The sequence below is a fragment of the Lissotriton vulgaris genome, chromosome 3_1 (genome assembly GCF_964263255.1).
Source record: "Lissotriton vulgaris chromosome 3_1, aLisVul1.2, whole genome shotgun sequence".
Lineage (NCBI taxonomy): Eukaryota > Metazoa > Chordata > Amphibia > Caudata > Salamandridae > Lissotriton > Lissotriton vulgaris.
Window position 1 is genome coordinate 63,752,260 of NC_141689.1, and position 144,179 is coordinate 63,896,438.

At 46.8% G+C, this 144,179-nt stretch overlaps 1 protein-coding gene across 1 annotated transcript; it reads left to right on the plus strand.

Moving 5' to 3' along the window:
• The first annotated feature begins 40,552 nt into the window (after positions 1–40,552).
• LOC147725964 (uncharacterized) lies at positions 40,553–112,528 on the plus strand. Its single transcript, XM_086960087.1, has 3 exons — positions 40,553–40,684; positions 53,136–53,186; positions 110,245–112,528. The coding sequence occupies exon 3, from the start codon at positions 110,254–110,256 to the stop codon at positions 112,114–112,116; it is 1,863 nt and encodes a 620-aa protein (XP_086816213.1). The 5' UTR covers positions 40,553–40,684; positions 53,136–53,186; positions 110,245–110,253; the 3' UTR covers positions 112,117–112,528.
• Positions 112,529–144,179: the final 31,651 nt, after the last annotated feature.

The window sequence follows — 144,179 nt, forward strand, 5'->3', positions numbered from 1 at the left end:
CATCAAACTTATCGCCGATCCTTTCTGCCAAACTTGCCAAGCGTTTAAAAGAGAACGCCACATAACACCAACAATAGACATCATCACGGATGTCAATAGATCCAAGAGGTTTTCGAAAATCGGCTTGAACGCAGGGTATCACAAACTACTCCTGTCAGAGGAGAGGAGGTTCATCACCACTTTCAGCACCCACCTAGGGCTAAGGAGGTACAAGCGCTTGATCTTTGGGATCTCCTCGGCAGCCGAGGTTTTCCAGAACACAATACGGGAACTACTGTCGGGATTACCAGGAGTATTGAACGTGAGCGATGATATCCTCATTCACTCAGCAACAGCTGCAGACCACCACAAACACCTCTGCGACTCGTTGAAATGCCTCAGTGAGCACGCAGCCACCCTACATAAGGACAAGTGCCAATTCTTCCAGCCCTCCCTCGAGTTCTTTGGCTACGTATTCAACCAGGAAGGCATACAGGTAGACCAGAGGAAGTCGCAAGCCATCAAGGACGCCCCTGCGCTGACAACACCGACGGAGGTACGGAGCTTCCTGGGAATGGCCACCTACTGTGGGCGGTTCATACCAGAGCTGGCGAGCCGCTGCGGGCACTCACAAAAGCTGACGCGACCTGGCAATGGGGCCCAAAGGAAGAAGAAGCATTCCAGGGAATATAGGACGCCCTCCTAGGAGAGGCCACGCTCGCATACTTCAATCCCAGGAAGCGGACAGAGGTGCTGGTCGATGCCAGCCCAGTAGGACTAGGTGCAGTGTTGGCCCAGGAGCGTGAACCAGGCCAGTGGACCGCCCTGTCGTTCGCCAGTAAGTCGCTCACCTCCACAGAAGCAAGACATGCCCAAATTGAGCTCAAAGCAATCGCAATCAAGTGGGCCTGCGGTCATTTCCATCTGTATCTCCACGGCCATCCGTTCACGATGGTCACCGACCATCAACCACTGGTCCCACTCTTCAAAGGAACCGCACCCCATCCTCCCCCGCGGATCGAACGCTGGGCAGTCCAGCTACAACCATATGAGATGGAGATGGTGTACCTCCCAGGGTCCAAGAACCCAGCAGACTTCCTCTCTCGACACCCAGTTCAGCCGGAGAAATGGGAAAAAGAGGACGACTTTGAAGAATATGCCTACCTGGTAGCCCTAGCATCAAGCCCACAGAACGTCCCTAGATGAGGTACGAGAGGTGGCTGCCACGGATGCCGTCTATGCCAGGACACTAGCCGCCGTGCAAGGGAGTGGATGAACTACCCCCACCAGTCCAAACCATGGACCCCGGAAGATCGCAAGACCCTAACAAAAATGTGGCGGGTTCGTCACGAACTGAGCGCCACCGGCAGTGGTATCCTACTGAGAGGACCCTGGCTGGTGATCCCGCAGAGCCTCAAGCAATGTCTGTTCAACTAGCCCACGGAGTACACCAAGGCATAACCAAGATGAAGGCACGGATGCGAGAGAAAGTCTGGTTCCCAGAACTCGAGAACATGGTAGAGGAATATGTTCAATGGTGCTCACTGTGCCAATTAACAAGTGGCCTGGAGAAACCTCTCCCGATCATCACGGAAGAAGCCTGCACTGTCCCATGGTCCAAAGTAAGTGTGGATTTTGGAAGCTTCCCAGGAGGGAAACACACCCTTTTCATCGTAGATGCATTCTCCAAGTATCCCGTAGTCGAGCCCGTCATATCGACGGCATTCCACCACGTCGGACCAGTATTGGAGAAAATACTCACCATGTTTGGTTTCCCTCAAGAAGTACGCAATGACAACGGTCCCCCATTCCAAGGGGCCGAGTTTGCTACCTTCCTCCAACAGCGAGGCATATCGTATCGCCGCATCACCCCACAATGTCCCCAAGCTAACGGGGACGTTGAACAAAATGTTCCATATAGCAGTGGTGGAGCAAGTAGACCCTGAACAGAGGCTCCATGAATTCTTGAGAGAGTATCGAAGCACCCCTCACTGTACCACTCAGCGAAGCCCGTGGGCCCTCATGCTCCATGGCCCCCGCCGTGACCTGCTCCACACCTGTCCAGGATGGTCACCACCTTAACTGGACGTCGAGGAAGTACAAGAGAGGGGGGTGCGACAGAACCAGGACACAAGTGTTCGACGCCGAGCCACTCAGCGAAGTTTCAGCCAAGGGGCGACAGTCATCCTACGGAGCCGGCGTCCAGGAGGAAAATTCCAAGCAGCATACGAGCCGGGCACCTGGAAAGTCACCGCCAATCACGGCTCCATGGTAACTGCGCGCAGAGGAGCGGAGGAAGTGTCCCGGAACATCTTGTGGTTCAATGAAGTTCCACAAGAACAACACCAGGAGACTGCCAGCAGTCCCCCATGTCCCGTGGCCACGGGCGAACCTGAAGAACGGGCAGATGACTCGGTGAATGATCTAGTAGGGGAAGCCCCAGCGCTAAGCCCCTCACCACAACACGGGGTTTGCTCCAGTGACTCCAGCCGGAGCAGAGCAGGAGGGCGGACTGGCAACCAAAGATACAGCCAGAGGCCCAAACCCCTCCTGAGCCAGCGGCTGAAAGACTATGCCTGCTGAAGACCTGGATCTCACAAGCTGAGACTCATGCAAGTACTGCAGTCATGGACTGGACTGAATGTTGATATGTGATTTTGTATAAATACGTTGAGAAAATGTTTTGGCAAAAGAACTGAGTTGGATAGGGATGTAATAGGTGGCGGTCTAGTGGTCGCCGTGTTCTCATCCACCACATCCGCAGGCCAGGCGTGGCCTGCCGGGAGTTAATAAAAGGAATGCGGCCGCTCGGGGCAAGTCACTTCCGCCTATACCACTGGTGTGGTTATTGTGTGCCTGCAAGAGCGCTCCCACCCCGCGATGTCCCTGTAAGCCCAGCAGCGGCCTGCGTACACCCCCGGGGCCGGCACACAACAGTTTTTATTTACTATTTATTTTTTGCAGATGCGAGAGGAGATGCGAGCTGCTTGTTGAGCCTGGGGGTTCTGCATTCTTTTTCGTTTTGCCGTTAACGGCATATGGGCATTCTCTTTGTGGCGAGGCGCATGCCTTTGGTTTCAGCTTTACGTAGTAGCAGAGTGTTTGCGATTTTCTCTGTGTCGCTTTTCGGCAGTGTATACGTTTGTGTCTATCTGCGTTCATTTTTGAGTGGCACATCACTCCACTTCAAATTATGGACTGCAGCAGTACTGCGCAGGCTAAAATATATGGCTCTGATAAACCACATTGTATTCAGCTAGGCTTGGGTCGGGTTGCATACATGCAAACCACATGTCTTTGTCTCTGCAGTCAGCATACGTTATTTCCCGGGCGTCCTGCAGGGTCATTTGGTGGAGGCAGAATGATTAAAATGTTTGTAGTAAACGTCACATTTTGTAACAAGCATTTTCAATGCAATAGGTCTCGCAATTGCGAGATTTAGAGCTATTGGTATTGTAAATGACAAGGCCTTTTATTTGTGTTTTAAAAACCAAAACATAAATAAAAGTAATTGTCAACTACAATGCCAATAGCTCAAACTCGCGTAAATGCAAGACCTATTGCATTGCAAATACTTGTTCTTTCAGCTGGCTATCATTGCTGCCAACTGTATCCTACACAGCTCTCTCCCTACCAGGAAACCACTGTTGCATCCCACTGTATCCTTGAATAGGTCAGACCTTAACAGGTCTATCCCTCCTGCAGTCCAGTCAGACACTGCCACATGCTGCATGTTTTTAACACTTAATTGTAAATTGAGATGCACAACACTTCTTCACATCTGTGCATGCTTTGAGAGAGTTCTATTCTGTAAATCTATTTCAGATCTTCTTGCTTACTGTAACCGTCCCTTAATATTTTATACCCTTTCTTCCCTTTTCCTTTTGTTGTTGTTGCAGACAGTAGAAACTCTCAGGCAGAATCTAAGTCCTGATGATGATCCCTTTATCATGTAATGGAATCGAAACGTCGTCAGCCCACAGTACTCTGACTTTTGCACATTATTGAGTCCTAAATACAGTAGCATTGGTACCAAAAATCATGACATGGTCTTTGTAACATTGTTAATTGTCACTCCCATTTAAATGTCTGAGATTTGTAGGCTTCTTCCCTTGTAATTTTTCCAGTGTATGTTGTTTTTTGTTTTCAACTTTTATTAAGTTCCTTTCTAATATGTGTTTGAATAAATATTCAGATAATATTTCTTGCGAGTTTGTGACATGGAACATATTCATTTTCAATGTGTATTGTTTTATGCATTCTTAAACCTAGGGACCACCCTTGATTAGCTTAATTAAAGAATGGAACATGTTCCTGGAAATAAAATGTTCCAGCAGATTGTCTCGTCTACAGGTGAATGATGGCCTGGAGTGTGACCCGATTGACAAGGAGATTTCTTTGGTTGATCAAATCGATGAGATTATAGAGCAGCCAATTTATCATGAAGAATGGGTAGCAGCTATACAGGAGAATAAGGTGCTTCCAGAAGGTGAAGAAGAACAAATTGGAAGGGTCACCTGTGAAGGGTCGTGCTTCAGATAGAAGAGTCTTTCCATCATGTGAGTATGGAACTTTGGTATTCTGGAGGAGTTATATTGAGAGGATAACTGTTGCTTGTGCTTGATGCATAGAGTAAATGTACTTTGAGGTTAATCCAAGAAAAACCAAAATATAAATAAGGTATGCAGTTCCTAGTGAAAGGTAGTAAAGAAGGACTAGGTTGGATGGTTCCAAGGTAAGGAATATGCTCCAATAGAAGCACGGGCCCTCACACACCCGAATGGGTGTGTTGTTTCATCATTGGACTAGCTCCTCATAGGGCCGACGCTGCAATTCCCGACTGGCACCCATGAGGGCCCACCTTGCCAGAGATCTTTTTAGAATAGCCATTTTATGATGTGGGGGTGTATGGGCTAAAACTGTAGTGTACATTGGTGAAAAAAGTGCAAAAGGTTCATATACAGATGAGCTCCTCCACATAGTTTCATATTTGCTTAAGCGTAACGCATTAGGGATTGGGTAATGTGGTGTGATAAATTGCAGAAAACTGTACACTATCTACCTGTAGTAACAGAGAAGGCATGCTCTATGGAAGAACATTGCTTTGGATATCTTTAAACAATATATTATGTTAAGAAACCTGAAGCATGCTATTGAAGTCCTAGATTACCATTCCCTGCAGCCATAGGTTAAAGTCACTGCAGAGGTGGTAATCAAATTACTGGAAGACTTGTGGCAAATGGAAGAGATGCTTGATAACATAGCAACTGACAATGGAGTTCAGTTTGAGTTGCACATCTTGAGAGATTTTCTAGCTGTGAGAGATGTGCAAACATCTGTATATTCCTCCCAGGGTAATTGTTTGGTTGAGATGTAGAACAAAACCCTTAACAAAGGTTTGCAAGTGGCTTTGTGCAATGTAGTTTCATGGAGGAGTGCTGTATACAAATCAGTATGATGATATCAGACCACACCTAATAGCATAAGACCTCCGATTGAGACTATGAGGGGTAGGAAGCCCAGAGTGAACTGTTTCGTTGATTGATGAAAATGTATGGAATCGGAAGAAAGTGGTGAAAGTGCCTCAGTGTTTGACGCAATGAGGAAGTCATGGCAAGATGGTAACATCATGTATGTCTCCAAAAAGAGCAAGGAAGGCACCTTAGTGTGGCTTGAGGATTTTGAAATGCATTAACTTTTGCAAATGCGCTACAGATGAATTCACTTTGTGGAATATATACAGAGTATTTGTATTTTTCTTAGAGGAATAAAGTAGTGTAATATCCTACTGTGCTGGATTAAATAATGTCATGGAAGCATCTGCAGTCCACCAAGACAGGAATGTGGTAGGGATTCTATGCTCCACAGTGGCTGGCAGGCTCCCTCTCTGATGGTCAATAAATAGAGCTTTGTGTTACCCACCGGACCTTTCCTACTTATTTCACCAGCCTGTCAATGATTATGTCATATCACAACTGGTGATGTCATCTGGGTGGCGTGGTGAGCAAAAGAATGATGGATTAAACCCAGATCCTTGTGACTGGGGGTGAATGTTTGCATTGTTTGGCATTCCGTCCATCGTTTGTTCCTTTTGCTTTTATCGCTCTTGATGGAGCAAGGTGGAGAAACAAAATTTTGTGTACCCTTGTGAAGTTATACTTCCATAATCATAACTTGAACTAACTGAGTGATGCATGTAACTAATCAACTTAGAATACATTTTGCACCTACACCGACATACGTGGGAAACTAATTATGCTTATGTTGCAATCATAATTAACTAATTTTGTGATTTTGTCATGTTCTAAACTAATGAGCAGCTTTAAGATAACGGAATGCAGCATAAATGTGTTTTTTGTCTACGTTTTATGTGGCAAAACATGAAAAAAGTGAGTATATTATGCTTAAATGTGGCTATTTTGCTAGGTAACTATTAATAGGGAAAACCTTAGAAAGGTGAAGAGGTAAGCAGAAAGGCCTATCAGAAAATGGAGTCGCTCGATTACTGTGGCCCTAAGAGAAAAAAGCATGCCAAATAAAGCCGAGAATGAGTGCAAGCTGACTGTGCCTGAGCAGCGAGGTTCAAGGCAACATGCTGCGAGAATATAGATGACTGCCAACAATTGTGAATGTCACTTTTGTATAACGTGAGAAAATGTTTGGAAATATCAATTTGAGAACGTGACTAGGCCGGACGTTTTATTAAACAAAGGACCTAATAGATTTTGCTGACACAACGGAAGACGAATATTAAAAAGATGAGGTTATGCTCATCCATCCTTAAATTGTCCAATCAGAACTCAAATTTAAGTTGAAAGTTACTTTTTTAGATAGATAGAGCGAGTTTAAAAGGTATAAAAAATGCTGATTTTACTTTAGAGAAAACTTCTTTTCGATTTCCTCAAGAGATGCTGTCGGAATGCTGATTTTCCTGGGATGTAAGACTTTGAATAATTTTCTATTTTCTTCTGAATGAGATCTGAACTTTAGGTGAGGTTATTAGTCAGGAAAGTTAGGGAAATAGGAGAAAATGAGTTTGGAAACTATCTGTCTATAACTAATACTTGCATTTCTAAATTGAATAAAATGTCTATTTCTGAATTTCTGAAATAAAAGAAATGAATTGTTCAAATTAAATTCTTATTCTTTTAATTGTCGTTTTTTTTAATAAAGAAAACAAATAAAGTGAATAAATGTTTAGACATGCTGAATTTTCTCTTAATAAAAATTAGATAAATGGAGAATTAAGCTGGTCTTGAGTTTTCCTACGCCTAATTTTTTACTAGCAGATCCGTCAACCTTAGTGGTGACGTGTCTAATTCAAACGTTTATTGAATAAAAACCATGGTAAGCTCATTTAAACTGCAGGTGTAAATAGTATAAATATCCAGTTTTAGTTTAGACACTCCACTATGATACAGCAGCTCTCCTTTGAATTTCACTGATCCATGAAGTAAGATGTAAGTATTTTGTGAGTGACTTGCGGTGTCATGGGCCCCACTGTCGAGTATATATATGATTTTGGACTTCAGGGAAAGGTGTTATGGTATTAGAATGTATTTCCGGAGTAGCGCTGCATCAGTTATTAGCTTGATAGCAGAGCATTGGTTGCTCTAGAATTAGCTAGGATTATGTACAAAGTGATATATAGGGTGCATGTACCGAATTATGACTAACATCTGTTGAGTTTGTATTACGTTATATGTGGATTGGATTGGATTGGATGCGGATTTATAAAGCTCGTGGTTACCCGGGAGCGTCCCAGCGCTACAGAATCCAGACTACTGAAGACAGAGAAAGAAATTAAAGGCCCTTGGAGAACAGAAATGTTCTTAGGAGCTTTCGAAAACAAAGAAGGTTGGATTCAGCTCAAAGCTTGGCAAAGAATTCCACAAGGTTGCTGCGTTAATGGAAAACCGTCGTCCACCTGATCGCACCCTTTCCGCTCTATGAACTTTAGCTCGAGATTCATGGTCTGAGCGGAGGGGCCTATTAGCTTTGTAGAGGGGCACTAAGTCCTTCAAAATACGGGGACCCTTGCCTTGCAATGATTTGTGAGTAATGCAAAGGGATTTAAACTATATCCTTTCGCAGACAGGCAGCCAGTGCAGCGTTCTGAGGGCTGGTTTAGCTGATGATGTAGCTCGAGTACCTATTAGCAGCCTGGCTGCTGAATTTTGTATGTATTGTAACTTATTAATAGTCGCTTCAGGGGCGCCCAAATATAAGGCGTTACTGAAGTCCAGCCTTGAAAGGATCAGGCCCGGGATCAGAAGTTTCTTTGATGGGGGGGGAAGAAGGGGAAGAACCTTACGGGCTGAACGAAGCAAGCCGAAACAGATGCCGGCAGTTTTCTTAGCTTGAACTTTAAATGACAGGTCCTGATCAATCCACACGCCCAAACTTTTAATTTCACTTTTAGGAGGGGGGGGTCACCCATACAAGCCGGCCAGATGGCATCAGGCAATGACGTCATCTTATGCCCTAAAAGCATTAGCTCAGTTTTTGAGCCATTAAGTTTGAGTGCGGATTTACTCATCCACGTGTGTATATCAGCAAGGCATGAATAGAGGGTTCCGGAGCTTTGGTCCCGTTGGGCAAGTGAGACGACAAGTTGGGTGTCGTCAGCGTAGCTAACTATTTTTATCCCGAATGGAGCGACCACTTCCTCCAGTGGGGAGATGTACACTTTGAATAAGGTAGGGCTCAATGAGGATCCCTGCGGTACACCACACTGGAGGGGAATCAGACTAGATCGTGCATTTCCAGGAAGTTAACCATTCCAGTGCCATCCCTGAGACTCCGATATTAGATAGGCGCTAAATTAAGATACAGTGGTTGACCGTATCGAAGGCTGCACTCAGATCCAGGAGGATCACTGCCACCGATCCTCCTGAGTCCAGAATGCACCTCGCCTCTTCCATAATTGCAATCAGGGCCGTTTATGTTCCCTGACCAGGTCGGAAGCCTGTCTGCGAGCTCTGAAGTAGCTCGTTAGATTCCAGGAAAGAGGATAGTTGCTGATTCACCATCTTCTCTGCCATCTTACTAAGTCCTGGTAACAGTGATATGGGTCAAAAATGGGCCAGTTCTGTGGGATCCATCTGAGGTTTTTTTAGTAGGGCTTTTACAATTGCGCCTTTCCAGCTGGGGGAAACAATACCTTGACAAAGGGAGGCATTAATTAGGCCGGTGACTGGAGGTGATATAGTGGCAGAAACCTGTTTAAGAATGTACAAAGGTGCAGGATCACTCGGCGATCCGCTTTTCATAGCTGATAGGCTTTTTTCCACGTCTTCCACTGTAACTGGGGCAAAGGTATTCATCTGTGGACCAACTGCATGAGACTTATTACTCAGGTCTGGGGTATCACCTAATTGCGGCAAGGTTTTTAAAATGTTCTGAATTTTAGAATTAAAGAACACCACAAGTTGATTACACTTTACTCCCGAAGTGTCCGGGGCCAAAGGGGGGTCAGGGATCTTTAAATACTCTTTAATGATCTGAAATGTTTCTCTGGATGAGTTGGAGGATGTCCAAATTCTCTCTTCAAAGAATGCACTCTTGGCATTCTTGAGGGAGACTTTATAGGCTATATGTAGTCCTGAATAGGCTTCCGAAGGTTGTGGAAAGCTGGTTACTCTGGCTGCAGGCAGAGGAAGTGTGGCAAGTGAAGTCGCACATCGCATAGTCCATTTCAAAGTGTAGTATCGTCGTATACTACAGTGGTATTTACGCATATCACAAGTGGTGTCGTCGCACATCACAAGTTTAGGGACCTTAGGTGTGAAAGGATAAATGTATAGTGAAGGGCAGTCTATGAAATTTTAGTTTTCAAGTATAGGGATCATTGCGTATTTTGTTTTAAAACTTATTGCTGGGAGAGTAGTAGGACTTAACCCGAGCTTGGGAGAAGGGTAAAGTAGGTGTGCTACTTTACTAATGATAGAGAAATTCTGTGGTAGGGTAGAGGTAAGCACTGCCTACTGGAAATACAGAATTATTGTATGAATGAATAGGGATTTTCCGTGTGAACGTGTGTAAATGATATAGCAATATGCGTTCTTGTGAAACTCTGGATTAGACTCTAAGGAGTATTGAAGTCTCTGTATGTGTCTTATTTATAGAGAAACGGGTACCTTATTGCCTGGTAGAAGGGTAAGGTAGAGGGTTGTGCTACTTTATCGACAAGTCTAAGATTCTGTTGTAGTTATACAGAATACCTGAAAGATTGAAAATCTATCACTTTGTTTTAGCGAAACAGACGAATGGAGTTGTTTTGTGTAAGTTACTAACTGATTCAGTTGTATATTTTGTAAATACAGCTTCTCGATAAACCTTGTAAAGGAGGGGTCAGTCGGCGCTGAAGAAACTGGAGCGCTGGTGACGTCAAAAGTGTCGCGCTGAGATTGGTCCTTGTGACCAAGACAGAGTAAGGACTGATTGGTGCATTACGAAAAGCAACGAAGCCATTGGTTAGGCACTAAAGAGACATATCTTGTTCTAACTGGTACGCTAGTGTAAACCGCGTTGTGATAGGTTGGTGTTACGGAATAGCAACAGAAAAGTACGCGATCTTTTGAAAGACAGGGAATTTACAGAGAGATGGATTACTATTACGAAGAGGAGAAGAAGAAACCTTCATGGTTTAAGAAATTAAAAAATGTGTTTGTGAAGGACAAGGTGATAGTCACAAGAGAGGGAAAATTACTTCCTCCGCCAAAAACGCCTGTTTCCTATATGTTGTCAAAATATGGTTAACATACATGTGTTTGGCTAGAGAATTGGGCAAGGTATACCAGAAATGATGGTGTGTTCGCTTTTCCGGAAGGAGGATCTTTTGATGTGGCAGTTTTGAGAAATTTGAGAGAAAAGAGAATGAATCTTGACCCAAGACCTAGACCGACTCAGTTTGAGGCTTTAGTTGAATCGTAAGATGAGATGCATGAAATAGAAAGAGAAAGATTGAAAGGAAATATCAGACTGAGAGGTAGATTTCGTAATCTATGGGGAGAGACACATAAGAGTAGAATGCGCAGATGGAAAAATGCAGACATGTGTGATGGCATGTATCCAGTTAGACTAGTAGATGAATATGATGGGCAGAAATGTACAGAGAAGCAGAACAATGTGGAAACAGGTTATGGTGATAGTGAATCAGAGGATGCTGTACTAAAAGAGATATTAAATAGGAGACTACCTCCATATCAACCAGGTTCTTTATGGACTACACCTAATGCTCCGCCAGTGGAAGATAGAATTATTGAAACCCCAGGGCAATTTTCAAATTTTAGAGATGTTTCAGAAAAAGTAGAAGTGAGATATAACCCAAGTACCTCAATGACGGAATCGAGACTTACTGGTACTCCCAAACAGAATGATGACAGAGGAAATGTAAGTAGAGTTGAAAAACGAGTTGAGGAACAAACTAGTACTGTTGAGTATATACGATCTACAAATGAATTGACAGTAAAGATACAAGAGCTTACAAAAAATAAAGACGCGGTAACGGGTCCAGTAACAATAGGACCTGTAATTCCAGTATTTGAGAACCAAAGAATAAAAGAGCCAAGTTTAACAATCCCTTTACAGAAAAAGTTTGCAAAAAGTAAAAGAAAATATTTATCCAGACTTATCAGAAATCAGACGAGGGGCGTGGCTTGGGCGCCGATGGCGGTGGTCGCCTGAACGCTCGGCTCCGAGACCGAGCCCGCAATTATCCTGATTCCCGGGGGACCCCCCAAATGGAGGAGCGCCGTGGGGGCTGACTCGGGGGACGCCTGAGGAGACCTGAAAACCAACTGGCCGAGGGAGAAGACGAAACTATGAGGCAAGCGGAGCGGAGCTCAAGATGGCGCCCGCTCCGTCTCCGTAGACCCAGGGAGCTCTACGGGCCTGGGGAGGCTGCCGGCTCCGGACCCTTTCTCCCTCCGCTTTCCCCATCGGAAGAGCAATGTTGCGGCGGACCACCTGGGTGGCCGCGGATGCTGGGGTACCTTCCGGACGGCGTCCGCCGGGGTCGCTGCCCGCTCCATCGGCACCGCGGAGGCCCTGAGTGACGAAGGGCGTAATTGGCCGCGCCGAGCTGCCCGGAGCGGAGCGGACCTACTCCGTCTTGATCCCGAGGCTGGCAGCGGACGTGCTCAGTGCCATCGAGATGGGGGGAATTCGGAACCCCCCCTGGGGCCTGAGGGACACAGTGAGTAGCTGAATACTATTTGGACACAATGCCTGGGAGTTCGGCGAGATCGGTGGCTGGAGACAGAGACAACGGAGTTTGGAGGCCTTGGCCGGCCCCGGCGGGACTCTGTTATCCGGCGGCGGCCGTTCCCCCCCTCCCCCTCCTCTGCTTGCTCCCGGAGACGAAACCGCTGCAGAAAACTGGGTGACCGATTAGTGGGGGAACCTCGCACCACTGCGTTGGGATCCGGTCAACGGCCCACGGCGACACAGGCCCACGGCCAGTGATTGGAGACACTTTACCGGACCCCATTTCCGGCTGTGCACCTGCTAGGCTCCCAATTGGAGAACTCGACCGAGATGGGGAAGCCAAAGGGTGCTAAAGGTGGCACTCAGGCCGTCTCAGACACGGAGGCTCCGGACAAAGACGACCGGCTAGATCCGGAGAAATCGGGGGGCCCGCACCTACAGCAACAATTCAATAGAATCTTGGAGGCGATTGCAGACACACGATCGGCTCTGCAACAGGACATTGCTCAGGTCGCGACGAGTCTGGGCCTGCTCAGAGCGGATCACGGTAAGCTCTCGGACAGAGTCAAAGAAGTGGAGAGCTCGGTGGGAATCTTGTATCCCGCGCAAAAGTCCCTGGCCGCTGCCATGAAGGATGCCCTATCCCGCATTGGGGACCTGGAGAGACGAGCGGAGGACGCGGAAGGGCGGAATAGGAGGAATAACATCCGCGTGGTGGGCCTACCGGAGAAGATTGAAAATGGCGACATGGTGGCCTACCTAGAGGACTGGCTTCGGACTGTGGTAGCGCCCGAGGGGCTCTCCTCCTTCTACACCTTGGAGCGAGCACACAGGGTGCCGGCCAGACCACCACAACAGGGCCGATCCCCACGCCCGGTGGTGGTGAGGTTACTGCATTTCGGTGACAGGGATCTCCTTCTCAATGCAGCCAGGCATAATGGCGAACAGTCAAGTGAACATTTTTCCGGACTACACCTACGAAACCCAGCGAAAGCGGGCCTCCTTCCTGGCGATCAAACTGGAACTGCGGAGCGAGAGCATTCAGTACTCCTTGCTGTTTCCGGCGAAACTCCGCATCATCCTGGACGGCACGACCAAATTTTTCGACAATCCGGAGAACGTATGCAGTTGGCTTGAGCTATACAGAGCTGGCAAAGACGGCTTTGTTTCCTCCTTCCAATCCACATCGGAAACGGGCCATCAGCGGAGATCTAAGAGAATCCGGAGCCGCTGTGGTAGATCGGGCAGACCCTCAACGGTGGAGACTGCGGCGGAGCGGCAAGGGGTGCTAGAGATGTTCTCCAACATATCTGGCTCCCAAGGCGGACCCATCACGGAAGACTCCGAAACTGGCGGAGGTGGGGGCCAATCGGACACGGAAGACTCTGAGACTGACAGTGTGAACTTACCTGTGATTACCCCTGATTCGGCGGAGGGCCTGCTGGATGGACAGGGATGAACCCGGGTGAGCCGGTTCTGGTCAGAAGGGGGAGGATAGCGGGAGTGGGGGGACCCTGATGGGAGCTGTTGGATAACTGATCACCGGGTGGGTTGGGGTCGCACCTTCTTCCCGACCTCTATCACCTGGGGCTCGGTCAAGGCTCGGTAGCATCGAGGCGTGGAGGCCCGCTATCGACGCTCGACCCCCACTCAGCCCTTAAGGCACACCTGCGGTGGCTACCGCCAGGTTAGTTGAGAGGGGTGGTTTTTCTGAGGGTAAGGTTTGGATGGGAACTAGATGGTACTATTTGGGACCTGTTCTGGGGAGGGTGGGGGGGAGCAGGGGGTTGTGGGGAGTTCTGCTGTTGTTGGGGGGTAAGACTGCCATTGGTGTGGGACTAACAGTGAGATTGAACGTACTTGAGCATTGGTGGGGAAAACTGGATGAGACAATATGGCACAATGGCTGATTTAACCAATTTGAAATGTATCACTTGGAATGTGCGAGGCCTTCACACCATGTCCAGGCGCCATAAGATCCACGCTTACCTAGTGCGCAGAGGGGTACAGATTGTGATGCTACAGGAGACACACCTCACTAAGTTAAAAGGATTGGCGCTGCAGCGTAGGTGGAGAGGGCAGGTATACTACACCACATATTCAGCTTATGCGAGAGGCGTGTTGGTCTGGGTGCGGGCCGGGGTACCCTTACAGGTTACTAAATCCATGGTGGATCCGGAGGGACGATTCGTAGCAATTGCCGGTAAACTAGGGGGCAGGGCCCTGAACATTTGCTGCATCTACGCGCCTAACGTGGACCAACTCGCTTTCCTGACCACGCTGTCGGGCTCCCTGGCCCAATATTTATCGGGACCCCTCTTGTTAGGGGGAGACTTTAATTCGGTGGTGGATGTTGATCTCGACCGATCGCATCCCCCCCTTCCGGACTCGCCAGTCCACCGAGTGGCCAAAGGTAGGAGGGAGTGGCAGGCTCGGTGGGGACTGACGGACATTTGGCGAGCACAACACCCGCGCACCCGAGACTACTCTCACTTTTCTGGCATGCATGAGCTGCACGTGCGGCTGGATGGGCTGTTGGGAACTGCGGAACTAATGTCCGCGACCGTGAGATCTGAGTACCTGACGAGGACCATCTCTGATCACAATCCCCTACTAGCAGATTTTCGATGGATTCCAGATGCCCTTAGTGTGCCCACTTGGAAGCTGCGCCCCGAGATATTGGAAGATCTAGTGTTTAAGACGGACCTGGAAGATAAAATCGCTGAGTACTTCGCGGAGAATGAGGGCACGGTTCGGACGAGGGCCACGGAATGGGATGCATTTAAAGTAGTGGTTAGGGGATATTGCATAACAAAGAAGGTGGGGATGCGGCGAGTCATTCTGGACGACCTGGCTAACGCTGACCGGAGACTCCGTGAGATGGAGCTTCTTCGCCCTGGCCACCCGGAACTTCAGGGGCAGGCCTCAGCAGCGAGGGAAGCGGTAGCTGTGGAGGTCGAACGACTACGGACTCGGCAGGAAAATATTGTTACGGCGGCGGAGCGGGTGGAGGTGCTGGAGACGCGATACAGGGGAGTGGGTGATGACAGGACACTGCGACTGCTCCTACAAGCACAGCAGTCTTATTCCTCGACCTTGTTGGATGAGGCTCGCCAGGCGTGGTTGGCCATGCGTAGTAGGGTGTACCAGTGGGGAGACAAGTCCTGCACCATGCTCCACAGGCTTTGTCAGCAGACTCTGCCGCCGATCACCTTGCCGGGGCTTACAGACGAAGTAGGAGCGGTGATAACAGACCCTGCGATCCTCGCGGCGAGCTTTGCGCGCTATTACGCGCAACAGTACGCCTCTCGGGAGAGCCTTTCCCCCAAAGACATTGAGGGGTTCCTCGCGGATGTCCCTCCCCATGCAGTCTCGGATGAGGTACGAGATGCCTTAGATCTCCCCCTGACGGCTGAGGAACTAGGTGACGCGCTGGGGCAACTTAATGTGGGTAAGGCACCGGGGCCGAGCGGATTCCCCAGCGAATTCTATAGGAAATTCCACTTGCAACTTGGGCCACATTACAGGCGGGCGTTGGAACTGGCGCGGGAGCGTGGCAGCCTGCCCCCAGACTGGCGTCAAGCTGAAATTGTGGTCTTCCAAAAGCCGGGCAGACCCCCCCGACCGTCACGAGTCCTATCGTCCCATATCCCTCATCAATTTTGAAGCCAAGCTCCTGGCCAAAGCGCTGGCGAACCGCCTACTTCCACATATCACGGACCTTGTCCACCCGGACCAGGCGGGCTTTATGCCGCACCGGGCGACGTGACACAACATTCGGCGCGCGCAGGCCGCGATAGACGCGGTGGGGGCGACCGGGGATCGGGCTGCGCTGTTGCTTGCTGACATTGATAGTGCTTTTGATTCGGTTAGCTGGACCTATCTCTTTGCCCTTCTGCCGCTTCTCAATCTGGGGCCGGTGTTCATCTCCTATGTGAAATTGCTTTATACGGACATAACTGCCTCGGTGCGTGTCTCTGGGGCGATTTCCGAGCGGTTCCCCATTGCCAGGGGCACTCGTCAGGGGTGTCCCCTCTCCCCGTACCTTTTTGCGCTGGCCATGGAGCCCCTGGCCGCCCGAGTGCGCCGGGATGCACTTTATCGGGGCTTTGTATGGGGGGCGGACCACTCGGATCGCATAGCCTTGTATGCGGACGATGTCCTCTTCTTTATGACTGATTTGCATTGCACGGGCCCTCGCATACTAGATATGATGCGGGAGTTTGGTGAAGCGTCGGGCTTTTTCTTAATCCACGCAAGTCGACCCTGTGGGTGTTGGGGGGTGAATCGGTGACGTGCCCGTGGGCCGCGACCCTTCAGGTGGCAGTCGATGGCATGAAATATTTGGGCGTCTTCCTCTCGGCCTCGGCTACGGTGGCGTGGGACCGAAACGTGCAGCCAGTGTGGGATGGAGTTCAGATGGATGTCAAGACTTGGACGCGCATGCCCCTCAATATTTATGGCAGATCAGCCATATTCAAGATGGTTGCCCTGCCACGGCTTCTCTATCAACTGCAGAATCATCCATATAGAATAGACCCGCAGTGGTTCCGACGTGTCAATTCAGTGCTGGGCCGGTTTTTGTGGGCCGGGGGTGCCTCCAGGGTGGCACTGCGTACATGCTTTCTCTCTACATATTGCGGCGGCTTGGCGTCCACGGATCTTCTGTCCTATTACCAGGCCTCCCACCTTCTGGTGCTCAACGAGTGGTGGTATGGAGACCGTAGCAATCCGGCTCATGCATTGGAGCACTCTCTAATGGGGGGTGCCACGCTCCATACCTTACTGTACTCGGCCAGACGGAGGAGGACGCTGCCGAGGGTCACCCAAGTAGTCTTCGCGATCTGGCGGCAAGCTTTGCACCGTATGGGTTGGTGGGGCAGGCTGACCGCTGAGACTCCGTTATGGCATAATGGTTTGCTTCCGGCGCTGGCGTCCCTGTCCGGGTTTGGCGGCTGGGACGCGATCGGGATTTCGTCCCTTGGTCATTTCCTCACTGGAACTACACTTAAGTCCTTTCAGGACCTTAGCTCTGAATTCGATATGCCTAAGTCCCAATTCTTCCGGTACCTCCAGTTCCGCCATGCCCTCGGCCCTAGCCTGGTAGGGTTAGATCAACTCCCTGACTTTAGTCCCATTGAAGCGAAACTCTTTATGGGGGACCTGAGCGACAAGAAGGTCTCTCAGATATACCGCTCCCTGGTTACGCACTGCTCCCCTTCTCTCTTAACATTGAAGGCCTCCTGGGAGACGGATGTTGGCCCCTTGGATGAGGATGACTGGCGTGAGGCCCTTGAATCCCCCCGTGGGGCTGCTATAGCCGTCCGTCTTAGATTTATTCAATTCAAATACCTTCACAGGGCATACTATACTAGGGAACGATTGTGGCGGGCGGGCCTTATAGCCGCTCCGGAGTGCCTGAGGTGTGGAACTGAAAGGGGGACGCTCTTCCACACAGTGTGGTCTTGTGGGAGATTGACCAGATTCTGGGCTGGGGTCTGGGACTGCCTATCGGAGGTGTTGGGGTGGGACCTTCCCCGTACCTCTAGACTGGGCCTCCTCCATGTCCTGGAGAATGTTGGGGGCAACATATACAAGCGACATCTTTTGCTATTGGGGCTAGTGGTTGCCAAGCGAGATCTGGCTCAGGCCTGGAAAAGTGAACGTGCCCCCCCACTCGGCGCATGGAAGGCGGGATTGGACTTTCTCATGGGGCTGGAACTGCCTGTCTTTGAAGCCAGGGGGTGTCCCCGAAAGCACTACAAAATTTGGAAACGGTGGGCGGACTACAGGGGGCTTACCCTTGACCCCCCGATTGACATTGATGATGTACTGCCTCCTGATGTGGACCCTGTACCTTAGGTTGTTGGCCGACACCTACATTGCTTTCCATCTAATGTTGCTACTCTGTGAACACGTGCACTGGGCTAGGGTGGGATAAGGGGTGGGTAGTTGGGGAAGGGTGTTGGGGGGTATTTTTGGGGATGGGTGGGGCAGGGGTGGGATGGGGTTTGTTTCCTAAAACTCTGGGTTCATTGTCATGCCATTACCTGCATACTGTTGACAGTATCCTCCTGATTGTGGAGAGCTGTATTGATACTTGCTTGAACTCTCAATAAAGACGGTTTTGAAAAAACTAGATATGTCTCTTAGATTTGTAACGTGGAACGTATGTGGCTTAAACGACGTCCAAAAGAGACAAAAGATAGGAACTCGACTGCTGCAAATGAATGTAGATTTCGTATTTCTGCAAGAGACACATATAATGAGTACCCAAGAGTTCTGTCTCAATCAGTTGGAGTTTCACTTATTAGCAAGGTCCAAGCAGGGGACGAAAATCAGAGGGGTAGCTATTCTCTCAAGGAGTAAAAACGTGGTAATCGGAAAAAAATTAGAAGATCAATGGGGTAGGTGGGCTATGGTTGAGGTTTTGATAGAGGGAGTATGGACAACATTGATGGCGGTGTACGGTTCAACCCAGGATGATCCAGAAATCTTACAGTTCTTAGACTCTGAGTTAGCAGCCTGGCCCCCTCAGGTTATTATTGGCGGTGACTTGAACATTAATGGGGCGGAGGGGCTGGGGGTAGGCTTGACTAGAAGTTATAAAGGTAGGAAGAAAAGAGTACATAAAGCTCTGGTTGATCTTTTAGAAAATAATACCCTGCAAGATGTCTGGGGGACAATCAGATCGGATCAAACAGGCTTTACATATTACTCTGCACCACACCGTATATGTGTCCGATTAGATTATTTCTTGATATCTAACGATTTTATGACTAGAGTAGAAATTAATAGGCTCCCACGAATTTTTAGCGATCACAACCCCCTAATATTAACGATGAAGGTAGAAGGGAGAATAAGATTAAGCAGGGTTTGGACATTTGAAAGAGGGCTCCTTTTGGACAATGACTATATATCACACATGTCTAAATGGATCAGTGAGTTTTTTGAGAATAATAGAGGGAGCGCCCCGGTGGGAGTTGTATGGGATGCCTTTAAGGCGGGTGCTCGTGGAGAGACATGCAGCTATAGCTCTTATAAACGGAAGGTAGAACGACTCAGGTATAGTAATATAGAGAGGGCCGTCTCAGAGGCAGAGGAACAGCTTAATAAGTGTGTCATATTGGGTGAACCAACTGAACAATCAATTAAAGATTTAATGAAAGCAAAAAGTGAAGCTGAGGACGATTTGGCAAATAAGGCAGCCCAATATTATACTATTAGAAGGGAGAGGTGCTACGGGTTTAGCGAAAAAGTCGGACATGTCCTCGCCATGCGCACTAGACAGATAGCGGCAGACGGGACCGTCAGGGAGATTAGGGACGAAAATGGAAGGCTACACTCAGACTCTGAGGAAATTAGGGAAGTGTTTAGGAAATTTTATCAGACACTATATGACGCCCAACACCCCAGTAGCGCTGAAGAGGTAAGTGAATACCTTCAGAACATCCCAGTCGAGAGGGTCTCTGCTGAAGACGCAGAAGGGTTAGAGAAAATTCTGGACCACTCTGAAATTAAGGAAGCTATGGGCAACCTCCCCTCAGGAAAGGCCGCCGGCCCAGACCAGCTCCCTTTAGAGTTTTACAAGACTTTTTGGGGAAGCTTAGGACAGGACCTAAGTAGAACGATACAAGCTGCCCAGATGGGGGAGTCTATCCCAAAATCTTGGGGGGGTGCAGATATCGTTTTAATATTTAAAAAAGGGAAGCCGGCGACTGAGCCAGGATCCTACAGGCCAATTACGTTGATGAACAACGATACCAAAATATACACGAAAGCTCTTGCAATGAGATTCGCAGGAGCAATAAATGCCCTAGTCAGTAGTAATCAACACGGTTTTATTCCCGGAAGAGGGACGACGCACCACACCCCGAAAGTCATAACTATGTTTGATGCCACCGAGGTTACAGGAGACCCGATGGCAGTAATGTTGCTGGATGCTGAAAAGGCATTTGATTGGGTCTCCTGGGACTACTTGTGGCACACCCTAATAAGAGCTGGGATTAAGGGTGGTTTCGTGAAAGCTCTACAGACCCTGTATAGGGAACCGGTGGCGGCCTTAAGAGTAAACGGGGGCATCACAGGACAATTTATGATTAAGAGAGGTACACAGCAGGGGTGTCCATGCTCCCCGCTGCTATTCGCCATGTATGTGGACCCATTAATTCGCAGGATAGAGCCATGTGCAGAAATCACCCCGTTAAATACATTATTGGGACCTTGTAAGATACTAGCCTACGCTGATGATGTGGCGGTGATAACACCAAACCCCACAGAAGCGGCTGAGCTGGTAGAGGCAGAGGCTCGCAGATTTGGGCAAGTTTCGGGCTACACCCTGAACGCCTCAAAGACTCAGATTATCAAAAATTCAACGACCTTTTGTGACGATAATCGAGTGGTCCAGGCAGGGATGTATCTAGGAGTCAATATTTCAGCTGACCTTAACACTGGTGGAAAAAAATATTGTCCCAATAATAGACAAAGTAAAGAAAGACTTGGACCGATATGAGAATCTCCACTTGTCGCTAGTAGGACGAGTTAATATTATTAAAATGTTGGTTTAGCCAATATTTTTGTATATTTTCAGGGCAATACCACTCTTAGTTGATAATAAGTGGTTCAAAATTTGTGAACAGATGATTAATCTTTTTATTTGGGCTAAAGGTAAGACGCGGAGGGCATTGAGATATATGTCGCTCCCGCGGGAAAGAGGGGGCTGGTCACTACCGGATTTAAAGCTCTATTATTGGGCTGCAGCATTGCAAGGTATGGTTGGACTGATTGGAGGGGCAGAGGTGGATGGTTGGGATAAGATTGGTTCGCTCGCTATTTATGGTTTGGTTTTGGGTACAAATGCTGAAAATATATTTCTGAGATTCACGGAGGAAAGTTACTTCAAAAGAACACGATTCAAGACAGTAATGGCTGCATATAATATATGGAAAGGATTTGTCAAAAAGGTTGGAATTGGGAAGTATAATGCATACACTAGACTAAAAAACAATCCTTCCTTACCTAGTGAGGTTTTCTCAGGAGCCGTATTTCAAGAATGGGAGAGGCGGGGATAAGAAAATTTGGAGATATGCTGGGCGGTTATGGTATATTACAATTTACGGAACTGCAAAATAGACATACCCTGGACACAAAACATTTTTTCAAATATCTCCAAATAAGAAGCTGTATATCGAACAAAAAAGGGGGATCATTGGGCTTTGAAAGAACTATAATGATGGATCTTATAGAAGGTGGCTCTGATTGTACTATAAAGAGGTTCTATTTAGAAATGACAAAACTAAAGAAAGATGATCTGGAGAAATGGATAGATAAATGGTCTGTCGATCTAGATATAGCCAGGGATATCTTTACTGAGTCACTAGAAATGGGGAGCAAAATGCTGTGTTCATCGTCCCTTCAGGCCCAACACTATAAGATTTTATATCATTTATACTATACACCTGCGAAAATCGCTCAGTGGGGGGGCATATCTGGCACTACTTGCTTTAGATGTGGCAGCACAGATGCGGATCTGATGCATTTCTTTTCGGTCTGTCCACATCTGGATAAGCTGAAACAGGATATCGTGAATTTTTTTCAGAATGCATTATCAACAACAATAGAGTTAACCCCAGCTGTTACGTTATTAGGGGTTAGTCTTGATGGACAGTCAAACTGTAAAAATGTTATATTTGTAGCAATGGCGATCTTCAGATTGTTAGTGGCTTCGGCTTGGCTTGACCCAAACCCCCCATCATACTATCAATGGCTGGGTAAACTATTATCAATACAAAAACTGGAAACCGCCATATATGCTAGGAAGGGAAAAAAGGGTAAGAAATTGGGTATGAAAATCTGGGATCCTTTTATTCGATGGAAGTTAGGAACCGAAAGTTGAAAGATGAAGAATTTGTCTAGTTGAATATCGGAATATGTATGTACGATTTTATGTTCTATGGTTTTGTATTTTATTGTGCCCTGCTCATGTTATAAAGAAAATGAGGGTAAAAATCTTCAATAAAAATATTAAAAAGAAAAAAAAAGTAAAGTTCACCATAAATGAAACTGTCGAAGACACTGAAAGTGAGAAAGACGACAGTGCAGATGAAACCTCATTGAGAAAGAGTCCAAGAAAAAGGGCTTGGAGAGTGGAACATAACACCACGGAGCCCAAGAAAAAAAGATTTTGTAAAGGAGATAATTGTCCTAAAGGAAATGATGGACTGAGATTCAAACTGGTTAACAAAGACAGAAAACAAGAGGAGCAGGTTAATGATATAACCAGTCAAAGAGACATTGGGAAAGAAAATAGAAGTTGTCCAAAGGCCAAAAGGAGTGAGAAGACCAAATCAGAAGTACAAATCACCTGAATGGACATATATTGTTCTACCTCCAATTGAAGAGGTAAACAGCAGTCAGGAAAATTTGAATTGCCCAAAGATAAATGGGAAAAGTGAGCAAAGGATTGAATCACAAAGAAGGTGGTAATTGACCAAAGAAATAAGGCGAAGGTAAAACCTGAAATCCTGATAAAAAGGGAAGACATTGTAAGTGAAACATAAAAACTTGTAAGTGACATAAGGTCAAAGAAAATGTTGTTAGAAAAGAAAAAGCTTGTAAGTGGCATAAGGTCGAAGAAAATGTTGTTAGAAAAGAAAAAGCTTGTAGGTGACACAAGGTCGAAGAAAATCTGTTATTAAAAATGTCTGTGTAAAATAAATAAATAAAATAATGGCTAATAACAAGCATAAAATTAAATGTTCTATTTTTAGAAAATGGTGGCGATCCTGTTTAATTTATACCGCATTACTGATATTGATATGGATAATTTTAACTATTGTTATTCCTTTCCGAGATAACCTAGTAAAGTTAAAACACAATGTGAGTTCAGGTGAACAAAATGTGGAATCAAAGTCTAACAAGCAGCATATATATAGGCCAGAATTACATCATTATAGTTCTATCAGTCACTTTTCGAAAAATACATTTTCAAAATTGTTATCTGAGTATGTTAGACAAATGGATGCTAGCGACTGTTATGTGTGTGTAAAGTTACCTGCATCTGTTTCTGAGGGGGTGACATATCACCTCCTTCCACTTACATATGGAGTTACGTGTAGTGTAATTGCAAGCCTGTTTTATCAAACAGGTAAACTGGAATACTATTATTCTAATTCAGATGAAGTCTTTGCAAAACTGAAAATTGATAATGTACTGAATCAGAAAAAGCATGCCACAGTTATGGGAGAATCTATTTTAGAAATAGATAAATTGAGCCATGATTATGCGTTTAAAAATAATCTGACATGTAAAATGAGAGTGGAATAAAAGAAATTTTTAGATATGGTTGAGGAAAGGCGAATTGCTTATAAGCGAAAAGAAAAGGTAAAGCATGAGAAATCAAAATATTGACATTCAATGACGAGAATCTTGATGAAAGAAATGTGAATGTAGCAATAAATATAGGCACTCCATTGTTAGGGACATTTTGTATTAGGAGAGACAACACTGTGTATGACAATTATTTTGTGGGAGCAAGTCAATGTAAAGACACTTATAGAATTTTAGGGGGTTGGGGATTTAAAGGGGGAAATGATCCAGTTTTTCCTGGTATTTACTTCATTTGTGGAAACAAGGCTTAATATAGATTACCTGACCACTGGTATGGGACTTGCTACGTGGGTTTGGTCTTTCCTCAAATCTTTCATGTAGATAGAGGTACTAATAGCATTCATGAAATAGGTAAACCTTTAAGTCGTAGAAAAAGAGAGAGTGTTATAGAAATAATAGGTGATGTTTTGGAGCACTGATACCAGCAGTGGGAATATCTTTTAATGCAAATTGAATTCGAAGATTGTCAATGATAGTAGAACGTTTGTCAACAGACGCAGCAGGTGGATTCTTAATGGTAAACACTGAAATGATTGCTATGAGGACTAAGGTAATGCAAAATCGTCTTGCTCTTGATATAATATTAGCAAAAGAAGGAGTTGTTTGTGGAATTTTGAAGGTACAGCATTGCTGCACCTACATTCCAGATAAAAGTCAAAACATTGAACAGCACATTACAAATATAACAGAGTTGCATAGAGAAATTGGAATACTGGAGGTTGATGGTATCCTTGGATGACTTGGAAGAAGTTTTACAGCAGTTAAACATTGGTTTCAAGAAATAGGTAGTTCGATTTTAGGTAAAATACTAATTCCAGTAACAGTAATAGTATTAGTGGTTTTGAGATTATGTTGCATATACGGAAAGAGAAGAAATGTTAGAAAGTCATTAAAGAAAATGATCCAGGAGAAACGAGAAAGAAAAAGAGAAAAAGGTGATATAGAAATGGAGGAATTCCGAGAAAAAGTCTTTAAAGAGACCAGAGAAAAATATACTAGAGTATAAATCTATACTAATCTGAAGAATTTGAAACATGTTTTGTTACATTTTTGGGGAAAATTTGGGAGATATTTGGTGATAAATCACCAAAGGGGGGAGTTGATGGAGCAAGGTGGGGAAACAAAATGTTGTGTACCCTTGTGAAATCATACTTCCATAACCATAACTTGAACTAACTGAGTGGGTATATTATGCTTAAATGTGGCTATGTTGCTAGGTAACTATTAATAGGGAAAACCTTAGAAAGGGTGGAGGTAAGCAGAAAGGCTTAAATTCTTAAATTAACCTTCATTTGTGTTTGTTTCTATGATAGTTCCATTTTTGACTCGTGAGGCCTATCAGAAAATGGAGTCGCTCGATTACTGTGGCCCGAAGAGAAATATGCATGCGCGAATAAAGCCGAGAATGAATGCGAGCTGACTGTGCCTGAGCAGCGAGGTTCAAGGCCACCATGTCCAAAGAATATAGATGACTGCCAACAATTGTGGATGACACTTTTGTATAACGTGGGAAAATGTTTGGAAATATCAATTTGAGAACGTGACTAGGCCGGACGTTTTCTTAAACAAAGGACCTATTAGATTTTGCTGACACAATGGAAGACGAATATTAAAAAGATGAGGTTATGCTCATCCATCCCTAAATTGTCCAATCAGAACTCAAATTTAAGTTGAAAGTTACTTTTTTAGATAGACAGAGCGAGCGAAAAAGGTATAAAAAGTGCTGATTTTTCTTAAGAAAAAACTTATTTTCGATTTCCTCAAGAGATGCTGTTGGGATGCTGATTTTCCTGGGATGTAAGACTTTGAATAATTTTTTATTTTTTTCTGAATGAGATCTGAACTTTAGGTGAGGTTATTAGTCAGGAAAGTTAGGGAAATAGGAGAAAATGAGTTTGGGAACTATCTGTCTTTAACTAATACTTGCATTTCTAAATTAAATAAAATGTCTACTTCTGAAATAAAAGAAATTAATTGTCCAAATTAAATTCTTATTCTTTTAATTGTTTTTTTTAATAAAGAAAATAAATAAAGTGAATAAATGTTAAGACATGCTGAATTTGCTCTTAATAAAAATCTGATAAATGGAGAATTAAGCTGGTCTTGAGTTTTCCTACGCCTAATTTTTTACTAGCAAATCTGTCAACCTTAGTGGTGACGTGTCTAATTCAAATGTTTATTGAATAAAAACCATGGTAAGCTTATTTAAACTGCAAGTGTAAATAGTATAAATATCCAGTTTTAGTTTAGACACTCCACTATGATACAGCAGCTCTCCTTTGAATTTCATCGATCCATGAAGTAGGATGGAAGTATTTTGTGAGTGACTCACGGTGTCATGGGCCCCACTGTCGAGTATATGTATGATTTTGTACTTCAGGGAAAGGTGTTATGGTATTAGAAATTATTTCTGGAGAAGTGCTGCATCACGCTCAGTGGGAAGGGTATACCCAGACGTGGGTCCCTGGCACACTACACCACTGGATTGAAGCTAGCCTGGCTGATATGGGGTGGTGCCCCCAAACCGGTCCCTGGATGCTTGTTACAGGTCTTGGGAAGACATGGCTTGGCAGTTCGGCTGGACTGTTCCCATAAGGCACAGGGTCAAGACTGATTTGCATATAGCTGTGTCTGAACTGGGGTGGCAAAGTGAGCTAAAGAACTATGATGGATTCAACCCATATCTCTTGACTGGGGGAGAATGTATGATATATTCAGCATTCCATCCATCATTTGTTCGCGTAGCACTTTTCACCCTTAGTGGGATGGGTATGCACAGACTTGGGTCGCTTGCTCACTGTGTCACTGGATTCAAGCTAGCCTGGCTGATGAAGGGTAATACCCAGAAACCGGTCCCAGGATGCTTGTTTCCAGTCCAAGGAGGTCCTGGCTTGGCAATTCGGTATGGACTGTTCCCATGAGGCACAGGGTCAAGTCTGATTTGCATATGGGGGGCGTGGCCAACTGCATGGCTGAGTGAGACGTGCCCCGGCGTAGCTCCCGGCAAAACTGCACTTGATCCGGCGATCTAACTACCTGAAAGCATACAAACTGCATAAAAATTGGCTAGGGAGGTGTCGGAAGGCGTGGGGCACCTGAACAGACCTTCGGCCCAGTCCTACATCTGAGCGGAGGCGGAATACTCGACGGCTTCTCCCCTGAGAACCGGGGCACCTAAGATGGTGGCGCCCGGTAGCATTGGGACCCTCGACTGAAGCGGAGGTGAGGCGGCAGGAGCGGCAGGAGGCGCGTTCCCCCACCCGTGCGAGGGTGGGCGATCCTGGGCCTTGCCTTCCTGCTGGGGGGCCCCCTCCGGTGCTCCGACAGCCCTGGAAGCGGAAGCGGGCCGAGGCCTGTGAGGCCGGGGACTGGATTTGCGGCTGCCTGCTGCCGAGTGGGGGTCCCAGTCTGCGAGACCGGTGCAAGGCGGCAATCCCCTGGGCCCGGCGCTGCTATACGGGAGTCGCGGAGGGGCCTGGGTGTGGTGGATAACCGCCCCCCCCTCCCTCGCTAACGGAGGCGACGGCGAAGACACACGGGGCCCCGATCAGGATCCGGTGGTGCCAGTTGGATTGGGGCTCTACCTTGGTGGCCTGAAGATCGTCACCCGCTCCTCCCCTCCCCCCCCCCGGAGGGCTCGGGGAACCATCAGGGGCCTTGCATCGAGGAGGGGATCTGAACTAGCTGTGCTTACCCTGTGGAGGGCTCACGAGACTGGGTGCTGTGCCGAGGCATCACGGCAGTGCGGAAGGGACGCGAGGCCGGTCCCGAACCCTGTGTTGCCACCACCTTGGGAGGCTGAGACTATTGCCGCCTGCTCCTGCGTCCCGACTGCAGGATTGGGGGACCCCCGGGGAAACAACATGGGCAAGAGAGATCCGGCGCCGAGATCCACCAGACAGGAATCAATTGAGAACTTCACCACCACGCGGACACACAGAGATGCGACTGTGGGGGCCCGGGAACCACACACGGACACCGCTATGCTCCTGGAGGCGATCCAGAACTCGAGAACTGACATCCAGGACTCTAGAGCAGCCCTCGAAACCAAGATCGGAGAGGTGGGCTCTGAAGTTCTCCTGCTCCGTCAGGATCTCAGGAACTTGTCGGACAGAGTGGGCACAGCGGAGAACAGGATCTCAGAAACAGAGGACTCCGTTACCTCCCTCGAAAAAGATATGGCGGAACTACAGGCCTCACATAGACAGCTGCTGTGTCCAGTGGAAGATGCGGAGAACAGGGCACGCCGAAACAATCTGCGCTTCGTGGGCCTGAGGGAAGGGATTGAGAAGAACGACACTGCGGCTTTCCTTCACTCTTGGCTCAAGTCTACATTCCCACAGGCTCACTTCTCTAATTGCTTCATGGTTGAGAGAGCGCACAGGGCACTCTTGGCCAGGCCGCCAGAAGGAGCGAGACCTCGCCCAATCATTGCGAGATTTCTCAATTACGCAGACAGGGATCTCATCCTTAGAGAGGCCCAGAAAATGGGAGAAATCAAGTTTGAGAACACTGTTGTCATGATTTTCCCTGATTACAGCCAGGATGTACAAAAGCAAAGGCGCTCCTACGACACTGTCAAGGCTAAGCTACGAGAACTGAACATATCCTATATGCTGCTCTTTCCTGCGAAACTAAAGGTCCTGTTCAAGGGCAAATCACACTTCTTTACTCGCCCTGAGGAGGCCTGGCACTGGCTGGAGGAGAGACCACTGCTGAGAGAGGCGGAGGAGGAGGGTCATAGGATCCGCGATGAACTGGTGGCGGCCAACTTCAGGAGAAACCCGAACGGGTCACAGAGATCACGACAACATCGAGCGGGCAGACAATCACAACGGACTACATACCCGTCACACCAGAGCGCGGCCGGAGGAGGCCGGGGAGGTGGCGCTGCCGCTGCGGCTGGGGACCCCGCTCGGGGGTCGTGATTCAGGTGCCTGCAGGAAATGTGACGGACCAGGAGGATGATACGAACGTCTCGGATGTGGAAGAACGGACGGAGCAATCCCTACACCCACTGGCTGTGGCCATCCGAGACTTGGAACAGGGAGAGCCGAGCAACGCGGAGGGTACTGAACCTCAAACGCAAGACTCCCACTCCTGAGAAGCTACGGGACTGAGATCCAACTTAGCGGTTCTTTGCTTTGGGACACCAAGTAACGTTTTTTGTCTTGTGGGGTGGGAACACACCACTTCAGAACTTGAGTTTGGACAGCTAGATATTTCCTAGTTGGGGTTGTTTGAGGGGTGGGCGACAGACCTTGCTGCCTGGTGTTCCGAACCGTCGATGGTTGTACGGGCGGGATGGCCGGGAGGTGCAGGTGGGGTGGGGGTGGGGTGGGGGCATGGGTTGTTCATACAGTTTGGTTGTTTATGGAGGGGGAGGGGGGGAGAGGTGAGGTGTGGGGGGGAAACAGTCATGAGGATTGGCGTACTTTGTGGTTCTACCGTCACGGGCGCTTGCCCGCCTGCCTGACCCCACGTCCGGGGGTGCAAATGCCTTACTGTTGTACTCATGGTCACTGAACCACTGAATGTCCTGACGTGGAATGTGAACGGTCTGGGGAATAAGATTAAGCGAGGTTTGGTGAACAATTTTATAAAGAGAGTAGGCCCTGACATCATTTTCCTGCAGGAGACACATCTGAGAGGCACGGCCTGCGCATTCATGAAATGAAATGAAATGAATTGTATTTATATAGCGCACTTCTACCCTCAGGCCTCGTAGCGCTGTATTCATACCACAGAGGAACCCTTCCTGGCTTTCCATGTGAAGTGTCCACTCCTGGGCACCCCCAAGGTGAAGTCAGGCATCCCCTGCGCTGCTGGGGCCGACGTGGAGATTAAGCAAGCTATTGCCCAGAGTCGCAGCGTGGGACCCACAATTAGAATAAGCACTGAGGCGAGAATATCAGGTCAGAGGAGTTTTTGAGCTTGAGACCCGCCGAGGTGGGAATCGAACCCTGGTCCCGGGCCAGAGCTCCGCATCAAGGTCTGCTGCTTCTAACCATTGAGCCACACTTCTCCACAGCGAGAGGTAGATATAAGGTACTGGGCCATGTGGGTTACACAACTGACTCCAGGGGTGTAGCGATTATTGTTAAGAATACCTCCCCATTCCATATCACGCGTACATGGGGTGACCCGCTGGGAACATTTGTGGGAGTACAGGGGTCATGGCGCAGGCGCACCTACACTCTAGTATCAATTTATGCTCCACCCAAACTACAGGCAAATGCGCTAAAGCTGCTTGCGACCATACTTTTAGACACCTCAGATACAATACAGATAGTGGGGGGTGATTTCAATGATGTATTGGATAGGGGTATGGATAGATCCGGGCGGCCAGCATTCGGGGTACCCCGACTCCCCTGGCTCAAATGATGTCTGAGATAGGCCTGACCGATGTCTGGAGACTACTACACCCGCACACTATGGCCTACTCCTTCTACTCGGCAGCGCACAAGGTGTTCTCCAGACTGGATAATGTCTTTATGCCTCGACAGGCAATAACTACGGAGGACTCGGCGGAATATTTGGCAAGGGGTCTCTCAGACCACTCGCCACTATTAATGTCGTTGGGCCGGACTGGGAGCAGGAGAGAGGCCACGTGGCGACTCGCCGCTTGGGACTTGGCGAACAAGACAATACTTAAAGGCGTTAGGGCGGATACACGGGTCTACCTGGCTGAAAATGAGGGGTTGGTGGACTCGGCGGTAATCCTGTGGGAGGCGATGTAGCCGGTGCTGAGAGACAGGATAAATGGCAGACTAGGGGAGGAGCGGAGGAGACTATTGGAAGAGGTGGGGACTGTAGAACAAACTATAGTAGAGTTGGAGAGGGAACACCTGCGTACTAAATGCACAACGACCTTGCGTAAGCTGTTGGACAATCAGAGGCGATATCGGGAATTGGTGTCGGATGAGAAGAGAACACAAAACCTGGCCACGCTGCACCGACTTTACGACGTGGGGGATAAATCAGGTAAACTTTTAGCCTGGCTTAGTCGTAAAGAGAGGTCGGCGAGGTGGGTGGATGAAGTCACTGATGAGCAGGGGAGGATTGTGCGCTCCGACCCCCACATTGCGGACACGTTCGCAGCTTATTATGAGCGCTTCTACAAAGCCAGATAACTAGGTTCGTGTGAGGACTCACTCTTATATATGTCGCAGGTCGACCTCCCCAGGGTGGACGCTGAGGCCCTACCTGCGTTAGAGGCCGACATCTCCTTAGAAGAAGTCACAAATGCCATTACCGGACTAAAGCCGGGTAAGGTGCCGGGACCGAACGGTTTTCCCCCGGAATTCTTTAAATGCACGGCCGACATCGTAGCTCCACACCTGAAGAATCTCTTCCTTGAGGCTTATAAGGAGGGAGGTCTACCTCCTGACCTCACCTTGGCAACCATAGTCCCTATCCACAAAGAGGGTAAGCCTCGGGGGGACTGTGCCTCCTACCGTCCCATCTCCCTACTGAACACGGAGGTGAAACTCCTTGCCACGGTCCTGGTGCGACGCCTAAGAGCAGTGCTACCTGACCTGATACACTTAGACCAAACAGGCTTCCTGCCGGACAGGGCCACGAAATTCAACCTCCGACGCACACATATCTGGCTACAGTAGGTAAAGGATAGGGACCTGCCACATTTGTTCCTCTCCTTAGATTCTGAAAAGGCCTTTGACTCCGTGCACTGGCCGTTCCTTGAGGCCGCCCTACAAAAATTTGGTTTCGGTCCCAAATTTCGCTCATGGGTACAGCTGCTCTACACCAACCCGAGGGCCACTGTGCGGGTGAATGGGACACTCTCCCGCGAAATCTTGATCCAAAGAGGCACCAGACAGGGATGTCCCCTGTCACCGCTTCTCTTCACCCTGACAATCGAGATACTGGCAGCCAGGATACGGCAGAACCAGGGGATCTCCGGTTTCCGGGTTGCAGCCGCAGACGACACACAAGAAAAGCTATCCCTCTACGCCGATGATGTCCTCCTCTATATTACTGACCCGCAGACCACAGTGCCTGAACTGTTCTGGGAGTTAGACGGCTATGGCAGCTATTCCGGATATGCAATAAATTGGCACAAGTCCGTCCTTTTCGACCCCAAAGGGGACACGAGTGAGGGCGCCCTTCCGGATAGGTTGGTGGTGTCCGCGGAGGGCTTCCAACATCTGGGAGTATTCGTCACACTGGACAGGCAATTGTCACATTCCAAAAATGTTGAAAGAATACTTGTGAATTCCGCGGATGATATGACCCGCTGGCGCCAGCTTCCCTTGACCCTCCTGGGCATGGCGGCAATGTATAAAATGGTAATACTGCCGAAATACTTATATGCCCTACAAAACGAATACTACCCAATTCCAGACGGTCTCCTGCGCAGAATACATGCCGACCTTAGATCTTTCATTTGGCTGGGTAAACAGCCAAGAGTAGCGTTAACTACCCTCCAACGTCACCAGTACAGCGGTGGAATTTCACTGACGAACCTTGAGGCCTATTATTGGGCAGAGCACCTGTCCCCCATTAACGACTGGCTCCATGCCCCGGTGGACCACCCCACGTATGTGCTGGAGCACACCAAATTGTCCCCACATAATTTGCTTTCGTACTTATACGGTGGCCTGACGTGGAAGCCCCTACTTCCGGCTACGAATATTACGCTCTGGGCCTGGAGAATGGCCACGAGATGCAAGGGCTGGGATCAGAAGCCCACCCGACAGACCCCACTTTGGCACTGCGCGTGGCTCCACAAGCTACGTAAACTCACTGGCTTCAAGCAATGGGACGACATTGAGATCTCCACGGTGGGAGATGTAATCCCCAGGGGGGAACTAAAATCATTCGCTACCTTGAGAGCGGAGTATGGGCTCCATCGCTCGCAGCTTTTTAAATACATTCAACTGCGTCATGCGTGGAGGGCACAGGCTATAACCACGGAGGGTCTCCCGGGATATGCGTTCCTGGAAGGCAGACTAAGACAGGAGCAGATACCCAACAAGGCCGTATCACTTATATACAAAACACTCACAAACAACATGCTGGGAGATCTGGCGAAGCTTAGGGCCACTTGGGAACACGAAGTTGGAACACTGGAAGAGATTGACTGGGACCTCATCCTTATGCACCCGAGGGAGGTGGCTATTAAGTCCCGACTCCGCCTTATCCAATATAATGTGCTCCACAGGACATACTTTGACAGGGTAAGATTGTTCAGGATGGGAAAAACACCAGATGATAGATGCCTGCGATGCTTACACGAGGGAGGGGACTTCTTTCATATCCTATGGGCATGTGGTAAAATACAATCCTACTGGACGCTCGTCTTTGCTGAACTGAGGGAGGTCCTGGCTGTGCCGCTTGACCAGGAGCCCAAACTGGCCATCTTGGGAATGACTAATGATGTTGATCTCCCCCGTCCCCTACTGATGTTCCTGACACTGGCCTTAGTGGTAGCGAAACGAGACATTGCGAAATATTGGGGGGCTGCGTCTGTCCCCACTATGGAGGAATGGAGAAGAGGGTTAGACCTCTACATGGCGGCGGAGCGAGTGACATATAAATCGAGGGGATGCCCAAAAAAAGTTTAAAAGGGTCTGGTCAAAGTGGAGGCAGTATCATGGGCTGGAAAGTGGGTCGGGAGAGGGAGAATTGTGAGCGGACCCAGGGTTCGGAGGACGGCCGAGCTGGGAACAATAGGACACGCTAGGAGTGGACCTTAATGAGCCAGTCACACACTACATGTTTGAATGTCTTTGTGCCAATTGTGTACCGGATACGGGGGGAGGGTTGGAGCTGGCGGGAACTGTGTATGCTACTACCATGACTGTACCGATAACTGTTGATTGAGAAGATGTTATTTCGATTTTTCTTTCATAGTTTTGTTCATTGTGGGGGGAGAGGGGAGGCGTTCAAATAAAAACCAAAAGCAGATGCCCAGATGACTAATATGGACACCACCTATGCTGAGGCGGTGCTCCGCCTAGACAGACTTGATGATACTGATAAACTGACCGTTGCCTTGCGCACCGATGTGACATCGGGGGTTCCACGATCTATATTTCAATATGTAACTGTTTCTTGCCTGCATAACAATGCTAATGTGGTCCTTCTTGTGTCTGTGTATCTGCAATAAAAATTGTTTAAAAAAAAAAAGTCTGATTTGCATATGGCTGGGTCTAAACTGGGGTGGCATGGTGAGCAAAAGAACGATAGATGTAACTCAGATCTCTTGACTGGGGGTGAATGTTTTGATTTGTTCTGCATTCCGTCCATCAATTGTGTCTTTTGCTTTCTCGCCCTAAGTGGGATGGGTATGCCCAGATGTGGGTCCCTTGCTTACTGTGCCACTGGATTTAAGCTATCTTGGCTGATATGGGGTTGTAGTGCTAGAGGCCTTCATGTGGTTTGAGACCCTGTGATGACATTTGACTACCATTATTTTAACTGACTTGTGTTATGTCATCCTAGTCTGGATTTACGATGGTCCTGCATATGTCTTGCTTCTCTTCTTTCTTGTAATCTTGCTGTCTTTCAGTGGGAGCTGTCGTGGAGTAAGACAGCCTTGCCAAGAATAGAATGTGTGGGCTGTGCATTTGAAAGTGTGAAAGGGAGAGAGAGGTGTGGAATGTACTCTTTGGTTTCGAAGTGCAGTTTTGTGGGCAGTGATGAATTATGAAGTGCTTACTATTGGCTTTGACATGGCCTCATGTCATCCTTTTACCTGTCTTTACCTTGCTTAAGCTTTTCTGCGTGCACAGCAGTGCTTGCAAATTGTTTGAGTTATGAAAATTATAAAGTGCTTACAATTGGCTTTGACATGGCCTCGTGTCATCCTTTCCCTGGCTTAGCCTTGCTTTAGCTTTTCTGCGTGCACAGCAGAGCTTGCAAGTTGCTTGGGTTATTCACGTTCAAGGTCTTTCTGTTCTGGTGAGGGATTGTTTATGTGTTCTGAAAGGCTTTGTGAGCTGTGAGCTTCGTCAAGATAAAGGATGGAACATGTGAGATTTGGAGAAGGGAACGCGAGAGCTCCTTCCTGCCGTGGCAATGCTTGCTTGGAACCTGGCTAGTCCTGGTAAGATTCCTCTGGCCCAGAGGGTGGTCTTTCTCAAACCTTCTAGTGTGGTTAAAGCTTAGGGTTGTGGACTTGGAAACCCGGCAGTTTGTAATCCGAGCGAGGACTGACACATCTATCTCAGAGCTCTGACCCTGTTTGCTAAGCCTCTCAATCATGGCTGTTTACTTCCCCAGTCTGAGATACGGTGTTTTGCACCAGGTGATGTATTGAGTTTTGATTATTGCCATTGTGATGTAAGCAAGTCGCTGTGATCATTTGATGTGTTGTCTTTGTGATGTGTGAGTGAGTGTGCTTTCTTTGTGATGCAGGAGTGAGTAAAATGCACCTCCAAAGTACTCATTTGATGTTTATATAGTTTTTGATCTCTTTCAGGATGTCAAGTATATTTGCCTTATTTTTATCTCATATTATTTGCTGCTTGTTTATTATTCAGTATCATCCATGCATTTAGGTTATTGCTTGCATATAAACATATATATCACTTTGTATATTGGAATCGTTTGCATTTGACATCTGGGAAAGCCTTTAGCAAGCATTGTGTAAAATAAAACCCAAGCCTTATTCAAAAGAGAGAGAGTCCTTACATTTTGTAAAATAAAACCCTTTTCTAAAGGTGCTGTGGTAAAGTGTTTTGACTGAGCCTGGTGTTGGGCTACCTTGTGGAAGATTATGATTTATCTGATAGGCATAAATCAAAATAGGGGTGATGCCCCGAAACTGGTCCCAGGATGCTTATTACCAGTCCAGGGAAGACCTGGCTTGTCAGTTCGGCTGGACTGTTCCCATGAAGAACAGGGTCAAGTCTGATTTGCATATGGCTGAGTCCAAACTGGGGTGACATGGTGAGCAAAAGAGTGATGGATTAAACCCAGATCCTTGTGACTGGGGGTGAATGTTTACATTGATCAGCCTATATTATTTCTTTGAGGGCTAGAGGGGGGGCAAGAAGTACAGTATAAAATATGAAAAACCTCTGAACTGACCTATTTTATTTCACCAATTGGTATAACTCTAAACAGTTTTATTCTGGGACAACGTACAGCATAATCAAAGTATACAGAGAACCGTGGCTTATATTCACATTTTATTTATTTTTCTTTGTATATTTTTCATTTCAAAAAAACATTTTTTTATATAAAAGAAATTTTTCTAGAAAGATTTTTTTAACAAGACAGTGGTAAACAATTCATCATTTACATAACTTGAAAAAGTTAATCTAAACATTTTTTTCCTTGACATAACATATAATATCTATGTGTTCAAATACAACCCCCACACGAAACAATTAATAAAAATAAAGCTACATGAAACAGCTTTATACACTCATTCATATCATTCTCTCCATTCCATCTACTCCTACTCACACTCTCTCACATTCTACACATACAGAAACAACAGACATTAACTGAGTTTTATGAGCCCGAATAAGAAGAATTATTTCAAATGTTGTCCATGGGCATCAACCCCAATATTCTTATTCCATTTCTTTCTCTTAGGGGTCCTTCTCAGTGGAATTTCTCAGATGCCTGTATATGGCCTACGTACGTTTCGGTGCAACCAAAAGGAATGCCACCTTCATCAGGGCCAGTAGATATTAGTATTCATTGAAAATCTTGGGCTTTTCATTTCTATTTGTCCAACATAGACTTCTACCAGTAGTATATGTTGATCGGATTGTCTCTTTATCCTCTGCAAATGTTAGAATATCAGAGCCTGGGAATGCGTTTTAGATTCCATGGGTTCAAGTTATATAATTTTTTATATATTAGGGAATGGCCGTAGGTAGTGACGTTTCTGATACTGGGTATTATATGTCATGCTCCTCTCAGTGTTTTTCCTTGTTCTTTGTATCACTTTATGGAGGATAATCCTGATGTATTATATAGCTGGTCCAATCCTCATTATTCGTGGGAACCAGAAACGGGACGCTTTTCAGCTTTGGGAGTTTTGTGGTCTCGTCGTCTACATCTCATCCGGTTGTTTTTCCAGTTCAGAGGTTTTTCATATTTTATACTTACATCATCATCCACAAACCGGAAAAGCTGCAAATCCTGCTGACTATATATTCAGACATCCCAAGGCAACGTCTGCATCTAATCCCTCAGTAGCTGAGGAATACATTCATTTTGTGTTGGCTCAAGCCAGAGAACCCGCAGTTCCTTTGGAAGCCATCATTGACGCTACCAATGAAGATGCCACACTACGAAACATAAAAAATAGCATTCAGACAAACAGCTGGAGAATCTGGAGGAATCCAAACCAAATGAACATATCGACAGTCAGGAGCTGTCCTCTTTCAGACATGTGAAGGATGAACTGTCTATCACCTCGGATGGTCTTATACTAAGGGACTTACAAATTTTCATTCCAAAACAACTGCGCCAAGAAGTCATCAACCTAGTGCATGTAGGGTACAGAGGTATTGTTGCCGCGAAGAGGGCGCTGCCGGAGTGGGTCTGATTCCCGACGCTTGATCAGATGGTTGAATTTACACTGAAAGATTGCCCACAGTGTCAGCTCGTGAGTCGGTAGGATCGACCTGCGCCGCTCCAAATGCCTGAATTGCCGGATGGTGTGTGGCATCATGTTGCAGTAGACTTCTTTGGCCCGTTACAATCTGGCAAGTATATCCTGGTCATAATAGACAAATATTCACGTTTCCTAATTGCACAGCTCATAGCGTCAACCACAGCTCCTTCCACGATATTTGTCCGGTATGAGGTTTTCGCAGCATGGGGCATATCGAAGGTAGTGAAAACAGATAATGGCCCACCATTCAATGGGCAAGAATTTGCTGCTTTTGCCAATCACCTAAGCTTCAGACACCGGAAGAGTACTCCTTTGTGGCCACAGGCCAATTGAATGGTGGAAAGATTCATGGCCACTTTAAAGAAGACCATCCAACCAGCAAACTGTCCAAACGCGATGCGCAAGTGGCTTTAAATGAGGTATTACGAGCATATCAAACCACATCACACACTACCACAGGCAAATGTCCAGCAACATTAATGCTGGGTCGCACTGTGCGCACAAGAATACCAGTTTGGGAAGACGCCGCAAGTGGCCTGTCTCAAGACTCGGAGCATGAAGAATTAGCAGCAAGGGACAGACTGAAAAAGGAGAAGATGAAGGAATATGCAGACCGAAGAAGAAAAGCCGCACATCCATCCATCCAGAAAGGAGACTGGGTACTGGTACAACAAGAACAACAGAGAAAAGCAGACTGTCGATACCATGCATGCCCCCGTAGTAGTGACAAAACAAAAAGGGACCAGGATCACAGCTGAATCAGAAGACAAGAGAATCACAAGGAACGTGACGCATTTTCAGAAGTGCACGCCCCATGTCAGAGAAGCGTTAGCTGCACCGCGCAGTGTAGTCCAAGGAGATGCACTTGAGTCAGCAAGTGACCATTGACCCTCACGTCGCCTGACGAAAGGGATCGGGCGGCTCAAGAAGTAAATTTCCGGCCACAGTGAACTTATCGAAGACCTGTTCGTCTGATCAAAGAACTATAAATATATTGTTTTCTATTATTGTATACTCTGACATGCATGGACACACTTGAGGTATGTCAAATTGTTTAAGAAGGGGGAAGATGTAATGTTGTGAAATCTGCTGGGCACTAGGACCAACACACGAGGTGGGAGGAGAGCTAGGACGGAAGAGGAGGAGTGAATGCGGGGAGAGGCAGTTAGAGTAGGAGCAGGGAAGAGGATGGCCCCCAAATAAAGACCCTCAAAAATAAATACGTGTAGGTGTCGTGATTTCCAGTTCCACAACACTACACTCATGTCACGGACACTGCGTCCAGCACTCCGTTTTTAACCACAAATTATTGCTTTCAGGTTGGTTTGGTTACTTCAATGGACACAAACAAAGAATACAATGCACAGAATACAATAGTCCACAGGTACTCATAGTACAGCCCGCGGGCCGCCAGCGGCCCAGCAAGCCTTCCTTGGCGGCCCGCTGACTTTGAAGACATCGTACCTGTGTTTTTAAAAAAAAAAATTTAAGAGTGTCTGCAAGCACTCTGAGAGTCTCTGCTGCTCTGTGGGGGCCCGTGACCAGTGATAGTCAGAGTGGAGCTCCAGGGTCGCTAAGAAGAGGTGAAAAACAACAAAGCCTCCTTAACATGCAAATGGTCTTTTAAAGACCTATGAAGTGCTCGGGTCCGGATGTGTGTGTGTGCCCAAGAAGCTGTCTCAGCCCGGGCACACACAGGCAGGGTGAGATGACAGAGGGAGGGAAAGGGAGGGAGACAGAGGGAGAGGGGGGACGAGGGAGGGAAAGGGAGGGAGACATAGGGAGAGGGAAGGAGGGAAAGGGAGGGAGACAGAGGGAGACAGAGAAAGGGAGACGGAGGGAGACAGAGAAAGGGAGACAGAGAAAGGGAGACAGAGGGAGGGAGACAGAGGGAGTTAGAGGGAGGGAGACAGAGGGAGGGAGGAGGGAGACAGAGGGAGGGAGGAGGGAGACAGGCAGAGGGAGGAAGAGGGAGGGAGAGGGAGACAGACAGAGGGAGGGAGAGGGAGACAGACAGAGGGTGGGAGAGGGAGACAGAGAGAAGAAGACAGACAGAGAGAGGGAGACAGACAGAGAGAGGGAGACAGACAGACAGAGGGAGACAGACTGACAGAGGGAGACAGACAGACAGACAGGGAGGGAGGGAGAAAGGCAGAGGGAGGGAGAGGGAGACAGACTGGGAGGGAGAGGGAGACAGAGACAGACAGATGGAGGGAGAGGGAGACAGACAGAGAGAGCGAGACAGACAGAGAGAGGGAGACTGACAGAGAGAGACAGACAGAGGGAGATAGACAGACAGACAGACGAAGACAGACAGAGGGAGACAGACAGACAGGGAGGGAGACAGACAGGGCAAGAGACAGACAGATAGGGAGGGAGACAGAGTGAGGGAGAGGGAAGGAGAGAGCGAGAGGGAGACAGAGAGAGAGGGGGTGAGACAGAGGGAAACAGTGAGAGGGAGAGAGAGGGAGAGAGAGGGAGAGAGAGGGAGAGAGGGGGAGTGAGACAGTCTGAGGGAGACAGAGGGAGACAGGGAGAGAAGGAGGGAGAGAGAGAGAAAGAGATGAAGATAGAGAGAGGGAGGAAGACAGGGAGAGGGAGAGAAAGAGAGAGAGAGAGAGAGATGTGTGTATGCCTGGTCTGGTAGATAAGTGGACGAAGGCGTCCGCAGCAGGGACCTGTGTTCAACCTCATGGTCATAGTTTTTTTTGTTGCTCTAGCTCCGCCCCTCCCCCACTGGCCCTGTCCCTCAGCCCTCGGACACAAACAACACTGTAAATTTGGCCCCGAGAGAAAGTTTGTGAGTACCCATGCAATAGTCTTTCACAGAGAATACCAGGACTGGAAGCAGGGTCCATGATGACATGGAGTGAGGTGGTCACCCTCTCTGTCTGTGTTTGTAAATGTGTTTATTTATTATTTATTTATTTATGCGTTTTTATATAGCGCGGACTTTACCCGTAGGTGTCAGAGTGCTTCACAATAGGAACAGAACCGATACATCAGAACATTACAAGTGCACAAAATACAAAAGCAAACGTTACAATAAATGAAGCAAAAATGACAATCGTGAGCCAACAAAATACAAGCGGTAGCAAACGGTGCATTACAAAAGTGACAATCGTGAATCAACAAAATACAAGAGGTAGCAAACTACTTGACACCATTGGCACAGCGCACACCACCCGGCTGGGTGTCTTGGCGCTGCACGCTCTGAAGTGAAGGATACATTGACTTGGTTTATTATACTTGCTGGCCAATATTTCAGCATTTTTAAGACGGGCAGTTCTCGTCTATGAACAGGAGATGGCAGCAATGGATTTGGAAACGAAGGTTGCGCCTCGGAGACAAAGGGTCTTGCAGCTGCGGCAGCGGTGCCCGGCCAGCGGTGAACCCTGCCCGGGCCCCTGAAGAAGAGAAGACGCCTCTCCGCCCGCGGGCCCCTCTGCCCCCCTGGGGCTTCACCGCCGCAGCGGGCGTTGCACCCGAGCAGCCTCCGGACAGGTAGGGCGCGCCCCCTGTGCTCCAATCCATCACTAGGCAGGAGGAGGCAGGGACCCCTGGACCAGTCCCTGCTGGGAAGAGGGATGGAGCCGCTGCGGACAGAGGCAGCGCTTGCTTCTCGCTGGGGCTGTCAGCAGCAGAAATGATGAAGAGGTGTGTGTGTGGGGGGCTGTGAACAGCCATCGGCGCTCTTGGGGCGTCACTGCCCCCACCCCCTCCCCCTCCCTTGAACACCCCCCACCACACACACTCCTCGCTGTCCACAAACGCAGCAGCAGCTCGGGTTTTGAGGCTCGTGATATTTCATGTGGGTCACCGTGCGCAGTGGTTGTTAACGGGCGCCAGGAACAAGAGCCCTTTGCCCCCTTTCCCCATCTTGAATTTATACTCCAGGGCTGAAATGGACAGCGCGCCCGGCTTCGATAAATCCGATTTTCAACAACTCGGCGGGCCTTGCCCCTGCTCTGCCATCATCCATGCAGGGCCTGCTGCTCCAGTCCAGGTTTTCTGCTGCGAATTCTGGGACTTGTAGTCTTTATATGAACACGACCAGTGATTTAATGGGAAAACAAAAAGAGCAGGTACTCATTGAAATTAGCTAGACGCGTGGCAAGTGGGCGGGGTTAAGGCCGGGGCTACGGGAAGATATTATCATACATAATGACTTCTGTACGAGTTGCAGCATATATCTAAACACATGAGAAATGTGTTTGTCAACAAAACAGATTACCTCATTACACAAAATGACAGCCAAACAGTGATATGTTAACATTTCCATGTTTTGAGGTATTTGCTGGAGGGGTGGGCATCCGCGTCACTAGCAGAATACTAATCAAGCTGGTTCCCAAATGAACTCTTTCTCTTTTGATTTACAATTATTCATGGTCCAGAAACCTACGCCTGTGAAAGTAAACGAATGCGGCATGCAAGTTTCCTTAGGGCAGCAGGTTCTTTCCTTTGCAGCCTCTCCCCTGATCAGGACAGGAATACGGAAAGAGATTAAATAAATATGGAAAATACATTAATTTTCGTTTCACCATTGTTTGTGCCAGAGAAATACAATTTACAGGGTTTTAACTTTGTAAATAATCATTGTAATTAGTTGGTCGCACTATTACCTTAATATAAATATAATGTTTATCTTTCTGAAAGGAAAGCTCTTTTTAGGTACTTTTAGATCCGTATCAGTAATCCGATTCAATATGTATATAAATCCTGGCGTTTTCTTTGATCTGCTTTTAAAGCACGTAAGGAGCTGCGAGGGCATCCAAAGAAGCGAGCTGCGAGAGACTACCTCCCAAGCACGGAGCCCTGGCATTGAACGCAGACCGGGTGGGGGTAGGGGCGCTAAAGCACTTTCATCGCTGCACACCAGAGTGACAGTGCAGGGTCTGTCTAGAGACCCTGCCCTGTTAATCACAGTGTGACAAGTGCCCACTCAAACCCCTGCAGTTTGGAACAATGAAATGGGCGCTGCTAATCTTCAGCAGCAACTCTGCAAAAGGGCGGCTACTTCAAGCCTCATTTACTTGCAAGCTGCTCGGAAGCCCTGGAGGCCATGGCCTTGCCCTGAGGTGCAGGAGATGCATAACCTGAGCCTGCCGTCATGGTACCAGTAACCTCCTGGTCTACAGAAAAAGTGCCGGTACTGACAGCACAAATATTCGGAAGTGCCGGTACTCCGTACCGGTGAGTACCGGCCCATTTAAAGCACTGAACACGACTACAAGTCCCAGAAAATCAATGAAAAAACCTGGAGTGGAGCAGCGCATCACATGCGGACCTGGTAAACCTGGCAGGGCTGCGCCTGGAGCCGCAGTTTCGAACTCCAGATGTTTTATAAAGTCTTTAATCTGCCCAGTGAACTCAAGGTCTTTGGGGTAATACTCACACTTAATAATTACAGCACTTTGAAGACCCCACACCATGGTAGCGAGCGCTCTGTAATCACTATAGTGCCCCACCCTCATGGAACAGGCAGCAGACGCCTCTCTGCACACTGTCAACCGCCCCCGCCCCCCGCTGGTCTGCAATCTTCCTTACACTCCTCTGTTTCTTAAGTTTGTATGAACAGAGATGCTTTACTTCTAGCCTCCCCCGAAGGGTTACCGTCTTTACATGTTCAGTAGAGTGATCTGTGCTTTAAAATGTTCTATAATACATTTTCTAACGTGGACCAAGTTGCATTGCCCTAACTAGTAATTAGTAATACTTTATTGTACAATTGTAAGTATCTATAGCAGCAAGGGGAATGATACTTCAGATAAGTTAAAAAAGACACAAGAAAGCCTTAAATTTGGACTATACTAAAAATGTATGTTTAAAATGGTTAAGAAAGAGTGTTTGTCCGCCGCCAGGCGCTTCTGCGTTTCCTCAGGGACACTTTCTTGTGATTATCCAAGCCTCCTTTCCCATTCAAAGTGTGTCTGCAGTCATCATTCCTTGTAGGAGGCAGGCCGTTCTTTTCCCTGTAAGCTTGTGACTTTTAGTAATCTGTGCTTGTTTGATCTTGTTAGCCAACTGTGCCCCTGAGCAGTCTTAGCGTTTTGGCTTTAGGGGTATGCAGGATGCATTATCTTTATCCATTTGTTCTTTCCTTGTGTTAATTCTGGTTTCTACGGCTTCGAGGTATTTCACCAGTCGACAGGCCGTTTGGACTTTGTCGCCTGAGAAGCAGGCCAGGGCTGCTTGTCTGCATGACCTGATCCCTTTTTTATTGAATAGTGGTCTCAGCAGGTTCCTGCGGTCTTTCTGCAGCTCCTTGCAGATGGTAAGGAGGTGGACGATGTTTTCCTCGTCATTCCCGCACAGGCGGCTTTTTGCTGGATTTGGGGAACGCAGCCAAGGGGCCATATGGTCTGCTGAGGGCAATACACCTAGCCGATGTTTTAGGAATGACTCTTCTGTTTTTTTGGTGAAGCTGGTCAAAAGATATGACTGTGGTGTAAGTTTATTGCAGGTTTGTACAGTTAGCCAGCCATGTGCACGCTCCGTCAGTGAAGCAATGTCCTGTAAGATTCCTTCCTGAAAATGTTGTTTACTGCTTTTTTAAAGCCTGCCAGATTCCCTTGTAGACCCCACAGTTGTCGCACCCCCAGTTGTTTTATTGCGTCCTCCAGAAAAAGCCTTGCTGGGCTGTTGTCTTTACTTTGTAGGTCTTTCCAGAGGAGTGCGTTAAGGGTATTTGCCTCTCCCCTGCTGATTTTATACCAACTTTTGAGGTATGCTCCCTTGCGTGCAAGCTCTTCTTTTACCATCCCAAATTCAAGTCGCATCTGCGCTGGAGAAGTATACCTCAAGAGGCCAAACATCATGCGCATCGCTCTTGTTATTACTCTTTCTAATGGTCCGCCATCCATGCCTCTTATTGCTTCACTTCCATATGTAATAGATGGAATCAGTTTGGCTTGGATCAGTTTTATTAGTGGGGAGAAGTTTGGTCCAGTCATCTTGTTTTTCAAATTTCTTAGGGATACAGCTGTCATTAGGTCTCTCTTTTTAATCTCCTCACATTGTGATGTAAAGCTGCCCCTGTGATCTATAATCACTCCCAGATATCGATATCTATTTGTGACTTCCAGTTTCATTGTGTCCATGTACCAACTGGGTGTTGATATCTTTTTGCGATAGTTAAGACGCATCACTTTTGTTTTGTTATAGTTGATGCTGAGTTTATTTGTTTTGGAGTATTGCGAGGAGATGTCGAGGAGTCGCTGTAGGCCAATCAGAGTCCGGCTGATTAGCACCAGGTCGGCCGCGTAGAATAGGTTGGACAGCTGGATGCCCCCTAATTTTGGTGCATGTGAGTTGTTTTCGCTTAGTGTGGTTGATAATTCGGCCATAAAGAGGTTAAATAGAGTTGGCGCTAGCACGCATCCTTGCTTTACTCCTGTGCTAGTTGGGATTTTCTTAGTTAACAAGTCCCCAGTTCCTAATTTACCTGGACCCAAGTATCGCTGTGCAAGAGGATTAGTTGATTCAGCAGTGTTGAAGGAATTTTCATTCTCTTTAGTTTTTGCCACAGCAGATTTCTATTTACGTGATCGAAGGCGGAGCTATATTCGATAATGCACAGGTACAAGGGTTGTTTTCCCTCTAGCGCTGAATCAATCAGAAGTGATAAGGCAAGTATATTTGTGGTCGTCCCCATGTTTTTCCTGAAACCAGTTTGATTAAATGGGATTGCTGATGTTTCTTCCGCCCATGATGTGAGCTCCTGGAGTAAGAGGCCAGCGTAGTATTTTGCCTCGTTATCTAGTAAGGCTATCAACCGGTAGCTTCTTGGGTCGTTTCTGTCACCTTTTTTGAATATTGGAGAAATAATTGCCCCCCTCCATGATCGTGGAATTATCAAGGTCTGCCATATTTTTTCGAACATGGGTTTGAAGGCAGTGGCCCAGAATTCTGGTTCTTATTTGAATACGATTGGAGGTATGTCATTTGGGCCAGGGGCTCCATCTGTTCTCCCTTTCGTGATTCTGTTGGATATATATGAGCTTGTGATTAGTAGTTCCTCGTGACTTACGAGGGTTTCTTTGTCTGGGGACATATGTTCTTTGCTACCGATTTTAGCGTTGCATGTTCCTTTCCGCGGTTCTTGGGCGTCATTAAAGTGTGTACTAAGATAAGTTGTCCAGGCCTTTCTGTCATGTGGGATTCAAACCCCTTGCTTTGCTCGTTGATCAGGCTATTGATCTTTTACCAAAACTGTGCGCTGTTATTTGTTTTGGCGTCGTGTAGGAGTTTTCCCTAGAAGGCCTCGTCAGCGTCTTTTTTTAGTTGCCATATTAGTTTCCTGCGGTTGCCTTTTAGCTGTCTCAGCACTTGGCAGGCAGTGGGATCTATTTTTGCTCTTCTCAGGATGTAGTTAATCTACGTCTTCAGTCTTTTTAACCTGATGTCCTTTCTGAAATTGTGATGACTCTTGTGTGACGTGACGCTGCCCTTTCCGTCTGGCTTGGTGTACCTGTTTCTTTCGGCTGTATCTCGCAGTTTTTTTGTGAATAACTCCCTGCATCTGATTAGATTTGGGAGGCAGATTGTGCCTCAGCTAGAGCTTGTTTTGCTTGCGCTAGGAGGTTATGCGGGTCGTTGGTTTTGCACTTTATCCGTCTTTCGTTTATTGTGAAGTCCAAGCCTAGTTTGCTAGCACCTGGCGGGCTTGGTATTTTCGGTGTATCTATCATTGTTTCCTGGGGCAGGTGGTCACTGTGGTCCATCAGGCAGATGCGCAAGTTTCTTACCCTTTGGTACAGGCTTCGAGAGAAGAATGTGAAATCAATTGTGGAGCTTGCCACTGTGTTGTGGAATGTTGCAGATTGTGGTCGGTCACCTGGAAATCTGCCGTTAACACCTTGCATGAGCTCGTCATGAGGCACGGTGCTCCGGTGCTCATGATGAGCTCAGCTCGTCATGGGCCGTGGAACGCTCAGGTGCGGGGAGAATTCCCCTGCTCTGCTGAGTGTTCCACAGGAGCCAATGCACCTGTGACAAGCTGAGCTCGTCATGAGTACAGGAGCACTGTAACTCATGATGAGCTCAGCTCGTCATGAGCATGCGGGCGCTGTGCGCACCCCCTACCCCCCAGCACAGCGGGGGAATTACCCTAGCAGCGAAGGGGTTAAGTGCCCTGAAGCCCAGCTCTTCTAATTTGGCAAACAGGCTCCTGGCTGTTTTTGGGCTTCTGCCTCCCGAGGTACAGTCTTGGTGTTTTTGCTCCCAGGCAAATGGATCCTCCTCGTCAGTGCATTCCGGGGCCAAGATACTAAGCATATTTAGGTTAAAGTCCCCTGTGATGATTATGCTGTTTGTTTTCTCAGTATTTATTAATTTTACAAGTTCTTCCTTCAGCTGTTGTGATCCCTTGATTTTCTCCCTGCGATGCAAGTAGAGGTTTATTAGAGTTATGTCCTCTTTTGTTTCCTGCCTTCGAAGTGACAGTCACAGTACTTGTATTGCGTTTGGGGCGGCTATGTTGTAGACTAGTGGGACTGCTTCCGCTATCACTGTTATCGCACGGTGAGCTCTGTATAGACGGTAGAAAGTTCAAGTTGTATCCCAACAGCGCTGGAGGAGAGTCGTACCAGGTTTCTTGCTAAGAAAGGATGGCAAATCTTTGCAGGTCGTTGTTTAAGTCTGCGTCTGAGAGCTTGTCGCCTAGGCCGTTCATGTTCCATGAGCATACGCTGAGGGTGCTGATTGTATTAGGTGGTTTTGCGTTGCTTTGTCATTGGTTTGTTGCTTTCATGTTTAGGGTCCTTGAGAGCCAGCTCCAGTTAGGCGAGGGCAGACTGTCATTGACCGATGTTCTATTGTCGGTCTGGGCTCGTTGGGCTAAGTTATCTAGGGTTTTGCTTCGAGCTCCTCTTAGGTCAGTTTTTTTAAGGGATGGTTCTTTTGTTTTTTTCCCTTTGTTCACTGTCGAACAGTAAAGGATCTGGGTATCTTGGTTGAAAGAAAGGCTGTAATTTTATTCCCCAGGAGTCAAACTTTGCTTTTTCTTTTAGTAATTTCTCCGGGAATTCTGCTGTGACCCATACTGTTTTTGTTGATTCTACTCCAGGGTGCCCCAAGGGTTCTATAAATTCTACAGATTCCAAGTCAGTAGATGATATAGTTTTGAGGCTATCTATGTTTTTCAGTAGCCGTAATATGTTTCCCCTGTTTAGGATGTCCATTGGGCCCCTTGATTGATACTCTGGGTGGAACATTACTGTAGTCGTACCGGCTTGCCCCTATCATGTGTCCGACTGTTGTTGATGTTGTTGATTGGGGCTTCCCCTCGACCCTGGAGTTCCTCAGTTTCTACTGTGTTGTGTTAATCCATTATTTTACTGCTTTTCCTCAGTTCATGTTGTGAGGGGTGCTTGCTGTGGTTGTTGCGGCCCGTTGGGGGCTTGCTCGAGGTTGTTTATCATCCCTTGTCGGGGGGGATTTTTGGTATGGCCTTGATCGTACGGTCGAATTCTTTCGAAGTTTTCCCTGTCAGTTATATCCTTAGCTTCTTGTGGATTGTTCCCCTTTTCAATATCGTCTTTGACGGTTTTTTGCATTGGTTGTGGCGAGTATGATGTTGTTTTCTCGATTTTGATAGGTGGGCTGTTGATAGGCCTTCTATCTAGTGACGGGTTTGTTTCAAGTTTTTTCACTATTCGGTTTTTATTTTCTGAGTTGATGCTCTCACAGTCAGATGCATCTCTCGTCTCAGTCAGCCTGTCTTGTAGTGGGTTAGCTGTTGGATTCTCGCTGGTGGAGCCCTTGCACCATACAATTACCCCTGTTGTTTTCCTTTGGTTTCTTCCCATCCTTTTCTGTTTTCTTCCCACTTTGCCTTGTTGGAGATGGGTCAGTACTCCGTTTTTTCGGGATGTGCTGTACTCTCTGTTGGGGAGATTTGGGGTCCTTCAAGATGTTGTTTAGTGTTGGCCAGTGCGTTCTTTTCGTTTACTTTTTCTCTGGACGGGAGGGGATTTGAGGTTGTCTTTGAATTATCCTGATTTGGAGGCTGTGATACAACTTGCGAGGAACGTGCAATTTCGTATCTACTCTCGGAGTTGTTGCTAGGGCGGTTGTTTTTGACTGCGTCCCTAATGTCAGAGAGGAGGTTGTCCATTGCTATTGGTAGTGTTACTAATTTGTCCACTATTGTAATGCAGGAGCAGTTAGATTCTATTAATTGAGTCTCGGCTTGGGCCCTTTTTATCATGCCATTCAGCTCTGCTAACTTGCCGTCAATGTTGGCAACGAATATGGACAGGGAGTTGAGGACGGAGAGTTGTAAATCCATCTTGTCAGACTGGTATTGAATGGCATTGACTGATAATTGCATTGTGTTCAGAAGGGATGCCCAGATGTCTTCCTTGGCGTTTGGTCTTTCCATCCCCGGGTTTTCGCAGATGCTCTCTCCTGACGGTTCCCGCTTCGATTCAGCATGGTAAGATGCTACCAGTTCTTTCCACTCTTCCAGAGTGAGGTACGAGGTTTGTAGGTCATTTATCCTGGATATTGTAAATCATGTACTAGATTGTATATTGGAAGGAGTAAATTGGCTCAGGGGATCTATTTCGGTTGGTATTGGGGCGCACCCTTGCTCAGCGCCGTCCTTTTGCAACTCTGGTTTGTCGAGTTTCTCATGTTGTTGGTCATGGAATTGAAGTGAGAGCTGCCTCTGGTCTCTTGTTTCCTGTATTGTTGTGGTGGTTGGTTGCCCAGCTGCGTCCGGATCTGCCCTTGTTGTAGCTTCACTCACTTCCTTGGGTTTGAGCGTTGCTAGCCTAGCTAGCCTGTCCACTGGCATTGTCACTGTATGTATGCAGGTTTTTATTTCTTTTTGTGTTGTTAGATCTGTATTCTGCGTAAGTTCGCTCTTCTGTGTGTCGTCCTGCAAGGGTAGATCCTGGGGTCCCTGGTTTGCTTCCCTGTCTGGTCCACCGTGACCCGCGGAGGTTCCCAGTGAACCTTGCCTTTTCTTCTTGGGTGCAGGGCACTCGAGGTGTTCCTCCTTGATGCAATTGTGTTTATCGTTGTGACTCTTTAAGCTTATGGGAGTTGTGGAGCACCTCTCCCTGCTGGCTTTTGGTGGGAGGATGGAATTTGGATTCACCACTTTTGTGAGTTCCTTTGTGTCGTCTTGTGCATTGCCTTTTGCAGTTGTTTCTGCATTTGGGTCAGCCCACTCTTGTCTTTGTACCTGGGCCTGTGCTGGTTGGTCCCCCGGGGGCCCTTTGTTCGCTTCTCCGCTAGTTGCAGATGCTCCCAGCTCTGGGCTGTTTTCCCTTTTTTGGCGGTCCGCTTTGTTCGTTTCCACCTTTGGCACTCGTTCTAGATCCTACTCTAAGGGAGTTGTCCTGTTTGATTTAGTTGGTTGGAGTGGTGTTGGTAGATTGCTTGTGCTGGCATTATTTAAGTAGAGGACCGTGTTGGGATCTTTGATGAATGCGAATTTTGTGTAAATTTTTGGTTGAAAGCCCAATTTGATCTCAAAAGGGCTGTATAAGTGTTTGCACGCTTTAGTGTCTCCATGACTAGTGGGCGGGGGTAAATCAGGGAGGGTTCTCCTTCCTCACCTTCGTTCATTCCCTTACCCTTCCCATTTCCTTCGTTACAGACATCCATTAGATCCCTTTTGAGTTTCTTCTTTGCTTTCCTTAGTCTTTTCGGGGGGTTTGTAGGTACCACATTGTTCCTTGGCTTCCCAGACCTCATTTTGCAGTTTCTCTCTTTGACCTTTTCATATCCTTGTGTCTCCTTTCGCTCCATTGCTTTGGGTTAGTAGGAGTAGTTATGAGATTGGGATAGGAGTTTGGCAGGTGTTAATGGGAGTTTGTGGCTCCCTACTCCAGCTGCAGCTGTAACACGGGCTGCCTCTGCCTCCACCGTGTGCGCTTTTTCCTCTTTTATGCAGCCCCACTCAGCCTAGCTCTCTAGATTTTTCAGACCCTTAGTCTAGCCTCAAGCCTCTAACTCCTGTTTTTTCTCCTGTTTTTCTTCTTAGGCAAAGGAGTGCGGCTAAGCGGTGGGCGGTGTGAGGCAGTGCTGGGGGGAGCAGCAAGCGGGTTGTTTTACGACTTTAAATTGTCTTGGCTTGTTTTGGTTAGGCTTAGGGTTTAGGCTGGTTAGGCTTAGATTTACGTTGATGCCCCTTTAAGTGACAGTACCTAGTGGCAAGGGGCAACAAAGAGCACAGAACAGCAAAAAGAAGCACTCTCACCGGTTTTCCAACTCGCCAGTTGCAGCTTGCAGCATGCAGCTTGGGCAGGCTCGTAGCTCGAGCTTCAGTGAAGTGGGGGAAGGCGGAGCAACGGGCTACCGGCAGGAGAATCACGGATGGTCTCCCCCTCCAGTCCCCTTTGCTCGCATCGCTTGCTCCTCTAGCAGTGCCTCGCAGCAGCTCACTGCAGCTCCTCACGGACACTGGAGCAGTCGGACACCAGGAGCGCCAGGAGCACTGGGAGCGCCAGGTGCCGTGTGTCGGGAGCCGGTGCTGGGCACTGGACGCCGTGTGCCGCGTGCTGGAAGACTGCTCTGGATCTCTATTTCTCTCTCGGGGCTCAAGGCATGGGGCACGGGGGTCAGGTTCTTTGTCCCGGGTTCACCCGCCTCGACCCAGCCGCCGTCCGCCGCCCGCAAGCCCGCTGCACTGCTCTGCTCAAGCACCTCTTTCCGACTCTATGCTCTGCTCTGGGGGTCACAGAATGAAAGCTTCTCTTGCTGACACCTCCAACGCTCCGCGCATTGCCCTTACGTTAGAATATCAGCAAAGTTGAATCGGCTTTCCATGCTTGAGGACAAATGTAAGTGCTAATGAATTGGATAATGCTAATGCTTGTGATTTACAGCACCTAGAAACAGCAGACGTCCTGTAAAAGGGGCTACATAAAAAGTTATTAAATGAGACTTCCCAACAACTTCTCTCCTTCTACCTTTCACGCTTGAATACTCTGTATCTTAACCGTGACACAACCAATGAAAGCTGGCACTGTTATACTCATTCTGTATCCACACGGCTTTGAATTGCCTCATAAATCATGAGTAAAGTGGCGCAGCGCAAACCGTTGCCTCACCGTACGCTGCGCTCAGGAGGCGTTCCATGAGCGTTACGGTTGGTGTTTCCGTGCAACACCCATGGATTTTGAAGCTGCCCCAGATTAAGTTAGTATTGACTTTATCAAGGGAATGTCCGTTTGTGGACTAGTACATCAGCGTAGTATACTGCTTACTATATGAAGATTTGTATTTCATCATTCCCTGGTGTTTAGTGGACTATCTGCCACCCTCGGGCTGGCATGTTGGAGGTATTGTCCCCAATCTACCCCCGCCCCCACCCGAGAGGCTGAAAGACTATCTGGAGCCAGGGGGGGGGGGAGTGTGGCCTGATTCCAAGATGGACTGGCCCCCTCCCCCTTATTCCTTGGCATCCTCCCTCCCCCCCAGGCATTGGCAGATTGGCGATAAATGTCCCAATCTTCACCCCTGGGGGCAGAAAGATTGTCTTGGGCAATGGATGGGAGTTGGTCCAATAGCACTACAGGCCGTCTCCCCACCCCTTTTATCAAGGATTAAACATTGTCCCTTGTGTCTAGTTGTGCTTTATGCCCTCTTAGGGTAGTGATATTTGGGATAAACCCACCAATCTGCCCATCCCAGGGGGGGGTGGGGGGGGGGGGGGGGAGGGGTCAGAAAGACTCACAGAGTCTTTTGTAAAGAAAAAGCAACGCGCCATGTCTGGGATGCAACTTCCTCCCCTACTGATTCTCGGGATCTAGTGGGTCAATCCCTGCTCAGGAATCACCCTCCTGTTGAAATGCGTGAGCAGGCCTCCCCCTTTCAGCAGTATCTCGCCCATTGGTACCTGGAATCGGGGGCGGACCTGTGTCTCCGAGCACTGCATGGATTGCAAATGGAGGGAGCTGGAATAGTCCTTATACTGTTACCTGCAATAGTGACAGTGTCAATGCACAATGCACGGAATTCGTCAATGCACGTTATTCGTCAAAAAATGAACATGTTTCGGGTGTGGGGGAAGCTCTTCATCAGGGCTGCCGCGACAATCCACGCCTTCCATTCTCCAGAGGCAGTGAGGCGTACATGGATGTCACATCCACACATTTATGGGGCTTCTTACTCTTAGGTTTATCTAGTTGCCATGTTCTGGCTGCTCTTTGTAAGCATCGTCAGAGACATCGAAAGGTCTGCCCTTGCAGAGGAAACAGAATTTGTTCATGGCTGGGTTTGCATGCATTAGCACATCAAATGCAGGTCTATTGGCTTTGTTAATGCTTGTGTATATACTGTTTGTTATTCAGTTATTTGCCATTTTGTAGTGTTGTGTTACTCCCATATTATTGAGTCACACCCTATACATGCTTTGAGTGCCAAAAGGTAACTGCTTCCTCTCACACTTGACTATGCTAATAGTTCACCCTCTCACACCTGTGTGCACAAACTCTTCATTCAAAGTGGGCGCAGAATCTTACTGCTGTGTTTCTGCCTTCTTCCTACGAGGCGCAGCACCCTCGGTCATTTCATGACAAGTGCACGTGCCAGAGGATACACTTATAATCCCTTCTCCTGTTAGTGTGAATACAGAAAACATGGCGATCCGAGCACACATCTGTCAGCTGCACAAGCACAAAGTTATCCTGCTTTCGAGGACCACTTGCACCACACACTGCAGTCATTCGAATGCACAAACTATCCTTATGCTACCAGAAACAACATGAAAAATGCATATTAAATCTTTGCCACACACATCAGTAGCACTGGAAATAGTACAACACTGGGAGGGATGAAAGGCTGAGTCGGGTCTGTGACCTGCAGGTTTCTTAAAGGACTCAGAGCTAAACACTTCATTCACTGTAGGATTGCACTGTGCACACTTCTTCCTCAAGACTGAGGCTATGTTTGAAATCTCTCCTGTGAGGGTCATTGTGTCTTTCTTCTGTGTTCACAGTGTTTGTTTGCTGTAAGAGCCTCTTTCTGAAAAGAAACCGCCTCAGCACAGGTGAGTCATTAAAGGGGGACTACTGTGGACTTAATCTGATTTTTATTTGTTGTTCTTGAGTTTAAAATTGTATATCCACTTCACTAATTTGTTTCTGGCTGTTATGTTTATTGCTGTTTGACCTGCATTAATCTGCTATTGAAGATGCAGCCCCCTGGGTCCTGCTGCCCCTCAGCTGTAGTTCAGTTCATCTGCTGCCTCTATGAACATGCAATGCTTCTTGTAAACTATGGACAAGTGGTTCGAGGAATGATCCGGTGACATCAACCCATTAGCTATGGAGTATTTTCTGCTGTTGAACTATCACTTAGCCTTAACCCCTTGGCCACAGCGGTAATTCCGTCACGGCGCTGGGGGGGGAGCCCGGCGCCGCCATGCTCGTGACAGAACCACGCCACATGAGCCACGGGCGCGCTGTGCTCATGACAGCGTGATTCCGTCACAACTCCGCCCACTCACTAATTCACCCGCACAGGCGGGGAGTCAGTGCCGCGTGGGCAGAGCGGCTGCAGCATGACAGAACCACGCCATCATGAGCACACGGCGCCCGTGACTCATGACAACGTGGTTCCATCATGAGCAGGAAAGGGGTTAAAGTAGAGTACCTCCCATGACTCTCTACCCCTCACAATCAATCAATCAATCAATCATAGGCATTTGTAGAGCGCACTACTTACCCGGAGGGTCTCAAGGCGCTAGGGGGGGGGGGGGGTGCTGCTACTGCTCGAACAGCCAGGTCTTGAGCTTCTTCCTGAAGGCGAGGTGGTCTTGGGTCAGGCGCAGGTTGGTCGGGAGGGAGTTCCAGGTCTTGGCGGCCAGGTAGGAGAAGGACCTTCCTCCTTTCGTCGCTCTTCGGATGCGGGGGACGGCGGCGAGGGCGTGATTGGCTGATCGAAGGTGTCGTTTGGGAGCGTAGAAGTTGATGCGGTTGTTGAGGTAGCTCGGGCCTTGGTCGTGAAGGGCTTTGTGAGCGTGGGTGAGGAGACGGAAGGTGATTCTTTTATTTTTATTTATTTATTTTATTTTATTTTATGGAGTTTGTAGAGCGCGCAGCTACCCCCGAGGGGGTGTCCCGGCGCTAAAATCCAGGGGTACCCAAGTGAAAGGGGAGGTGAAAAAGAAGGAGATGAAGGGGAGACTAGAGTCCGGAGAAAAGCCAGGTTTTAAGTTTGGCTCGGAAGATGGTTTCAGAGGGACAAAACCTCAGCTCAAGTGGAAGGGAGTTCCAAAGTCTGGCAGCAATGACACCGAAACCTCTGCCACCGGTTCTGGACAGTCTGAAACGGGGCGAGATCAGGAGGCGGAGGTCATTGGATCTCAAGGATCTGGTGGAGCGGGATATCGAGACCCGATTTTGCAGGTAAGTAGGACCGAAGTTGTTGACGGCTCGATAGGTAAGAGTGAGGACCTTAAACTGGATGCGGCTAGCCACAGGGAGCCAGTGGAGTTTCCTCCGGTATGCAGAGACAGATTGACGGTACGGGATATTACCGATCAGTCTGGCTGCAGCATTCTGGACAATCTGCAGCCGACCAGTCAGGTACTGGGGAGCCCCTGCATAGAGGCTATTGGCATAGTCCAAGTGGGACGTGATAAGGGCCTGGGTGACTGTGCGGCGGGAATCCATGGGGAGGTAAGGAAGGATCTTTCTTATCATGCGTAGTTTCATGAAGCAGGCGGAAGTAACTTTATTGATCTGAGTTTTACATGACAGGGAGTCATCAAATTGGAAACCAAGGTTCCGTGCCGAGTGAACGGGGAATGGGGCAGGATCAAGAGCCGTAGGCCACCACCAAGAAGAGGGGATAGAGGTTTTCTGATTAAAAAACAGAACCTCTGTTTTATCTGCGTTCAATCTAAGGTGGTTCGTAGTCATCCAGCCACTGATGTTATTGAGGCATTGGCGAAAGTTGAGAAATGCGGAGTCCGAGTGGTCCCGGAAGGAAAACACCAGCTGTGTGTCGTCAGCGTAAGAGACCACCCTGACTCCGTAAGATTCCACCACGTCCGCCAAGGGGGCCAGATAGACATTGAAGAACAGGGGGCTTAGGGCGGAGCCCTGCGGCACCCCACATGATAGAGGTTTTTTCTCTGACTTAAAAGGGCGTAGCAGTACCCTTTGACTTCTGGATGAGAGGAAGGACTCGATCCAGCTAAGGGCAGTGCCACCGATGCCTATCTGCTTAAGACGATCCAGGAGGATGGAGTGAGAGACCGTGTCGAATGCCGCGGACAGGTCGAGGAGAACCAACATGGCCTCCTCGCCCCTGTCCACGTACTCTCGGATGGTCTCAGACACCTCCAGCAGGGCCGTCTCGGTACTGAATCCTGCTCTGAAACCGGATTGGGATCCATGAAGCAGAGAGTGGTCTTCTAAATAGTCCGTAAGTTGGAGCTGTACGGCTTTCTCCAGGACCTTGGCGGGTTTAGGAAGAAGGGAAATGGGACGGTAGTTGGAAAAGACAGCGGGATCTGCGTCTGCCTTTTTCAGAATGGGGATCACCAATGCCTCCTTCCAGGTGGTTGGGAAGAAGCCATGGTGAAGGGAGGCATTCCAGACGGAGAGGAAAGGGCAGGCCAGTGAAGGCGCCAGTTCTCCCATGATTTTAGCGGGGACCGGATCGGAGGGGGCACCCGATTTACAGCCGATGAGTAGTCTGATAGCCTCGTCCTGGTTGAGTTTGTTGAATGCTAGGAAGGATGGAGACTCAGGGGGACTAATAGGGGAAGATGGAGTGACAGACTCTGTGGGGAAGGAGACACAGAGTTTGTTAATTTTTTCCAGAAAGAAATCTGAGAGTCCCTCACAAAGAACCTGACAGGCGGTGTTCTGGGGGGCCCTAGCCGGAGGGTTAATAAAGTCTTTAACGATGTTAAAGAGCGTTTTTGATGAATTTTTGGCTTTATTGATTTGAGCGGCAAAGTGGTCTTTCATCGCGCATTTTTTAAGTTTAAGGAATTGTTTTAGGGCCGTTCTGTAGAGATGTTTGGCATCAGGGTCGTAGTTAAGTCTCCACTTGCGTTCTAGAGCCTTACATTTGCTTTTCTCCTCCCGAAGGGGGGTGGAGAACCAGGGAGCAGAGGGTCGCGACCTGGTGGAGGAAATGGTTATCTGGGGGGCAATAGAATCAATTGCTTTGAGGAGAGTAGAGTTCAGCCTAGAGACATTTTCATCAATGTCCGGGGAGAGGTGCTCCGACTGATAGTGGAATAGTGGATCCAGGGTAGCGCAAGTGACCTTATGCCATTTTCTTCCCAGTTCCTTCCTAGGGGCCATTGGGGCAGATTTGCGTCCCAGAGTGAAAGAAAATGGGACGAAGTAGTGATCGGTCCAGGTCAGAGGGAAAGGCTGAAGGACAGTGATGAGCGGGAAATTGGCGAATATAAGGTCCAGGGTGTGGCCTGCCACATGGGTGGGACCTACAACCAGTTGTTTAAGATTGAGGCTCTCCATAGTGTCCACCAGGTTGGTAGCCTTAGCGCAAAGCGGGTTGTCGATGTGGAGGTTAAAATCGCCCAGGACAATGAAATTTTGATGTTTAATAGATAGATCAGCCAATTTGTTGACCGGGAGCCAGTGCAGGTCTCTCAGGTGTTCGGAGATGTGGCTGTGTCGTGGGACGTCGAGGATGAGTCTGGCTGAGGCGTTCTGGATCCGTTGGAGTCTCTTCTGGAGCTTGGCTCACGGTGATCTTAGCACTGGCTGTGATCAACTTTATACCCTTGACCCCTGATTACCTCTTCCTAGCCCTACTCTCTCTCACACACACACAAACTTTTTGGGTCCCCACAGTCTGGGTTAGAAACACCCAGACGCTCATGCAGATCCAGTATTTTCTGAGCATTGTCACCAAGTAAATGTCAAGAGGTTAGACATACTAACATGGACCTGGTGTAAATTACAGGGGTGCGGATTTCCTCACACCCGGATCTTACTGGTGCAATAAATAACGCAGAACTCATAACACCTATTCGTATTACTTCAATATATTTCCTTTTCAAACTTAAAAAAAAACTCCACTCTGACCTCTGAAAGTAGGGGTTTATGTTCGAGTCAGAATCTTCTGGCCCCCCTGTAAAGAGAGCCGCAAGTGAGCATCTCACTGTGAGCGACAGGCGAGTATCTCACTGTGAGCGACAGGCGAGCATCTCACTGTGAACGACAGGCGAGCATCTCACTGTGAGCGACAGGCGAGCATCTCACTGTGAGCGACAGGCGAGCATCTCACTGTGAGCGACAGGTGAGTATCACTCTGAGCGACAGGCGAGCATCTCACTGTGAGCGACAGACGAGCATCTCACTGTGAGCGACAGGTGATCATCTCACTGTGAGCGACAGGCGAGCATCTCACTGTGAGCGACAGGCGAGCATCTCACTGTGAGTGACAGGCGAGCATCTCACTGTGAGCGACAGGCGAGCATCTCACTGTGAGCGACAGGCGAGCATCTCACTGTGAGCGACAGGCTAGCATCTTACTGTGAGCAACAGGCGAGCATCTCACTGTGAGTGACAGGCAAGCTGACGCCTCTCTGAAGTGCTAAACTGCCATAGTACATAATGTTTATACTCCATTATTGAAGAACGGCAACTTCATTGTATGGCGTTTGATGCTGCAATAATTTTTAACGTTGTCCTGGAATATTTGCCCACAGGGAGGAAAGACACCAATAACAAAACAAAAAAGAAAAATGTTCATAACAGGTGTCATTCTCTGAGGAGCTCATCCATTAGCCAGGCCAATATTATCGCAGTCAAAGCAATGAGGTGGGGGTCAAACGACAAACCTATTTCTCCCAAGATGGAAGGCGGACGCCAGGCATGGTTATTATCAGGGTGTTTTACACCTCACTGTCCTTATATCAAGGAGCTGACACAGGCAGCGGTGCCGCCATTCTCCGTTGGTACCAACAGATGCTCAGCACACCCGAACCACAGACCTTTACCTGCAGACACCTTTCACTATATTATAGTGAAAAGTTTGCAGCAGGATTAAAAAAGCTGCATTTCAGCTCATATTACAGAGCCTTGCAATAATCAGACTTCCTTACACGTCTAAAGTTTGCTCTATCCTGACCAATTTATCTGGGGGGTGATGAAAACAACCCTGGTCTGGTCTGGTGGCTCAGTGGACTAATGCATCCTCTGCAGGGACCTCATGGTCACAGCTTCAAATCCTGGCGGGTCCACTCAACCTTTTATCCAGCTCAGGTCGATAAAATGAGTACCTTTGAGTTGGGTAACAATGAAAATCTGTTATTCAGCTCCAAGAGACCTATGGGTGAACGTGTGCTTTACAAACACACGTTTTTTTATGTTATGATAAAACACCCCTTGACCCAAAACCACTTATTGGATGAGGGTAACATCTCATTCAGGTCAATTTGTGAACAATTTAATTAACACTCATCAAGGTAAAGGCCGCCTTGGTCTATCAGCAGGTGTTCCTTTACACCAGCATATGCCCCCTTGAACCCACCACAGGGAGCTCTCTCTGGCCCCTCCAGGTCCAGACATGAGGCTCTATGTGGTATTCTTATGTTGGGGTAGCTTTAAGGGCAGAATGCACTTGGGAGCTCCAAATGTAATGTGGAGCTTCAGGGGAAGCAGTTGATGCTGTCGCACTGTGGGGTTCAGTTCTAGGTGACGTGCCTTGTCACAATAAATCCTAATCTGAAATAGAAGGGGGTTCCCCAAGGCTAATAAATGATGTAGGCAGGAACGAGGGGGGGGAATTGCAAGAGCCAATAGAAAAAGTCACCCTGCCAGAAATGATGAGTGGTGGTCCCAGATGGGATCCGCTTTTGATTGGGGGGGAGGAATGTCAAGAGAGTACCTAGGACCAAGGGGACGAATGGACCACAAAGAGGATCATTTATAGAAAATATATATTTTTTATTTTGTTTGATTTAGTGCATTTAGTCATATTAACAAGGTGTTCAGAGATTATACATGTAAGAATTCATAGAGTCATCAGTGCTGTTCATCATTTTTAAAGATAAATTCATAAAAGATAAACATAAAGAAAACACAAGCAAGGTATATAGTGTTTTTGCCAGGGTTGGCAAAAAATAAATCCTAATGTAAGCATCTGTTGTGGACGGATTCCTTCACTGGTGATGAGTGGTTTAACACGTTGACCGCAGTGCGAATTCCGCCGTGGTGCTGGCATTCTAATCAGTGGGCGAGGTTCGGATGGACCCGGCCGTCCTCTGCACACGCCCACCATCACGTGGGACGGCTGGGGCGTCCGCAGCATTGAAGGGGTTAAAGACTGAACCCTGTCTACTGGCAAAACAGTATGTGACCAAAAATACCAGAATCTATGAGGTTGATGTAGATGTGATGAATTTTGAAGGAAAACAGTGAACTGTGACTTTATTAGGTATTATAAAGGCTGCGTCTGTGGCTGGCACGAAGCTAGAGTAGGATTTATTGAGCTTAAATCATAATAATTGTCATGACGTGCTCGAGCGCTCAAATGAACCGCCATTACATTGTGAAATGTTAAGATAGAGCGTCGTGTCGCTGCACGCAAGGAAGAGATTGCTCCATTGACTTGTCTTTTCTGTTACCGCGTGCATGGGAAAATAACGGCACCCCATACTAAAGAACTAGAAGGAAGAGAAACAGGCCCTGCAAAATAATTCTACACTATTACAAAGGAACATCGTTTATCCAGTTTGAGACTGAAGTGACTACTTTTATTATTTTAATTATTTATATTGGACTTTTGCGTGAGTGTCTGTGTGTTATGGAATCTGTAAGGCGCTGCCAGTGTTTCTGCAGAATCCTGGGCAGCCGGTAATGTTGTAGGAAGATTGGAAGGATGCTTTTGAAGCTTACTTAGACGACTTTTACGTCTTCACCTATCCATGAACAACAGATCATTATTACTGTGTTTCATTATATGGGCTAGGTCTACAGTTGTTCTCCTGTGTGGCTTAGTAAATATGCTTTTGTGATGTCAACTATGCGTATTGTGTGACCACACTAGATCTCTAAAACCTTCCACTAAACCCAAATCCTCATGAAAACCACTTACCTACCCCACTACCTCCCTCTTTCCGGGCACATTGTATATATTCAGTGAAGATTCTTTGCCATATATATGCTTTGATGATGATGTGATTAAATAACATCTCTCTTTAATCAACTGTATAATTGTTTCACTTTAGATTAAGTACAAAGTATTGTTTGTTTGTTTTTTCCAAAAATGTACATACTGGGACCACTTTCCCTTAAACACTGTACCAAAATCGGCCGAAAACCGACCCTGGCAAAGAGCTTGGCGGCACCTCCAAACCCCCCTTCCCCCCAAGTGGGGAGGGGTGGGCCGGGCGAGCACTTTGCCAGGGCCGGTTGCGGTTCCCAGTCCGGCCCTGCTTACATCTCCTGATACTCAGGACGATGAAGATGAGAAGGAGGACGATGTCCATGAGAAGGCTATCAAAACTTTAAATGTACCTCACAGCAAAAATCTAAAGGTAGTGGTAAAACGGCATACCTTTTACCAGGAGTCAACAACCCGGTGAAAATATGGAACAGTTTGTAGGATGTTTGCTGTTGTCAGCGACATCATGCACGTTTAAGGATTTGCATGATGAAATCGTAGGAGATCAATTGATTAACCACATTAGTAGTCTGAAAATTCAATACAAATTACTAAGGATAGGTGAACCTACATTGGAAAAGAGAATCGCTGCTGCAAAGGAAATGGAAGAGGCCTCCTCCTATGTAGTGAAGTCAGAAAGAAAGGAGTCTCATGTCAATCGTTGTGAAGCAGGCTTTCAAGAGGTGAGTGTTGTGAAAAAGAAAAACGCGTTTCTCATGGCCGATACTGCAATCCAAAATAACTTGCTGTGAGGTTTGGATACTGCATGGACCAGTGTATCCCACGGCTGCGAGATGACCTGGCTTCCATCTCTTCATAGTAGCTGCCTTATACTGTTTCTGGAGAGCAGCTACTGTAGAAAGGTCCCTGGGGTCAGCAACAAGGCCCTACGGAGTGATTGGTTAGCTGCTGAACATTTGTGGTTAAACCATCTCGGTGCTGTGTGAACCACTTTGGAGGATTTTGAAAGAGATTTTTAAAATTTTTAAGCAAAAAAACACAAAGGAATGAACTATTCCCTCATTAGCTCCATCGTCTGCAAAGCAACCCTAAACCCACCCCAGGTTCTCCTTTAATACTTTACAGAGATATTGGGTTGGATTCTGAAGTTTCCAGACCACTCTAAGGGTGTCAGTGGATGAATGTATTTTGCCAACCTCAGCGCCAACACTACATTTCACCCTACATGGTACGGCCTGAGCTACCTCGATGGGGTCATGCTCTCTGAAATATTATTTAAATTATTGGTAGTAAAAATGTCATTGATTACAGATGCACTGCCCCTACCCTAAATGTGGGTAACCCCAGGTCACTAATGGCAACCTCACCCATCACATTATGTGGGGCAAATGACGAGAGGAAGGTCTCGAACTCCTTACCTTTCCGATCAAATCCGCTGGAGCATCATCAACATTCTGTATCACAGCATTAAAATCCCAGGATAAACACCAGTGCGCCTGTCGCCCTACATTGGTTGCTTAACCCTAAAGAAAGCCAATGTATTGAAACAAACCAGAGAACCTTGGATTTGGAATATTATCAAAGTCATTAACATAGAAGTTAATCAGATGCGAGGTCACCCCCCTCCCCTCCCTTAGAGCTGCCTACCTGTTGATACATTCCAGTCCTGGCATGGGCTGGGAGGGATGACACATAGATGGAGACATTTTATACATATTGGGCTTATAGAAAAGCCCCAGTGGTAATGAGACAATCTTTGAATTAGCAAAGTTGCCCTCCATTTTGGACCCTAATAAGTTCCTCACACAGGATGGATGTCTAAAGTTATCATGGTGCAATCTCCCACTATATATGTGGCTGAGTGCCCCACCCAGCTGACCCTGCTCATCACTAGCATCTCATTGCACCCTGTGACATTAAAAGGAATAACCATGCCATGCAGCTGGCCCCGTGATTCAAATTGATTGCGCTTTAGAGGGCGCACTCCGGCCAGAAACAGCACATAAGGGCGCGCTACAAGGGGTGGTGTTTAATGTCACAGTGTTGGGAGCTGAGTCAGTCCTTCTATTGTCTGTGTTCGCTGTGGTTCCTTGACCTGGGGGTTTGGATGAGAGATCTGTATTATTGATACCAGGTCAAGAAGTCCCTGAAACTAATTCGGTGGAAGGCTGTCCATCAGATCTCAACCTGGAGCTGGTTATGGTGATAAATGCGGAAGGCATTGCATTCCTCAAGGCTGCTGCAGATAAATTAACCCTTGCATTCATATGGCACTCGCAACAAGAGCGGGCATCAACGTTGCGAGGGAGCTATTCCAGCTGATGACATTTGTCGTGTCGTGATCGGGCCTACAGGCGGACACAAAAGGAGGCCACACGTGTGTACTATGGTGGTCAGTACAATGCCTGCCACGCCCAGGGCCCTGGGCTCTTTATTAGCTTTTGAATGTGCCCTCCGTAACTACTTCGGGCTAAACCATTGAACCTGCGCTTGGGGGTAACACATGACATCACGGTCATACTACGTGTGGGCTGTAGTGGTCGCGCCCACCTAGTGCGAAACTACATTCCTCCTTTACCCTGAAGTGAAAACAGAATAAACATGACATCATATATATCAAACACTTCCGATCATAGTCTCTGAGAATTGCAAAATGCAAAAAAAGAACAGTCTTACTTATTTTCCTTTCGTCGGATGAAGTGCATCTCAAGCTCCCTCAACGTCTGCAGCGGGCCACAAAATCATGGTACTTCTGGGATGGCTTCGGACAGGGGCGCAGATTGTACCTGCTCTGGCTGCGCTCGCCTGACGGGGTTGGAGCCAGTTCATCAGAGTCTTTGGCTTCCGCAGTTCCAGGGTGGCTTCGGGCCATCTGCGACCCTTGTTCGCTCCGGGCTGGCGCAGCTGAGTCTGCTTCTGGGACCTCCTCTTCGCTGGGGGTGTCTTCTTCCTCCATTTCTCGTGGGCCTTGGCTCAGTCTTGTGTATTGCTCTGCAGAGTCAGGGAATCCATCATCATCTCCATTCAGGATTCTTTTAAAGAACAACACATTTCTGGTGACTTTCTCTCTCCCTTTCATTGCCGTGATCATGGTTCCATTGACGTTGGTGACAGTCCATGGGTCTAACTCGAAAGGGAGGTGGAATTTCCCTCCAGGATGGCGATCTTTCACCAGCACGCGGTCACCTACTTGGATGGGGCTGTCTGCTGCCCTTCTTCTTCGCGATGCTTCTCTGTTGGATTTTGTTCGCTGTTCCATGGACCGGTTGCTGGGAGTCGGAGCCGATGCCCACATGGGATGGTGGGGGAGAGTGTCCACACAGCCCTATTGAAACACAAGCGGCTTGGAGGAATCCCTGTGGTGCAGTGGGGTGTCAGCCGGTATTCCCTTAAAAATTGGAAGAGGGCTAGTTCCAGGTTTTGGCCATCTGTCATTGCGATCTGGATTGTCTTATTAAGAGTTCTCATCAGTCTCTCGACTTCTCCATTGGCTTAAGGCCATCTTGGGGTAATCTTCCGGTGCTTGATGCGGTGTGATTGTAGGTAAATGGCTAGTTCACAGCCGTTGAAGGGGGCCCATTGTCGGTGCGTAGCTCATCCATTAGGCCGTGGGTTGCGATGATTTTTTCTAGCTTAGGGATCACTTCAGAGGCCGCAGTGGAGGGTAGGATCTCAATTTCGGGGTATCTTGAGAAATCGTCGACCACCACAAGCATGTACTTTCCGCCGGGAAGGCTACCAAAGTCTGCGCTGGCCCGCACCCATGGGGCTGACGGTCCTTCCTCTGTGATTACAGGCGCTGGGGGGTTGGGCAGGCTGGTCGCTAGGCACACAGGACATCGTTGGATGACCTCTTCGACTTTCTTGTCGAGCCCTGGGAACCAGAGCTTGTTCCGGATGCAATTTTTTGATTTCACAATGCCCTGGTGTGCGCCATGGGCTAAAAGGACCGCTTGCTGTGTGAGACTGTCAGCAGTACCAGGCGAGGACCTCTTAGGAGACATCCTTCCGGTGAGATTGACAACTCGCTTCGGACTTGGTAGAGTGCTCTTAGTGTCGCCTGGGCCTCTAGGGTACGGAATGATGCTGGGCTCTGGAGTGGTTTCCAGTTCCCTGACTGGATAGCTTGCATGGCAATCTGTAGGCAGTCGTCGTCCTTGGTGGCTTGCGTTACATCTCCTAGGGAGATTGGCAGGGGTCTCGAACGCTCCACGATCATTCTCACATATTCTTCTGTAGCGTCTGCCTCTGCGGCTTTGGCCTCAGTGATCGGGCGGGCATGCCTCGATAGATAGCCGGCGGGGTTCCTGGAGCCCGGCCGATACTCCACCGTGAACTGGTATTCCTGGAGCTGGAGCACCCACTTCTCGATGCGAGAGGGGGGGTCGTGAAGATGATCCCTGGAAGAGTGGAAGAAGTGGTTTGTGGTCTGTGATCACCACAAACTGGTGTCCATATAAGTAGATATGGAAGTGTCGGCCCCCCCATAGGATGGCGATGGCCTCTCTTTCAATCTGCGAATATCGCTGTTCCATCGCAGTGAGGGTCCTACTTGCATACGCGACGGGGGCCCATTCCCCGCACGGTTGTTGTTGGGTCAGGACGGCGCCTAGCCGGTCGGGCTGGCATCCACCATAAAGCTGTGATTCGTAGCGAGGGTTAAAGTAGGCCAGAGTCGTGTCTGCCGAGAGTGCCGCCTTGGTTTTCTGGAAGGCTCTCTGCTGTTCCGGCCCCCACTGGATTTCGTGAGGTCACGGAGAGGGCCGGTGAGGTCTGATAGGTCTTTAATGAAGCGCCCGCAGTATGTAACCATCCCAAGAAAACTGCGGATGGCAGTCACTGACGTTGGGGCGGGAGCTTCATGGATGTCTTTGACTTTGTCGGGGTCTGGTCCTACGCCCTGGTCAGAGAATTTGTTGCCGAAAAAGCTGATGTCTTTTCGTAGGAATTCGCACTTCTCCCTGTGAAGGGTCAGACCCCGTTCCTGTAGCCTGGCGAAAACAGCTTGGAGGCACTGGATGTGTTCGTCCAGCGTCGCCGCGTGGACCAAGATATCGTCACTCACGTTTAGCACGCCATCCAAACCTTGCAGGACGTTCTGAATAGTGTTCTGAAATACTTCTGCTGCGCTTGAAATCCCGAAACTGAGTCTGGTATATCTCCACAGGCCTGCGTAGGTGGAGAAAGTCGTTATCAGGCGGGAGTCCGGGTGCAGGGGGATTTGGTGGTAGCCTGACCTCAGGTCCATCTTCGAAAACCACTTTGACCCTGACAGCTCGCCAATGATGTCGTCTATGGTCGGCGTCAGGTGGCGTTCTCTCTTAATCGCGAGGTTGGGGATGCGCATGTCCACCCAGATCCGCACGGCATCCGGTTGCTTCGGTTTCTTGGCTACCACAATGGGGAACACCCATGGAGTGGGTCCGCTGACCCTTTCTATGATTCCAGCCCTCTCAAGCACTCGCAGTTCGGCTTCTACTTTGGGTCGCAGGTGGAACGCTATGCGTCGGTGTCTGAGGGCTACTGGAGCAACTGAGTGATCTATGTGAAGGCGAACGGCGGGTCCTCTCAAGCAGCCAATCCCCTCGAACAATGAAGTGTGTTGCATCACGAGATGGTCGAGGCTGTGGGCTTGGACTGTAAGGGCGAAGTGGATCAGCCCTAGATCTTGGGCGGTTCTGCAGCCGAGCAGAAATCCGGATCCCTCTTGTGACACCTAGATTTTGGTGTGTAGTTGATGGGAGTCATGTGATACTGCTGTCCGGAAGACTCCGCACAGTCGTAGGGGTCGACTGGTGCCGTAGGCGTACACCTGTACTCTCGTGGGATGGAGCATTGGTGGAGTGTCTAAAGTCCGGTATACGCTGGCTGCCATTAGGTTGATTGTTGCTCCGGTGTCAATTAGGGCTGCTACAGCTTGATCTTGCACGTTTACTGTGCACATCGGCTCTGCGGATGGTGTAGCGGCCAAGGTGTTGAGCATTCGCACCACGTGGACGGATTCTGCGTCCGCATCGTCATCGTCCATGTCGCTGTTGGTGGAGGCGTTAGGCAGTGGCTCTATCTGTCTCACTCTTCGGGGCGGACCGTTGGGCTTTTTCCTCTGTGTTGATAGGCATACGCTCGCGAAGTGGTTGGCCTTTCCACAGGCGCTGCAGATCTTTCCTTGTGCAGGGCATGCTCCGTTGTGGGGTGTTGCTCCTCCGCACCATACGCAGGTGCGGTCGTGGGGTGAATGAGCTGGGCCTGGCCGTCCTCGTCGGGGTGGTTTCGTGCGCGTGTCGGTGGTACTAGTTTTGATGGCGCACACTGGTTCAACTTTGACTGCGACAGTGGGCTTCAGTTCCATATGCGCAGCTCTGGCTTTCGATAGCTCCTTAGATCGCCCTAATGCCAGGATGTCGCGCATGGGCATGTTGTCTGTTTCTAGGACTCTCTCGCGCAGTTTTGAGGATGCACAGCCTTGTATGAATTGGGCGCGAATCTCGTCATCAGCGTCCGGGAGGGTACATGTGCTGGCTAGTTTCTTAAGCCTCGCATAGAATACATCCACTGACTCTTCTGGGAGCTGGCGGGCTTGGCGGAGTAGGAACCTTTCGTAATCCGCACTGGTGAATGGTTCGAAGTATTCCGTTATGGCGTCGCGTAGCGTGGTGTAGTTCCGGGGCGGGCCTCCTTCTACCACGTCCTTCGAGATGTCGTGTATAGCTTCCCCTCCCAGGTGTAAAAGCATCGCTCACCGCCGCTCGACTGCAATGTCTGCCGCCACAAAGTAGTTTTCCAGGCGTTCCATCCATTTCTTCCACCGGGCAGCTTGGGAAGGAGGCGTGCTTGTGACTGTGAAGGGCTCAAGTGGTGGCACAGTGGCCATGGCCATTGGGGAGGGTGGGGGGCTCGACAGCCAAGAGGTGCCCTGTCACTAGAGGGCCAGGAGTCCAGGAGCACACTGGGGGCACCTTCAGGCGATTTCAGGTGGCAGTGAAGAGGCTCGGCAGCGTTGCACGCGAGATGCGTGTGAAACGGCAGGTAACCATACGCGAGATGCGTGGGAGAATGCAGGGGCCACAGCGGTGCACGCGGGATGCGTGATGGGCTGCGCGCTGGAGGTGCGCAGCAGGCTAGGAGGGCTGGCGCGGTGTCGGGGTCGGAAGCAGGCGTGTGCCGGAGTACGGCTGGGGCACAGAGGCGGAGGGCACGCACCTGAGGCCGCGAGGCCGCATCCGCAGTGTGCAAGCGGCGGGGCTGCTCGCTGGCAGATACTGTGAGCGCGGCTTCACCCGCTTGGAGGCTGGATACAGCGGCGAGGCTGGTCGGCAGGGCGCCGAATCGGCGCGGCTGGGCCTCCGCTTGACGAGGCAGGGAGCTGGGTGCAGGGTGGCCGGGAGTACTCCGCCGGAGGGGCGTGCCGAGCTCGCAGACCGGGGCGCATTGCAGGGGCCACAGGGGCAGGCTCGCCCGGTGCAGAGGGGCGGAGCGCGGCACACGGTGGCGTGGTGAGACCACCTCGTCGCCAATGTCGTGTCGTGATCGGGCCTACAGGCGGACACAAAAGGAGACCACACGTGTGTACTTTGGTGGTCAGTACAATGCCTGCCACGCCCAGGGCCCTGGGCTCTTTATTAGCTTTTGAACGTGCCCTCCGTAACTACGTCGGGCTAAACCATTGAACCTGCATTTGGGGGTAACACATGACATCACGGTCATACTACGTGTGGGCCGTAGTGGTCGCGCCCACCTAGTGCGACACTACAACATTCATTACATAAGTTACTCAGGCTGGAACGTTGGGTCCCTATGATGTCCTAGCGATCAGTAATTGGACTTAGCGGTTCTCGTAGTGTTACAGAAAGTTTCTTACCTAGCTCTTCGATGCTCAGCAATCCCAGTTACTTGGAGCTGCTCCCTTGCCAGGTTCAGCCGGGTGTAATTGTGGTTGTAGAGATTGCACAGAGACTATTCTTTTTGTGGTTGACATCTGCCTCTTGGGGTGGATTAGTACTCGTTGGCTGGGTAACTCTGTGATATTGTCCAAATTAACTGTGGGGCAATTATGTTATGTTATAGGAAGCTTGTATCGCGCACTAATACTCTAGAGTGTCCTGGCGCGGAAGTGAACTGGGGGTTATGGTAGGCGTCCTCGGGATCGGTTTGAAGATTATGTTCCACCTCTCAATCTATCCAACGACTGGAATTGCCATTAAGGCACAGCACGTTGAACGGATTAAGCGAGGGACGTTTGGTAGGGGAGTTTAGGAGCCAGGAAGGAAAGGAAGGGGACAGCAGGGAGGGAGATCTGGAAAAGACAGAAAGAGAACAACAACTCATGAGTAGCTGTCTTTTCTCACTCCTAAATACAATAATAACAATTGTACCTTATACTGACTAAATACCTGTAAAGAAAAAGAATTCTTCAGGGGAGAGATAAATGATGTCGGATGTAGGGATATAGGTGCAGCTGCAATAACACAAAAAAGGACAGTGACTTGTAACCTCCTGTATACGGACATTTATATCAACAGTCACCCAGATACTATACAGGACATGACATACCCCTAGCTCACTCCTTGTGCGCTTCACAGGGATCGAGAGTTGATTACCACTCCAGATCAATCCCTGTTAATAAAAGGAGTAAAGAGACATTGGGATTACAACACCATCCTATTAGAACACCTCTTCATCACAATGCAAACAACAAAAGAATTCGTCTAAGTGTTGGAATCACACAGAAACGATGGCCGTTCAGTTTCAATCCCCTGGACTGAACTTCAAAGGTGGAGCAAAGTTTTTTCCCCACAAAGCACATGAAGATTGAGCACAAATGTATTTAGAAACCTCCGTGGATTATACACCATCCACCACACCGTCGGCCGACAATACTGACCGGGACAATCCCAGTGAACCAAGGAAGGACTTAACCCTCGTAAACCACAAGTCAGCAATAGCCCTGGAAAACCTCCTTCAGGACTCTAGAAGTTGTAACAACGCCAAGAACAAAAGCTGTCTAGGTGCAAGCACCCTTACCGCACCAAACACGAACTGCCAAAGGACGATCAGCTCGGACCGGAGAATTCCCGATGCTGAGCGCTGCGCCCCGTCTTCCTTATGCTTCCGCGATCAACCTCTCGCGAGAAAGCAAAGGATCATGGGAGTGGTAGTTCTCTTGCCGCACCTGCCGGGAACTGTAGTTCGTTCGCGCAGCGCGATCATGACAGTACATCCCCCTTACAGAGAAGGCGAAGTCAAGGCCCTGGTTTAGCAGGATGCTTCCTATGAAAGGCCGCCACCTTCGCAGGGGAAACCACGAATTCTCCTCAGGACCGTAACCCTTCCAGGAAACCAAATACCACAGTCTACGACCACGATACTTGGAATCCAACAGACGCTGGACCTCGTACTCAAGCACTCCATCCACCACCACCGGAGGAGGCCGCGAGCGACCCTTTCCTCGTGCGGGTTTCAACAGGGACACATGAAAAACAGGGTGGATCCGCAGATGAGAAGGAAGTTTCAGTTTCACAGCCACCGGATTCACCCTTTTTTCAATGGCATAGGGCCCAATGTATTTAGGGTTGAACATGCTTAATTTCTTGAACCGTAGATTACGAGTAGACAACCACACCATGTCCCCTCTGCCATACAACGGTCCCTGTCTTCGGTGTCTATCGGCGGCAGTCTTGTATTGCGCCTTGGCCTTTGCAAAATGAGACTGTACCTTGGACAAGGTGTCACGAATTTGTTCCACCCTACGTGCAACCTCAGGTAACGCAGGATCAGCTCGCGGATGGACAAATGGAAGGAACCTGGGATGCCTGCCATAGTTACAGAAAAAAGGCGTGTCCTTGGTGGAACCATGGATGGCGTTGTTATACGCCACCTCGGCCAGCCACAAGTGATCCACCCACGCCTCTGTAACTTGATCCATGTAACACCTGAGATACTGTTTGAGTGTCTGATTCAGGCGCTCCGTTTGCCCGTCTGTTTGTGGGTGGAAGCTAGTAGAAAGGGCGGTCTGAATGTGGAGCATCGAACACCATTTCCTCCAGAATTGGGCCGTAAACTGCGCACCTCTATCGGACACAATCACGCTGGGCAATCCATGAAGACGCACCACTTGTGACATAAGCATATCCGCCAACTGCCCCGCAGAGGGCACTTGTGCTCAAGCGATGAAGTGCCCCATCTTGGTCAAGTAATCGATCACAACCAGAATCGCCGTGCATCCCTGGTCTTTGGGCAGGCCAACTACAAAATCCAATGATATCCTATCCCAAGGAACAGAGGGAGTAGGAAGAGGTTGTAGCAAACCTTGTGGACATCCGTGATCGGACTTCATCCTCGCACATTGTTCGCACTCAGAAACCCACTTCCTGATATCAAGTCTCACAGAGGGCCACCAGAAATGACGGAGAACATGTTCAACAGTCTTGGCTTCTCCAAAATGACCCGCACACGGGGAGTCGTGGCACCATACAAACACCTGCCTCCGCAGCTGCACTGTAGGTATTAGTAACCTTTTGTTATGCAACGGAAGGCCCCCATGCATTGTCCATTCAGGATGTTTCTGTAGCCACGTCTTCCATGAAAACGAGGAAATGCCTCTCACCACACCCTTCAGAAAGGTGTCTGGCTGCAAAGCACACAGTACTTTACCAGGGTCGATGATGCTGGCCACTGGTGCCCCCTCAGGAAGAACCACGGACCACTGACGGGTAAGAGCATCTGCCTTGCGGTTCTCTACTCCAGGCCTGTAGGTGATGATGAAATGGAAACCTGAAAAGAACATCATCCATCTCAGTTGCCTGGGGGAAAGATGACGGGCTGCCGTCATAAATTGTAGATTGCGGTGGTCTGTGTACACAGTGACTATATGTTTGGCACCCATTAAGAAGTGATGCCACTCCTGGAAGGAGTCACGGACCGCCAATAGTTCTTTCTCTGATATGATAGTTCTTTTCCGCGGCGTTCAACTTCCGGGACATAAAAGCCACCGGATGAAGTTGCCCTGTATCAGCGTTTCTTTGGGACAAAACTGCTCCGATTGCCACTTCCGACGCATCAGCCTCCACTACATAGGCCTTGTCTGGATCAGGATGGGCCAAGATCGGAGCAGACACAAATGCATGTTTGAGAGCAGAGAAAGCAGTCTGTGCCTCCTCGGTCCATTTGAATACAGTGCTTTTCTTTAGAAGATGAGTTATAGGGGCCACCAACTTTGAGAAGTGACCGATGAAGCGCCTATAAAAATTAGCAAATCCAATGAAGCACTGAACATCACAGACATTGCAGGGAACAGGCCAATTCGTTATTGCCGAAACCTTACGTTCTGCCATCTCCTGACCCTCCGGACTTAGGATCACCCCCAGGAACTCCACAGAACGTACATGAAAATTGCACTTACTCAATTTACAATATAAGTGATGCGCTTGAAGTATACTCAATACTGTCTCTACATGATGGAGATGAAGTTCCTCAGACTCAGAGTACACCAATATGTCATCTATATACACGATGACATATCGATCCAAAATCTCACGAAGGACGTCGTTAAGGAAGACTTGAAATGCCGCAGGGGCATTGCAAAGCCCAAACGGCATAACCAGGTACTCGAAAAGACCATACCTGGTTTTAAAGGCAGTCTTCCACTCATCCCCCTGCCTCATACGGACCAGGTGGTAAGCCCCTTTTAGATCCAACTTGGTGAACACAGTAGCACCTTTGACTTGTTCCAGTAGAACACTGATGAGAGTGAGAGGATATCTGTTTTTTATAGTGATGGCATTTAATGCGCGAAAATCCACACACGCCCTCAATTCTCCATTGGTCTTAGGAATAAAGAAAAGGGGCGATGCTGCTGGTGATTTGGACGGGCGGATTAATCCCAATCCTAGCAACTTGTCAAGATAGGACCTCAAATGCTGTGTCTCGGGTTCGGTCAATGCATAATACGCCCTGTAGGTACCACTACCCCAGGTATTAGATCTATTTGGCAATCGTACTGCCTGTGAGGGGGAAGTTCTTCGGCATGGGTTTCACTGAATACCTTTGCGAATTTAGAGTATGCTGCCGGAAGTAACACACATTTCTCTGCAGCAGTAGCAATACTGGAGCCTCTAGCCAACGCTCTAGCAGGAATCAGAGATGCCGCATGACAGTGCTCCAAACAGTGGTCAGAATCCATGATCAAAGTTCTGCTGCCCCAGTCTATGCTCGGATTGTGTTTCTCCAACCAGGGTATACCAAAAATCACTCCATACTGAGGGGCCCTGATCACGCTAAAGGTAATCATTTCCACATGTGCTTCCCCATACCACACCTCTAATGCTTCAGTTCTATACTCCACTGGACCCGTACTCAACCTCCTCCCATCCACCGCATAAACCACCTCAGGGGACTCGTTCTGTATCAATTCGATACCCTTGCTCTGGGCTTCCTGAATGTCCATAAACATACCCGTAGCTCCCGAGTCAACCATGGCAGACATGACCACTTGTACACCTTCCACTACCATCCTAATGGGAAGAAAAAAATGTCCTTTTGATCCCATCTTAACGTCATGTAACGAAGGGACAGATAAAGGACTCTAAGACACCCCTTCTTGTGACCTAGAGTCCGTCAGTTTCCCGCCCCCTCTTCAGCTGTGGTTGAGGCTGCTCTGGGGGAGCGAAAACGATTACCTTTGGGCTTGACGGGACACTCCCGTACAAAATGCCCACGTTTCCCACAATAGAGACAGAGACCCTGCTTGCGAGGGGACTCTCTTTCAGCTGGGGTGAGGGCCTGTCTGACAGCTCCTATATCCATCGGTTCAGGGGCAGAAGCCAAAGGAGTTTCAGTTGGTTTGCTCCGCTCAACAGGAGGTTTTCTACGAGTATCCCCTCTCCGTTCGCTCAACCTGTGATCTAGCCTCAACGTCATTTTGATCAGATCCTCATCTGTAGCAGGTTGTGGATCGATCTGTGCCATGACATCTTTTAACTCCTCGCTTACTCCCTGATGGAACAAGGAGGCTTGTTTGTTCTCGGGCCAACTGGTCTCTGCTACTAACCTTTGAAAAGCGTTAATATAACCCACCAAATCTTTGCTACCCTGTTTCAACTCCAATAACTCCCGATCTGCCGTGTAGGAGTCCGCCCTTCTATCAAAAACTCTTATAAACTCCTGTCTGAAGGATTCCCAATCATGTAACAGGGGGTCGTTACGATTGACAAGTGGTACAGCCCACTGCACTGCATTCCCCACCAAATAAGAGATTGCGAAGGCCACTTTAGCCTGATTGGTTGGGAAGGATTTAGGCTTACATGAGAAATGAAGTGCTACCTGCGTGAGAAACACCTGCACCTTCTCTGAATCCCCCTGAAAGCGCTCGGGGGAGGCCAAAGGGATGGAAACTGGCATTTCCGCTACCACAGCAGTGGAAGGAGCAGGTACGCCCGCATCAAACGGGTTTCTTGGTAGACCATCAAACCTGGCCCGTAGGTCAGCTGTCTCTTGTCTGGATGCTGCTACTTCTATCTGTAAACTAGCCAGAGCAACTATCACTTCCTCCATGGTAGCCATAAGGTTCAACCCGACCAGGAGGACAATATTCGTGGATCGGGAATTCTGTTATGGTAGGCGTCCTCGGGATCGGTTTGAAGATTATGTTCCACCTCTCAATCTATCCAACGACTGGAATTGCCATTAAGGCACAGCACGTTGAACGGATTAAGCGAGGGACGTTTGGTAGGGGAGTTTAGGAGCCAGGAAGGAAAGGAAGGGGACAGCAGGGAGTGAGATCTGGAAAAGACAGAAAGAGAACAACAACTCATGAGTAACTGTCTTTTCTCACTCCTAAATACAATAATAACAATTGTACCTTATACTGACTAAATACCTGTAAAGAAAAAGAATTCTTCAGGGGAGAGATAAATGATGTCGGATGTAGGGATATAGGTGCAGCTGCAATAACACAAAAAAGGACAGTGACTTGTAACCTCCTGTATACTGACATTTATATCAACAGTCACCCAGATACTATACAGGACATGACATACCCCTTTGTCACTCCTTGTGCGCTTCACAGGGATCGAGAGTTGATTACCACTCCAGATCAATCCCTGTTAATAAAAGGAGTAAAGAGACATTGGGATTACAACACAATCCTATTAGAACACCTCTTCATCACAATGCAAACAACAAAAGAATTTGTCTAAGTGTTGGAATCACACAGAAACGATGGCCGTTCAGTTTCAATCCCCTGGACTGAACTTCAAAGGTGGAGCAAAGTTTTTTCCCCACAAAGCACATGAAGATTGAGCACAAATGTATTTAGAAACCTCTGTGGATTATACACCATTCACCATACCGTCGGCCGACAATACCGACCGGGACAATCCCAGTGAACCAAGGAAGGACTTAACCCTCGTAAACCACAAGTCAGCAATAGCCCTGGAAAACTTCCTTCAGGACTCTAGAAGTTGTAACAACGCCAAGAACAAAAGCTGTCTAGGTGCAAGCACCCTTACCGCACCAAACACGAACTGCCAAAGGACGATCAGCTCGGACCGGAGAATTCCCGATGCTGAGCGCTGCGCCCCGTCTTCCTTATGCTTCCGCGATCAACCTCTCGCGAGAAAGCAAAGGATCATGGGAGTGGTAGTTCTCTTGCCGGGAACTGTAGTTCGTTCGCGCAGCGCGATCATGACACTGGGGCGGTGCAGATGGAAACCAATTAAGGGAGCTGACTGAACAGGTGTGTCTTTAGGCGTTTTTTTAAAAGTTGGAAGTCTTGAGTAAGCTGAAGATCCACAGGGAGCGAATTCCAAGCCACTGCTGTTTTAACAGAAAGAGACTGGCCTCCCAAGCGAGCTCTGTGGAAACGCGGCATTACCATCCGGCGTAAAGAGGCAGACCGCAGAGATCGATTGGGAACATACAGAGCAAAGCGCCTCCTAAGGTACAAAGGACCAAGACCATGATAATACCGGGGAATGCTAATGAAGAAGGCATTGGCGTAATCAAGACGGGACAGAATCAAAGCATGGGCTACCGTATCTTTAGCCTCTCTAGGGAGCAGAGGAAAGAACTTTCTAAGTGCCATGAAGGTGCCAAAGCAGACACCAGTCAGTTTTTTAACATGGTCAGCGAACCGAAGATCCGCACTAAACCATACTAAACCATACCCCTAAGTTCTTTGCCGGGGCTCCCACAGAGTTAGGGCACGGGAAATCAGGGGGACACAGAGAATGTCTAAAGGCCAGAGGGAACTGGCTGTCCAAAAGGACCTCCGATTTGTCCTCATTGCACTTCAGAGAGGCATGGGCAAGCCAGCGAAATACGGACGCTAGGCACATCTGGGCGATGTTGGTGTCCAGATCCGAGCCCCTCCAGGTAAATAACAATTGGGTGTCGTCCGCATAGGCTATGATTTTTGCCCCAAGCTCCTCAGCCAGATAAATCAAAGGGGTCAGATAAACATTGAAAAGCAGAGGGCTCAGTTTAAAGCTCTGTGGCACCCCACTAGCGAGTTTCCTGACAGAGGATAGACAGGGGGCCATGCAGACCTGCTGCGTGCGAGCATCCAAAAAAGATTTAATCCACTCCCAAGCCAGGCCCGTAACACCAATAGAAGAGAGCCGGGCAAGAAGCATCTGGTGAGGCACCGTATTGAAGGTGGCAGAGAGGTCAAGTAGAATCAGGGCCGCCTTGCCGCCCCCGTCCAGGCACTCCCTGATCGCCTCCGACATCTCCACCAAAGTGGACTCCATGCTGTAGGTGGTTCTAAACTGGGCTGGGTGTAAAGCACCCGAGAATTCGAGAAAGTCTCAAGCTACAGAAAAACAACCTTCTCGCAGATGTTGGCTAAGACAGGTAAGAGAGAAATGGGCCGATAATTAGCTGGCACCAAAGGGTCCAGCGAAGGTTTCTTGAGCAGGGGTAACAGTTTGGCCTGTTTCCATCTCACAGGGACCGTGGCGGTCTGAAGGGAGAGATTGAAAATCGCCACTACTTTGGGACAAACCACCTCGGCCACCCCAGCAAGAACACGAGCTGGACATGGATCAGTGGGTGAGCCAGACTTCAAAGATCTAAGAATGGCTAAAATGTCGGACTCAGCAACAGGCAAGAATGATGTAAACCGAGGGATAGAAACACTATGTGTAGGGGGAGACACCATCAGGGGTGAGTCCAATACCCTGGAATTAGAACCCACACTATCCTGAATCCCTGAAATCTTGTCAACAAAAAAGGTGGACAGCTCCTCACACCACTGTTGGGAGAAAGGAAGAGTCCATTGCGCCGCACACGGTGATGGACATTCTTACAACTGGAATGTTGCAACTCGCCACCAGACTCAGATTGCCCTATCAGCACAGGTACATCTGAGTCACTATTAATCATGCGAGCCCTATTGCCTGCATCTGCAGGTTCCCGCCCCTGCTGCAAAGATAGTCTGCATTCAGTTAGTATGATCTCATTTGTAATCACCCCCACAGCTCTCTCAAGCTTGCTGTCAATGATGTGCATTCTATGAGCAGCTGTAGCACAACCAGTGGCCTAGCGTTTGCCCACAATACGTTATGTGAAGAATAAAGCACTCACCCGGAAGAGCTAAAGGTGGAATGTCAGGTAAGAAGACCACGAAAGAGGATGGGCCCAGCCCAGCCTCTGCCGGCTGCGGACGGGCGCCGATGAGCCAGGTCTTTGCCCGGTCAGCGCACAGGCACGTCCCTTGCTGCGGGACCAAATGATGCGCTATATATCTCCTGGTATGCATAGTCCCACCAGGAACACTCTATACTGATGGCATATAAGAACAGGTCTTGAAGAAATTACAGGTGTTAAGGCTAACTATAACCCTTCTCTCATCTCTTTTAGAAAAGAAGTAAAATCTCTATTTTTAAAGAACTTCTCATGAATCTTAGTACATTTGAATCTACACAACTGAGATCCGAATGTCAAGTCTTGTACACTTGTATCTACACAACTGAGAACTGTATCTCAAGTTTTTAGCTTTGTATTCATACGTTCATTTTGTTCCTACTCTAGACCTATGTCAAGTCTTGTACTTTTAGATCCATGCAACTGAGACCTGTATTTCAATTCTTACCTATGTTTTCCTATGTTCTTTTTGTTCCCTCCGCACGACTCCTGTAAAGCACTCCGATACCGCAAGGGTCATGTTCGCGCTATATAAAACCTTCAAAATAAATAAATTAAATATAGAGATTGACAAATGCAAGTTTGCTGTGACAGAGGTTGTGTGCTTAGGGATGTGATTGTGGTGGAAGACATCAAACCCAACTGAAATTGTTGGAAGCTATTCAACTTGCTCCCAGTCTGAAAAACAAAGAGCGACTCAAATCATTTCTCGTCTGGCTGAGTTCTATGCAAAGAGCGATGAGGCCGCTTCGATAAGGACAGGAGGTTCTCTAAAAATCCCACCCGGTGTTCTCCAATCAATACTGTCTTCCCATTCCAGAAACTGGTTGTTACTTGATAGATGTTGTTCATGTTGTTCATGGAATTAAGGAGGGACAGTTTCAAGCCAATCTTTGAAACAGGGAACCTATTGTAAAAATTACATACGGTTGGACGGCTAAACTGTTTTTAACAGTAGCTGTGCCTGTTGTTTATTATAGATGCATCACCCACTTCCATTTCTTTTAACATATTGCCATTGTTATGGTACTTGGGCTTCTTTTACAGGTGATAGAGCATGTTTTACATGAAAATCTTTGGAAATAAAACATACATTTGAGCTTTTGGACAATGCTCGATAGCTTGCCACTTTCCTCTAGCTAGTTTTACTCACTCACTTTTGGTATAAAGTTGATTCATAATAAACAGGGTGTTGGGTGGAACTCAAGGCTGCCCCCCCCCCATACCACGGTAATACTCAAACTATGGACGGGGCAGCTGGCGGCCCTCTGGACCTGTACATGTGGCCCCCGGTGTTCAGCAGCACTACGGGCTGTTGTTTACTTGCTGAGCACTAATATTCAGAAAACAAAATGTTAAATACAAGGGCAAGCATTATTTGCAGGTTAACGAGTTATGACGAAACTAACGTGGTGTCCAGCAGCACTTACCTTTAGGAACACCTTTCTTTTTAAAGACATCTTGCAGAAATTGTGTAAAACTAGGATTATGTTTCTTCAAATTCAAAAAAGTGTATTTCATTAACTAGAGGAAGCATTTTACCATACCACTGCATTGAGAATTCTTTTTGTTTTGAGTGATAGTTTTGAAACATGAATTTTGAAACAATTATGCTTCCCCACTCCACACTGAACACCAATGCCAATAGTGAACTAGGAGGCAAGTCACTTGTCATGTGCACCCTCTGGGTGGCCTGGGTTGCTAATATACATTACCCGTGTTATCTTTCCTGCCCAGTCTATTCACCTAGTGGCTTTCTTCAATGCCTCTAATGCCACCTGTGTCGCTGGCAGCAGCTGTTGAGTGCCCTTCCTGCCATACATGCAATGCAGATACAACCGGCTCGTGAATGTTGCTTGTTCTAGCCTGTAAGTGGAGTGGTCCTGTTGCGCAAACAACCAGTCATTTATGGCCAACATGTGGGCCACCCAGTAGTAGGCCCTAACATCTGGGAGAGTGATCCCACCATTATATGGGCCACCTTGACGGGTCGCAAGCGCTGTCCTAGGGTGTCCACCACTCCACAATAGAGTTCTTAGTTCACCCTCTAGCTTGACAAATATTGCCTCTGGGACTGGGTAATATGTGTTATGGACAGCATAGGGCAGTTTGGAGAGTGTGATCATTTTAAAGATGGCCGCCCTCCCCAACAGGGTAAGGGCCAGTGCAAGCCATCTTTCTGACTGTTAGAATTGCAATACTACCCGTCCCAAATTCCTGGACAGACACATTTCCCTGTGGGGAGTTACATAAATGCCCAAGTATTGGAAACCATCATCTATACTTGAAGCATCCGAGGTGGGATGGTCAGATCCAATGGGCCATAGGATTGGCAAAGCGCTGACATTTCCCAGTTAATATAGTAGCCAGCCTGACCCACATACATCTCGAACAGCTGGAGGATAGCCAGAATCGTGGTCACTGGCACTGTGCTATAGAGCAGTATATCATCTGCATAAAGCAAGACTTTTTCTTCTTTCTCCTTTTTCTCCTTGTCAGGGCCAGAGACTTTGAATCCTCGGATGTCAGGACAGGCATGGATCATGGCCAAAGCAGGGGGAACAGGGGGCATCACTGTAAGGTGTCTGTCCAAGAATGACATTCACTGTTACCACCACAATGGGGGCCTGATAGAGTTGCTAAATCCTTTTTTTTTTTTTTTGTTTTTTATTTAACAAACCGATCAGGAAGACATATGTTAATACATACAGAGAGAAAAAAAAGTATCATCATTGCTACATAGAAGGAAGAGATTATATACTCTCAGGTCGATGCTTGCTTAGGAAGATTCCACTTGTTACAATGTTACAAAATAATACAACTTTTCCTGCCCTGAAAATAGGGTACATACACATAAATACCAAAAAAAAAGAAAAAAAAGAGAAAAAAAAATAAAAAAGATAAAGGATTATAACAAGGAACTGAAGGCTAAAATATTTGCGAGAAGAGAAAGATTTAATAATCTAATAATGATCATGTTAGAGAAAGTTGCCTCAGTTCTTTTCATGTTTGATCAATGAGCGTATTCCCCTGAGATTCGCTAAGGCTAGCTCCATTGAATGTATCTCTGTTACTAAGGCCCACCAATCCCATTCGGTAGGCGATTCAGGGCAGGTCCAAGCTCTGGCCAAAGTTAATTTTGCACATGGCATAAAAATTGTAGCTAGAGCAGACCAAGGCGAGGAACCAGGGTATATATCAAGTAGAACTGTTGCAGCAGTGATTGTGGGCAGATCAATCTTCTTGATTTTCATTACCTTATATATTTCCCCCCAAAATTCCCTAAGATAGGGGCATGAGAACAACATGTGTTCCAGATCTGCTGCCTCAGCGGAGCATTTGGGACATTTCGTGCGATCACTATAGGTGCTATTGGAAAACCATTTAGAGATTCTTTCAGGTGTATAATATGTCATACATATGGTTTTGAATTGTTGCAGCCTTAGGCTAGATGACCTGAGTAAGTTGTTAATATTCGATAAAGAGTGTGTTATCTGTTTAGGTGTTATGTTTAAGATAAGCTGTCTGCTCCATTTCTCTGCTAATTTTGAGCAGTCATTTGCTTTGAATACACTCAGGTGCTTGTAGGATTCACATATTACTGATTTATTTTTAGTTGAATATAAGCAGTTCCAGATCTCACAATCAGGAATGTCGTGGATCTGTTTTTTGTTAATCAAAAAATCATGTATCTGCAAATGTTTAAAGCTCATAGTTTCAGGTACATCATATATGAGTTTGAATGTACGAAAGTCTAAAAATCCCTGGGTGCCATAAAGATCTCCCAAAACATTGATTCCCAGCCTAGACCATCTAGAGACCGTACCATCATTGAAAATTCCCGGGAGGCCAGGGTTGTCCCATAATTGCAGCTTCGGATGGTGAAAAGAAGTCTTGCAAAATGTTAATATACTGCCCCAGATCTTAATTATGTCCCGAGCGGTCTTAAATTTTACCCTCTTGCAGTAATTGGGATCGTTGGTTCGGAGCAGAAACATTCTTGAATCACTTTTCAACATAAATACATGGAAGAATAGTACGTCTTCTCTATTTAATAAGGACCGAAGGCGTTTTACAAATGAAGACCAAAAATATAGCTTAAAATCGGGGAAAAGAGTTGCTCAATCCATTGTCTGTATTTTGGGCCAATCCAAACTTCCTTAGTGTCTGATGAAGGAAGGGTTTAATGGATTGCTAAAAAATGCCTTTTTGGCATCTAACGCTTAAAAGACATGAGGTTCCTCGCTATGGCTAGCCTCCCACAACCCCGCATCCAGTTGTGTAAACGACAAAGGTTAAGTCTGGTAGACCTGCCGGGAATAAAGCCAGACTGGTCTCTGTGTATAAGTGAGACTACAACCGTTAAGAGCCTGGTGGCCAGCACATTTGTTTAGATGTTTAGTAGGGAGATAGAGTGGTAGGAGCCACAGCTGGTCTCCGGCTTGCTCTGGATTACGGCAATGGTAGCACATTGTAGGTCCGGTGGGAGTTCACCCTTGTCTCATGCCTCTTTGTAAAGGTCCAGCATATCCATATATACCCAGCAGCCCTGAGTATCGCTTGAAGAATTCTTCCAGGAGGCTGTTGGGCCCCGTAGTCTTCCCTGGTTTCAATTTTGCGATGGCCGCCTGGACCTCCTCAAGTGTGATTTCCTCCTCCAGCGCCAATTGGCCCTCGATGGGCACCACTGGCATGTCTACCAAGTTCAGGCAGTTTACTATGCACCTTGTGCATGCCAGCAGTCGAGCCCTATAGAACGAGGCATAAAACTGTGCAAAGGCCTCCGTGATTGCCTTTTCCATCGAGTGGGGAGCCCTGGTCACATTGATGACACATTGCAACCAGCTCGTCTCTGCCTCCCTTCTACTCAGCCAGGCAGGCAACTTGCCCGACATTCCCCAGATTCGTAAAGGCGGTGTTGCATGGCCAACCTCTGTTTTTTAACCTCCACCCAAGCCAGGTCTCAGTATTCCCTCCAGAGCACCTCTAGTTTGCAGAGGATTTGCAGATCCTTCTGAGCCCTGGAGGACTCCTCAAGGTCTTCGAGCTGATGCTCAATCTCCTTTATCTCTGCTGTTACGTTACTCTTCCTATGTGCAAATATATTCTTTGCCCTATACCGCAGAACTGTCTTATAAGCTTCCAAGAGTTCTATTACCAAATGTACTGTTCCCTTGTTTTCTTTTAAGCAAAGTTCAGAGTCACTCTGTAGCTCCCGGGCAACCTCAGCATCCCTCAGGTTGTTTCCAGCCCACACCCCAAGGAGAGCACAACCCACCCACTGTGATCCAGAGAGGAGAGTGTTCCGTAGGCCTCATGCCAAGTAGTTTGCCCTGTCTACCTCTTCCACCCGATCTGAAAGAGCGAATATTTAGTCGATCATAGAAAAGACCCTGTGCATCCTGGAGAAATAGGAATAGTCTCTGTTCCTCAGATGATGTCGCTGCCACACGTCAGAGAGACCCTGTGAGTTCGCGAATCATGCCAAGGGTGTGTTCCGTAGGGGGGCCTTATTGTCCAGATTGTGGGCCATTACATCGTTGCAGTCACCTCCCATGACATGTGAGGCGGAGTTGACCTCCATGAGTATGGATGCCACCTGTTCCAATATGGGTGCTTGGAGACAGGGGGTACATCAGTGGTCAAAGTGGGGGAAAAAAGTAGGGGAACTGTTGGCGACAAATTAGAGGGTGGAAATAACCAGAGAACTGGATCAGCGGGCAGAGTTAGACATGTGGCCAGAATACAGAAAACATCCAAATTTTGAGTATTTGTTTGGCATTTCACTGAGCAGTTCCAGCCTAATATATTCTTTATTTAAACCAATGGATACACATGATTATTTAAGGTTTAATATGAATTATTGACATCAAAATACATTCACAACGTGCAATATGTTTCAAATTATAGAATGTACCAAATACGCTTAAAAGTGGAATCACAAGCCATTTGTCTGGGAGCCATTGAGTTTCTGTCATCTGCACTTCTCCTCCCTTTTTCCAGAAGAGCAGTTCAAACATCAATGGTAAAATATCCTAGTCTGCAAATATGTTCTATATAATTATGGCTCTACCATATTTGCCACATAATACAACACATGCTGCATAATCCGACAATCTTAACTAATTCATTGTTTGTGGCTGAAACGGATCAATAGTTACTTTAAAATGTGACATTGTGTTGCTGCGAAGTGGACGGCCCTTTACAAAGGTTGACTGATCACCTTTCTCACTGCTGCATTGTATGTTACACAGGTACTAATAAGGCAAAATCTTTCCAGAGAATGTTAGCATGTGTCAAAATTATAAAGTATCAGAAAATATACTGCATTACGCTGCAGCCTATTTTTTTGCTACTTAATTTAGTTAACACTGCGGCATAATTTTGTCCTACTTTGCTGCATAATTCAATTGGCCCCACAGCAGGCAGCACATGTTAAAGTGATTGTGCACGAAGCAGAGAAACTGGGAAGTTTGCAAACTTAGGGGCTCATTAGGATTGCGGAAGGATCGCCAGCCCTCCGGTGGCGGTCATTCCGTCCTCAACAACCGTGGAGGTCAAAAAGCTGTCCGCCCAGGTCCGCCACAGGCAGTCCTTAAGATTGCCTGGCGGAACGGTCTTCATCAGTTATATGGCGTAGATGCCTAGAAGGCACCGTCCGCCAAATTACGATGTTGGCTGTAGAAAGCCTTTGAATGGCACTGGAACCTCCATGGAAACGCTGGCGGATTGGGTTTGGGGGCCCGTTGCGGGCCCCCCTTGTGTCAGAGGAGGCAAGGGTGCACTTAGGGGGTACCCATGGTATCCCCCATAACCCACAACATTTCACAGCACACCGTGGCAGGCACCTTGTGGTGCCTGCCACAGTGTTATGGGAAATTCCAGACATGCTGTTTTAGCATTGTGGCGGGTGCTGCTGTCAGCAGCACCCGCTGTAATGTTACATGTCGAGATCCGACTGCCATGGTTGCGTTCGCATCCAGATCGGGTGTGCTGGACTGCCGCATGCATAGCGGACTGTCCCGGTTTACACCAGGATGGCGGACGGACCCGAGTCTTTCCGCCATACGAATGACCCCCTTAGTGTGATGTGCATGCAAGTCATGCATTGCTGATCTCTTGCGAGTTGCATATACTACTGATGAAACAAGGCCAATAGAGGTACCAATAGGTGAGGCGGACTGGCCTCAAGGGCAGGGCCAGCTTTAGGGCTGGATGGCACCCTGTGCAATAATGTTTGTTGGTGCCCCATGTGACCACCTCTGCCCCAGGTCCCCTCACTACCACCCTTTAAAAGTGCCCCTCAAGTCTCCAGAACCACATTCTCTCTCAGATGCATTTAATTTGATTTACAGCACCACTGATACCAATGTAGGGTGTCAGAGCAGTTTACATCACATACTTTACACAGAGACAATAAATTATATGTGCGTAAATCACAGTATAGGAAATGTTACATAAGATAAAGGACTACAAGGTGTAGGGGTCACATGACAACCATGCTAGTAGGCAGTATATTATAATAGTGATTAGTCTGGAGAAACACAAACTCAGAATTTAAATCGTAATACCATGATTTGGGGTTCTCTTTAATAATCAAAATTGATTTCTATCCAAATGAACAGTTTTTGCAACATTAGGATAATCAAAGACTAGGGAAAAAAACACAACTTTCCAATTTATAACTTGCAGTTTGCATGTAAATCTTATATGACAGTTAATAACTCACTGTTCTATGTTAAGATTTTAACTTATAAACTGCAAGTAACAAAAGGATCTCTCTGACAAAAGCAGTAACCCACTGAACTATTTACATTATGTGAACTTTGTGATCTGCATGGCACATGTTCTTTGCAGCAGGCACATTAACCCTCTTCACCGCCTTTCCATGAGTCAACACTTCCACTAGACAAAACTCTGATCTCTCTCTAGGAAGAACATTAATCACCAAAGTTATCATGACATTTTTATTGTTGCTGAAAATTGCTGGAGGCCTGGAAGGAGGCAGCAAGCGCTTTTAAAACCACAATATACTTGCAAACATGACCCCCACCCAAAGACAGCGCACAGTGCGGTCAGACCCGTGTCACCGCCCTAGATTTGGTCCTTCTCAAGGGTCCTGCGACCTCAGTGACAGAGTCACTATTGCTGTATGGTGTGCTGCTTCATAGACCTGCCCGTAAGACTGGAGGTGAACTTCGTGGATTGTGGTGGACAGGCCATTAAGGTTAACCCACACTTGCCACCACTAGGGTCCACCTGCTGGTGCTAAGACACCAGGGCTTCTAATGTCTAGCATGGGAATGACCTCCCTCAGGAGAGCGGTCTGGAGGACTGGTCATGAAGGCTGAACCTGGTTCCCCAGTTCTAAATTCGTCAGCTCTGACCATAGTGCCACATCCTCACCCCCACTGAAGAAACTCACACTGCCTTCAACTATAACCCAATTGTGCCTCGCTATAAACAACTGGATGCCACTCAATTCAAATAATGCACTAGACAAGAGCAATATGCTCATAGGGAATGCAAAATTAGGTAAAGCATGTGAAATGTAAGCAGGAACAACATGGTCACCTTAACCCTTTCATACTCACTAGTCAGAAATCAGTGACTGCTTTTGCCTGAAAAGTTAAGGACATGACTGCAGGGCCTGAAAGGGACCTATTTCAATATCCATTGCTTATACCCTTACAAAATGTAAGCAGTATGGTTTAAAAAGACCATATTCATGAACACAGAGCAGAGGTACATATTTTGTTTTCTAGTCCACCCATCAATCGGGCAATGCAGTACCTCCAGGATTGGTGCACTTCCACACCCAGGGAAAACAATGCTGTTCAAAGAAAGGCAAAAAACAAAAGTAACACTTCACTGGCAAAATCTTTAAAGTGACGCTAATGTCTTTGGATGTATATAAAATCAATCTGGCCACTTTGCAACCACTCCGTCTTGCTTTGTTTAGCTCTTTATTTATTTATCATATTTTGAACTTTTGATTCCAGTGGCTGCACTTTGGAATAGAAAACTGTCAGAAGAAGCTTACATTTCCAGAAAGAGTCTTTTTTGGATCCATTTCACAGGGGAACAAATAAACAAAAGGAGGAAAGAGATGATGAGAGCTGTATCTTAAGTCATAGTTTTCAGTGAGGAGGAGCCAGACAGAAAGAGAGGGAATTTGAAGAAGAAAGAGAGAGGGGGAAGCAGCTGCCAGCGGCAGGGCAGAAGCGGATACTGCCCTTGTCTTCTATGGACACCCGCCCGTCCCTGAACGGCCACGAACGTCGAGCCTTATCTGTAGACCTGGCTATGTCTGCTGTTCTGGGCCACATGTTTGAAATAAAAAAAGTAAGGGAACACAATCTATTGAATTAAAGAACTAGGGGAAAGCCCTGCCTCTGCTAATCCTGCCCACTTCAACCCCTGGGGTGCATAAATGCTGATCAGGGTAATTGAGGCTCTCCCCCATAGTGCTTAGACCCCTACCTCTCTCCCGTTTTATTCTTCCCATGTCTATCACACCTGATTTTCTTTTCTTCAAATCAATATATCCACTGCTCTTGATCCGCATGGGAAAATGTAGCGTATGCCCCCTGGCTATGGCATTGGCTCCCCAACAGATGCTTCTCTTGTAGAAAGATTATGTCAGGTTTTAGACGCCATATGTGCCGCATGAATAGGCCCCAATTCACCTTGCTACCCAACCTGTCGCGGTTCCAGGATAATATGGAATACCGTATGTCATCTTGAGATCTACCCTGTTTCATAAGCTACTAATATGGCAGTGTCCCTATTACTACCCGTCTGTGTTGCAGATGTAGTGAACCTGCGTGTGTCTCCCTCCTCAAAAAACGGAGCGTAACTGACTAAACACCCATGTGGGAACCATTCACTCCCTCCTGCCTCCGCCTCCCAAGCTAGTGTAAGCTCATGTCAACTGCACAACTACTTGTTAGTGAGGCAAGAGAGAGGTCTGTAGCCTTCCCCCGAAACCCCAGGACACACAACTGTTACTCCAACATCCATGGAGTGAAGCTTAGAAAAAAAACCCTCACCCCAATTAAAAGGAAGAAAGAAAAAATCTAAGTGAGTAGGGAGATAGGTTGGTGGAAGGTCACAGGCCTCTGACCTGGGACATCATCTCTTATCCCACCTGAAAAGGCTCATGGCTCACCCACTAGCCCCACCGCCACCACATTACAGTACATGCAGTTGCCTTAAGAGTGGTCCCACCTAGTACCATCCAAGCTTCTACGTCTCAGTGTGCTAGTCTACTTGAGCAGCTCAAGTCCTCGAGTCCTCCAAGGGGCACCTTACCCATTTCCAGGAATGCCGGCTGGTGAGAAGCACGATAAAAACACTGTTTGCATTTCACTAGTGTGAGGGTTGCTTGGTCTCAATGTTGGGTGTGTCTTCCATCACGTCTGAGCCACTGTCAGCTGATGTCGCAGAGGTGACCTCCTCTACAAGGGCCCTGGCTTCCTCCCGTTCCAGTCTCCGGCTTTCCTCTTCCAGTGGACCATCTTGGCCCACTACCACCAAGGCGTCTGACGCTGACCTTCTCCTGCGTCTATCTCTTTTCTGTCCTGTCATCCTCTTTGTGACCAATCTGGTGGACCCTCTAGGAACCGGGGATACGACTCTCTCCCCTGACTTCCAGCTAGCCCCAAACATCTTCTGACCGTATGAAGTAATGTGAACGCCCTCCATGTACCACCTTTAGTTTCACCGGGTAGAGCAACATATACTTCAATTCCATCATTTTCAATTTCTCTTTGATCCTCCCCGAACGTTTGTCTTTATCAATGGGCTCGCTGTGAGTAATCCGGAAATATTCTAATCACATGGTTGTCAAAAGCTGCCCCTCTGCCATCAAACTGTCGGAAGGATGGTTTCCCTGTCCCTATAGTTGAGGATCTTTGCTACTATGATCCGTGGTGGTCCCCCCAGGGTATGGGGCGGTGCTAGGACCTATGTGCCCTTTCCACCGCAAAGACCAGTTACAGGCACACATCTAGGATTTTTTACTCTCAACCACCCCTCCAGGAATAGTTCAGGTGTAGTTTTATGGGGAATCCCACAAAGCGTAACTTGCATCTTCACTCTGCGTCTTTGTCGCGTGGGTGGCCACCGTGGCTTTAAGTGACAGCATTTCCTCCTGCAATTGGTGGACTTCTTCTTTGTCACTGTGGATCTTTCTGCGACTTCACGTAGGTCCACTCAAAGCAGGTTTACATCAAGGGAGACCAAGCCAATAAGTCAATCTTTGCCTTTACATTTGCGCTGGAGGCCTCGATTGCTGCTAGGATCGATGCCCCTGTGGCACCCTGCAGCACCTGCATGCCCCCCCAGCCTCACTTGGCGGGACATCCCCCGCCTGGTGGCATTGAACTGGTCGATCTATGTTTGTTGGGCACCACAAAGCATCCTGTCCTTGCCCATTGTCGATTGGCTTTTGGGGCACACCAGCATTTCTCACCTCAAGCGGGGGCATTAAGAAAGTCCGTGTGCTGTCCCCGCCCACCTCCTGTCTGGCAGACGCCACCCGGCCGGTGTTCATGAGGGATCTCTGGGAATCGGAGTGGCAGAGGCCGCTCACCCGCCACTAATCTGCTCATGCTAGTTCTGTGGCACCCCATCTCCAGGTCTTCTGTTTCTTCACTTGTTAGGGGCAGCTCTGCCGTACGCTGGTGCTGCCTCCCCCGCCAGTCTCGATTATCAGTGTGCAAGTTGGGGGCACGGAGTAGGGAGGAAGGGCTCAAACACTCCAATTGCAATAAGTTCCTCAAGTTCCCACCAGAGTACCATCCAGTGGGCCACCAGTGGGAGGGAAGGGTCAAATCATCACAGGGACAATCTATCAACTGAAATCTCTCGAAGGTGCAGCTCAGCACGCCCTCCTCTCGGGTGTACTCACTGTGGCTTCCCACCTCATCACATCATGGGCGATTCCTCAACAAGTTCCTCTGAGGGGAGGGGCACTTGAGGTCGCCAATAACAGGGGCCTCCCCACCACCATTCTCATCACACCATGGGTACTTGTGACCTCCTTCTGGCCCATCTGCCCTGGAGGGTGGTGCCGGTCTCCAGGGGATCCCTCAACGAGTTCCTCAGAGGGAAGGGGGCGGTGGGTGCCGCTGATCACAGGAGCTCGCTGCTTTCCGCACTTGTGGAGTCTGTGCTGCTGGGCCTCTTTGCATCCTGATGCAGGAGGCTGCCTGGGCCTTCCTTCAGTGGCATCACTTCTCTCCGCAGTGTTCTGTGGGTGTAGGGTGACCAAATGTTATGGGTGCAAATTCAGGACGGTGACTGTAAAAATTCAGGACAAAGGGTCAAAAATCAGGACAAAACTTCAGGACAGTAGGTCAAAAATCAGGACAAAACTTCAGGACAATTGGATAAGTTTTACAGACACATCAGAGGTCGCGCAATAGTATATAAGTAAGCCCAGCCATATCCAAACATATTCAACCATTTGCAAACCTATCCATCATGTATCCGTCCATCTATAATTTCACTCATCCATCCCTTTATTCATCCTTTCACTCATCCATCATCCATCCATCCTCCCTTTCACCCTATCCATCTGTACACTCATCCATCCTCTCTTCTTTCCATTCATCCATTCATTCACTCATCCATCCAGCCATTTACCCTTTCAGCCATCCATCCATCCTCCCTTTCTCTCTCCATCGACCCTTTCACTTAGCAATCCTTCCTTCCATCTATCCACCCACCCATCTACTCATCCACTCATGAATCCATCCATTGACCCTATCACGCATCCATCCTTTCTCTCATCTATTTATCCTTTCACTCCTTCACTCATCTATTCATCCTTTTGTCCATCTACCCTCCCTTTCACTCACTCATCTGTCCTTGCATCCACCCTTTCGCTCATCTGTCCATCCATTCACCCTTGCACTTATCAGTTCATCAATCATCTATCATTTTACTCATCCATCAACTCACTCACCATCCACGCTTTCACTCATCCAGCCATCATTTTACTGATCCATCCACCCTTTTACCCATCCAGCTACCCTTCCACCCATACATCCAGCTATTTACCTTTTCTCTCTGCCATCCTTCTACTCACTCATCAATCCAATCTTTCATTCACCCACTCACCCTTTCACTAATTCATCCAGCTATTCACCCATCACTTCACTTACTCACTCGCCCACCTTTTCATATTAATTTTGAGCTAAGCCTTTCTGAGAAGAGGCCCATCAAGAACTTCACCCTCTCTGCATGAGCCATTCCAGGAGTGAGACAGAAGCCACTCAGGGCAGGATCCACCACATGAGGGGGACAGGAGCCATCACAGGTGGGGGGGGGGGGGGAGAGGGGACAGGAGCCATCACAGGTGGGGGGGGGGAGAGGGGACAGGAGCCATCACAGGTGGGGGGGGGGGGAGAGGGGACAGGAGCCATCACAGGTGGGGGGGGGGGAGAGGGGACAGGAGTGATCAGAGGAGGGGGAACAGGATCCACCAGGGTGGGCGCAGGGGTGGGTATGCAGTATTCTAGTATCATCCTGTCTCTTCCAGGGTGGGGTAGGGCTCCTCACCCCCTCCTGGACAAGACAACGAGAAGACAGGCTCTCTTTCCAAAATGTTAGTTTTGCCATCCCCCACTGTGATGTACAGTACTTACAGAAGATGCTCCAAGAGAACTGATTGAACTGATTGTCCTCCATACTTTGTTAATCAGTGTGGGTGCGATTGTGCCATTTCTTTATTTTATTACATTATAGGCTGCATGTTTGAAGAACCGCTCTGTGAAGAGAACCAGTGCTGCCTCTGTGCAATCAGGGCCGGCTCTAGGATGTTTGGGGCCCTGGCAGAAAGGGAATGTGTGAGGCGGCGGCCCCTCTAAATTGCAGAGACGCATTCAGGGCTGTTTGCATCCGAATAGATGCCCCCCTGCTCCTGAAGCCACAGCCCCTCCCTCTGTCACCTTCGAGCACCTCTTAACAGCTCATCAAGGGCTGAGGTGTGAGGCCATCCCGCTGTGCCTCCCCAATGCTGCTGGGGGTCTGTGCCTTGGAACAGCCTCGGAGTTAAGAAGGGAGGTGGGTGTAAGCTGTACCCGGTTAAAATTACGGACAAATGGCATCCGTTAAAGGATCCTTCACGGACAACGGACAGACGGCCGAAATTACGGACTGTCCGTGAAATTTACGGACGGTTGGTCCCCCTAACTGTGGGTGCCGTCGCCATGGGTCAGCTCCCTGTCCTTGGATCCAGCCCTAGGGGATGAGGCAAACAGCAGTAGGGCGAGTTGCGGCTCTGGCCTCACTCTCTTCCAGGGGCAGGGCCAACACGCGTCTAAGACGGAGACCTCAGAGAGACACGCTCCACACAGGGACGCCGTACTGTACACCGGCGCCCCAGCATTCAAGTCTGCATTCAAGGGGCTCGATGCCTTCCTGGGATGAGCTCCAGTTTTTGTGCCACGGCCTTCGTGCAGCTGGAGGATGTTACAGGATTTTTATCAACGGGCCGGGAGCTATGCTCTAATGCTGCCGGTCGGCCATCTTGCTGGCCACGCCCCAAAGAGCGAAATACATCATCACACAATTTCCCTAAGCTATTTGCTATGAGGAATAATGAGCTATTCTACTCTTTGCGATTACAGTTAAATGAAATGTTGTAAGAGAGTGAAAGGGGGCTGTTTTTTTCAGAGTTGAAATCAATATTGTGGCAAGTGTAAGAAGCCACTCTCTGTAATCCCTCAGACTAGCAACCAAACGCCTGCATTATCCGTAGAAAGAAACGTTCCATGCAAGATCAAATGGCATTAATTGGCTTTTTAAAAAGAAAAAGTGCAGTTTTTGCCAGGCAGACACACATTCATCCCCTAAGTCACTGCGTGGAATTATTTTTTTTTAATTCCAGTTAAACAATGATGAAGGAAGATCATAGGACCCCATGCACTCCTACTCATCAGCACTTTATGTGGGAGGTTCAGCAGTAATCATAGTTCTTCGTAGTTATTTTTGGTTTGTTATATGAAATACTTGTTTTATGCACAAGTCGCAAGCGGAAAGTCATAAACTATGTCCATGCACAACTATTGCAATGTCTTTTGAATTGGTAAAAATCACTGTGTTTTTCTCAGTAGAAATGCAAGTTAGAGCACTAGAAGACAAAAGGCAGCTTGAATCTCACCATTGCAGAGGTTGGATTCTGCCTAAATGCAGTAAACTAAGAGTGGGTATCCTGATTGGCTTTTAATCCTATCATCTGTTTTTTAAGATAATGTCAAGCAGGAACAAGTATATACATGCATTAGAAGGATCCTTAAAACATGAATACTGTCCTGAATTAAAGTAATATAGATGGAGAATAAAACATGTGATTCCTTTCTTTCTTGAATGCAAAAAATGCACAATCCTTGAGCAAAAAATGCATGTCATATTTTAAGTATCCTTAACCCAAGCCAACATCAAATACTGCCAGGTTAGCCATGCTGTAAAGGTTTGTTTGTGGAAAGCACAAACTGTTGCTGACTTTGCTATGCTCGAGCATATTACTAGTGGGGCTTGAGTGAGGAGAGGGGGAATCAACAAGTGTCAAAGGTGCATCAGTTGCAGCAGGCTATCCTGACTATGCAAGTGTTTTCTCTATATCTATAACCACCTCTGGGCCCAATTGCTGGGTGTCCTGCTCACTTTAGTACTCTCCCTTTGAGCCCCAGAATCCCTGGCAGCCTCTAACCTGTGCATTCCTATGGGCTGCTAGTTTGGGGTTTCTGTGTGGACTCTGTAGAGCGAATACCCTTGCACCCTGTAACCTGTGCATTCCTATGGGCTGCTAGTTTGGGGTTTCTGTGTGGACTCTGTAGAGCGAATACCCTGACAGCCTGTAACCAGTGCATTCCTATGGGCTGTTAGTTTGGTGTTTCTGTGTGGACTCTGTAGAGCGAATACCCTGACAGCCTGTAACCAGTGCATTCCTATGGGCGGCTAGTTTGGGGTTTCTGTGTGGACTCTGTAGAGCGAATACCCTTGCACCCTGTAACCTGTGCATTCCTATGGGCTGCTAGTTTGGGGTTTCTGTGTGGACTCTGTAGAGCGAATACCCTGACAGCCTGTAACCAGTGCATTCCTATGGGCTGTTAGTTTGGTGTTTCTGTGTGGACTCTGTAGAGCGAATACCCTGACAGCCTGTAACCAGTGCATTCCTATGGGCTGCTAGTTTAAGGTTTCTGTGTGGACTCTGTAGAGCGAATACCCTTGCACCCTGTAACCTGTGCATTCCTATGGGCTGCTAGTTTGGGGTTTCTGTGTGGACTCTGTAGAGCGAATACCCTGACAGCCTGTAACCAGTGCATTCCTATGGGCTGTTAGTTTGGTGTTTCTGTGTGGACTCTGTAGAGCGAATACCCTGACAGCCTGTAACCAGTGCATTCCTATGGGCGGCTAGTTTGGGGTTTCTGTGTGGACTCTGTAGAGCGAATACCCTGACAGCCTGTAACCTGTGCATTCCCATGGGCTGTTAGTTTGGTGTTTCTGTGTGGACTCTGTAGAGCGAATACCCTGACAGCCTGTAACCAGTGCATTCCTCTGGGTGCCTAGTTTGGGGTTTCTGCGTGGACTTTATAAAGCGTATACCCTGACAGACTGTAACCAGTGCATTCCTAGGGTGGCTAGTTTGGGTTTTCTGTGTGGACTCTATAGACCATATACCCTGACAGCCTGAAACCAGTGCATTCCTATGGGCGGCTAGTTTGCGGTTTCTGCGTGGACTCTATAGAGCGTATACCCTAACCGCCTGTAACCAGTGCATTGCTATGGGCGGCTAGTTTGCGGTTTCTGCATGGACTCTGTAGAGCATATACCCTGACTGCCTGTAACCAGTGCATTCCTATGGGCGGCTAATTTGGTGTTTCTTCATGGACTTTATAGAGCCTATACCTTGACAGCCTGTAACCAGTGCATTCCTTTAGGCGGCTAGTTTTTTTTGTGTAGACTCTATAGAGTATATACCCTGACAGCCTGTTACCAGTGCATTCCTTTGGGCGGCTAGTTTGGGGTTTCTGCGTGGACTCTATAGAGAGTATACCGTGACAGCCTGTAACCAGTGCATTCCTATGGGCGGCTAGTTTGCGGTTTCTGCATGGACTCTATAGAGCGTATACCCTGACAGCCTCTAACCAGTGCATTCCTATGGGCGGCTAGTTTGGGGCTTTCGTGTGGACTCTATAGACCATATACCCTGACAGCCTGTAACCAGTGCATTCCTATGGGCGGCTAGTTTGCGGTTTCTGTGTGGACTCTATAGAGCGTATACCCTAACTGCCTGTAACCAGTGCATCCCTATGGGCGGCTAGTTTGGTGTTTCTGTGTGGACTCTAAAGATCGTATACCCGAACCGCCTGTAACCAGTGCATTCCTATGGGCGGCTAAGTTTGGGTTTTCTGTGTGGACTCTATAGAGCGAATACCCTGACAGCCTGTAACCAGTGCATTCCTATGGGCTGTTAGTTTGGTGTTTCTGTGTGGACTCTGTAGAGCGAATACCCTGACAGCCTGTAACCAGTGCATTCCTATGGGCTGCTAGTTTGGGGTTTCTGTGTGGACTCTGTAGAGCGAATACCCTTGCACCCTGTAACCTGTGCATTCCTATGGGCTGCTAGTTTGGGGTTTCTGTGTGGACTCTGTAGAGCGAATACCCTGACAGCCTGTAACCAGTGCATTCCTATGGGCTGTTAGTTTGGTGTTTCTGTGTGGACTCTGTAGAGCGAATACCCTGACAGCCTGTAACCAGTGCATTCCTATGGGCTGCTAGTTTGGGGTTTCTGTGTGGACTCTGTAGAGCGAATACCCTTGCACCCTGTAACCTGTGCATTCCTATGGGCTGCTAGTTTGGGGTTTCTGTGTGGACTCTGTAGAGCGAATACCCTGACAGCCTGTAACCAGTGCATTCCTATGGGCTGTTAGTTTGGTGTTTCTGTGTGGACTCTGTAGAGCGAATACCCTGACAGCCTGTAACCAGTGCATTCCTATGGGCGGCTAGTTTGGGGTTTCTGTGTGGACTCTGTAGAGCGAATACCCTGACAGCCTGTAACCTGTGCATTCCTATGGGCTGTTAGTTTGGTGTTTCTGTGTGGACTCTGTAGAGCGAATACCCTGACAGCCTGTAACCAGTGCATTCCTATGGGTGCCTAGTTTGGGGTTTCTGCGTGGACTTTATAAAGCGTATACCCTGACAGACTGTAACCAGTGCATTCCTAGGGTGGCTAGTTTGGGTTTTCTGTGTGGACTCTATAGACCATATACCCTGACAGCCTGAAACCAGTGCATTCCTATGGGCGGCTAGTTTGCGGTTTCTGCGTGGACTCTATAGAGCGTATACCCTAACCGCCTGTAACCAGTGCATTGCTATGGGCGGCTAGTTTGCGGTTTCTGCATGGACTCTGTAGAGCATATACCCTGACTGCCTGTAACCAGTGCATTCCTATGGGCGGCTAATTTGGTGTTTCTTCATGGACTTTATAGAGCCTATACCTTGACAGCCTGTAACCAGTGCATTCCTTTAGGCGGCTAGTTTTTTTTTGTGTAGACTCTATAGAGTATATACCCTGACAGCCTGTTACCAGTGCATTCCTTTGGGCGGCTAGTTTGGGGTTTCTGCGTGGACTCTATAGAGAGTATACCGTGACAGCCTGTAACCAGTGCATTCCTATGGGCGGCTAGTTTGCGGTTTCTGCATGGACTCTATAGAGCGTATACCCTGACAGCCTCTAACCAGTGCATTCCTATGGGCGGCTAGTTTGGGGCTTTCGTGTGGACTCTATAGACCATATACCCTGACAGCCTGTAACCAGTGCATTCCTATGGGCGGCTAGTTTGCGGTTTCTGTGTGGACTCTATAGAGCGTATACCCTAACTGCCTGTAACCAGTGCATCCCTATGGGCGGCTAGTTTGGTATTTCTGTGTGGACTCTAAAGATCGTATACCCGAACCGCCTGTAACCAGTGCATTCCTATGGGCGGCTAAGTTTGGGTTTTCTGTGTGGACTCTATAGAGCGTATACCCTGACAGACTGTAACCAGTGCATTCCTATGGGTGGCTAGTTTGCGGTCTCTGTGTGAACTCTATAGAGCGTATACCCTGACAGCCTCTAACCAGTGCATTCCTATGGGCGGCTAGTTTGGGGCTTTCGTGTGGACTCTATAGATCGTATACCCTAACCGCCTGTAACCAGTGCATTCCTATGGGCGGCTAAGTTTGGGTTTTCTGTGTGGACTCTATAGAGCGTATACCCTGACAGACTGTAACCAGTGCATTCCTATGGGCGGCTAAGTTTGGGTTTTCTGTGTGGACTCTATAGAGCGTATACCCTGACAGCCTCTAACCAGTGCATTCCTATGGGCGGCTAGTTTGGGGCTTTCGTGTGGACTCTATAGATCGTATACCCTAACCGCCTGTAACCAGTGCATTCCTATGGGCGGCTACGTTTGGGTTTTCTGTGTGGACTCTATAGAGCGTATACCCTGACAGACTGTAACCAGTGCATTCCTATGGGTGGCTAGTTTGGGTTTTCTGTGTGGACTTTATAGAGCGTATACCCTGACAGCCTGTAACCAGTGCATTCTTATGGGCGGCTAGTTTGGGTTTTCTGTGTGGACTTTATAGAGCGTATACCCTGACAGCCTGTAACCAATGCATTCCTATGAGTGGGTAGTTTGAGGTTTCTGCATGGACTCTATAGAGCATATACCCTGACAGTCTTTAGCGAGTGCATTCCTATGGGCGACTAGTTTGGCGTTTCTGTGTGGACTCTATAGATCGTATACCCGGACAGCCTGTAACCAGTGCATTCCTATGGGCGGCTAGTTTGCGGTTTCTGCGTGGACTCTATAGAGCATATACTCTGACAGCCTGTAACCAGTGCATTCCTATGGGCGGCCAGTTTGCGGTTTCTGCGTGGACTCTATAGAACGTATACCCTAACCGCCTGTAACCAGTGCATTCCTATGGGCGGCTAGTTTGCGGTTTCTGCGTGGACTCTATAGAGCATTTACCCTGACAGCCTGTAACCAGTGCATTTCCATGTGCGGCTACTTTGGGTTTTCTGTGTGGACTCTATAGAGCATATACCCGGACAGCCTGTAACAAGTGCATTCCTATGGGTGGCTATTTTGGGTTTTCTGTGTGGACTCTATAGAGCATATACTCTGACAGCATGTAACCAGGTCATGACAGCATGTAACCAGGTCATTCCTATGGGTGGCTAGTTTGCGGTTTCTGCGTGGACTCTACAGAACATATACCCTAACCGCCTGTAACCAGTGCATTCCTATGGGCGGCTAGTTTGGGTTTTCTGCGTGGACTCTATAGAGAGTATACCCTAACCGTCTGTAACCAGTGCATTCCTATGGGCGGCTAGTTTGCGGTTTCTGTGTGGACTCTATAGAGCATTTACATTTACAGCCTGTAACCAGTGCATTCCTATGGGCGGCTAGTTTGCGGTTTCTGCGTGGACTTTATAGAGCCTATACCCTGACTGCCTGTAACCAATGTATTCCTATGGGCGGCTAGTTTGGAGTTTCTGCATGGACTTTATAGAGCGTATACCTTGACAGCCTGTAACCAGTGCATTCCTATGGGCGGCTAGTTCGCGTTTTCTATGTGGACTCTATAGAGCATTTACATTTACAGCCTGTAACCAGTGCATTCCTATGGGCGGCTAGTTTGCGGTTTCTGCGTGGACTTTATAGAGCGTATACCCTAACCGCCTGTTACCAGTGCATTCCTATGGGCGGCTAGTTTGGAGTTTCTGCATGGACTTTATAGAGCGTATACCTTGACAGCCTGTTACCAGTGCATTCCTATGGGCGGCTAGTTTGGGGTTTCTGCATGGACTCTATAGAGAGTATACCGTGACAGCCTGTAACCAGTGCATTCCTATGGGCGGCTAGTTTGCGTTTTCTGTGTGGACTCTATAGAGCATATACCCCGACAGCCTGTAACCAGTGCATTGTTATGGGCGGCTAGTTTGGGGTTTCTGCGTGGACTTTATAGAGCGTATACCCTGACAGCCTCTAACAAGTGCATTCCTATCGGCGGCTAGTTTGGGTTTTCTGTGTGGACTCTATAGACCATATACCCTGACAGCCTGTTACCAGTGCATTCCTATGGGCGGCTAGTTTGGGGTTTCTGCATGGACTCTATAGAGCATTTACCCTGACAGCCTGTAACCAGTGTATTTCCATGGGCGACTACTTTGGGTTTTCTGTGTGGACTCTATAGATCGTATACCCGGACAGCCTGTAACAAGTGCATTCCTATGGGCGGCTAGTTTGCGGTTTCTGTGTGGACTCTATAGAGCATATACTCTGACAGCATGTAACCAGTGCATTCCGATGGGCGGCTAGTTTGCGGTTTCTGCGTGGACTCTATAGAGCATATACTCTGACAGCCTGTAACCAGTGCATTCCTATGGGCGGCTAGTTTGCGGTTTCTGTGTGGACTCTATAGAACGTATACCGTAACCGCCTGTAACCAGTGCATTCCTATAGGCGGCTAGTTTGGGGTTTCTGCATGGACTCTATAGAGCATATACCCTGACAGCCTGTAACAAGTGCATTCCTATGGGTGGCTATTTTGGGTTTTCTGTGTGGACTCTATAGAGCATATACTCTGACAGCATGTAACCAGGTCATTTTTATGGGCGGCTAGTTTGCGGTTTCTGCGTGGACTCTATAGAACGTATACCCTAACCGCCTGTAACCAGTGCAATCCTATGGGCGGCTAGTTTGCGGTTTCTGCGTGGACTCTATAGAGCATATACTCTGACAGCCTGTAACCAGTGCATTCCTATGGGCGGCTAGTTTGCGGTTTCTGCGTGGACTCTATAAAACGTATACCGTAACAGCCTGTAACCAGTGCATTCCTATGGGCGGCTAGTTTGGGGTTTCTGCATGGACTCTATAGAGCATATACCCTGACAGCCTGTAACAAGTGCATTCCTATGGGTGGCTATTTTGGGTTTTCTGTGTGGACTCTATAGAGCATATACTCTGACAGCATGTAACCAGGTCATTTCTATGGGCGGCTAGTTTGCGTTTTCTGTGTGGACTCTATAGAGCATATACCCCGACAGCCTGTAACCAGTGCATTCTTATGGGCGGCTAGTTTGGGGTTTCTGCGTGGACTTTATAGAGCGTATACCCTGACAGCCTCTAACCAGTGCATTCCTATCGGCGGCTAGTTTGGGGTTTCTGCGTGGACTTTATAGAGCGTATGCACTGTCAGCCTGTAACCAGTGCATTCCTATGAGTGGCTAGTTTGGGGTTTCTGCATGGACTCCGTAGAGTGTATACCCTGACAGCCTGTAACCAATGCATTCCTATGGGCGGCCAGTTTGGGGTTTCAGTGTGGACTCTATAGGGTGTGTACCCCGGCAGCCTGTAACCAGTGCATTCCCTTGAGTGGGTAGTTTGAGGTTTCTGTGTGGACTCTATAGAGCGTGTACCCTAACCGCCTGCAACCAGTGCATTCCCATGGGCAGCTAGTTTGGATTTTCTGCATGGACTCTATAGTGCAGATACCTCGACCGCCTGTAACCAGTGCATTCCTATGGGCGGCTAGTTTGGGGTTTCTGCATGGTCTCTATAGAGCGTATACCCTAACTGCCTGTAACCAGTGCATTCCTATGGGCGGCTAGTTTGGGTTTTTTGTGTGGACTCTATAGAGCGTATACCCTGACAGACTGTAACCAGTGCATTCCTATGGGTGGCTAGTTTGGGTTTTCTGTGTGGACTCTATAGAGCATATACCCTGAAAGCCTGTAACCAGTGCATTCTTATGGGCGGCTAGTTTGGGTTTTCTGTGTGGACAGTATAGAACGTATACCCTTGCACCCTGTAACCAGTGCATTCCTGTGAGTGGCTAGTTTGAGGTTTCTGCATGGACTCTATAGAGCATATACCCTGACAGTCTGTAGCGAGTGCATTCCTATGGACGACTAGTTTGGTGTTTCTGTGTGGACTCTATAGATCGTATACCCGGACAGCCTGTAACAAGTGCATTCCTGTGGGTGACTAGTTTGGTGTTTCTGTGTGGACTCTATAGAGCGTACGCCCTGACAGCCTGTAACAAGTGCATTCATTCCTATGGGCGACTAGTTTAGGTTTTCTGTGTGGACTCTATAGAACCTATACCCGGACAGCCTGTAACAAGTGCATTCCTATGGGTGGCTAGTTTGAGATTTCTGCGTGGACTCCATAGAGCGTATACCCTGACAGCCTGTAACAAGTGCATTCCTATGGGCGACTATTTTGGGTTTTCAGTGTGGACTCTATGGAGCATATACCCTTGCACCCTGTAACCAGTGCATTTCAATGAGTGGCTAGATTGGGGTTTCTGCATGGACTCTATAGAGCATATACCCTGACAGTCTGTAGCGAGTGCATTCCTATGGGCGACTAGTTTGGTGTTTCTGTGTGGACTCTGTAGAGCATTTACCCTGACAGCCTGTAACCAGTGCATTTCCATGGGCGGCTACTTTGGGTTTTCTGTGTGGACTCTATAGAGCATATACCCTGACAGCCTTTAACAAGTGCATTCCTATGGGCGACTAGTTTGGTGTTTCTGTGTGGACTCTATAGAGCGTATACACTGTCAGCCTGTAACCAGTGCATTCCTATGAGTGGCTAGTTTGGGGTTTCTGCATGGACTCCGTAGAGTGTATACCCTGACAGCCTGTAACCAATGCATTCCTATGGGCGGCCAGTTTGGGGTTTCAGTGTGGACTCTATAGGGTGTGTACCCCGGCAGCCTGTAACCAGTGCATTCCTATGGGCGGCTAGTTTGCGGTTTCTGTGTGGACTCTATAGAACGTATACCGTAACCGCCTGTAACCAGTGCATTCCTATAGGCGGCTAGTTTGGGGTTTCTGCATGGACTCTATAGAGCATATACCCTGACAGCCTGTAACAAGTGCATTCCTATGGGTGGCTATTTTGGGTTTTCTGTGTGGACTCTATAGAGCATATACTCTGACAGCATGTAACCAGGTCATTTCTATGGGCGGCTAGTTTGCGGTTTCTGCGTGGACTCTATAGAACGTATACCCTAACCGCCTGTAACCAGTGCATTCCTATGGGCGGCTAGTTTGCGGTTTCTGCGTGGACTCTATAGAGCATATACTCTGACAGCCTGTAACCAGTGCATTCCTATGGGCGGCTAGTTTGCGGTTTCTGCGTGGACTCTATAAAACGTATACCGTAACAGCCTGTAACCAGTGCATTCCTATGGGCGGCTAGTTTGGGGTTTCTGCATGGACTCTATAGAGCATATACCCTGACAGCCTGTAACAAGTGCATTCCTATGGGTGGCTATTTTGGGTTTTCTGTGTGGACTCTATAGAGCATATACTCTGACAGCATGTAACCAGGTCATTTCTATGGGCGGCTAGTTTGCGTTTTCTGTGTGGACTCTATAGAGCATATACCCCGACAGCCTGTAACCAGTGCATTCTTATGGGCGGCTAGTTTGGGGTTTCTGCGTGGACTTTATAGAGCGTATACCCTGACAGCCTCTAACCAGTGCATTCCTATCGGCGGCTAGTTTGGGGTTTCTGCGTGGACTTTATAGAGCGTATGCACTGTCAGCCTGTAACCAGTGCATTCCTATGAGTGGCTAGTTTGGGGTTTCTGCATGGACTCCGTAGAGTGTATACCCTGACAGCCTGTAACCAATGCATTCCTATGGGCGGCCAGTTTGGGGTTTCAGTGTGGACTCTATAGGGTGTGTACCCCGGCAGCCTGTAACCAGTGCATTCCCTTGAGTGGGTAGTTTGAGGTTTCTGTGTGGACTCTATAGAGCGTGTACCCTAACCGCCTGCAACCAGTGCATTCCCATGGGCAGCTAGTTTGGAGTTTCTGCATGGACTCTATAGTGCAGATACCTCGACCGCCTGTAACCAGTGCATTCCTATGGGCGGCTAGTTTGGGGTTTCTGCATGGTCTCTATAGAGCGTATACCCTAACTGCCTGTAACCAGTGCATTCCTATGGGCGGCTAGTTTGGGTTTTTTGTGTGGACTCTATAGAGCGTATACCCTGACAGACTGTAACCAGTGCATTCCTATGGGTGGCTAGTTTGGGTTTTCTGTGTGGACTCTATAGAGCATATACCCTGAAAGCCTGTAACCAGTGCATTCTTATGGGCGGCTAGTTTGGGTTTTCTGTGTGGACAGTATAGAACGTATACCCTTGCACCCTGTAACCAGTGCATTCCTGTGAGTGGCTAGTTTGAGGTTTCTGCATGGACTCTATAGAGCATATACCCTGACAGTCTGTAGCGAGTGCATTCCTATGGACGACTAGTTTGGTGTTTCTGTGTGGACTCTATAGATCGTATACCCGGACAGCCTGTAACAAGTGCATTCCTGTGGGTGACTAGTTTGGTGTTTCTGTGTGGACTCTATAGAGCGTACGCCCTGACAGCCTGTAACAAGTGCATTCATTCCTATGGGCGACTAGTTTAGGTTTTCTGTGTGGACTCTATAGAACCTATACCCGGACAGCCTGTAACAAGTGCATTCCTATGGGTGGCTAGTTTGAGATTTCTGCGTGGACTCCATAGAGCGTATACCCTGACAGCCTGTAACAAGTGCATTCCTATGGGCGACTATTTTGGGTTTTCAGTGTGGACTCTATGGAGCATATACCCTTGCACCCTGTAACCAGTGCATTTCAATGAGTGGCTAGATTGGGGTTTCTGCATGGACTCTATAGAGCATATACCCTGACAGTCTGTAGCGAGTGCATTCCTATGGGCGACTAGTTTGGTGTTTCTGTGTGGACTCTGTAGAGCATTTACCCTGACAGCCTGTAACCAGTGCATTTCCATGGGCGGCTACTTTGGGTTTTCTGTGTGGACTCTATAGAGCATATACCCTGACAGCCTGTAACAAGTGCATTCCTATGGGCGACTAGTTTGGTGTTTCTGTGTGGACTCTATAGAGCGTATACACTGTCAGCCTGTAACCAGTGCATTCCTATGAGTGGCTAGTTTGGGGTTTCTGCATGGACTCCGTAGAGTGTATACCCTGACAGCCTGTAACCAATGCATTCCTATGGGCGGCCAGTTTGGGGTTTCAGTGTGGACTCTATAGGGTGTGTACCCCGGCAGCCTGTAACCAGTGCATTCCCTTGAGTGGGTAGTTTGAGGTTTCTGTGTGGACTCTATAGAGCGTGTACCCTAACCGCCTGCAACCAGTGCATTCCTATGGGCAGCTAGTTTGGAGTTTCTGCATGGACTCTATAGTGCAGATACCTCGACCGCCTGTAACCAGTGCATTCCTATGGACGGCTAGTTTGGAGTTTCTGCCTGGACTCTATAGAGCGTATACCGTGACAGCCTGTAACCAGTGCCTTTCCATGGGCGGCTAGTTTGGGTTTTCTGTGTGGACTCTCTAGAGCTTATACCCTTGCACCCTGTAACCAGTCCATTCTTTGGACGGCTAGTTTGGAGTTTCTGCGTGGACTCTATAGAGCGTATTCCCTGACAGCCTGAAACAAATGCATTCCTATGGGCGGCTAGTTTGGGGTTTCTGCGTGGACTCTATAGAGGGTATACACTGTCAGCCTGTAACCAGTGCATTCCTATGGTTGTCTATTTTGGGGTTTCTGCATGGACTCTGTAGTGCGTACACCCTGACAGCCTGTAACCAGTGCATTCCTATGGGCGGCTAGTTTGCGGTTTTTGCCTGGACTCTATAGAGCGTATACCGTGACAGCCTGTAACCAGTGCCTTTCCATGGGCGGCTAGTTTGGGTTTTCTGTGTGGACTCTATAGAGCTTATACCCTTGCACCCTGTAACCAGTCCATTCTTTGGACGGCTAGTTTGGAGTTTCTGCGTGGACTCTATAGAGCGTATTCCCTGACAGCCTGTAACAAATGCATTCCTATGGGCGGCTAGTTTGGGGTTTCTGCGTGGACTCTATAGAGGGTATACACTGTCAGCCTGTAACCAGTGCATTCCTATGGTTGTCTATTTTGGGGTTTCTGCATGGACTCTGTAGTGCGTACACCCTGACAGCCTGTAACAAGTGCATACCTATGGGCGGCTAGTTTGGGGTTTCTGTGTGTCCCTGACAGCCCGTAACTAGTGCATTCTAAGGGCAGCTAGTTTGGGATCTCTGTGTGAACTCTATAAAGCGTATACCATGACAGCCTGTAACCAGTGCACTCCTGTGGGCAGCTTTTTTGGTGTTTCTGTGTGGATTTGATTGACGTACACCCTGGCAGCCTGTAAGCAGTGCATTCCAATGGATGACTTCACTATCACTTCTGATTGGCTATTGACAGTGTATACCCTACATCCAACCAATGTAATGCGTTCCTTTCAATTACTCATCAGTTTTCACATTTCTGATGTTGAGTAAACCAATTAATTTTTTATTTTACTGTTGGTCATGGATGGATGGGAAGGCCTTAAATATTTGTGAAAAATTACATTGCGAATGCTTTATTAAGAAAGTCTCCAATAACATTGACTATTTGGAGTCTGGCTGTAAACGATCCAATTTTCCTGAAACAACAAACATGGCAGAGCAATTAGTAATTACTTTTAAACCTGGGTGGTGATTAACCTTTCACTTACCAGTAATTTGTATCAGCCTTAGAAGTACAGTTAATTAAAGCCTTTCCTACATGAGGCTTCCTCTCCCTCCGACAGACACTACCCAATACTTTTTCTATGTCTACACCGCATTCTATGTCACCTCGCTGCTGCCGCACTTCCTGTTTCTACAATGCAGATATAATTCTTTAGGTAAGTAAGGATGGTACTATAACATGGAGTATTGCTAAGGGTAATGAATATTGCCAGTAAGTAAAAGGTACATTACCCCACGTAGTTCTCCTCGCTATAGTCTGCACTGCATGAGGGTATAGCCAAGAAATAAATAGACAGACACAATTATATGCTGCTGAAATCTGTATTATACTATTACTGCAGTGCTGTTTTCAGAACAGAAAACCCAAAATTATCAGTCACATTGGAACACAAGTCCAACTTATATTGAGTAAGGAACGTGTGGGAATTCGCCCGAGTTGCAGCGCGGCATGTCTCCAGGAGTGAGACATATCCCGCCTCTGCCGATGTAGTTGATACTGCTCTGGTAGATCTTGCCATCACCTTGCCTGGAACCACTTTACCGACTACATCATAGGCCTGGGTAATTGTTTGTCTTACCCGCCTGCCTAGTGTTGAAATTGAAACTATTTTTCCTTAACCAGTTGACCCATAGGATATAAACCCTAAAATCTTAAGTTCTGTCTAGGTATACTGACAGAGCCCTCCTAACATCTAATGAAGAAGGAATATGATCCTCCGACTCAAAAACTGGTAGAAGGATTTCTTGAGATGAATGAAAGACAGATTGTACTTCGGATGGAAATTTAGTATTAGGCCTGAGAGCAATCCTATCTGGGAAAAATGTCAAATAGGTACATGATATTAACAGCGAAGTCAGTTACCGTAATCTTCTGCCAGAAGTAATGGTAATAAGGAAAGCCACCTTTCCTTATTAGGAAAGCCATCTCCAAAGGCTTAAAAGGAGGTTATAGTGAACCCTGCAAAACCGAGGGAAGATCCCAAGAGGGTCTTAGAAGAGTAACCACAGGTTGACGAACCTGGAATCTTTTAAGAAGCTTCCGCACCAATGGGAGAATAGGAAGTAAATCTCCCAATGCTTCCCAAAAGGATTTTATGGCCGTCCATTGAGATGGTGAAGTTGAAGGAGCTAATCCTTTTGCAAAAACATCCCGAAGAAATCCTAAGATTTTAAAGGGATCAAATAAAACTGGGTCTAGACCAAAAACTGAACACCAAGAAGAAACATTATTTCAATGTTTTGCATACGTTTAAAGAGTGGAATCTTTTCTGCCGCCACAGCACTAGAGCAGCCTAGTCTCTGCAAGCTCACCGTTTCCGTTTCCAGACCGTCAGATTCAATTGCAGAATATGCCTGAATGAGGGGACAGGAAACTGAAGGGGACTCAGAACATATAGAAGAGTCAAAGTAGGAAGAATGGCCAATTTTCTCAGAAACAGAAACCAAATCCTATTTTGCCAGAATGGAGCAATGAGGATCAGCATGATTGATTACCTCTGCATCCCCACAAGCACACTCTGGAGAAGGGGAAACGGAGGGAGGGCACACAGTGTTTCTTGGGGTAGGCATCCACCACCCATGTTTCCAGACAAGATATCTCCATGCAGAAGCAAGGTAGAAGAGCATTTACTGGGGATGTAAAGAGATCCATCTTGTCCATCACCAACTGGAAAGCCTACAGACTGAGATGGAAGTCTATAGAGGAGGGAATGCCCCTACTCAGACTGTCTGCCTGGATATTGGTCTCTGCCTGGACATTGGTCTCCACCGTAATGTGCATAGCTTTTATAGAGAATAGATTGTTCACTGCCCAATTCAGAATGTCCAATGCCAACAGTGCCAGAGGTGGATACTTTGCACCACCCTGCTTTATAATGCATGATTTTGCAACCTTATTGTCTTTTTGATTAAAACATCTTTCCCGAACAAACAGGTTGCAAAGTGTCAAAGTGCTCTCTTCATCACAGCCATCTCCTTCTAATTCAAAGACTGCTTGGATTCCATCTCTGACCACCTTCCCTGTGCCTCCTGGTTCTCCAGAACTGCACCCTAACCCCAACAATCTGGAATCCGTTGTAAGAACCAGTGGGATGGGATCCAGCGTGTGTACACAGCAAATCCAAGTAGGGAGGGGACAACCACCACTGAAGATCTTGGACTATCCGTGGTGAGACCGGATTCAGCTAGTCATAATTCCTGAAGTCCAGAGACCATTGTTGTAGGGCATGTTGAACCAAGGGTTTCAGATGGAATCGGTACCCAGGGATTACTGCCGTGCAAGAAGCCATCAACCTCTGCACTCCCAACCACTCGCTGGCTGACGCTGCCAACTGCTGCAACAGATAGGAGAAGGCTGACTGAAGGGAGAGCTTCCTGTCCTGAGGGAGAAATACCATTGGCAAATCTGTGTCGAACAAGGCCCCTCTGAATTGCTTCTGGCGGATTGGCTGCAGGTTGGACTTTTCTTCTTTTAAGATGAACTCCAATGACAGCAGTGACTTCTGTATTTCCTGAACATCTTGATGAGCCTTAGAAAGAGATGGTGCCACAAGTAGCCAGTAGTCAAGATATGGATATATAGGCATACCTGTAAAAGAAAATGGGAGACAAATGTACCTATGTAAAGACTCTTGGTGAAGAGGAAAAGGTGAACGGTACAACCCTGAACTGATAATAGGTATCTTCCACCACAAGATGAAGAAACCGCTGGTAAGCAGGATAAACTGGAACGTGACAATAAGCATCCTGTAAATCCAGGAGGGATTGCATTGCTTCCAAACGATTTGCCCTCTTCAACACATCTTTCAGCACTGGAGTTGACCTGAAATGTGGCACTGGTCGATGAGAATGGAATTCTATACTGTATCAACGTTACCAATATCTTGTGCCTTTTTCTTCCACCCACCATAAGTAATTGATTGTCATTTACTTTGCTGTTGAGATTGTTGTGACTGTGACAACTGAGGCCGGGATTTTCCACCTGCCATAGCTCCCCAACCTCGAGCCCGGCCTCATAAAAGATTATTTCCACATTAAAAGGTCGAAAAGGCTTTAGGAACTTCTTGTCCTCTAATGTTTCCTTAATCAACCCATCCAATTGAGAGGAGAACAGTTTGTCTGCTGGGAAAGGCAGACCGAGAATTAGGACTTTCTGAGCTTGTTCCACTTCCACAATTTAAGCCATAAGTGCCCTCTCTCTGCAACTGATGCCCCTCAGCAGTGGCAGAAGACCACAGGAGATTAAATGACAAATCCCCCCCAAAAATGTGTCAAAATGTCCATATTTGCCAAAATTTCAGTTGGGTCTTTCTGTTCCTAAAGACAGCCATACAATAGCTGAAAGTTTTTGAGCATTGTTTGAGAAGAATATGCAGCATAGTTTGTGGCACGAAAGGCAAAATTATATGCTGCATATAATCTCTTTAGATACGCCTCCACTTTTTTTATCAACGGTGTCAGACAATGACGCCTCCTCAGAATCCAAGAAAGAAGTCTCCATGCTTGTCCATATAGAATTGATTTTAAGCAGTTGAGGAAACTGCTCTTCAAATGAATGCAATGAATAGCGTTTAGACAGAAATCGACAAAAGTTGCTTGTATCTGTCTTTCAATTCCTTTAAATAAAGGGATTCAATTGTATCATGCACTGCATTTCTTTGGATTTATATTAAGCAAGGAACTCATCAGGTTGTGCGTCTTAATGCTCAAAACCAACCATTGCTCTAATATGCTTTAGCATATTCTTGAAATGTTATGTTATGTTATGCGATTTATAGAGCGCATGGCTGTCCCAGCAAAGGGACGTCCCAGCGCTAATGTACACCTTGTCCATATCTACTTCATTGGGTCGAGTCAGGGTCATCTTCACCATCATCCTGTAACCCTTTAGCATACTTAGCAGGAGGTTTTGCTAAAGCTTAGAAAACAGCTTCGTCAGTCATGGTTTGAAGATCAGTCCCTGAAACTGAAATAAGTTTCTCCTTAGCTGCTACAAAGCTGTTCCTCCATGACGCACTAAAGTCATGCTTAGCAGCAAATTCCTTTTTGTATAGGGAACCTTGCTACCTGGTGTCATCTCTCAAGATGAAAGTGAGTGCCAAAAATCCCTTGTCCATGCCTACTCTCTAGCTTCCGTGAGCACTGCAAGGAAGCGAGACCGGATACAACTGAATTCATTCTTGGCACAACAGTACATGTTTGGCAGTCCCCTCCCCAGCTGGAGCACCTGAACAAGGAAGCATGTACTGTTGTAAGCACAACTCTGCGGCTCCTGAAGCAGACCCCCCACATTGTAAGTAACAGTCAAAGGTTTGATTGGATTCTGGTCTTACCTTTGTGACCGCATAGTTGTTTCAACCTCTGCTGTCCCTGGGTAACTAACAGACAAAGGTTTGAGTGGACTCAGGTCTTACCTTTGTGACTGCCTTGCTTTTTCAACCTCCACCATCCCTGGATAAGTAACAGACAAAAGTTTGAGTGGACTCTGGTCTTACCTTCATGACCGCATTGTTTTTTTTGACCTCCGCTTCCCTGGGGTAGAACGTCGTTGACAGAGAAAAGACAGGAAGAGCGGAAGGAGGGACGAACCTTTAGTAACACATCTTGATGAGGAGTACAAGTGGGGGTAATGTTGCGTTTTGTATATGCTTTTTTAATGTAAACAAGCTTCCTCAAGACACTTTGCAACATGCTCTTTTGTTCTTTTCTGATGGTTTTGTAGTCATATCTGCTTTGCAAAAAAACATTTTGTCTAAATTAGATATTAAAGTGGCATCTTATTCCAGCTTACAATTTCTCCTCATATGAAAATATTTCTAGTGTCAAGAGTTTCTAAATACTTTCAGATGATAAGTGCATAAAGAATCACAATTTTTGCATTGGATTTTCAATGATCCTCACAATGTAATATATGTGTATATTCTGTAATGACATTATACATCTACAAATACAGTATTAGTTGCATTTAAATTCAGTTAGAAGTTCATCATAGTTATTAGTGTTGAGATAATGGTAGTATAGCATTAATATTTCAACAAAGTAATTCCATAAGAAAAAATTATCATCTATCATTTTCACTAATATGTAATTCGCTAATTGTACCTCTCCAATGTATGCCACCTTTTATAGCAAGAGACGGAAAGGATGACATGGGAGCTGTAACACAAACAAATGATAAAGTTGCCAAAGTATGTTCGGTTTACTTGTCGACCCAAAACACGCGTGTACAAACAATACAGAGAATTAAAACCAGTTTCTTATTACTGGCTAATAGGCTGTTTCATGAAAATTTGGGACATTTTACAAAATGGTTTTAGAGACCATTTTAATATTAAAAAGTAATTTCCTCAAAACATTTCCTTCTTAATTAGACTGACAAAAAGAAAAGAAACAAATAGGCTTACTCAACATCTAATCAATACATTATGCATTCTGATAATATAAGGGATATCAGCATAATGGAAAAATAATGAAATTAGGATTTTCATTAATTAGATTATTTTAGCTAAGTGGTGAAATGAGCTGTTTTGTTTGAGAATACAGGATTATTGCATATGCAGGTCACGGAAAAAACCTTAGATACATCTAACGTACACCATTGACTGAACCTGAGTAAGGAAATTTAGTAGTAAATGATATATTTGCACCATACAATATATAATTCAATATATTATGAGCTCCTGAATTAACACTTGTTTTTTCTCAGTTAACAGATATGCCACCCACGATCAACCACAAGATGAGGAATTCTGAAATGTGTTCTGGAATACTCGAGCCATATCATACATCCTCAAGAAGAGTAAATTATTCACAAAGCCGCAATCATATAAAACCTGCAAGGAATGCATTAGCTGATGTTGCTCCTAAACCAACATCTTCTGCTAGAACAAAATCCTGTATATGTTGTGACTGTGGCAAGGCTTTCAGTAACACCTCCTGGCTTATCATTCATCAGAGAGTGCACACAGGGGAAAAACCATTTATATGTAAGGAGTGTGGCAAGCGTTTTGGGGTGGCACAAAGCCTTAAACTGCACCTGCGAACACATACAGGAGAAAAACCTTATTCCTGTAATATATGCGAAAAAACATTCAGCCGGCAAGCACATTTTACAACACACGAGTTAACACACACAGGAGAGAAACCATACTCATGCAGTGAATGTGGAAAAAGTTTCAGGCAGCAAGCACACCTTATTTCCCATCAGCGAATACACACAGGAGAAAAGCCATATGCATGTACAGAATGTGAAAAGCGTTTCAGCCAGAAATCACACCTTCATTCACACCAGCAAGTACACACTGGGGAGAGACCACATACATGTAGTGAATGTGGGAAGAGTTTTGCACAGAATTCATCACTTATTACCCACCAAAGGATACACACTGGAATAAATCCATACACATGTAATGAATGTGGAAAATGTTTTAAGCAATCATCAAACCTTGCCACACATAAGCATACACACAGTGTTGAGAAACCATATGAATGTAATGAATGTGGAAAAACATTTAAAATGTCTTCATTCCTTATCACTCACCAACAAATACACTCTGGAGACAGGCCATATAGATGCAACGTATGTGGCAAAACATTCCGCCGATCCCATCATCTTAAATCACACAATTTAACACACACCGGAGCAAAACCTTTCACATGTAGTGAATGTGGGAAGAGCTTCAGCCAGTCAACAAACCTGGTCATACATCAGAGAACACACACAGGAGAAAAACCATTTACATGCAAAGAATGTGGGAAGAGATTTACCCTGTCTGGGGACCTACTCAAACACAGTACAGTACATAACTCGAATAAACCCTATAGCTGCAATACATGTGGAAAAGGATTTAGCCGGCCCACATACCTGATTGTTCATCAGAGGGTACACTCTGGAGAAAAGCTGTATATATGTAAGGAATGTGGGAAGAGTTTCAGCTGGCTAAGTAGTCTAAACAGTCACCTGTTAATACACACAGGTGTTAAACCTAATACATGTGATGAATGTGGTAAGAAATTCAGCTCATTATCAAACTTAAAAAAACATAAGGGAACACATATGCAAGAGAAACCATTCACATGTAAGATTTGTGGAAAGTGCTTTAGCCATTCTTCATACTTAAAGCAACATCAAGTAACACACAATAAAGATAAACCATATAAATGTAGTGAATGTGGGAAATGTTTTAAAAGGACCACAGAACTCATTAAACACGAAGGAATACACACAGGTGAAAAGCCCTATAAATGTCGTAAATGTAATAAGAGTTTTCGCCTAGCAAGCTCGCTCACCAGTCACCTTAAAATACACACAAAGGAAAAACCATACACATGTAATGAATGTGGCAAGAGTTTTCGTTGGTCTTCTTACTTAGTGACTCATCAACTAGTACACACTGGAGAAAAACCAAATATTTGCAATGTATGTGGAAAGGCATTTAGAGCATTAACAAATCTAATTAGGCATAGAAGAATACACACAGGTGTGAGACAATATCCATGCAAAGATTGTTCAAGAAGATTTACTCGACTATCAAACTTGATAAAACACATGGAAACACATACAGAAAACTTACCTTGACCTGAAAATTAATGTATTCTCTAGCACAACTATGGAGACACTAAATCTGTGAGTTGCAAAATCCATTCTGGAGTATTACCAATGTATCAAACTCGGTAAAACATTAATAAATAAATATTGAAATGAATTAACTATGACTTATTAATTATATTAATGTATGTAAATGCAGTCTTGCAAAAACAAATAAAGCACTACTGTAGGGAAAACCACACCCATGCAAAGAAGTATATTGTGTTGACAGAATTAAAATAATTAAAAGAAACACCTGGAAATACATTCACAAAACATAGCATGACTCAAGAATAAAGTTTTGCCATTTTGTAGGAGAATAACCCATCATCAAGACTTTAAGATGGAAAGAACCAATAAATGGTGGCAAATAAAAAAGAAAACAATAAACAAATTAAATGGTATGTGCTGCATTTTGTGTAAAATAAATAAAAGTAAGAAAACCTCTCTTTCAACTCTCTTTCTTTTCTGACTGTGTTATGCCTTTTCTTGCCATGCTTCTCTGAATATTATTTGCCTTCTTTAGAGACCATATATGTATGACTTTCCATGCTCACAAGATTACAGGATGCGATATGCTTCATATTAAAACAAGTGTTACCAAAGCAAAAGGCCTGGCCTTGGCAGCTGGTGCAAAGTTGATCATTTCCTTTATTATTAAAAAATTTATGTATAGGAAATCTGCCTTTCTGCTTGGCCAACCCGGATGTTTTGACTTTTGCTAGACCCTATACTTTTGCCAGCTTTAGAAATGTATTCACTGCACCCCTGCTTACCAGTGGTAAAGTGCCTGTGATCCCGCTTTAAACATGGGTGAATTGGTGTATTTACTTGCCTATGGGTCCCTAGTATATGGCACAAAATGGACACAGGGCCTGGAAACGAAATGCCTCTAGTAGACTCTAGCATCTATTGTTCCATTCACTGCAGTGGCAGTGCAAACAGAGCTTCAGGCCTCCCTTTGTAGCCCAACTGTAACAATGTAAAAACAGCAATCCGATCTGTCAAAATAAAAACTTTTTACAAGTCTAAACCTCCCTTTTAAATATTATTAGGTCACCCCTATGTAGGCCTTGTAGCCCACAAGGCAGGGTGCATGGTATTCAAAAGTAGGACATTAACATGTCCTTACCATGACTAGCACCATGTGTATAAAACCAAAGATCAGATTATAATTGTAACACTATATCTCAGGAATTGGACAAGCTAGGCAAGTAATCAAATAATTATTTTTAATAGTTATTAAAATCGAATTCAATGGAAAAGTCAGTTTTTTAATAAATATTTAGAAAAATTAATTTTAATTAGTTTATCTTTCAACGGTCTGAACTGTCAGAAGGCTAACTAGCATAATCCTCTGTAAGCTCTCAGCCAGTGATTGGCCTTTGAATAGACATGAAGAGGTATAAAATGGCTCCCAGTAGCATACTATAGACTGATCTGAATGAGCAGAGATGACTTGTCGCAATATACAAGGTGGGACTGTGGAACCCCTTTTGGCAGCCTAGTGTCAAATCCTGTTTCATAGTCTTGCTGAGCCACATTTGACACTTAAAATGAAGGAAGTGAAAAGGAGTCCAAGACAATACTTGTGTATCCACTGTCTGGTTGCTAAAGAACCCTAATCACAAAAAACAACCTGGGGGTCTAAAAGGGAGCTATTGGTGATCCCAAAATACACTAAGCTTCTATGGAAGTGAGCAAGTGTCCAAGGTATTAGATCAAGCTTACTACCTTTGATAGAGATAGAAATACAACCTCATAGTCAAAGGACCCACTGCGATTGCTTGAACAGACCCGTACAGAGCAAAATAGGATTTCCGTCAAAAAAGTGTAGATCAAATGTTTATCATTTGGTCACCCTGATCGGGCTGGTGTGTCTCTTGATCTTTAAGACCATGCCATGCCCAAAACTCATCCGGGTCAGACCCTCAATCGCTGTGATGACCATAGAACTATGATCAAGATGGGAAAAAGTGTTGTGCAAAAAAGAAAAAGTGGTGTGTTTAAAAAAGGATAGAGAAACAATAAGAACAAACTTTAATCAACATTGTTCTCTCCCTTATTAAAACCAAACAAGTAGAGCAGTTTAACCAAATAGCTGCATATCAAAGGCCAACATGTTTCAGCCAGAATGGACTAATTCCAAAGGCTTTCGTCAGGGCCACAGTTCTAAATACTCGCTACTGCATTTCAAAAGTGCAACAGAAATCAAAAAAAGGATATCAGTGTACAAATAAGGATTAGTTTTCCTCTGTATCAAATTGGTGTCTCATCCATCTGTATAAAACAAACAACACAAGCAGTGAGTCATATTGGAGGAAGTAAACCCATAGCTAGCCCCATACTAGTGAGTCCACATTTAAAAAAATCACTCGTACTCACCCGCATTGTACAGGGAGTGTGCCTCACCTCTCCTGGAAACCTTGCTCAGGAATAGAAGGAGGTCCCGCTCTACAAAAGGTAAGGAAGGGGTGTCTGTGAAGAGGTGTGGGAAGACCAACTAGTGCTGTCCCTGCCTCTACATCTATAACTCACACCCACGTAAGCCAAACCTCTTGAAGTCCCGTTAAGAGTCTAAGAAAACCGGGTCAAACCAGGTTACAAGACCACCTGAGTACCCAGTGTCCCTCTTGCTATGTAAATGTCAATATTAAATGTAAGTTCCAAAACCCATCGAAAAGGAAAAGGAGAAAAAGGGGGGAACCTTTTCTCCAGCAGTTAAACAGAAATTTAAAGTCCCTTGGTTTTGAGAACTAACCTGTCCGTCGCGACCCCTTCGCGCTCATCTGAGCTCAGTGGGAGGCAAGGCACACTGATGTCTGTCTGGTCAAATACTGAAGAAAACCGGAAGTGGGCGGAGCGACAGCACCCGGTATTGATGCTGTAAAGCCCGCGAGTCGCTTAATTCCAGTAGGGCCTTATTATTGTAGTCCCTATCGTGTAATCCAAATTCAATTATAAAACGAGGCCAGTATACAGTTGTAAAACGTGGCCAGTATAGAGGTTACAGTCTCACCCATTGTTCGCTTTATTGCGTAATCCCACGAGATGTAAGACCGGGACTACAAAGTGACATCACCGGTCCTGTAAACGTAGTTCCGATGTCAACGAGTCAACATGCAGGCTACGATATAGCCGGTATCTCGGTTTGTACTCCTGGCGTGTGTTAACCACCCCTTTATAGGCGCCATTTTAGTAGTTCATCACCTCTTAATGATGCTGTGTGTAGTTTCCACTCAAAACTACAAAAAACCTCGTAGTTCGAGATAGGGAGAATGTTTCTTAATCCCTTGTTATTTACAGATGACTACTAATTAGAGTGAAAATGAGTCAAAAGCAAACAGCATCCAGGCTTAAATTAAGCCGATATCCAGGATGATACTCCAGAGTAGTTTTCCTTTAACAGGTTAGTAGGAGCCATTTTGGTAGTTCTTCAACCATTCTGATGTTATGTATGGTGGGTTCTCAATGCTCCATTAGCTTTCATATGGTAACAGTTCAATTCCATAATCAAAAGCCACCTCATTTAGCAAGTCGAATGGAAAAATATATACCCAACTCTTCTTGTTCTAGCTGCACCTAGGAAAGGAGTAACTTCATAAAACAATGTAGTTACCCTCAGGTTGCCACACAGGATTGTTGGTTGACATATTAAATGACTGTGCCAAGCACATGACTTCCTCGCATGCCTTGGGTACCTAAGGGGACACCTTTATGCCTCGCTTCAGAACGACTCAAAAAGGCAGACTTGTTCAGTTTAAAGCCACCCAGGGTATTTCATCGTTCAATCCATGTGTATCGGTGGACAGTTTGAATATCCATTTCTGTTCTTTCAAAAATAAGAAATTGGATATATCAGCCACATGGGAGGGGATATGGGGTTTGTCCAAAACGGTCCACATAAAGTCTGTCTCAGAATGATTTAATTCCAAGAAATATTTGGTCAACTTTGACACGGTTTTCTTGCATCTGAACAGGCTCTTGTGTTCTTGCATTCTGATTCGAACCTTTCGAGTCGTCATTCCCACATACTTCTTATCACATGGGCAAGTTATTTGATAAATCAAATTGGTGCTATTGCAGTTCGTGAATTGTTTTTGCACCCACGGTCGATCTTTCCCAATGTCTTGTTCTGACGTGCGAGATGTCTGAGGACAGACTGAACAGGACCCACATGGAGTGATGCCCTGTCACTGCTGGAAGGTCCCAAATAGTGCTGAAGAAACCTGCCTTTATCCTAGATGTCTGCGTATGGGTTTACATTTAACACTTGGGGTGCACTTGAAGGGAAGGGAACAGGATGACACGACAATTCTTGTGTATTCATTGTCTGGTTGCTAATGAACCCTGCTTTTGTCCTACTAGACATCTGTCTCTGTGATTATTGTGGATAGAGTGACAGCTTCAAACTGAATTTTAGTTTCAGATGTAGGCGTACTTTAGCACTGCCCTAATGCACTCCCTACACACACCGGCAATTTTAGTGTGGCCCAAGATTTTTGCCATCTTCAAAGTTCTAAAAATGGGTAAATGTGGCACGGGAAACATTTACTGCATTGATTAGGGTGTGCCCAGGAGTCATTCCCACCCACTAGATTGCACCAGACATAAATGAGGCATCTCCACACACCCACTTGAGAACACATTTGAGCATTCGGAAGAACAGAAGAGGTCTGGACATGCTGTCTGTGACCTGAAAGGAGCCCTAAAGGACTGGACCTGCTCCCTCTTGTACCCAGGACAAAGAATTGGACTCCAAGGTTCATAAAATGGACCTCCTGTTCCACCTATAGGGATACACAAGCTATAAGAAGCCTTTCCTACAACTGCTTAGCTGACCAGTGGCAACTGGACTTAAACTGAACCCTACTGTTGGCCTCTGCCTGACACCCTGTCAGCCTCTAAGTGCCTTCCCTTAGGTCCTGGGGTGCTTCAGCAATGTAGTCTTTTGATTGATTGGGACTTTAAAAACTACCTTAGAAAGTAAAAGCCTTAACCAAGACGGACCTGTCTGAAGTACTACTGCAACTATGACTATGGCTGGCACTTTGTACTTTTTGCCGGTATTTCTACTCAAAACATTAAAAAATACATATCTCTGGTTACTCCTATTTGGGGTTTGTACTTTTGCTTACTAAATTATTATTCTAATTAGGTTTGGATTTTTTTTTTTTTGCATTATGACTTTATTACTGTTTAATATACATTGCCCTAAGTTAAGCCTGTCTGGTCTGTGCGAAAATGCTGCCATATAAATATGGGGTGAAAATTGCAAAAAACACAGTTGATGGACAGAATGTAGAACAATGTCATACATTCAACCCAGTACAAGGATCTAGGCCTAAATCCATCGTTTTTTTGCACTCCACACCACCCTGGGTTAGACACTGGCTATATGCAAATCAGCTCTGACCCTGTGCCTGATGGGAGCAGTCCAGTCCGAACTACCAAGCCATATCTTTCCCAGACCGAAATCAAGCATCCAAGGACCGGTTTCTGGCTATCAGCCTTCTTCAGCCTGGATAGCTTGACTGCAGTGGTGTGGAGAGCCTGGGACTCACGTCTGAGTATACCCAGCACACTCGGGGTGAAAATTGCAAAAAACACAGTTGATGGACAGAATGTAGAACAATGTCATACATTCAACCCAGTACAAGGATCTTTGCCTAAATCCATCGTTTTTTTGCACTCCACACCACCGTGGGTTAGACACTGGCAATATGCAAATCAGCTCTGACCCTGTGCCTCATGGGAACAGTCCAGTCCGAACTACCAAGCCATATCTTTCCCAGACCGGAATCAAGCATCCAAGGACCGGTTTCTGGCTATCAGCCTTCTTCAGCCTGGATAGCTTGACTCCAGTGGTGTGGAGAGCCTGGGACTCACGTCTGAGTGTACCCAGCACACTCAGGGTGAAAATTGCAAAAAACACAGTTGATGGACAGAATGTAGAACAATGTCATACATTCAACCCAGTACAAGGATCTGGGCCTAAATCCATTGTTTTTTTGCACTCCACACCACCCTGGGTTAGACACTGGCAATATGCAAATCAGCTCTGACCCTGTGCCTCATGGGAACAGTCCAGTCCGAACTACCAAGCCATATCTTTCCCAGACCGGAATCAAGCATCCAAGGACCGGTTTCTGGCTATCAGCCTTCTTCAGCCTGGATAGCTTGACTCCAGTGGTGTGTAGAGCCTGGGACTCACGTCTGAGTATACCCAGCACACTTGGGGTGAAAATTGCAAAAAACACAGTTGATGGACAGAATGTAGAACAATGTCATACATTCAACCCAGTACAAGGATCTGGGCCTAAATCCATCGTTTATTTGCACTCCACACCACCCTGGGTTAGACACTGGCTATATGCAAATCAGCTCTGACCCTGTGCCTGATGGGAACAGTCCAGTCCGAACTACCAAGCCATATCTTTCCCAGACCGGAATCAAGCATCCAAGGACCGGTTTCTGGCTATCAGCCTTCTTCAGCCTGGATAGCTTGACTCCAGTAGTGTGGAGAGCCTGGGACTCACGTCTGAGTATACCCAGCACACTCGGGGTGAAAATTGCAAAAAACACAGTTGATGGACAGAATGTAGAACAATGTCATACATTCAACCCAGTACAAGGATCTGGGCCTAAATCCATCGTTTATTTGCACTCCACACCACCCTGGGTTAGACACTGGCTATATGCAAATCAGCTCTGACCCTGTGCCTGATGGGAACAGTCCAGTCCGAACTACCAAGCCATATCTTTCCCAGACCGGAATCAAGCATCCAAGGACCGGTTTCTGGCTATCAGCCTTCTTCAGCCTGGATAGCTTGACTCCAGTGGTGTGGAGAGCCTGGGACTCACGTCTGAGTATACCCAGCACACTCGGGGTGAAAATTGCAAAAAACACAGTTGATGGACAGAATGTAGAACAATGTCATACATTCAACCCAGTACAAGGATCTGGGCCTAAATCCATCGTTTTTTTGCACTCCACACCGCCCTGGGTTAGACACTGGCTATAAGCATATCGGCTCTGACCCTGTGCCTCATGGGAACAGTCCAGTCCGAACTACCAAGCCATATCTTTCCCAGACCGGAATCAAGCATCCAAGGACCAGTTTCTGGCTATCAGCCTTCTTCAGCCTGGATAGCTTGACTCCAGTGGTGTGGAGAGCCTGGGACTCACGTCTGAGTATACCCAGCACACTCGGGGTGAAAATTGCAAAAAACACAGTTGATGGACAGAATGTAGAACAATGTCATACATTCAACCCAGTACAAGGATCTGGGCCTAAATCCATCGTTTTTTTGCACTCCACACCACCCTGGGTTAGACACTGGCTATATGCAAATCAGCTCTGACCCTGTGCCTCATGGGAACAGTCCAGACGTGAGTCCCTAGCTCATTGCACCATCAGGATTCAAGCTAGCCGGGCCGAAGACGGCTGAAATGCCAGAAACCGGTCCCCGGTAGCTTGTTTCCTTCCCAGTGAAAGAATTGGCTTGGTAGTTTGGTTTGCCCTGTTCCCATGATACACTGGGCCAGGGACAGACTAATTTGCATATAGCCAGGTTCTGAGCTGGGATGGTGCAGTGAGCTAAAAAATGGTGTTGGATTAAGCCCTGATCTCTTGACTGGGTGAGAGTATTCTGCTTAATTCAGAAACTCTGTCCATCACCACCCCCTGTTGTTTAATTATTTTGTCCACCATAAGCGTGGAAGGGTATACTCATACATGAGTCCCTAGCTCATTGCACCATCAGGATTCAAGCAAGCCGGGCCGAAGATGGCTGAAATGCCAGAAACCGGTCCCCGGTAGCTTGTTTCCTTCCCAGTGAAAGAATTGGCTTGGTAGTTTGGTTTGCCCTGTTCCCATGATACACTGGGCCAGGGACAGACTAATTTGCATATAGCCAGGGTCTGAGCTGGGATGGTGCAGTGAGCTAAAAAACGGTGTTGGATTAAGCGTTGATCTCTTGACTGGGTGAGAGTATTCTGCTTAATTCAGAAACTCTGTCCGTCACCACCCCCTGTTGTTTAATTATATAAATATGGGGGCCACCTGTTTGCAAAAATGTTTTTAATTTAAAAATAAAATAAACATTGCATATTGTTTAAATAGAAGAGTATGAGTGCTTCCTACCAGCCAGGTGTACTTAGAGCTGGTATAGAAACACTTTTTTGGGTGACTGCACATCACATCAAAATATGATTCTTATTGGTGCAAATAAAAGGTACAATGAACTTGGAAGTACTGTAAGCTGGAGACATAGGACCCAACTCACAAGGGTATCTTTGGCCTTAAACATACATTAATATCTAAATGCCTTCATTTGCACTTGCATAAATACAGAAAGTGATTCCTGGCAGGTGTAAATTAATTTACTGCTGCAAATTTCTTTTTCACAAGAGAGGAGAAATCTGCAGTCGTATATACCACGGAAGGGATAACAAGTAGTTTGCCTTATACGTTTATAAGTGCCCAAAAATGTGTACATTGATGAGCATTCCCAAACTAGCATTCAAACCCTCTCCACCCTGGAAATGGTCAGAAATATGCTCCAGCCAAGGCCTGTTGTAACTCCCCTTCCAGGGTGTTGGGAGGGATAGGAAGGTGCTTTAGAAATAATGTGCATTTTCAAAGCATGCTCCATTCTCCATATATTTGAATCTACTGTTAAACGGGAAAAAGGCACATGCATGTCAGAGAACTCAACCACTTTATTGTAACGGGGGCATGCAAAGTAGCTGGTGGTCAATAAAAATGCCAGTTCTTTATGCAGCATGAAATTATTATAAAATGACAATGTGGTTTCATACCACAGTGTTAAGTTTTCTGCACAGAGGAAAGATGAGTCCACATTAGATTTCACATGATATTCTGGTAGCACATCTGCAAATGTCCACGATGTGCAGCTTTCCAGGGGTCCTACTCAGAATGTGTGTGGCTTGAAAAACAAAACATACTTACATTTAAGTCTTTTTCACGAATCAGGCCCAAAGGGCCAGATGTATCAAAGGGTTTTACCTATTCTGTGTCTATGGGAAAATGTGTTCATGCACATGGCCCACGGTTTTTTCTCACACTGATGGCTAAAAAAAGGATAACAGGAAACTTAAAGTATTAGCGAACAAGCCCTGGCACTGAAGTGTTTTTCTTTTTAGTATTGTACAAGAATAGTTCTGTCGTATTTACTAGAAAAACCTATTCCTTTTTCCGTCACAAACCGCACGAGATTAGAGGTGAGCAAAATCAATTTATTACAAGACTATATCAAACTATTAATACAATTCATAGTATTACTGAGAAAGGTGCTCCGTGTTTAGTGCAAAAGTGCTTGTGCAGTGGGTGAAAAAGTGCTTAACACTTAAGCAAAAAAAAACTCTAATGGCTTTTCAGCTAATAGCTTTACAAGCGAGCCTGATCACAATAAAGTTCAGTAAAGTCTCTTCAGTTGAGTCTTCTAGTGGTCCACAACATTATTTGTCCAAAGTAATAGTTTGATGCAGGCACGTTTTACAATTCTGTTGAAGTGTCGACCCACCATGTAAGCGTGTAAGTTGCACATCAAATAGGGGTCTTCATAAAGACAATCATTTGGAACACCATAGTTGGCGTTGTAAAAAACAAAAATGTTAGATATTTTTATGTCCCGTCCACTGTATTACGATCTCCATAGGATATAACGGAATCGTATTCCCTCCGCCAAGATCTAAATTTGTCCCTTAATCATGTTTATATCGCAGGTATAAAACATCAGAGTGAATCCATGAGAAAAGATACCTGTAACAACTTAATAAGCTTCCATCCAAGATCGCAGCAGAAAATGAGGACTCGGATTCTGCGTTAGTTTCTCATGCCTTCCCTGGTAAAAATGGCATTGCTCACACTGCAAGAGAGACAAAGGCTGAGGCAGGGGACCCACGGCCACATACTCCATGTAGAGGTGAATGAGAGTCAAACAGACTTCTGAATGTTGGGGGCTGACTAAAGTTCCTCTATACATATGTATGTGTGTACTTGTATGTTTAAGGGCCTGATTTAGACTTTGGGGGATAGGTTACACCAGTGGTTCTTAACCTGAGGTCGGAGGACCCCTTGCGGGCTGCGATGCCTACTCAGGGCATCCGTGAGTCTTTTACAAAATTGAAAGTTTGAAAACTTTTTCTATATTCGATTGTGAATTACACAAAATGTTTCAGTATTTGAGCATTTAGAATATACTTTTTTTTATTTTTAAGTATTGTTTTGCGATCCAATTAATAGAAATTGCTTAGGCTGGGGGTCCCCAGCTTCACTAATGACTCAATGGGGGTCCCTGGAATCCAGTGATAATTGAGTAGGGGTCCACAGAAGTCAAAAGCTTACATACCATTGGGTTACACTTTCACCAACGTGACGGATTTCCCGTGCACCATATTGTAGGCGCCAGACGCTTGTAACAAGGAAGTCAGGATATCCGTCATGTCTGTGATAGAGTAACACGTTCTCCGAACTCTAATTTTTTTATTGAAATAGTTATGGAAATCACTGACAATAACATAAATAAAACAAACTCCAAATGTTCTAACTCACCAGAGTGCCCATGCAAACAATTCTGCCATATAATCCACATTTTCAGTTGCGGATGCTACAGGATGGGGGTGGTGAGGTGGGGGATGGGAGAGGGATGAGGGTTAATTAAAACAAAAAAAACACTTACCTTGGAATGGCCTGCTGGCTATCGCCTCCCCTGAGTCCTCTTCATTCTTCCTTTCTGCAGTCTGGCCGGCAGCAGGAAGCACCTGGCACAGAGGCTCCCCTGAGTCAATCACAACGCTGCAATGCATCATTAGGCATTGTTAAGCCTGATCACTCTGTAATTGAGTTTTAATAACTGCTATGTAACTAATCCAACTCATAGCGGATTTAAACCATTCCTATTTTAACCAAGGCCAACCATACACTGTGAGTTCTATCGTTTGACACAATGTGACAGTCACACTAGAGGGTACTGCTGGAACCCATCAATTATTTTGTGGTTTGTATAACTTGTCTTTTTATATTGTATTGGTTTTAAGTAACTACACAATAAATGTTGTATTCACTGACTGCATCATTGTGATTGGTTTGGGCGCCATGGATCCGTCCTCAGACTGTAACAAGGAGCCTGTGCATGTACCTCACCAGGCTGTGTAATGCAGCCTGGTAGGGAACATGAAAGGTGTGCATGAACTGTTTGGTCAGCCCAAGAGGGCCGGCTGAACAGTTCATGGGCACTTTAGGAGTGCAAATCACTCCGGCCCTGTCCTACACTGCCCACGGGCTACTGACAGTGTTAGACCTGATACCATTGGCTCCCTTCCATTTTTTGTGCTGTTGTCTCCTATTTTTTTTTTATAGTTTTTGCTGGTTAGATGCTTTGGGCACTGTGCAAATGCTATTCAGTGCCACCCTGCAAGTGCTCCATATGGTAAATTGATGCATGGATTATTGACTCCATGATTAACTTATTTGAGTTCCTTGTCAGACACTAATACAGTGCACCATGTGTGCCCAGGGCCTGTAGATCAAATGCTGCAGCACTGACTGTGCCATCCACAGCACAAGCTTGTAAAGTGTGTCTCAGGCCTGCCACTGCAGAGCCTGTGTGCAGTCTAGTACTGGCATGTCAACTTGGTAAGTGCACCCATTTACCAGTCCCTGAACCTTCCCTTTTCTACATGTTAGCCACCCCTAAGATGGGCCCTAAGGCAGGGCGCATTGTATATGAAAGGTTGGACATGCCCTGATGTGTGTGCATGTCCTGATAGCAAATTACAACTAAGCATGGGCGAATTTTGCAAATCTGGCGTTTGCGAATTTTGCGAATTTGCGAACTCGCAATCCACAAAATCCGCAAAGTCTCACGAATTTGCGGATTTCTTTTTTTGTGTTCGCAAGGGTTTCTGCCAGTTCGCGAGGATTTTGTACCAGTTCGCGATTGCGGACTTACTTGTCGGCACGCAACGGTCGCGACTATGTTGTTTCTACGTCTGGTTCATCATCACAGGTTCACAGCACCCTCTGTTTCAACACTGCCACCCTCTGTTTCACCCATGCCACCCTCTGGTACATCAATGCCACCCTCTGGTTCATCGTCATCACTGTAGATTATGGGGGGGAAAAGCAAGCACACCTGCCCTGCTTCAACTGACATGAATTAATTTGGGGTTGATTTATTAATGTGTCACTGTTTTAAAAAATTCCAGTGTGGCACCTGCTTCCTTATCTGTAATTTGCTTTCTGTTGCAGTGCAATTTTTTTTCTCCAGGACCTTTGTGGCCTACTTGTAGCTATTCTATGATCCGGCTGTGAGGGTCAGAGCAGGGTCATACAATTGTTGCAACTAGCAACTGAACTCTGGAGGGGCTCCAGTCAGGAAGCACTACAGGGAATGGTTACTAATGATGGATTTGAACTTTTGCACCTGCTGCTGAGTGCTTTCAGTTTAGCAAAACTCGTTTTTCTGCAGAACAGCAAATGTAATGCCCCAAACAAACTTACTTGTGAAAGTTTATTTCTAATCCAAAAGTGATCCAAAGAAAGTCAGAAGACCTCAAATCCAAAAAAGGGCAGGCAAATGTCAACCTGAGGAGTTATTCTGATAAAAATCATAATTTTCAGAAGGTCTATGCTGCTTGCTAGTGGATTTCTTGTGCAGAATTGCAAATTTTGTAATTTCGCGAGTGCGAGATTGTTGCTGCCCGCCGCACCTATATGTTCGCAATTGCGAACTTCCACCGCACGCCGCAAAATTGTATCACCAAGAAAAAAAAATCCGCTGTGTGCGAATTTGCGGATTTTCGGTAAATTCACGAGCGTTCGCGGATCGCGAATTTGCCGAAAATCCGCAAAATCCGCGAGCGTAACGGATTTTCCGCCCACCCTTAATTACAACCAATTTCGTTTTTTAATTTTGCAAGGCTACCTGTCCCCAGAGGCCAGAATGGGCAGCTTGATTATAACATTTTATAATCCTAACTGACCCAGGGAACATGGCAGAAAAACGAATGTAGTATGCCTGAACTCAGAATGATAAAATACATCTTTTATTAAAGTTGGTTTTAACATTCTGTGTGTGAAAATACCACTTTTAGAAAGTAGGTATTTTCTTGCCTAAACCATCCAGCCTGCCTCTGCTAGGTTTGTGTATTTCATGTCTGGTTTGTGAGTGACAGGGGCTGAGGTGGCTCCAGGAGGCAGGGTGAGTCAGCACTAGGCTGAATAGACCTATCTGCATGGGAGTGTTGGGAGGAGTAGCAACTGGCCCTGAATAGGGCTGTGTATGCCTTCCACAATGCTGGCTCCACCTCCTGTGGTGCGTCTGATGACCCTGGCCCACACTGACAAAGGAAGAAAGAAGAATCTCCAAGGCTTGAACTGTGCTTGCCTCCTGCTGAAGTCTCAGGGATACAAGACTTTACCACCAGCTCCCCCATGAATTTCCTTGCTGGGAATTCTGTCTGCAGAAGCCTGCGTGTTGCTGGGAGCTGGAAGCGCGACTTAACGAGAAGAAGCATGTCGCATCCGCAGCTGTCGCATGATCAGAGAAGCATGTCACCACCGCAAGGGTTGCAGTCGCATCACTGGAGAAGCGTGACTCCGTCGCAGTTGTGTGTCTTCGCATCACCGGAGAAGCGTGTCGCTACCGCAAGGGTTGCCGTCGCATCACTGGAGAAGCGTGTCACAGGGCCTGTCGGGACTCAGTTACAGATTTGCTGCATGGCCGCCGGGCATGCACACATTGCCTTCACGTCGCCGCATCGCATCAAGGGCGCCGTCTTCTCGCATTGCACTGGATCGTCGCATTGCATCAAGGCACCATCTTGTTGCATCGCAACCGGGCCACAACACGAGATCATTGCATCCTCTCCTCTCCCGTAAGGAACAGACGCATTGCCTACTTTGTGCAAGCACTGAGGAACAGACGCATCGCCTCCCCCAAAGCAATGAACCGACGCATTGTTCTCCCTGCGAACCTTTTGTCTATCTTGCGTGATGCATCCTAAGGTACTTTGAGAGAAACATGTCGCATTCACCATCATCTTTGAACTAAGTTATTTCTACCATCTTAAAGTCATTTTCTTAATACTTTATTGTGGATTTTTGTCGTTTGGGTCTTTTGTTAAGTCTATATAAAGAATAGTTTATTTTTATAAAACCTGTGTTGTGTCCATGTGTAGTGTTTTCACTGTATTACTGTATGTGTTCACAAATGCTTTACACACTACCTCTGAGATAAGCCTTCCTGCTCGTGCCAAGCTACCACAGGGTTGAGCAGGGGTTATTTGGGAGTGTAGCCCCCTTACTTTGACTAGAAGCAAGGGTCCCTATTTGAACTAAGGTGCAAGCTATTGCCAACTAGAGACTCCCAGATCTAACAGACTGCATGCAACAGAAAAAATAAAATTATGATAATGAAACGTTATTGTCACTTTATTTTTCCTTTTTGCGCAGTGGGGCAATTCTCCTCCACCTTAGCAGAGGAGCCGCCATTGCACATTTTCACCAGAGGAAAAAGAAATGTAAAGACTAATAAGTTACAGGAGTGTGTGAGAAAACAGAGGGTCATGCATCACACAATGTCTAATCATATAACCTCTATCGTTTTTCAGAATAAACTGCAGAAAAGGACATTTAGTGACATACGGGATAATCATCATCAGAGCAGACCGGCAGTAGCGGGCACAGGGAGCTTTTCCGGTGAGTTCGAAGGGTGGGGGGACGTTTTTGTTACTGGGGGCCGGTTTTGCAGCAGTGCTGCAAAATCGGCCCCCTGTAACAAAAGCAGCTGCAGTGATTCCCACTAGAAACCCCCCACTCCCATTCCGGCAGTCTGACTTAATTGCCAGGACTGGTTTGCGTTCTCAGTCCGGCCCTGATCATTATTGCTTCGCGTCAGCTTGTCCTTGTACTCAATACTAGAACTGTCTCCATGGGAGCTATTTGGGTTGTACCACCCTCATCTGGTTCATCACCATTTCTCCAACAAAAAACTGCGATTGTAAAACCGCGAAACCTTACTATCATGGTAGGCCATCAACTCGGCTAGAAACCACATGGTTCCTTTACAGATCAATGCTAGCGTCTCTTTCTTGGGCTGTTGAAGATTTTTCCTCCTAACACTAGTTAGGGAGAATATGCATTCTGGATCTCTCCACCATCAGGTTCCTCTGTTGTACCACTGCGTTTGTTATCTGGTCTCTATCAATAGCGAATGCAAAAAATATCGAATTCCTATATACGACCAGGTAAGTACAAAATTATCGAATCAAAAATATAGTTTTAAAAAATATAGTTAGTTAAAATATCGATTTAAAAAAAATGTTTTAATAGTAATTTAAAATTAATGAAATAATAAATATAACATTTACTATTACCACTCCAGTGAGTGCAACAGTACGGAAAGAGTTGGATAGCGTAGGGGTAAAGGAAAGGAAAAAGGGGGGAACCTTTTCTCCAGCAGTTAAACAGAAATTTAAAGTCCCTTGGTTTTGAGAACTAACCTGTCCGTCGCGACCCCTTCGCGCTCATCTGAGCTCAGTGGGAGGCAAGGCACACTGATGTCTGTCTGGTCAAATACTGAAGAAAACCGGAAGTGGGCGGAGCGACAGCACCCGGTATTGATGCTGTAAAGCCCGCGAGTCGCTTAATTCCAGTAGGGCCTTATTATTGTAGTCCCTATCGTGTAATCCAAATTCAATTATAAAACGAGGCCAGTATACAGTTGTAAAACGTGGCCAGTATAGAGGTTACAGTCTCACCCATTGTTCGCTTTATTGCGTAATCCCACGAGATGTAAGACCGGGACTACAAAGTGACATCACCGGTCCTGTAAACGTAGTTCCGATGTCAACGAGTCAACATGCAGGCTACGATATAGCCGGTATCTCGGTTTGTACTCCTGGCGTGTGTTAACCACCCCTTTATAGGCGCCATTTTAGTAGTTCATCACCTCTTAATGATGCTGTGTGTAGTTTCCACTCAAAACTACAAAAAACCTCGTAGTTCGAGATAGGGAGAATGTTTCTTAATCCCTTGTTATTTACAGATGACTACTAATTAGAGTGAAAATGAGTCAAAAGCAAACAGCATCCAGGCTTAAATTAAGCCGATATCCAGGATGATACTCCAGAGTAGTTTTCCTTTAACAGGTTAGTAGGAGCCATTTTGGTAGTTCTTCAACCATTCTGATGTTATGTATGGTGGGTTCTCAATGCTCCATTAGCTTTCATATGGTAACAGTTCAATTCCATAATCAAAAGCCACCTCATTTAGCAAGTCGAATGGAAAAATATATACCCAACTCTTCTTGTTCTAGCTGCACCTAGGAAAGGAGTAACTTCATAAAACAATGTAGTTACCCTCAGGTTGCCACACAGGATTGTTGGTTGACATATTAAATGACTGTGCCAAGCACATGACTTCCGCGCATGCCTTGGGTACCTAAGGGGACACCTTTATGCCTCGCTTCAGAACGACTCAAAAAGGCAGACTTGTTCAGTTTAAAGCCACCCAGGGTATTTCATCGTTCAATCCATGTGTATCGGTGGACAGTTTGAATATCCATTTCTGTTCTTTCAAAAATAAGAAATTGGATATATCAGCCACATGGGAGGGGATATGGGGTTTGTCCAAAACGGTCCACATAAAGTCTGTCTCAGAATGATTTAATTCCAAGAAATATTTGGTCAACTTTGACACGGTTTTCTTGCATCTGAACAGGCTCTTGTGTTCTTGCATTCTGATTCGAACCTTTCGAGTCGTCATTCCCACATACTTCTTATCACATGGGCAAGTTATTTGATAAATCAAATTGGTGCTATTGCAGTTCGTGAATTGTTTTTGCACCCACGGTCGATCTTTCCCAATGTCTTGTTCTGACGTGCGAGATGTCTGAGGACAGACTGAACAGGACCCACATGGAGTGATGCCCTGTCACTGCTGGAAGGTCCCAAATAGTGCTGAAGAAACCTGCCTTTATCCTAGATGTCTGCGTATGGGTTTACATTTAACACTTGGGGTGCACTTGAAGGGAAGGGAAAAGGATGACACGACAATTCTTGTGTATTCATTGTCTGGTTGCTAATGAACCCTGCTTTTGTCCTACTAGACATCTGTCTCTGTGATTATTGTGGATAGAGTGACAGCTTCAAACTGAATTTTAGTTTCAGATGTAGGCGTACTTTAGCACTGCCCTAATGCACTCCCTACACACACCGGCAATTTTAGTGTGGCCCAAGATTTTTGCCATCTTCAAAGTTCTAAAAATGGGTAAATGTGGCACGGGAAACATTTACTGCATTGATTAGGGTGTGCCCAGGAGTCATTCCCACCCACTAGATTGCACCAGACATAAATGAGGCATCTCCACACACCCACTTGAGAACACATTTGAGCATTCGGAAGAACAGAAGAGGTCTGGACATGCTGTCTGTGACCTGAAAGGAGCCCTAAAGGACTGGACCTGCTCCCTCTTGTACCCAGGACAAAGAATTGGACTCCAAGGTTCATAAAATGGACCTCCTGTTCCACCTATAGGGATACACAAGCTATAAGAAGCCTTTCCTACAACTGCTTAGCTGACCAGTGGCAACTGGACTTAAACTGAACCCTACTGTTGGCCTCTGCCTGACACCCTGTCAGCCTCTAAGTGCCTTCCCTTAGGTCCTGGGGTGCTTCAGCAATGTAGTCTTTTGATTGATTGGGACTTTAAAAACTACCTTAGAAAGTAAAAGCCTTAACCAAGACGGACCTGTCTGAAGTACTACTGCAACTATGACTATGGCTGGCACTTTGTACTTTTTGCCGGTATTTCTACTCAAAACATTAAAAAATACATATCTCTGGTTACTCCTATTTGGGGTTTGTACTTTTGCTTACTAAATTATTATTCTAATTAGGTTTGGATTTTTTTTTTTTTTTGCATTATGACTTTATTACTGTTTAATATACATTGCCCTAAGTTAAGCCTGTCTGGTCTGTGCGAAAATGCTGCCATATAAATATGGGGTGAAAATTGCAAAAAACACAGTTGATGGACAGAATGTAGAACAATGTCATACATTCAACCCAGTACAAGGATCTAGGCCTAAATCCATCGTTTTTTTGCACTCCACACCACCCTGGGTTAGACACTGGCTATATGCAAATCAGCTCTGACCCTGTGCCTGATGGGAGCAGTCCAGTCCGAACTACCAAGCCATATCTTTCCCAGACCGAAATCAAGCATCCAAGGACCGGTTTCTGGCTATCAGCCTTCTTCAGCCTGGATAGCTTGACTGCAGTGGTGTGGAGAGCCTGGGACTCACGTCTGAGTATACCCAGCACACTCGGGGTGAAAATTGCAAAAAACACAGTTGATGGACAGAATGTAGAACAATGTCATACATTCAACCCAGTACAAGGATCTTTGCCTAAATCCATCGTTTTTTTGCACTCCACACCACCGTGGGTTAGACACTGGCAATATGCAAATCAGCTCTGACCCTGTGCCTCATGGGAACAGTCCAGTCCGAACTACCAAGCCATATCTTTCCCAGACCGGAATCAAGCATCCAAGGACCGGTTTCTGGCTATCAGCCTTCTTCAGCCTGGATAGCTTGACTCCAGTGGTGTGGAGAGCCTGGGACTCACGTCTGAGTGTACCCAGCACACTCAGGGTGAAAATTGCAAAAAACACAGTTGATGGACAGAATGTAGAACAATGTCATACATTCAACCCAGTACAAGGATCTGGGCCTAAATCCATTGTTTTTTTGCACTCCACACCACCCTGGGTTAGACACTGGCAATATGCAAATCAGCTCTGACCCTGTGCCTCATGGGAACAGTCCAGTCCGAACTACCAAGCCATATCTTTCCCAGACCGGAATCAAGCATCCAAGGACCGGTTTCTGGCTATCAGCCTTCTTCAGCCTGGATAGCTTGACTCCAGTGGTGTGTAGAGCCTGGGACTCACGTCTGAGTATACCCAGCACACTTGGGGTGAAAATTGCAAAAAACACAGTTGATGGACAGAATGTAGAACAATGTCATACATTCAACCCAGTACAAGGATCTGGGCCTAAATCCATCGTTTATTTGCACTCCACACCACCCTGGGTTAGACACTGGCTATATGCAAATCAGCTCTGACCCTGTGCCTGATGGGAACAGTCCAGTCCGAACTACCAAGCCATATCTTTCCCAGACCGGAATCAAGCATCCAAGGACCGGTTTCTGGCTATCAGCCTTCTTCAGCCTGGATAGCTTGACTCCAGTAGTGTGGAGAGCCTGGGACTCACGTCTGAGTATACCCAGCACACTCGGGGTGAAAATTGCAAAAAACACAGTTGATGGACAGAATGTAGAACAATGTCATACATTCAACCCAGTACAAGGATCTGGGCCTAAATCCATCGTTTATTTGCACTCCACACCACCCTGGGTTAGACACTGGCTATATGCAAATCAGCTCTGACCCTGTGCCTGATGGGAACAGTCCAGTCTGAACTACCAAGCCATATCTTTCCCAGACCGGAATCAAGCATCCAAGGACCGGTTTCTGGCTATCAGCCTTCTTCAGCCTGGATAGCTTGACTCCAGTGGTGTGGAGAGCCTGGGACTCACGTCTGAGTATACCCAGCACACTCGGGGTGAAAATTGCAAAAAACACAGTTGATGGACAGAATGTAGAACAATGTCATACATTCAACCCAGTACAAGGATCTGGGCCTAAATCCATCGTTTTTTTGCACTCCACACCGCCCTGGGTTAGACACTGGCTATAAGCATATCGGCTCTGACCCTGTGCCTCATGGGAACAGTCCAGTCCGAACTACCAAGCCATATCTTTCCCAGACCGGAATCAAGCATCCAAGGACCAGTTTCTGGCTATCAGCCTTCTTCAGCCTGGATAGCTTGACTCCAGTGGTGTGGAGAGCCTGGGACTCACGTCTGAGTATACCCAGCACACTCGGGGTGAAAATTGCAAAAAACACAGTTGATGGACAGAATGTAGAACAATGTCATACATTCAACCCAGTACAAGGATCTGGGCCTAAATCCATCGTTTTTTTGCACTCCACACCACCCTGGGTTAGACACTGGCTATATGCAAATCAGCTCTGACCCTGTGCCTCATGGGAACAGTCCAGACGTGAGTCCCTAGCTCATTGCACCATCAGGATTCAAGCTAGCCGGGCCGAAGACGGCTGAAATGCCAGAAATGCCTTCATTTGCACTTGCATAAATACAGAAAGTGATTCCTGGCAGGTGTAAATTAATTTACTGCTGCAAATTTCTTTTTCACAAGAGAGGAGAAATCTGCAGTCGTATATACCACGGAAGGGATAACAAGTAGTTTGCCTTATACGTTTATAAGTGCCCAAAAATGTGTACATTGATGAGCATTCCCAAACTAGCATTCAAACCCTCTCCACCCTGGAAATGGTCAGAAATATGCTCCAGCCAAGGCCTGTTGTAACTCCCCTTCCAGGGTGTTGGGAGGGATAGGAAGGTGCTTTAGAAATAATGTGCATTTTCAAAGCATGCTCCATTCTCCATATATTTGAATCTACTGTTAAACGGGAAAAAGGCACATGCATGTCAGAGAACTCAACCACTTTATTGTAACGGGGGCATGCAAAGTAGCTGGTGGTCAATAAAAATGCCAGTTCTTTATGCAGCATGAAATTATTATAAAATGACAATGTGGTTTCATACCACAGTGTTAAGTTTTCTGCACAGAGGAAAGATGAGTCCACATTAGATTTCACATGATATTCTGGTAGCACATCTGCAAATGTCCACGATGTGCAGCTTTCCAGGGGTCCTACTCAGAATGTGTGTGGCTTGAAAAACAAAACATACTTACATTTAAGTCTTTTTCACGAATCAGGCCCAAAGGGCCAGATGTATCAAAGGGTTTTACCTATTCTGTGTCTATGGGAAAATGTGTTCATGCACATGGCCCACGGTTTTTTCTCACACTGATGGCTAAAAAAAGGATAACAGGAAACTTAAAGTATTAGCGAACAAGCCCTGGCACTGAAGTGTTTTTCTTTTTAGTATTGTACAAGAATAGTTCTGTCGTATTTACTAGAAAAACCTATTCCTTTTTCCGTCACAAACCGCACGAGATTAGAGGTGAGCAAAATCAATTTATTACAAGACTATATCAAACTATTAATACAATTCATAGTATTACTGAGAAAGGTGCTCCGTGTTTAGTGCAAAAGTGCTTGTGCAGTGGGTGAAAAAGTGCTTAACACTTAAGCAAAAAAAAACTCTAATGGCTTTTCAGCTAATAGCTTTACAAGCGAGCCTGATCACAATAAAGTTCAGTAAAGTCTCTTCAGTTGAGTCTTCTAGTGGTCCACAACATTATTTGTCCAAAGTAATAGTTTGATGCAGGCACGTTTTACAATTCTGTTGAAGTGTCGACCCACCATGTAAGCGTGTAAGTTGCACATCAAATAGGGGTCTTCATAAAGACAATCATTTGGAACACCATAGTTGGCGTTGTAAAAAACAAAAATGTTAGATATTTTTATCTCCCGTCCACTGTATTACGATCTCCATAGGATATAACGGAATCGTATTCCCTCCGCCAAGATCTAAATTTGTCCCTTAATCATGTTTATATCGCAGGTATAAAACATCAGAGTGAATCCATGAGAAAAGATACCTGTAACAACTTAATAAGCTTCCATCCAAGATCGCAGCAGAAAATGAGGACTCGGATTCTGCGTTAGTTTCTCATGCCTTCCCTGGTAAAAATGGCATTGCTCACACTGCAAGAGAGACAAAGGCTGAGGCAGGGGACCCACGGCCACATACTCCATGTAGAGGTGAATGAGAGTCAAACAGACTTCTGAATGTTGGGGGCTGACTAAAGTTCCTCTATACATATGTATGTGTGTACTTGTATGTTTAAGGGCCTGATTTAGACTTTGGGGGATAGGTTACACCAGTGGTTCTTAACCTGAGGTCGGAGGACCCCTTGCGGGCTGCGATGCCTACTCAGGGCATCCGTGAGTCTTTTACAAAATTGAAAGTTTGAAAACTTTTTCTATATTCGATTGTGAATTACACAAAATGTTTCAGTATTTGAGCATTTAGAATATACTTTTTTTTATTTTTAAGTATTGTTTTGCGATCCAATTAATAGAAATTGCTTAGGCTGGGGGTCCCCAGCTTCACTAATGACTCAATGGGGGTCCCTGGAATCCAGTGATAATTGAGTAGGGGTCCACAGAAGTCAAAAGCTTACATACCATTGGGTTACACTTTCACCAATGTGACGGATTTCCCGTGCACCATATTGTAGGCGCCAGACGCTTGTAACAAGGAAGTCAGGATATCCGTCATGTCTGTGATAGAGTAACACGTTCTCCGAACTCTAATTTTTTTATTGAAATAGTTATGGAAATCACTGACAATAACATAAATAAAACAAACTCCAAATGTTCTAACTCACCAGAGTGCCCATGCAAACAATTCTGCAATATAATCCACATTTTCAGTTGCGGATGCTACAGGATGGGGGTGGTGAGGTGGGGGATGGGAGAGGGATGAGGGTTAATTAAAACAAAAAAAACACTTACCTTGGAATGGCCTGCTGGCTATCGCCTCCCCTGAGTCCTCTTCATTCTTCCTTTCTGCAGTCTGGCCGGCAGCAGGAAGCACCTGGCACAGAGGCTCCCCTGAGTCAATCACAACGCTGCAATGCATCATTAGGCATTGTTAAGCCTGATCACTCTGTAATTGAGTTTTAATAACTGCTATGTAACTAATCCAACTCATAGCGGATTTAAACCATTCCTATTTTAACCAAGGCCAACCATACACTGTGAGTTCTATCGTTTGACACAATGTGACAGTCACACTAGAGGGTACTGCTGGAACCCATCAATTATTTTGTGGTTTGTATAACTTGTCTTTTTATATTGTATTGGTTTTAAGTAACTACACAATAAATGTTGTATTCACTGACTGCATCATTGTGATTGGTTTGGGCGCCATGGATCCGTCCTCAGACTGTAACAAGGAGCCTGTGCATGTACCTCACCAGGCTGTGTAATGCAGCCTGGTAGGGAACATGAAAGGTGTGCATGAACTGTTTGGTCAGCCCAAGAGGGCCGGCTGAACAGTTCATGGGCACTTTAGGAGTGCAAATCACTCCGGCCCTGTCCTACACTGCCCACGGGCTACTGACAGTGTTAGACCTGATACCATTGGCTCCCTTCCATTTTTTGTGCTGTTGTCTCCTATTTTTTTTTTATAGTTTTTGCTGGTTAGATGCTTTGGGCACTGTGCAAATGCTATTCAGTGCCACCCTGCAAGTGCTCCATATAGTAAATTGATGCATGGATTATTGACTCCATGATTAACTTATTTGAGTTCCTTGTCAGACACTAATACAGTGCACCATGTGTGCCCAGGGCCTGTAGATCAAATGCTGCAGCACTGACTGTGCCATCCACAGCACAAGCTTGTAAAGTGTGTCTCAGGCCTGCCACTGCAGAGCCTGTGTGCAGTCTAGTACTGGCATGTCAACTTGGTAAGTGCACCCATTTACCAGTCCCTGAACCTTCCCTTTTCTACATGTTAGCCACCCCTAAGATGGGCCCTAAGGCAGGGCGCATTGTATATGAAAGGTTGGACATGCCCTGATGTGTGTGCATGTCCTGATAGCAAATTACAACTAAGCATGGGCGAATTTTGCAAATCTGGCGTTTGCGAATTTTGCGAATTTGCGAACTCGCAATCCACAAAATCCGCAAAGTCTCACGAATTTGCGGATTTCTTTTTTTGTGTTCGCAAGGGTTTCTGCCAGTTCGCGAGGATTTTGTACCAGTTCGCGATTGCGGACTTACTTGTCGGCACGCAACGGTCGCGACTATGTTGTTTCTACGTCTGGTTCATCATCACAGGTTCACAGCACCCTCTGTTTCAACACTGCCACCCTCTGTTTCACCCATGCCACCCTCTGGTACATCAATGCCACCCTCTGGTTCATCGTCATCACTGTAGATTATGGGGGGGAAAAGCAAGCACACCTGCCCTGCTTCAACTGACATGAATTAATTTGGGGTTGATTTATTAATGTGTCACTGTTTTAAAAAATTCCAGTGTGGCACCTGCTTCCTTATCTGTAATTTGCTTTCTGTTGCAGTGCAATTTTTTTTCTCCAGGACCTTTGTGGCCTACTTGTAGCTATTCTATGATCCGGCTGTGAGGGTCAGAGCAGGGTCATACAATTGTTGCAACTAGCAACTGAACTCTGGAGGGGCTCCAGTCAGGAAGCACTACAGGGAATGGTTACTAATGATGGATTTGAACTTTTGCACCTGCTGCTGAGTGCTTTCAGTTTAGCAAAACTCGTTTTTCTGCAGAACAGCAAATGTAATGCCCCAAACAAACTTACTTGTGAAAGTTTATTTCTAATCCAAAAGTGATCCAAAGAAAGTCAGAAGACCTCAAATCCAAAAAAGGGCAGGCAAATGTCAACCTGAGGAGTTATTCTGATAAAAATCATAATTTTCAGAAGGTCTATGCTGCTTGCTAGTGGATTTCTTGTGCAGAATTGCAAATTTTGTAATTTCGCGAGTGCGAGATTGTTGCTGCCCGCCGCACCTATATGTTCGCAATTGCGAACTTCCACCGCACGCCGCAAAATTGTATCACCAAGAAAAAAAAATCCGCTGTGTGCGAATTTGCGGATTTTCGGTAAATTCACGAGCGTTCGCGGATCGCGAATTTGCCGAAAATCCGCAAAATCCGCGAGCGTAACGGATTTTCCGCCCACCCTTAATTACAACCAATTTCGTTTTTTAATTTTGCAAGGCTACCTGTCCCCAGAGGCCAGAATGGGCAGCTTGATTATAACATTTTATAATCCTAACTGACCCAGGGAACATGGCAGAAAAACGAATGTAGTATGCCTGAACTCAGAATGATAAAATACATCTTTTATTAAAGTTGGTTTTAACATTCTGTGTGTGAAAATACCACTTTTAGAAAGTAGGTATTTTCTTGCCTAAACCATCCAGCCTGCCTCTGCTAGGTTTGTGTATTTCATGTCTGGTTTGTGAGTGACAGGGGCTGAGGTGGCTCCAGGAGGCAGGGTGAGTCAGCACTAGGCTGAATAGACCTATCTGCATGGGAGTGTTGGGAGGAGTAGCAACTGGCCCTGAATAGGGCTGTGTATGCCTTCCACAATGCTGGCTCCACCTCCTGTGGTGCGTCTGATGACCCTGGCCCACACTGACAAAGGAAGAAAGAAGAATCTCCAAGGCTTGAACTGTGCTTGCCTCCTGCTGAAGTCTCAGGGATACAAGACTTTACCACCAGCTCCCCCATGAATTTCCTTGCTGGGAATTCTGTCTGCAGAAGCCTGCGTGTTGCTGGGAGCTGGAAGCGCGACTTAACGAGAAGAAGCATGTCGCATCCGCAGCTGTCGCATGATCAGAGAAGCATGTCACCACCGCAAGGGTTGCAGTCGCATCACTGGAGAAGCGTGACTCCGTCGCAGTTGTGTGTCTTCGCATCACCGGAGAAGCGTGTCGCTACCGCAAGGGTTGCCGTCGCATCACTGGAGAAGCGTGTCACAGGGCCTGTCGGGACTCAGTTACAGATTTGCTGCATGGCCGCCGGGCATGCACACATTGCCTTCACGTCGCCGCATCGCATCAAGGGCGCCGTCTTCTCGCATTGCACTGGATCGTCGCATTGCATCAAGGCACCATCTTGTTGCATCGCAACCGGGCCACAACACGAGATCGTTGCATCCTCTCCTCTCCCGTAAGGAACAGACGCATTGCCTACTTTGTGCAAGCACTGAGGAACAGACGCATCGCCTCCCCCAAAGCAATGAACCGACGCATTGTTCTCCCTGCGAACCTTTTGTCTATCTTGCGTGATGCATCCTAAGGTACTTTGAGAGAAACATGTCGCATTCACCATCATCTTTGAACTAAGTTATTTCTACCATCTTAAAGTCATTTTCTTAATACTTTATTGTGGATTTTTGTCGTTTGGGTCTTTTGTTAAGTCTATATAAAGAATAGTTTATTTTTATAAAACCTGTGTTGTGTCCATGTGTAGTGTTTTCACTGTATTACTGTATGTGTTCACAAATGCTTTACACACTACCTCTGAGATAAGCCTTCCTGCTCGTGCCAAGCTACCACAGGGTTGAGCAGGGGTTATTTGGGAGTGTAGCCCCCTTACTTTGACTAGAAGCAAGGGTCCCTATTTGAACTAAGGTGCAAGCTATTGCCAACTAGAGACTCCCAGATCTAACAGACTGCAGGCATTAGAAAAAATAAAATGATGATAATGAAACGTTATTGTCACTTTATTTTTCCTTTTTGCGCAGTGGGGCAATTCTCCTCCACCTTAGCAGAGGAGCCGCCATTGCACATTTTCACCAGAGGAAAAAGAAATGTAAAGACTAATAAGTTACAGGAGTGTGTGAGAAAACAGAGGGTCATGCATCACACAATGTCTAATCATATAACCTCTATCGTTTTTCAGAATAAACTGCAGAAAAGGACATTTAGTGACATACGGGATAATCATCATCAGAGCAGACCGGCAGTAGCGGGCACAGGGAGCTTTTCCGGTGAGTTCGAAGGGTGGGGGGACGTTTTTGTTACTGGGGGCCGGTTTTGCAGCAGTGCTGCAAAATCGGCCCCCTGTAACAAAAGCAGCTGCAGTGATTCCCACTAGAAACCCCCCACTCCCATTCCGGCAGTCTGACTTAATTGCCAGGACTGGTTTGCGTTCTCAGTCCGGCCCTGATCATTATTGCTTCGCGTCAGCTTGTCCTTGTACTCAATACTAGAACTGTGTCCATGGGAGCTATTTGGGTTGTACCACCCTCATCTGGTTCATCACCATTTCTCCAACAAAAAACTGCGATTGTAAAACCGCGAAACCTTACTATCATGGTAGGCCATCAACTCGGCTAGAAACCACATGGTTCCTTTACAGATCAATGCTAGCGTCTCTTTCTTGGGCTGTTGAAGATTTTTCCTCCTAACACTAGTTAGGGAGAATATGCATTCTGGATCTCTCCACCATCAGGTTCCTCTGTTGTACCACTGCGTTTGTTATCTGGTCTCTATCAATAGCGAATGCAAAAATATCGAATTCCTATATACGACCAGGTAAGTACAAAATTATCGAATCAAAAATATAGTTTTAAAAAATATAGTTAGTTAAAATATCGATTTAAAAAAAATGTTTTAATAGTAATTTAAAATTAATGAAATAATAAATATAACATTTACTATTACCACTCCAGTGAGTGCAACAGTACGGAAAGAGTTGGATAGCGTAGGGGTAAAAATTACTATTCCCACTCTAGAGAGTGCAACAGTAGGGAAAGCGTTGGATAGCGTAGGGGTAAAAATAACTATTCCCACTCCAGAGAGTGCAACAGTAAGGAAAGTGTTGGATAGCATAGGGGTAAAAATTTACTATTCGATATTAAATTACTTACCTTCAATTCGATATTTTTCACCACTATATTCTGTCCATTCTATATTTTGACTTCGATATTTTAGTAATTCTATATTTTGAATTCGATATTTTGTCTTGTTACTGCAGCCGTCTCAGGAGCTTGGCCGATGTTCCTGCAATGTGGGCATTTCCGCAGCCTGCTGGTGACGTGGGCAAGGGTGACTGTTTTTCTCGTTTCGGTGAGGATCCACTTGAAGATCCTGCGGAGCATTTGGAGGGTGTTGAAGCAGCATGAGGATAAGAGCATTGACCTGCTTAGTCAAGGAGAGGGTGGAGTCGAGGATGACCCCTAGGTTGCGTGCATGATCGGTGGGTGTGTGTGCTGTTCCCAGTGTTGTAGGCCATTAGGAGTCATCGAAGGCTGAGGAGGTGGGGCCGAGGATGAGGACCTCCATCTTGTCTGAGTTCAGTTTCAGTCGGCTGTTCTTCATCCATTCGGCGACGTCCTTCATACCTTTGTGGAGGTTGGTTTTGGCGGTGTTCATAGTGTGTGGTGGCAGACCGTGTCGAAGGTGGCTGACAGGTCATCGGTGTTGGTTGAGACTCTGAGGGTGTTCCTGTGGACAATGGCGATTCCTCCTCCTAGTCCATTGGTACTGTCTCTGCGGGTGATCTTGTAGCCTTCCGGATTGGCTATGGCGATGTCGGGTGCTGAGGCGGGGTAAATTGTAATTGTAAATTGTTGTGTCTTGTAAAGCGCACTGCTACCCGGAGGCCTCGTAGCGCTATAGACCGCTGGGGAACCCGTCCTGGCTTTCCCTGTGAGATAGTCCCCCCTGGGGGTCTCCAAGGTGAAACCAGGCATCCCCGGCGTTTGTGTGGGGCCGTTGTGGAGATGAGGCAAGCTAATGCCCAGAGTTGTCGAGTGTGATCCCTGGTCGGAGTAGGCACCGATGCGAGAATTATCAGTCCGCTGATCCTGGTCCAAGACCCTGCCGCGTCGGGAATCGAACCCTGGTCCCGGGCCGTTCTCTGCACTCGGGTCTGCCGCCTCTAACCAGTGAGCCACACCTCTCCACCTGGTTCAACCAGGTCTCTGTTAGGAAGGTGACGTCCGGGGTGGTGGAGTCGAGATGGTCCCAGAGTTCGACAGCTTGTTTGCGGGCGGAGCGGGTGTTGAGGAGGATGCATTTGAGGTAGTTGGGTTCCTTGGGTGGCAGTTTGGCTGGCCGGATGCTGGTGAAGTGGCAGCTCCGGCAGGTGAAGGGACCTTGGATGCGCTTCGGGTTGGCCCGGTAGCAGATGTGTTCTCAGCTGGTGTTGAGTGCGTGGAGGGTGCTGGTATTGTAGCTCAGTCGGGTTTTGTAGCGTCCACAGGGACCAGGGGTTCTGGAGCTGGGCACGGTCCAGGCGCGGAAGGGTGCAGACGGGCTTGCCTTAGGCGCGCCTTCGACATGTTTCGGCAGTACATATGGACATTTATATCCTCTGCCTTCCTCAGGACCTCAAATGAAATTGCTACTGCAATGTGCAATATAAACAACAAAAAGTGTAAAATAAGAAATATTAAGCCGTCTTGGGGAGGCTTAGAGGACCGTCTGGAGTACCGACGGATAGAGCGGTGCTTCTTCTCCCTGAGCCACAGCCAGGTGAGGTGGGGCTCAATCCTCCTGCTAAATAGTGGCCAATCAGCCCATATGCAGAGGATTTTACTACACACCTAGGATTCCAGGTGATACAGTTATTTCTTCTTATTTCACACTTATTGTTGTACTGCCGAAACATGTCGACCTATTAACCCTTCGAGCAGGTATTTGTTAAAACTGCCTTATTTTGCACTGTTTTTAACCTTAGGCATATGAGTGATAATAATAAACATAACGCTTCTCTCATTTACCCAATATTAAGTCACTTTTTGATAAATAATTAATGGACTGCAATTTTTTACCCATCACAAATCACTACCAGTTAACATCTAGAGGGCTATCCAGTGACTCATAATTTGATGTGGGGCATCACCATCAGGTCCTTACGATAATCATTTATGCTTCACGATGGAAGTGCCAAGAGGAGGCCCAGATGATGACTCGGGCGGTATTGAGCGGTGACTGATGGGTATCCTTACATATGAGGAGATTCTCTTTTACACACACACACGTTTGCTCAGGTTTTTGGATTAATGTATCTTTGAGGTAGGTCCCCCTTTTTTTAGACCCGTGGGCATTTCTTGTGTACTATATTTAGTATTGGAGGCTATGTCCATGCTAGGTCTCTAAACATTCCCTAGGACCCTTCCCTAACGGTTTGTGTTGTTTTTTCTCCCAACAGGATCAAGGGTCGCTCCCAGGTTTAAGTTAATGAAAAATTAAAAAGTAGTATTGCTTTTGAACTATCCTTTTAAACTCCCTCTCCACTTTGTGATTTGCACTTGAAATATATTTGCTGTGCTAACTTTGTTTAACCAGGCATATTGACTGTGGTAAATTGAAATGCACTTCTGCATATCAGTTTTGTCTATATTTCTTAGAGCATGTGCCTTAAATCCCCACTCAATTCTTGAGATTGCTAGCAGCATTTCATTTTTTTTGCAATAAACATTGAGCTTAGGTCAAATATTAGGTTTTCAAGACAAATTACTCCATAAAATTAGCTAAATATTAACAACCATTTAATAAAATTGGGTAATAAATCCAGTCAATTTAGCACACTTATAAATCAGCTTAGGGCCATGGTCCATTGCTAAGTGTTTTCCCAATGAATGACAAACTCAGTCTTATTACTGAGGAAGCAAGAACAGGAAATTAGTCAAAGTGTCGGTCTCTTTTATACCTAATAAGTGAGATCACCCTCAGGACAATCCTTAGGGGCTCATCCCAATGTAAAAAGGGACCGCCGGCCATAAGGGCGGGTGTCCTGTGGGGGCCATTAGGATGTGCCTGCACACTAGCGGGCGCATCTCGCATTTTTAGCATTGCGGCGGGCGGTGCTAAAAGCACCGCCCGCCGCAATGCGAAAAATGCACGTCATGCATTTCAATGCCCAACGTGACAGGCACTGTGCAGTGCCTGCCATGTTGTATATTGAAATGCAGGGGGGTACCATAGGTAACCCCCATGTGCACCCCCTGACCCCCAGAATCCCTGGGGACCCACAACGGGCCCCCGCAAGAGATTCCTGCATGCCTTTCCGTGGCGGCAACGCCGCCACGGAAAGGCATGTGTCGGTTCCCATCATAATATGGATGGCGCTGTCTAGCAGACACCGCTACCCTATTAAACTCTTTTCCGCCTGGTCAAAAAGCGGCGGATGGTCTTTCCGTCCGCCGCGGTCCCCCCGCCATAGTAATATGGCGGGGGGAAATGGGAAATGACGGATGTCGGGTGGATCGCCACCGCCATGCGGGCGGTGGTGATCCGCACAACATCCTAATAGGGCCCTTAGAGTTTCATTATTAAACCCCGTTGATTGTGATTTAGATGTGAGGTAGTAATGATTTTACATTTGACCAACAATGTTCAGGAGTGAATCAAAGAAAGGGATCTGGACAGTGCTCTGTTATTTCGCCAACACGGAAACCTAATCTTGTTGCCGGACTCCTAAAACTCATAGTGGCCACCCCTTTTTTGCTTCCTCAGTAACAATATTGTGTAGGTTATTGTGTGCAGATTTATCATGGATTTCCTTTGCAAGAGTGGATCAGCACTGCTACCACTGACTTTGTCTTTGTGAATTTTCCTCGGGTTACGCCAGTGCTGTATGCTAGAATATACACCTCCCATTTTCAATTTTGATCTCAAGTGTTTTGAGTTGTGTTGTTCATTGTATATTGTGTAAGTAAAGCCTTTTCTATCATGCACATCTTCTCTGAATAATTATTTATCTAGTTTTTAGTTCTGTAAATTGTTCACCTGGTCTTTTTTATGCTTTGTTGGGTCGTCCAGCTGTTGCCAGACAATTCAGTGAGGATCGCTAGAGAGGGGCTTTGGCAACGCTCACATGTCTGGAGTCCGTAATACATGTTTTGATTGGGCGCAAGTGTTTGCCTTCCACTCAGCTGTGATAATTTTGTTTATTTATGCAGCTGCCTGAGCTTGAACTTTCAGGGGCACCGACATGACATTGTAATAATGAAAAAGTGTGTTAGATAACTAGATAATTTATGGTATTTTTCTCAGGCAGCAGCACAGCTGGGAGTAGGGGCAGCCATTAACCAAAATAGATGTTTAGGTCTGGCTTGAAAGTGCAACTGACATTTGATCTTTTAACCTCAACTACTATTATTCTATATTTCTTTGCTTCCACACAAATACATATCCATTCAAAGGCTATTTACTTGTGATGTTTCACATTACCACACGTTCCTTTAAAGCCAGACCTATTGGCAATGGCAATTCTAGTTAGATATGTGTTTAATTCACTTAATCACAAGTAGGATTTCAAAATGGTTTACTGAATGATCTCCTTATCTACCTTATTGTTGTTAATTACAGATACCCAATCCCGCATGGGGTTATTGATTTGTCCTATTGTTGTTACAAGACTTTACTTTACTTTATTTTACTCAGACTGCTGAGA

Bases quoted from the DNA above. Each gene is read 5' to 3' on its own strand.
- LOC147725964 (XM_086960087.1), top strand. From the start codon at position 110,254: ATGCCACCCACGATCAACCACAAGATGAGGAATTCTGAAATGTGTTCT.